The sequence below is a fragment of the Podarcis vaucheri genome, assembly GCF_965113315.1.
Source record: "Podarcis vaucheri genome assembly, chromosome: 17".
Taxonomy (NCBI): Eukaryota; Metazoa; Chordata; class Lepidosauria; order Squamata; family Lacertidae; genus Podarcis; species Podarcis vaucheri.
The window spans coordinates 24854194-24998372 of NC_138755.1; the positions used below are offsets into that span (position 1 = coordinate 24854194).

General features: G+C 43.3%; 1 protein-coding gene across 2 annotated transcripts; it reads right to left on the minus strand.

Moving 5' to 3' along the window:
• Window positions 1–5426: 5426 nt before the first annotated feature.
• FREM1 (FRAS1 related extracellular matrix 1) lies at window positions 5427–83898 on the minus strand. Of its 2 annotated transcripts, XM_082204466.1 has the most exons (36): window positions 83465–83898; window positions 76959–77053; window positions 74519–74823; window positions 73287–73483; window positions 71503–71826; window positions 68591–68699; window positions 67379–67510; window positions 65370–65714; window positions 63975–64117; window positions 62800–62996; window positions 60327–60417; window positions 58683–58850; window positions 57544–57752; window positions 54556–54649; window positions 52328–52580; window positions 50318–50512; window positions 48755–48940; window positions 46808–47004; window positions 45242–45467; window positions 42774–42918; window positions 41717–41858; window positions 40077–40272; window positions 38940–39204; window positions 33328–33742; window positions 31274–31475; window positions 27536–27680; window positions 24133–24262; window positions 22262–22334; window positions 19911–20060; window positions 16805–17034; window positions 15067–15114; window positions 13607–13762; window positions 12831–12959; window positions 11279–11394; window positions 10047–10132; window positions 5427–8486 (listed from the first exon to the last, which is right to left on the minus strand). In XM_082204466.1, exons 1-36 carry the CDS (start codon window positions 83693–83695, stop codon window positions 8287–8289), a joined length of 6525 nt encoding a protein of 2174 aa, XP_082060592.1. In that variant the 5' UTR covers window positions 83696–83898; the 3' UTR covers window positions 5427–8286. The 2 variants fall into 2 exon arrangements, with proteins under 2 accessions (XP_082060592.1, XP_082060593.1); XM_082204467.1 differs by lacking the exon at window positions 58683–58850.
• Between the last annotated feature and the right edge of the window lie 60281 nt (window positions 83899–144179).

The following is a 144179-nucleotide window of genomic DNA, read 5'->3' on the forward strand; positions in this document are numbered from 1 at the left end:
AAAATAAAAATAAAAACTGAATGTGTTGTGCCAATCAGCAAAAAAAATCACCATGGGCTAAGTTCCAACTAAGTTCTGTTCAGAATAGACCCGCTGAAATTAATGGACCTCAATTAGTCATGTCCCTTAATTTCAACAGATCTCGTCCAACTATTCACAGATTCATAGAATCTTAGAGTTAGAAGGGAACTTGAGGGTCATCTAGCCCAAACCAACATGCAGCTGTCATCCATATGAGGATCAAATATGCGTCATGCCATAAGCAACTGATATCAGGCAATAACTTGTACCTCCTATCTTTTTTTATTTAGAATGGCAATCCCCAGGAGTTTAGGTCTTGATACCTTCCCATATTAATGCAATACATATCATGGGTGTAGACAGGATTTCTTTCGGAGGGCGGGGGGCTTTGTGGGCGATCACCCAAAAAGTTGTTGAGCTTTTTTGTGAGATCACCATTATATATCCCCCCCAAAAGAGGACATTATGAGGGGCAGATTTTTGTTGGGGAGGGCAGTCTTCTGCTGGGCAGAACCTCAGTTAATTGAGTATTTTTAATGCTTTTCAATATTTTTTGAGGATGGGGGGGGGGCAGGTGCCCTTCTGTTCCGCCTTGGCTACGCCCATGACACTTATTTAACTCCATATATTTTCAGCTTGATTTACAATGCCATTGGGAGTTGCACTGGGCAAGAACCTCCCGGCTGCTATACACGTAAGACCTTGGATCATAACTGAAATCTTTATAAATATATACACTACTGCAGGGGCCAGATGGCAGAGTGAGCTACTCTTTTGCTTCCTGACTTCGGAAGCTGAGACAACAAAAATGCAAAGAGCAATTAAAGTAACTGATTCTGACATAGTTATTCCCTATCGTTCTGACGGAAACAACAGAGTCCTGTGTCACCATTTTATTATTTAAGTTTTTATTGACTAAAACTCACTTTGACAGATAACTGTAGTGGTGTTGTTCTTGTTAACATTTATATCTCGACTTTTCCAACACTTTGAGGAGCTCAAAGTGTGCAGTGGTACCTCAGGTTAAGTACTTAATTCGTTTTGGAGGTCCGTTCTTAACCTGAAACTGTTCTTAATCTGAAGCGCCACTTTAGCTAATGGGGTTCCTGCTGCTGCCGCACCGCCGGAGCACGATTTCTGTTCTCATCCTGAAGCAGAGTTCTTCACCTAAAGCACTATTTCAGGGTTAGCGGAGTCTGTAACCTGAAGCGTATGCAACCTGAAGCTTATGTAACCCGAGGTACCACTGTATCCTGCTTTACAGACAGACATGTGGCTGGCACACATTCTCTCTCTCTCTCTCTCTCTCTCTCTCTCTCTCTCTCTCTCTCTCTCTCTTTCTCTCTCTCTCTCTGCCTGGCACAGAGAGAAAAAGTTCGTGATGGTTTGCAGAGTTTCTCCCAGCCGCCCCTGACAGACTGTAGCCTGGTTTCCATATCCTGCCTTATTTTGGGTTTGCTTGACTGTCTGAAAGCATTCTCTCCGTAGAATCGGATTGTGGATTGGCAAGAGTGAGCAGGATTGTGGATCGCCTTAGCAGGAAAGCAAAATGAAAGCAAGCCGGGTGCTTCGGAAAAGCAAATGGCATCAGGAATACACAGACAGCTGTTTACACAGGGATTACAACTTCAGCGACTGGAAGGAAATGAGTTCGGAGGGTGAATGGGGGGGAAATCAGCTGGATTCAAAAGCATGCTTAGTGTTTGGTTTGGTTTGGTTTGCAGTGTTATGAGTAAGGATAATACATTTTAGTTTGGATTTAAAGTATATTTTAGCCTAGCAGAGTGGCTTGAACTTTCCTTCCATTTTCTTAAAAATGTAAAGGAAATGAACAACTATCTCACTTTTAGAAGACATCTGAAGGTAGCCCTGTTTTTAATGTTTGATGTATTAATATGTTTTATATGTACTGTTGGCCACCCAGAGTCGCTAGGGAAATCCAGCCAGATGGGCAGGGAATAATAATAATAATAATAATAATAATAATAATAATAATAATAAGTGCACTCTTTTAAGTTTATATAAAAACTGTTGCCCATAGGCAGCTTCATATATGTAACATAAAGGGGGGGATGTGACTATAGCTTGTATTTTCAAGAAAGACACCAGTTATCAATCTTAAACACATCTAATGTTTGTGTAAGCAGAAGGCAGCTTGTGGAACCAGAGGTGGCAAGTGATCATCTGAAAAAAGGAGAATGTGTGCTCTACATCCGAGCTTTTTGGGTGGTCTGGAGATACCTTAACCATTTGAGGGCACACCTTACACTCTCATTTTGAAGAACTTACAAATGTCTCTCTCTGACTCTTTTGAACAGTAGTGCATGTTGGGACTGTCTGCATGTGTGCTCCAAATCTCAATCCTCAAGGAGCATTGGAAAACCCTGACTTGGGGTAACCGTTTGAGTCCTCCAATCTGAAGGGAAAATAAAAGTCTCTCCTTTTCAGATTCTTCTCTTTCTTAACGGACATCATTTGGGTTACGAGAGCACCAGATTACAAGGTTCTGGCTGCTTTAGAAGCAGTGTCTCTCATCTATAGAAGTGCATGTGTATCATTTTAGGTGCAATCCTGTGTACTTCTCGGAGCCTCACTACACTCAAAAGGAGGTACTTCATAAACTGTGAAATTTGCTCTCACAAGTGGTATTGATGCCCACCCACTGAAGAGCAGGTTTAGAAGGATAAAGATAACAATAGCTACTAGCTACAATGGTTATGTTCAACCTCCCCTGTCAGAGGCACTATCCCTTCAAATACCAGTTGCTGGGGAATCACAGGTGGGCAGCTGTCTACCAGCTCCATCTGGTACGCAGGCTGAGACCCTACCTGCCCGTGGACTGTCTCACCAGAGTGGTGCATGCTCTGGTTAGGTCCCACTTGGACTACTGCAGTGTGCTGTATGTGGGGCTACCTTTGAAGGTGACCTGGAAACTACAACTAATCCAGAAAGTGGCAGCTAGACTGGTGACTAGGAGCAGCCGCCAAGACCACATAAGACTGGTCCTGAAAGACCTACATTGGCTCCCAGTACGTTTCCGAGCACAATTCAAAGTGTTGGTGTGGACCTTTAAAGCCCCAAACAGCCTCGGCCCAGTATACCTGAAGGAGCATCTCCACCCCCATTGTTCAGCCCAGACACTGAGGTCCAGTTCTGAGGGCCTTCTGGCAGTTCCCTCACTGCAAGAAGTGAGGTTACAGGGAACCAGACAGAGGGCCTTCTCGGTATTGGCACCTGCCCTGTGGATGCCCTCCCATCTGATGTCAAGGACTTTTAGAAGACATCTGAAGGCAGTGTTTAGGAAAGTTTTTAATGTTTGATGTTTTATTGCTTTATTATTATTAATATTCTGTTGGGAGCCACCCAGAGTGGCTGGGGAAACCCAGCCAGATGGGCAGGGTAATAATAATAATAGTAATAATAATAATAATAGGGTGAGTGCTGGTGTGCTCAGGTTTTGCATGTGAGCTTACCATTAAGGCATCTACTTGGCCACTGTTAAGAACAGAAGGCTGGACTAGATGGGCCTTTGGCTTCATCCATGCAGAACTCCAGTGGCGTAGCGTGGGTTGTCAGCACCCGGGGCAAGGCAAGTAATTTGCACCCCCTAACCCGTGGATTTTAGCACCCGAGTGCGAGCGCGCGCCCCCCCATGTTGCACCCGGTGCGGCCGGCACCCTTGGCACCCCCCACGCTACGCCACTGTTCCAACGTTCAGCTTCACTGGATGCCCACGAGTTATATTGTACAGAGAGAGGGATAAAAACTTTCCTCTCTGTCCACTCTCTCCTTGCCATGCCTTAGTTTTGCAGGCTTCTCTCCTGTCGCCTCTTGCTTGCCTTTTCTCTAAACTAAAAACAAACCCAATGCTGCCGTCTTTCCTCAGGGCACCAGCTCCATCCCCTTGCTTAGATTCCCTCTACCAAAGCGGAAAGCAGCCTGAAGTTCCTCCTGATCGTGAATGGGAAACAGCTGGCGAAGCCGGCGGCCTGCCAGGGAAGGGATCTCTTCCTAACCTGCTCCACGGAGCCCGTTCCTTGCAAGCGCTCCCTGTCCCTCGGATGGCGAGCGCCTTTGGAAACGCGGAGCAGGCGCTTGCCGGCGAGCAGCCCCCCCGCCCCTTCCCAAGCTAATCCTTTTAAAACCAAAAGCCCCTTAACCCGCTGGCGAGAGGCTTAGCCGGGCCTCGCCCGCCCACCGGGTTCCTCTCGGAGGTTTTTGGGGCGCGGCGAGGCCCGGCGGCACGTCGGGGTGCGGAGGCTGCCCGTGCCGGCCAGGCGTCGGTGGCGGCGTCGGCGCTGCTGCAGCGGCTGCTCCTCCTGTGAGCAGTGAGTGGAGCGCAGCCGCAGCGGCGGCGGGGCGCGCGCGCGCGCTAGGGCGCAAGGCTGGCGGTGGCTGCGGGGAGCCCGGCGGAGGAAGGAACTTGTCCCTTCCCTCTGGACTCGCGCCCCCCCTGATGTTGCGCCCGGTGCAGCCGGCACCCTTGGCACCCCCCACGCTACGCCACTGCAGAACTCTGCCTATGTTCTTCACACAGTGGGAGTCATTTCTGAATAAACCCACAGAGGATTGCATTGTTAAGGGTTGTAGTCCAAAACTTGTATTCCTGCATTCCGGGGGTTGGACTGGATGACCCTTGTGGTCCCTTCCAACTCTAGAATTCTACAATTCTATGAATATGAGAACATGCTCTGGAGAGGAGTAGGAAACAGAGGGCTGAGAACACACCACTTGCTTCTTCTACACTGCAATGTAGCAGGGGCTTTGCGATGGAAAAGAGGGTGTTAAGGTTCTTCGCATTTGAATTATGGTGCTGGAGGAGACTCTTGAGAGTCCAATGGACTGCAAGAAGATCAAACCTATCCATTCTTAAGGAAATCAGCCCTGAGTGCTCACTGGAAGGACAGATCCTGAAGCTGAGACTCCACCTCATGAGAAGAGAAGAATCCCTTGAAAAGACCCTGATGTTGGGAAAGATGGAGGGCACAAAGAGAAGGGGACAACAGAGGACGAGATGGTTGGACAGTGTTCTCGAAGCTACCAGCATGAGTTTGACCAAACTGTGGGAGGCAGTGGAAGACAGGAGTGCCTGGCATGCTCTGGTCCCTGGGATCGTGAAGAGTCTGTCACGACTAAACAACAACAAGGTTCTTAGCACTTTTTCTGCCCTCCTTTTCCCCCTACAACCTCCCCCCCCACTTCCATGCAGCAGCTTTGTCCATTTGACAAGGTGATAATGCATCTGGAAAATCCAGCTGGGGGGTTATGACTGGTAGAGGAAGGATTAAGCACCTTCCCCCACTGCAAATTGTCCACCCCTCTCTCCAGCAGCACATTTGCCAGTGATTGTGTCACCACATAGGTTTAGTGGACTCTGTATCAAAACCGTATTTATAGTACTCTGGAATGTTGAAAGATTATAACTCTATAGCCGACATCCATTTATAAGAGCATTTTTTTATTAACACTCTAAGTATTACAGTAAATTATGGTACATATTGCATGCTGTGTGTAGGGGTATAAAAGTTGATTAGCACCTTTTATTAAATAAAACCAAACCACAATGTTGATAAACAACATTTTCTTGAGCATTCAGGAAAGAATGTGCACATCTAATAATAACAATTTTTCTTTTCAATGGTCTTAAGAGGAGAAACAATTGTGCACAGAATTTATGATTACATGTAATTTTATGACTCTTATTACATGTTTATTTATGTCAAAATTTAACATGGCATTTTTCGCTTCCGTCTGGGAAATTATTCTTTTTTGAGATGTTGTATATTAAAGGCTTGCTTGTATGTTGATGAACTGTGGGTTTGTAACTTAAAAAAGGAGCCCTGCCCTTCTCTTTTCCCCTGTTCCAGTTCATCAGGCCATTTCTGCATTGCCAGGGTTCCAAAATGGTTCTCTAACACATCACCATTTTATTTCACATCATACAACACATGGTCGGCTGATGCGTGGTACTAAACAGGATGATTACTACTAAACAGGATGATGTCATCTTTAGAGGTTCGACACATGTCATACCTCTCTTGGGGAGGTGGTGTTTTCTCTGGTTTTGTCCTCCAAATTCAATTAGTGATTCCCTTCTCTGCTGCAGTCCACATTACTAACATGGCTCAGAGAGAGGAAAAATAAAGCGTTCGAAGAAACGGGTTTCCCTGGCCCACACTTGAAAACTAAGACTACAGTGGTACCTTGGTTCTTGAACTTAATCCATTCCAGGAGTCTGTTCGGCTCCCCAAACCGAAAACCAAGGCGTGGCTTCTGGTTGGCTGCAGGAGCTTCCTGCATCAGACATTTGGCTTCTGAAAAACGTCGGCAAAGCAGAACACTTACTTCCAGGTTTGCACCGTTTGGGAGCTGATTTGCTCATCAACAAAGCAGTTCAAGAACCAAGGTACCATTGTATGTCCATGCTGGGGCCAGGCAGAGGCAAGAAGAGAAACCACAAGTGAAGGACAGAAAGCAAACGAAGCTTTGGGTTTGCCATTTCACCCAATGCACAGTGAAACTGTGGAAGTTACTCAAGGGAGAGGTAGTGATGATGGTCAGGAACTTGGGATAGCTTTAAAAGAGGATTATGCAGATTTATGGAGGGTAAAGCTATTGATGGCTGCCTTTACTACCACAGAGGAAGGGAGAGCACTTTTGGGAATTACAGATGGGGAGAATGCTGTGCTAACAGGATGTTGGACTAGGTGAGCTATCGCCCTGATCTACCACAGCTTTTTTATGTTCTTACTTAGGGCAGCATATCACTGATTATTTTTTAAAAAATACAATTCCTCTAGGAATTCTTTAATGCAATCATCTTGGCTGACAGGTCACACTTATAATGATAGGTAAAAAAGGTAAAAGGTAAAGGACCCCTGGATGGTTAAGTCCAGTCAAAGGCAACTATGGGGTTGGAGCCAGCGTTTGTCCACAGACAGCTTTCCGGGTCATGTGGCCAGCAAAACTAAACCACTTCTGGCACAACAGAACACTGTGATGGAAACGAGAGAGCATGGAAACACCATTTACCTTCCTGCCACAGCAGTACAGTGGTACTTCAGGTTAAGTACTTAATTCATTCCGGAGGTCCATACTTAACCTGAAACTGTTCTTAACCTGAAGCACCACTTTAGCTAATGGGGCCTCCTGCTGTTGCTGCACTGCCGGAGCACGATTTCTGTTCTCATCCTGAAGCAAAGTTCTTCACCTGAAGCACTATTTCTGGGTTAGCGGAGTCTGTAACCTGAAGCGTATGTAACCTGAAGCGTATGTAACCCGAGGTGCCACTGTACCTATTTATCTACTTGCACTGGTGTGCTTTTGAACTGCTAGGTTGGGCAGGAGCTGGGACAGAGCAACAGGAGCTCACCCCATTGTGGGGATTCAAACTGCTGACCTTCTGACTGGCAAGCCCAAGAGGCTCAGTGGTTTAGACCACAGCACCACATGCGTCCCTACTTATAATGATATTGCTGGCTTACCACTGGAGTTCTCTCCATGTGCCACTTTAGTTTCGGTTACTATCATAATGTAAACTTTTAAAATCTCACAGAAGTATTACAGCTTTGGGCGTATTACCATAACATAGCAACACGAAACCGTCATTCGAAAGAGTTCACCATGTTCCCACTTCCATATTCCCTCTCTGTGTGTGAAGGGGAAGGGAAGTAATTTTGATTTCTTTTTTCCCCCTTAAAGCTCCAAAATTTCTGCAGCCATTATCATGCATCTTTTGTAAACTTTGACCAACAGAATGCTGGCTGTTTCCATGGGTGTAGCCAAGCGCGCGCGCGGGGGGGGGGGGGAATCAATCAAAATCAATACTAATCTGAGGTCCTGTCTCCCTCCCCAAAATCCTGGCTACGCCCATGGCTGTTTCCCTTTCAAACAATTGCAGTGTTGTAAGGAGTAGAGTACCCAGTTCAGGAAAGACAAGGCAAGTAACATATGGCTTAATATAAAAAACCTCAACCTCCACCAACTTCTCTAGCTGTTTCATATTTTATATGTCTTGGAAGAGACTTGGTAGAAAATAACTCTGGGGCAAACAAGGCTTGTTCTTCACTCATACTCGATATACCACAAACCCTGGAAAGAGATCAGTCACAGTGTAACATTTCCCCCTATCAATTTTTAAACCCTTCGTATAAAAACCTATTACAAATAGGTCACCTGACTCCCTACCTTCATGCCCTTTCAGCACCCCTGGCTATAAATAAATATATCTATTTTTATTCATGATGAGGTTTGCATCAGCTGTCTTTACAGTTTCCTAGAGCATATATAATTGTGTCCTTTGCCCTTCTTGCAGTTCTTTCTTTGCCATTTCCCCCGCTGCTGTACTAAAACACAGTTCTTTCCTTTCTTTGAAAGATGTGAGGGCTCTTTCCCCCAGTTTGTGAAAGCAACACGGTCTCCATTATTCCATCTGAATTGGCCTGGATTTCTTCTGTCGTTGAAGCCTGTAACAAATTCAGATGTGCAAGTTGACCATCATATAATTCACAAAGTGTTCAGAACAACTTGACCGGTCTCTCACAAATATTCTTAGGCCGCATACATACCCAGACCCTCCAAGTATCCCTGTTTTCCAGGGACAGTTCCAGATTTACAAAAACTGTCCTCGTTTCTGAATTGAACCTGGAATGTCTTGCTTTTCCTTAGGTAAAGGTAAAGGGACCCCTGACCATTAGGTCCAGTCGTGACCAACTCTGGGGTTGCTGCGCTCATCTCGCTTTCTTGGCCGAGGGAGCCGGCGTACAGCTTCCGGGTCATGTGACCAGCATGACTAAGCCACTTCTGGCGAACCAGAGCAGCGCACGGAAACGCCATTTACCTTCCCGCCGGAGCGGTACCTATTTATCTACTTGCACTTTGATGTGCTTTCGAACTGCTAGGTTGGCAGGAGCAGGGACCGAGCAACGGGAGCTCACCCCGTCACAGGGATTCGAACCGCCGACCTTCCGATCGGCAAGTCCTAGGCTCTGTGGTTTAACCCACAGCGCCACGCGCTTTTCCTTAGGATGCTGCTATTTTCATTGGAGAAATGTTGGAGGGTAGGCAGTTCTGAGACCTCCCCAAGCTAAGCAGATAAGGACCTATACAACCTTTAGAAGACATCTGAAGGTAGCCCTTTATAAAAACAAGTAAAAAAATAATATTTAACACTTTATTATGGTTTATATATGTTGGAAGTCACCCAGAGTAGCTGGGACAACCCAGCAGATGGGTGGGGTATTATTATTATTATTATTATTATTATTATTATTATTATTATTATTAATAAATAGGATGTCCCTATTTTCATCAGAGAAATGTAGAATGGTATGCATACCATACATTTAAAGCACATTCACAGAATCCTGGGAACGGACATTTGTTAAAGGTGATGGGAATTGTAGCTTTGTGGGGGGGATAAATGACAGTTCCCAGGATTCTTGGTGGATGGGTAATCTGAATGTGTTTCAAACGTATGGTGTGCTTGCAAATCCAAAGAATGGGTTATACATTGGGGAAGCTCTAATTTAAAACATAAAACTAGCAGGGGAAATAGGATAGGAAAAGTTGCTTTAAGTGTCGATTTAGTACCTGTAATAGGGAACTACAACAACTGGCTCCAGCTACTGACCCTTGGCCAGGGCTGTGAAGCCATCTGGTTAAGGCCTGCTCCCCGTTAGATCCTGAGCCATATGAAGCTGAGCCATGAGCTCTTAGGGCAGGAGGGAAAAGCTCCAGAAGAATGAAGCTGGCTGGGAGAAAGGCCAAACCATTGAAGAGCTCCAAGGATGGAGCGAGCGAGCTTGGAAGTTCAATGCCAGAAACCTGGAAGGCCAGAAATTCACCTTCTACAGAACAGCAGCAAAGATAATTTAAGCAGGGAAATGTTTTGAAAGAATGGTATTTGGAAATTACCATCCTAAAGACCAGGAGAGGGGAAAAATGTCAACTTTGTTGCTATATATTTTGAGGGAAATATGGGCCAGAGGCTCAAGTGTAGACAGTCTGTTGTACTGTATACCTACCTATCCAGAAGGGTCTTCTTCCACTGAAGTCCCACAGCCACTGCATGTGTGTTTTAGAAGCCACACTTACTAAACTGCCATGGTACCTAAGCTCAGCAAAGGAGAGAGGGATTTTTAGACTCAGAATCATAGACTTGTAGAGTCGGAAGGGACCCTAAGGATCATCTAATCCAGTCCCCTGCAATGCAGGAATATTCAGCTGCGCCATATGGGGATCGAACCTGCAACCCTGGCATTATCAGCACCTCGCTACAACCAACTGAGCTATCCAGAAGAAACATCCGTTCTGCCGATAAAGGGGCGATGTACGGTTACTATATCTCAATGAGCATATGGATAATGAACGTCAAAACTGAGAGTCACTAAAACCCCTTTTTTGGGGGGGGGGAAATATTGGGAAAGCATGCTGAGAAAAGATACATAAAGTGGTACCTCGGTTTTCAGACATCTCAGAAGTCGAACGTTTTGGCTTTCAAATGCCGAAAACCCGGAAGTAACTGCTTCAGTTTTCGAATGCTTTTCAGAAGCCGAATGTGCCATGCGGCTTCCGTGCTGAGTTTTCTGGATGTAAATGCTTCCGGAAATGCCTACTTTGGTTTTCGAACGTTTTGGAAGTCGAACGGTCTTCCGGAATGGATTAGGTTTGAAAACCAAGCTTCCACTGTATTGTGAGACAAGCTGTGATGTACACGTTACAGTGGTACCTTGGGTCAAGAACTTAATTCGTTCTGGAGGTCCATTCTTAACCTGAAACTGTTCTTAACCTGAGGTACCACTTTAGCTAATGGGGCCTCCTGCTGCCACCGCACAATTTCTGTTCTCATCCTGAAGCAAAGTTCTTAACCTGAGGTACTATTTCTGGGTTAGCGGAGTCTATAACCTGAAGCGTCTGTAACCTGAAGCGTCTGTAACCTGAGGTACTACTGTATAAGGTTCTATTTACAATCCAGAGGTACCGTTATCTACATTTTGTTAAACAAAGGGTGTGTGTGTGTGTGTGTGAAACTATGCTTAAGCTGTAATGGCTTTGATCAAACAAACTGCAAAGAGAACTTTGGAATAGGGGTTTAACCACCTACCCTCTACACTGAAATCCCTCGCATCCTCCCTAAAGCTTTGGAAAAACAGATCTAACTTTGGTATTAACTTTTACTGGCAAGAGTATCATTTCTACAGTAACACACTGGATGGGACATTAAACAGCAGGGAACACATATATAAGAGCTCCTTACTGTTCCCTGCAATCCCGGGCAGCTACGGTCCACGTGACTTTTGAATCGGTGATCAGGATGTAGCAGCTTCCATCATGATGGGTCCAATCGGGAGGGCAGGTAATCACATTAACAACCTAGAATTAGATGGTCTCATTTCAGTATTATTTCCTTCCGTGTTCCCACCTTTTGAAAGAAGTGTCCTTTGGAAGCTCAGCTAGCTCAGAGAATTCAGAAAATCTGGGCCCTGGCTGCTCCCTCAATGGCATTTGGATATCAGCTGGAGGGTTCAACCTCCTCCAGCTTTTGCCATGACCCCTTCTGTCCTGCACCACTGCTTGCTTTCCCAAGTAACAACAACAGAATCATAGAGTTGAAAGGGACACCAAGGGTCATCTAGTCCAACCCTCTGAAATATATTCTTGAATGCTGCAGCAGTGACCCTAGAGATTATTATTATTATTATTATTAATAATAATAATAATAATAATAACAATAATAATAATAATAATTTATTTTATTTATATCCTGCCCTCCCCAGCCGAAGCTGGGCTCAGAATGGCTAACAACAATAAAAGTAACACAGCATTCTAAAATCAACTCATTCTAAAATCAATTCAAAATCAAATTAATGTCAACCATTGGGCTTGAGTTCTGTGAGGATTACCAAAGGAGGGGGTCAGACTGTGCCTTGGCCAAAGGCCTGGTGGAACATCTCTGTCTTGCAGGCCCTGCGGAAAGATGTCAAGTCCCACAGGGCCCTAGTCTCTTGTGACAGAGCATTCCACCAGATTGGGGCCACAGCCGAAAAAGCCCTGGCTCTGGTTGAGGCCAGCCTAACCTCCCTGTGGCCCGGAACCTCCAATATGTTTTTGTTTGAGGACCGTAAGGTCCTCCGTGGGACATACCAGGAGAGGTGGTCCCATAGGTACGAGGGTCCTAGGCCGTATAGGGCTTTAAAGGTTAAAACCAGCACCTTAAACTTGATCCTGTCCAGCTGGTATATCACCAGGTGAATGTGATCCCATGGCGAGGACCTCGTAAGGAGTCTCGCCGCAGCATTCTGCACCAGCTGGAGTTTCTGGGTCAGTCTCAAGGGCAGCCACACGTAGAGTGAGTTACAATAATTAAGTCTGGAGGTGACCGTTGCATGGGGTAGAGCCATGAAGTTGCCCTCCTTACACTGCTGTCAGGATGGGACTTGGGTGAGGTAGGTGACAGCAAGACTGAGGCTGGGCAAGCATTTATTCACCCAAAGAATCTTGGGAACTGTAGTTTACCCACCACAGAGCTACAATTCCCAGGACCATCAACAAACTACAGTTGTCAGGGGTCTTTATGTGGGGTTTGTGTGCTTTAAATGTATGGCGCACATGCAGCCCTAGTACAACAGAGGGACAAGGGAATCATGACCAAACAGATCCATTAAATCAGTTTATATATATCTGTCTGCTTCTACAATCCTGCTTTGATTTACTGAAAACTGGCTACTTTGAGACAAATTTAAAGTTTGTGTTTTATTTATTTTATTTTCCTTTTTTTGAAAATAAACATTCATCTAGGAGATTTCTACCTGGTCTGCATTACTCCACAGAGTCCAGGAATGACCATCACACTGAAACATCTTCTGAGTGATTCCTTCAAAATGCAAGAGACCCTTCAAATCTGGCGTGCATCTGTTTGGAAAGGAAAGGCTCTGGACCTGAAAAAGAAATGGATTTTTGGCAAAAAAAAGGACAAAACAATCAATTTTTATTTTTATTTTAGTCTCCGTCTCCAGCACTGCAAGGCAGTCTCTTGCATTTCTAATGCTAATGTTCTGCATAGCTTTTTAAAAACATTGTGCTGGACAGATTTTTGCTAACAGATGTTTGTACAATCTCAAATATGATATCCCTGAATAAATCAATGGAGATTTGTGATTCAGGTCTTTCAGGAATGTCCTTGGAATATTCTCCACAACTTCACTGCATTTACTGTTTTCTTAAGCTGAACAATTTGTTTTCAGAAGATATATACACCCCCACCCCCACCCACCCATATACACACACCATATATATATATATATATATATATATATATATGCTTTCGTAGATTTTCACGGGTACAGGAATGCAGGTTTTGGTGTCTTCGGGTGTCTTCCCCCCGACTCTTACACGGGAAGACACCCGAAGACACCAAAACCTGCATATATATATATATATATATATATATATATATATATATATGTGTGTGTGTGTGTGTGTGTGTGTGTGTGTGTGTGTGTTTAATGTCATTTTAAATATTCATCTTTTGGGTTTTTAACTTTTTCAGAATACAGTGCATAAACGAACAGGTAATAGAAGATACCGGAATGCTAGAGTCTGCTTGCGGAACTTCCATTTTCTCGAGGGGAGCCATATTTTTCCTCGGCTCTCTTTGGTTAATTACTGACTTGGCTGCCATCTTGTTTTTGTTAGGCAATGGGTTGTCATCCTCCACTCTGAGCACTGCCATTCCATGGTACTTGAGAAAGAATGACCAAACAAACAAACAAACAAACAAACAAACAAACAACAAAAGCAGATGGAGAGAAAGGATAATTCCTCACTAGTCAGCTCCAAAGTTGTATTGGTCACAGAACTGAAAAGACAGTTTTTAAATACAAGCTGTCTTTAAGGCTCAAATTACACATGACAACAGTTCAATCACATCTTTAAACTGGGTTTGCCCCAAATCATGTATAAAATGGAGTGAGGGCCCAATTTTAAGAAGAGCATGCAAATGGAGTTGCTAAACTCCTCACCCTGGTGGTCTACCATGACGTCATTTTCCTGTCAACTATATTCACTTCTCACTGGAAGAAAAATCATCTGAAGGAAGAGTTGTTTGGGTATAGGAGCTGGGGAGGGAGAACATACCTGCCCTTCTAATATACAGTGGCACCTCGGGTTACATAGGCTTCAGGTTGCATACGCTTCAGGTTACAGACTCCGCTAACCCAGAAATATTACCTCGGGTAAAGAACTTTGCTTCAGGATGACAACAGAAATCGGGCTCCGGCGGCGCGGCGGCAGCAGGAGGCCCCATTAGCTAAAGTGGTGCTTCAGGTTAAGAACAGTTTCAGGTTAAGAACGGACCTCTGGAACGAATTAAGTACTTAACCCGAGGTATCACTGTACCATATCTGGGACGCGGGTGGCGCTGTGGGTAAAACCTCAGCGCCTAGGACTTGCCGATCGCATGGTCGGTGGTTCGAATCCCCGTGGCGGGGTGCGCTCCCGTTGCTCGGTCCCAGCGCCTGCCAACCTAGCAGTTCGAAAGCACCCCCGGGTGCAAGTAGATAAATAGGGACCGCTTACTAGCGGGAAGGTAAACGGCGTTTCCGTGTGCGGCTCTGGCTTGCCAGAGTAGCTTCGTCACGCTGGCCACGTGACCCGGAAGTGTCTGCGGACAGCACTGGCTCCCGGCCTATAGAGTGAGATGAGCGCACAACCCTAGAGTCTGTCAAGACTGGCCCGTACGGGCAGGGGTACCTTTACCTTTACCTTTTATCACTGTACCATGTTTGCTCTTAAAAGAGCTAAAACTGGGCCTGCGCTTCTCACCTCCATCTTGTCTCAGACATGATTAGTGGCAGAGCCTCTTTAAAAACACTACCATCATGTGCAATTTTAGTTCAGAAGGAAAAAGGGTAAAATGGAATACGACTTTAAAATGGAATATAACTTTAAAAACTCAGTCACTATTGCTAATCAGGTTGCATATACAGGTAAGATATAAAAAAAGAAGGATTAAAGGCGTATGTTGCTGCAAAATCATGTTCTTACTTTAAAAAAGACGCCAGTGCCATTTCTAAAAGTGAAAGAAGGACGAACCTGAAAGAAAAGAAGATCGAATTTTCACAGCATTTCTTAGTAACAAAAGCAAAATACGATTTTTGTACTTTAGTGAAATGGCGGGAGTGGAGGTGACAACCGGAGTGTCATACACACACACACACACACACACACGGGGCTGACTAATAATTCATCTACCAGGTTTAGAACGGCGCACGGGAGCCGATTGAGCAGGCGGTGGGGGTCCATGGGCCGGTTAAACAACCTCCATGGGCCACTTGTGGCCCACGGGCCTTAGGTTGCCAACCTAAACTTTTTTTCAAAGAGGACCAGTTTTTATGAAGTGAACGTGCATGAGGGCCGAACAAAGTTGTTGACCTTTTTTTTTAGGATTGGAGTTGTTGAGTTGTTGAGATAAACTGACGTGCCAGAGTAGCCCCTGGGCCAGACTTTGGACATGCCTGCTCTAGAGAAATACCTATAGAACAAACGCATCCAGGTTAAGTAAGACATTTGGGTATTAACCAATCTGACCTAGGGAACATTCTAAACTCCAAAAGCAGGGATGGTGATGATGGTGATTCTTACAATTCCATAACACTTAAACATCTTGTCTCTAATTTGGTTAGTTTTATCTTCTGTTATCACTTGGAGCAATTTCTAATTGCAAAGGCAGGCTTTTAATAATCCCCAAATCTACTATATACTGTAGTTTGGAAAGTGGTTTGTCTGTCTGTCTGGCCCCCATAGGTTTGGATGCCCCTCAATATATAGTTGCCAAACTCAACTTGAGGTTGCCACTTTGAATTAAGGTGACAGACTGAACCTTTCAAAATTCTGCACTGATTTTCACCTCTGATTTCAAAATTTCTTAGAATTCCCATGCAATGCCAGGCAGCTAGTTAGAAGAAGAAGAAGAAGAAGAAGAAGAAGAAGAAGAAGAAGAGGAGGAGTTTGGATTTGATATCCCGCCTTTCACTCCCCTTCAGGAGTCTCAAAGCGGCTAACATTCTCCTTTCCCTTCCTCCCCCACAACAAACACTCTGTGAGGTGAGTGGGGCTGAGAGACTTCAGAGAAGTGTGACTGGCCCAAGGTCACCCAGCAGCTGCATGTGGAGGAGCGGAGACACGAACCCGGTTTCCCAGATTACGTGACTACCGCTCTTAACCACTACACCACACTGGCTCTCCAATATTAAATATGGCAGGGGGGAAATGTTAAATATGGCAGGGGGGAAATGTGGACCCCAGGTGGCCATTATGTAGATCCCCAAACCCCAGGAAACATCTGCATAGAAAATTTGAAGAGAGCCTTATCTAGAATGGATTTTACTCACAAGACTTAAAATTTCCTAAAGACATGAAGGTGACATGGCAGGAGCATCATGTCATATGATGTGCATGTCAATTGCACTGACATCTTCGGTTTTTCAGACTTTGCCATTCTTTTTTTAAAAAAACCCTACTTCAGCAACATCTGTTTGACCCATAGCAAGACAAAATAAATGGGTACACCAAGGCCAAGAATGTCCCAGTCACAAAATCTTTACTGCTCTTGACTTTCATCTCTGACTGTTGCCAACCTAATCAGTGCTCAGTTAAAAACGAATCATTAAATCACGTCAGATTTTCATGCAGAAGTACACACACACACACACACACACACACACACACACACACCAACTTTGGAATAATTGTATCCTCCCACTGTTTGAGAAGCAATCCTTACTATTTTGCCGTTTCCAAGGGCTCTTAGCCGGCTCCTTGCAAGATTCACCGAGTTGAATTCTGGTAATTTGTCCCTTCTCTGCACTACCATCTCTTTGGAAGCGGGCAATGGGATCCCTTCCAAATGAACAGTGCCATGCCTGGAAGATGAAGAGGGGCCTGGAAGCAATGTTCCTTTCATCCATAAGTTGTGAATGTTTTGGCTTGAGGAGTGGAATGAACTGCACTGACCTGAAAGCAAACAAGATGGCAGATGGTCAGTTCTTTTTATATAAAACAGATAGCTGGTCACATTGATGTGGGCGATGAAACAGCTTGTCATTAGGAGTAAGATGATTTTTCATCTGATGTTGATTTGTTGTTTTTCTTTTCTTAACTAGTCCTTGTTTCTGAACTTTATCTGCCAACTTAAAAGGAATTTTAGAAGTTCTAAGGAAGTTATTTTTAAGCAACAACAACAACAACATCCTTTGTTTCTTAAATTGCATACGCACATAGACCAGAATCAGGTTTCCATGGTGGAGCAAAGGCCACTTATTCTTCTCCCTCTGTGTGTACTTGACGTTGTTGGAGCCAGGCATCTGCAAGGCCACTGTGCACATCAATTGCTCAGGAGTTGCCCTCCCCATTTTATACTTATAAAATCCTATGAGGTAAGTCAGGCTCAGAGTGTCTGACGTATCCAAGGTCATCCAGTGAGCTCCATGGCCTCAGCAGGAAGTTGAACCAAGTACACTGGCTCCCAGTATGTTTTTGAGCACAATTCAATGTCTTGGTGCTGACCTTTAAAGCCCTTTGAAACGGACTTGGCCCTGTATACCTGAAGGAGCGTCTCCACCCCCATTGTTCAGCCCAGACACTGAGGTCCAGCTCTGAGGGCCTTCTGGCGGATCCCTCATTGTGAGGAAGTGAGGCTACAGGAAACCAGGCAGAGGGCCTTCTCAGGAGTGGCACCTACTCTATGGAACGCCCTCCCACCAGATGTCAAAGAGATCAATAATTATATGACATTCCATAGAAATCTGAAAGCAGCCCTGTAGAGGGAAGTTTTTAATGTTTGATGTTTTATTATGCTTTTATATTTGTTAGAAGCCACCCAGAGTGGCTAAGGCAACCCAGTCAGATGGGTGGGGTACAAATAGTAAACAACAACAACAACTTCTTCTTCTTCTTCTTCTTCTTCTTCTTCTTCTTATTATTATTATTATTATTATTATTATTATTATTATTATTATTATCTGCCTTGTCCTGGTGATTTTGGCTCACGGACCAGATGTTCCCCAGCCCTTTCTTAGTCAAAGTACCTTTAACCATGACACCACACTCTCTCTTCAGACTGAACCTGCAATACCTGGGTTTACATATAGCCAAGGCTGCTTTTTAGGGCATAGCATTCACAAGGTGGTATACACAACAAGATAAAAATGCATTAAGACATATTTAAAATAGCTTATCAATAAAGGTATCCACAGAAACTGTTCAGGGTCTCAAAGCTAGCTTTACTGTTAGGAAAGGTGACCTGGAATAACTAGGTTTCCGTGCCTCTCTGTCTGGAGCTTGGCACTTCTTCCCGGCCATAGCCCCTCTCCAGCCCTGCCCCATGGTTTTGTCTAGCTGGAATGTGACCTTGAATTCCAACAATGCCTCCTCCTTGTCAGGGAAGCAGTAGTGTGTGTGTGTGTGTTGGGGAGGGGGGAACTAGCCTGCTGTACAAAGTTAAAATTTACATTTGTTGTTTCAACTATTTTTGCCCCAACCCTGCTCACCATTGGCATGTGACTCTCAAAATGTTGCTCCAAAGGCAATGTGAAAAGGTTCCTCACCCCTAGCCTACATTCCAGGTGCCATTCACAAATATAGTGGTACCTCGGGTTACAGACGCTTCAGGTTACAGACACTTCAGGTTACAGACTCCGCTAACCCAGAAATAATACCTTGAGTTAAGAACTTTGCTTCAGGATAAGAACAGAAATCGTGGCACGGCGGTAGTGGGAGGCCCCATTAGCTAAAGTGGTGCTTCAGGTTAAGAACAGTTTCAGGTTAAGAACGTACATCCAGAACGAATAAAGTTCTTAACCCAAGGTACCACAGTAGTTTGGAAGGGGTTTCTACATCTCAGGGAAGAGTATGGCAGATTCCCTCTGCTGTAGACAAATGGTCTTCAGTCAGGCGAGGAGATGGAATGGGCCCGTTATATAGTCTTGTGCACAAAACAATGCCCATGCTTCAGAGTTGTTGAGCTTCAACTAATGTGCCCCTAATCCTGCTAGAGTTGTGGGTACATAACTACAGGTCTGAGTCAGTGGATAGGAATTTGCATTCCCACCCCGCTTAAAATACAGATGGCACAACACAACCCTGTCCCCACTCTGAAGTGCAAATGGGAACCACAGTGCACATCTTGCATTCAAATGCTTCACATGATGTAGATGCACAATTAGATGCAATATGAGATCACGATTACCAGCCACGCAAAAGAAACTGTTTACAGACACTTGTTTCTGCACATTGGATCTCCCTTGCTCAACTGGAGTGCAAATATTTAAGAATCTTTTTTAAAAAACAACAACACCATGATGAGTCCCAGCAATTCTTCTTTTAAAAATCAGCCAGTACATTAAGCAAATGTGTTTTTTTATATTAACAATATGGCCTTTTAGAAAGATATGATAGTAATTAGGGACTTCCCCTGAGTACACTGCCTGTCCAAGAAGTGGAAAAGTTCTATAGTTAATAGAAAAGTGTGTGTGTTTGGAGGGGAAGCTTCACTAGTTCCTCAAGAGGGGCTTCTCATGAAAGCAATGCTGCAAGCCAAAAATCAAACTCATCCATTAGGAAAAGCACTTTTTGAGGGGAGAGGGGGAGTGCTGTTTTCCCCTCTTGCTCTCGTTGATTCCTTCAAGCTGTGCTTCCTAAGCAGAAGAAGAATAGACATTGCCAAAGGAGGAAAGGTTTGAAACTGTCAAGGCTATTTTCTTTTTTAAATAAAAACACGAAGCATTTTGATCTGAAGGTAAGTGTTAGCAACAACATTTATGTGTTGAAAAATAAGTCGCTTATCAGCCAAGATTGGTCCAGATTTTATTAAGAAGATCAAAAGAGAATACCTCCTTTTGAGTCCAAAATTTTCACTGCAGCTTTTGTCCTACTGCCAAGAACAGCATTCACAGGAGAGATGAGAACCACTTCAAAGACCTCATCGTCTTCCTCTAATCCGTCATAGGTAATTGCTATATTCCACATCTTGGTTGACATCCCTACCAGAAGTAAACATTTTAATTACACTTTAATTGCTTTTTCAATCAACCTAGGTGTCGAAGAAATATATTAATTAACATGTCTACAGCTACAACAGACTAGCTTGTATGTACCATTGTGCTCCTGCCCACTGATTGGACTCCTGTGGTTTTTCCAAATAACACTAACTAGAGACCAAATTTGTTCCTGAGCAATGATGATTCCATTCACACAGTAACAAAGATCTGTTTTCTATAGAGTGGGAAATAATAGCAGGCAGTTCAGGGGGAAGGGCTGGATCGTCATGTAAATTTCAAAAAGAAATAAAAAGTGCTCCTCATCTTGAAATCTTAATTGCAGAGAATCCACTATTGTTTTGAAATATTGTCATTATCAATCATCCATGACTAGTTCTGTTTTCAGTGTCAAGAACTTTGTTGCAAAGCTGGAGTCTTCATTGCAAATACCACATAATTTGTTGGCATCGCACTGTCTATGAACTATGGTAACTAGTGTGGCATATAGCCACATCTGAAAATCACACAGGAGGAAGATTGAGATGGGAATCGGAGTTGCCACTAATACTGAGGCAAAACTGGAGGTTTCTGTTAGGTAAAAGGTCCAAGGAGTTTTGATGGAAGCAAACATCTGTCGGAGGGTATAGCACCATGATCGCCACTGAATTTCGCATTGTGCAAAATTGCAAAGCCAATTCTGAGGTTCTCGTCTGGGCAAAAGATCAGAGGAATTTCAAAGGAAGCAAAAAAAAAGGGGGGGGAGGGGAAGAGCCTTGGCGAGAGCGGCAAAACTTCTCACACAACCTTGAAGGAGAAGCTGGCAGACTACAGCTCTGGAAGTTAAAAGCAAAGGACAATGCTTACCACCCTCCTAGACCATCAAACCCTGACTGGGCTCTGCAAAGGTGCCATAGTTTATTGTGAGTGTCTCAGAGCATGGACTGACCACAGGGAAAGACCAAATTCCAGTGCCCATGCTCCAGAAAGGTGCTAAGCTGGCACAGATGTTCTATGTCATGGAGCAGGTTCGTGTGGAGTATCACTTATATGTGTTACATCAGCCGTTCAGACAGCAATCTTCCCACAAGACTGTTGGCTACCTTTGTGTGCAGTCACAGAAATGAAAGAAACATACAGGGATCCTTTCTCCTTAAGACAATTTGTACATGCAATGATTTCAGCCTGTGTATAGGGCTGCATCCACACCATGTATTTAAAAGGACATTACTTCCCCCAAAAAATCCTGGGAACTGTAGTTTAAATGTGTGGGTGTGCACAGCCTTTGATGGAACACTTTATATATAAGCTAAGCTGTAATTTTAATTATATTGCCTGCTATCCAACTCTGAATGCTTCCCAGAGTGGCAAGTGGTTAAAAGCAGTCCATTAAAACAACCAGTTACCAACGGTAAAACATTAAAATGGCAGAACTCTTAACAAGAGGTACATGTTAAAACCACATAAAATCAGCCAGTAAAGAACACACAGACACATATCAATAATGATTTAAACATCTGGACAAATGAGAAGATATTGAAAAGTTAAGAAACTCAATGGCAAGAAACATTTTCTTTTTTTGTAAGCAATTTCTATTGAAAAATGTCAACATAGGTAAAGGTAAAGGGACCCCTGACCATTAGGTCCAGTTGTGGATGACTCTGCGGTTGCGGCTCATCTTGCTTTATTGGCCAAGGGAGTCAGTGTACAGCTTCCGGGTCATGTGGCCAGCATGACTAAGCCACTTCTGGCGAACCAGAGCAGCGCACCGAAACACCGTTTACCTTCCCGCTGGAGCGGTACCTATTTATCTACTTGCACTTTGATGTGCTTTTGAACAGCTAGGCTGGCAGGAGCAGGGACGAAGCAACAGGAGCTCACCCTGTCACGGGGATTCGAACCGACAACCTTCTGATTGGAACACCCTAGACTCTGTGGTTTAACCCACAGCGCCCCCTGTGTTCATTTTTTATTGAAAAATGTCAACATAAAACACAATAAAAAGCCAGGAGACTGGCTCTAATGGCTTGAGGACCCACTTCTTAAGGGGCATTGCATCCTCATTAAGACAGGGTGAAACCCACCTCTCACCACAGTACCTCTGATTTGTCTGCACTGAACGTCAGTTTATATCATACTACCTGTTCACCACCACTTTTAATAAATAAATTAATTTTCAAGTTACTGCCCTCTGAGGCAGAGCTTACCTGGATCAAACTGAATAAGTTTAGAAGGAGCCACAGTAAAATCATTTCCTGATAAAGCAGTTACTTCATTGATCTAAGGTAGAAAATGGACAGAAAATGCACAGTATGAGTGGCTGAAACAAAGTCTTGGCTGGATCCCTAGAACCAAAGCACACACCTAAACGCACTCTCTGGCCAGAGAGAGCCCCTGGCAGAGTTAAAAAAAAGTCACAAAAACAAGCAGCAGTGTAGTGTGGGGATTTAGGCTCTTACACTTTTAATGTCCCATTTAATTTGCTACTGGAGCTTCCCTGTTTCTACCCTTGAACAGACTACACACCTTAGTAAGTTTAAAAATGCTTTACTTACACAGTTCCAAAATTCAAGTTCATGCATTTATTCATGCAGCAGCAAGTAAACACAGGCAGAAATCTTGGGCTACAAGATGAAATAGCTCTAAGCATGCGGTTGGAGATTGTAGCAAGCAACCTCAGGCATGTCCGATCTCAGTGAGTTCCTTCCAGGTGAGGGGTGTGACCTAGCTGAGTCTAGCAATACAGATCTATGGTATTAATTCCTTCATGCATTGACTAGCATTACACATGCTATCGTTACAGTATATGAGGCTGCAATATCCCAAAGATTTGTCCAGTTTCTAACTAAGACCAGACCTTATCTCAGAAAGGGGAAACACTTTTCCTAGGAAGGTAAGTATGCCATTATGCTTAATGCCATGGTCTAGCAGAGAAGTCTTTATCAACAAAGCCTCCAGACAAATTCTTAAGTCAATGCAATTTGTCTACAGTGTTTCATTACTGCAAGTTAAAGGACAGTTCAAACCCACAAAAAAATCCTCCCTCTATGCACCTGAAGAGTTTAGAGATTCTAAAAGAGGTTTCAAAACCGTGGGCATTTTTCCATTGAGTCATCAAGATGCAAGAAGTGACACATAAAATGCCACATGGAATGGAGAATGGGGCAGGGGCTAGAAGTGGTAAGCAGTTAACACGAGTTGAAATTTCCCCCCTCGTTTTTCATGCATGTTTGTATGTACATTTAATATGCTGCCAGATGAAGCAATCCAAAATGTTGTGACATCCTCTTGCATACAGTAGTATTCAATCAATGTCTGTTGTGGGCAATGTATCTTGTCTGTGATACCAATGTGTCAGACCCTCCAAGTGTCCCTATTTTCCAGGGACGTCCCTGATTTAGAAAAGCTATCCCAGTTTCTAATTTGATCCCACTTTTCCTTAGGATGTCCCTATTTTCATTGGAGGGGATGGAGTTATCCAACCCTCGTGTGTTTGCAGGCAATCCTGTATAGGGAAGGTTTTTTTAAAAAATGTTTAATATTTTGCTATGTTTTTATATATGTTGGAAACTGCCCAGAGTGGCTAGAGCAACCAAATGAAATGTGTGGGGTTTAAATAGTAAAATTATCATTATGGAATGGGACGTGCCTATTTTCATCATAGAAATGTTGGAGGGTATGGAGGTGTGTGTGTGTGTGTGTGTGTGTGTGTTTGCACGTGCATTACTATTCCCTTAAAACCAGTGGTGTAACTCTCCCATGCTACACAAAAGGTGATTTTTCTTGTGTGTATTTATAAATGCTACCAAGCTTTTGAGAGGAGCATACTAATTCATTTTGCTTTAATGGCAGGGACCAACATTAAAGTAGGTAGCAGCCAAAAAAACAACCCACCATTAGGCTTAGTGGATAAAACTGCACCCCCAAAGCCTGAGCAGGGTAGTTCTTTCGACACAAGTCTGTTGGACTTATTCTGAGAAGACTTGTGTAGGACTGCACTTTGCAAACTAGCACTTTGCAAATCCTTCAACATCCTTAAACTATGCTCTATTTTCAGTTCCTTTTATGACGACGTTACCTTCACTGCAACAAAGGCAGAATCTGTGATGTACCCTGATCGGGTGATCCTCAAAGGCAGCACCTCCACATTTTCGCAAACTTCATAAACATCCTGTTCCATTTCAATTTTTGACCATTTCAGTTCCAGTCTATTGGGGGGAAGGGAGAGAAAAAGAAAACACTGTATGCAGGAGAGGGGGAATTTGCAGAGAAAATCCAAAAGAAGTCCCTGCTGGTTCAGGATCCAAGACAGCTGACATTTCTTTCTTGCTGTCTCTGCAAACACACTTTTCCTACCAATGTATCACTGTGTTCAGGAGGAAACTGGTCCTAAGAGAGAAGCAAACAGGACTTAATTTGATAAAAGGCTTACCGGAGCTAAACCTTGGTTGTGCTTTCATGTTAAGGCTCCGTCTTCAAATTGCAATGTGTATTCATGGGAACAGAAATGCCTCCGAGCATGCACAGAACACGCATTCCCCTCACCATGGAGTAGTGACAGCTGGTTCCCATGTTTTTAGAAGGCATTTAGGGCAAACACACAAACTCACTGAGCTCTTTGGGCTGCCTGGATAATAATTTGGCTGAGGAATAAACCCTCCCCCCAATGTTCAGGGGGCAGAGGAGGCTGAGTGTGGAGCCACAGCTTCCATGGCTGGCTTCTCCTCCTATTGCTGGAGAAAGAGGCCTTTGTGCCTCCTGACTTTTAGAAGACATCTAAAAGCAGCCCTGTTTAGGGAAGTTTTTAATGTTTGGTGTTCTATTGTGCTTTTAATATTCTGTTGGGAAACCCAGCCAGATGGACGAGGTATAACAACAACAACAACAACAACAACAACAACAACAACAACAACAACAACAACCTCCACTCTGCTGAGACAGGCAAGAGAGCAGCATTGTAAAAGTAGGCAGCAATGTGCCATAGTGAGACTCAAAGGCCTTCCTACTCTCATATGAGAGTGCCACATGCTACCTTTATCTGAAATCCTGAAGGGATACTGCCATCCAGTGTAGACAATACTGACAATACTGACGGACGAGTGGTCTGAATCCAATTTCCAATCTTTCTACTCCCTGTGCACCAGTAGGCTGCTCAGAATCTATGTCTTCCCATTGATTAAAACGCTTCTGGGCAGGAACTTCTGTTGCATGAAACCTGAGGCATAAATATAACCTGCACCCCACATATGGAACTGCCTGTAAGATCTCAACAGTTTGGAGCAAAGTCACTATTCCTTGTTTATAGGTTAGCAATACTTTTTTAAAGACTGAATGCAGAGTCATCTAGTGGCCAATTATGGAACGGAAGCGAATTCTTTACACAACACCATTTCCATGTGCCCCCAAAACAAATGCTTGAGTGCTGTTTTTCTAGGAAAAAAGTTGCTGGAACTCACCGTGAACACGCCCTGCCTTGTTTTCTTAAAATGGCAATGGTACCCACCTGAGAGGTGCTGGAACTGAGTTCCGGCTGGGAAAAATGCCCTGGTTATATCCACCAAGGTTTCTCCTCCAGAAAGCTTGGTTCAGTTACACTAAATTTAGTATCTAAAAGATCTGATCTGATTTAAAACCCTTCCAAGTAAAAGAAAAAGAAAAAAGGAAAAAAAAAACAGGAAAAAAAGAAAAATAGTTGTGCACACAAAACAGAACTGATTGTCCAATTTTTGTTTGCTTTGAGTGGAAGTATATCAGATTTTAAAAATAGGAAGAAAGAGGCTCCCCACCATCTGAGTCTAATACTTACCATAGTATCGGTGCAGCGTAAACCAATGAGAGTAAACGGTATTTATAGAAATGCACCCAAGCAGCCCAAGAGGTTGTAAAGTTGTCTCTACTTAAAATAAAGCACAAGACCAAACAGATGTGCAGCATGCTTAACTCTGAGCCAGTATGGATGTTGCATTGATCTTCTTGGAAGAATGAAAATTGGGGACATTTAAACAAGCAAGCGTCCCCCAGATGTGGCGCTAATGCAACTCAAAATGTCCTAGGACCCGCAGGATTCTTTCTTAGATTCATGCTGTCTTACACACCCACTCAAATTACTTGTGCTGCAATTGGATTTGTACAGCTACCTTCTATATTTGCCACCACTGTCATAAACAGAGCATTTGCAGGCAGCTGTTAGTTAAACATTATTAAAGGGAAGAAAGAATTTGGAGGGATATTTCTACCCTTTTGTTATGTGAAGTTTTTAAAAAACTCACTGAAAATTATTCCATATATTTGGGACATGTTACCAACCCAGATCTAGAGTGACCTCTAGCTGCAGAATGTTGCATCTAGATGCAATTTTCGCATGTACAACTTAGCAACGGAATGTGCTTAATTTGCAATCAAACTTCCCATCTTACAAGCACATATATAACTAATAATTGCCATCATTAGTATTATTTCTGTCATATTTCACAGCAGGCAAATAGCTTGCCAGCCTTTCTCTGCTACCGTGAGGACTGTGTCTTGTCAACAAGTACTGCCATAGTAAGAAAAGAGGATAAACCTTCCTAAATCTGAATGCTTGCATATACACTGTGAAAATGAGAAAAAAAGAAAGAAAACATGATGGATTGGTGTTATGCCACAATCCATTGCATATTTGTGCAAACTGAAAATATCACTGTATACTTAAGTACAGGTTCTTTTCACAAATGTGAAATGTTAAGGCTAAAGACTGCTTTCCAGAAGTGAAATTGTCTGATTCTGAAATCATTCTCTTTAATCTCAGAAGTTTGGATGATTCAGGAAAGATGGTTTGCGACTGGCCAATGATATTCTTCTCATCATCCCTTCAAAGTTTCAGGATCAAACTCCAGTAATGAAAACAGATTCCAAGATTGAAGGTGTAAGGCCATGTTAGATAATGCCAAATACTTTTCTAATTTTGAGAAAAACTAAATACATAAAGCTGACAGATTTTCTTGAACAAGTATGTAAACTCTGATAACAAGAGTTCTGTGTATTTCAAAAGTCTTCATCCTACTTCAACAGTAAAATGTCACATTTACCTATTTTCTGCCATTTATAGTCGCATAAATGTTTTCTCTGACAACTTTTACCGCAACACGCCAACTACTCCTAGCCTGGCATCCTCACAGAGTTGTTTGTAAGGATAACAGGTTAATGTATGTGGAATACTTTGAATGTCGTAAAAGTCCTAAGTATAATGTACATAATCACTAAGAGCCAACATAGCACCAACTCCACAGACAATTCTCTTTCTCAATTTTTTTAAAGGCCTACAATTATTTTTTCTAACTCCTTCCTTCTAGCTCCTGTAAATAATCCTGCTGCTCAAACCTGTGACCCAGTAAAAGGTTTCTGCTTCAAAACCTTCAGCAAGTGACCTGACCTAAGGGAGGAAACAAACAACAAATGCTATGAGCAATGCAAGTGTTCGGAGAATGAAAGCTCTAACTTACATCTGAGGCATTGCAGAGTTTCCTTCAGGATCGGTAACTTGAATCTCCAGGTCTTCTGAATTCCCCTCCCAGTAACGGTCAATGACATAAAGTATGGTTTTGCTCTTTAAATCCTTCTGACTGAATTCATGCTGAATAAATCCACCTGAGAAAATGAATGAAGAAATGTGACGTCAATCCACTATACCCAACAAACCTGTAATAGGTATGAGTTACTCGTGCGTAAACTGGTGCCTTTCTCGGTTAATTTGCCTTGTTAAACCTTTCTGACTGCACAGCCCCTTCTCATTGTGGCTGCCTCAGTCACTGGCAGAATCCGTCAGTAGGCGTTTCTTGAACCTCTTCCAACGTAGAAGTTGTTTGACACCCAGTCTCCTCCTCCTCTCACTGCGCGGAAGTCTTCTGCGCAGCGAAGGCGTGGGTAGCGGAGGACCTGGGCTCTCCTCACTGATGTCCAGTGAACAGTCCTGGAGCCCTCTCTCCAATTCCCCCGTCTGCCCCCCTTTATCCCTGGTGTTGCACTGACTGGCTTCCCCCTCTACTGAGCTGTTTCTCCCCCTGCTGCTGGGTCCTTCGCCAGCATCATCTGGGAGCCTCCCCTTTGCCTCTCGCTCCGATGTCAGTTCCCTGACACCTACCGCCCCCCCAGGACCCCTTCCACCCCTGGACCGACCTGTGGAATCAACTCCGTCTTCTTCGTTGGCCGACGAGGCGGGGAACCCCCGGAAGGAACTGTCCCCATCTTCTGTGGATTTGAAACCCGCTTCCCACCCGCTCTTATACCTGCCAACTGGGTAGTCCTCCCCGTCTGATTCTTCTTCCTCGGAAAAAAACCTCTCCTCCCTCCTCATCAGAGTCAGAAAATCCCTCAAACCCCTCTTCATCGTCTGTGGGTCCAAATTGCTCCTCCCAGAACCTCTCTAGGGGTTTGGGTTTGTCCGGAAACCGGTGGTGGAATACCTCTACCAGATAGCTGTCATTGAAGGCTTCCATGGGAACCCACGTGTTTTCAGACCCGGGTTCTCCCTCCCAAGCTACCAAATACTCCACCTGGCACCCTCACCACCTTGAGTCCAGTATTTCCGTGGCCCTGTGATGGTGTTTCTTCTACCTGCGGGTGTGTGGTGACTTCTCCCTCTTGCCCCTGGAATCCCCGCCCCTCCCTATGCGGTGAGAGCAGGGACCTGTGGAAAACCGGGTGTATTTTCATGCTATCAGGCAACCTGAGCTTAAATGCCACGGGATTGACTTGCTGTGTTACTTCAAAAGGTCCCAGCCATCTGGGTTGCAACTTCTTGCACCCCCCTTTGAAAGGTAGCCCTTGGGTGGACAACCACACCCGGTTCCCCACCTGTATGGTCTCCCTTCCCGGCGGTGCTTGTCTGCCTGCCTCTTGTAAGTTTCCTTGGCCCGCTCCAATACAGTGGTACCTCGGGTTACGTACGCTTCAGGTTACATACGCTTCAGGTTACAGACTCCGCTAACCCAGAAATATTACCTTGGGTTAAGAACTTTGCTTCAGGATGAGAACAGAAATTGTGCTCCGGCAGCACGGCGGCAGCAGGAGGCCCCATTAGCTAAAGTGGTGCTTCAGGTTAAGAACAGTTTCAGGTTAAGAATGGACCTCTGGAATGAATTAAGTACAGTGGTGCCTCGCAAGACGAAATTAATTCGTTCCGCAAGTTTTGTCGTCTAGCGAATTTTTCGTCTTGCGATGCACGGTTTCCCATAGGAAACAAAGTCGCGAAAAGTTTTCGTCTTGCGAAGCAAGCCCATAGGGAAATTCGTCTTGCGAGGCAAATCGAAAACGGAAAAACCTTTCGTCTAGCGAGTTTTTTGTCTTGCGAGGCATTCGTCTTGCGAGGTACCACTGTACTTAACCCAACTTGCCATATTAAGGGGCCCTGAGGAACTGGAGGTGACTCTCACTGTATCAAGCACTGAGGCATATCTTCAGGTAACCTTCAGTTGAGCTGGGTCTGGGTGCTTTACTATTATTCCCTTTGCCCAAGGATGGCCCCAGCCATCTTGGTGCCTGAGATACCCTGAGCAAACAGTGCTCCTGCCACTCCCAAGTCAAGGGGCATGGTACTTAAAGACGTTCAAATTATTTTGGCTGTTGTAATATGAGTGCTCAGCAGCTGCGAACTAGCAGCTCATTGTTTACATCATGTGATTCTTGTGATGTGACTGAGCATGAGACAGGATGTTCTTCGTTCTTCTCAAGGTTGTGTTCTCAGTGTAACTTGAGACCTTCCTGTTGTTGTTGCAAAGGGGGAGTCAGTGAGATGCTCAGAGGTTTCTGAGAGAGCAGACATGCTTTGTGCAAGCTTGTGCACAGTGTACAGTCCAGGAATAAAAGTAGAATGATTTAGACTACTTTCAGACTGTTTTACTTTCTTCTGCTGACATGCAAGGGGAAAGGGAGTGTGCATCTCTCAAGAGTGAGGTGTCGCTTGTCGCTTAACTCAGATCTCCCTGGTCTGACCGAAGACCAGCCAGGGGCAGATCACCGGCAACAGGCCCCAGTGCCTGGGAAGAGGAGTCTGCCTTTCCCGAGGGGGCCGGTTTCCAACTTTGGCACCTGAGGCAGAACCACGCCATCTGCTCCCTGGCAACAACCCCGCTACAACAACAATAAATTTAATAATTGACCATTTCCTGCTCCTTCATTATATCCCAGTCTTGGGCAAACACCTCACTCTGTCTAATGGTAGGGCTGGCCCTGTCACAGCACCTAAAGTCTTCAGATGCATCTAACACATACAATTCCATAAGCCTTCACAGCATTTTCCCCCTAACACTTGTACCTTATGGTCATTGGGGGAGGGGCGAGGGCCCCTCAAAATTTTCAAGAAGGGGTTTAGGCCCTTCAATATTCTGCGGTGATGTGCACACACTGGGCATGCATGCTGTGTGATGTGCTGACGTCACTTGTGCATGCTGCATGGCATGCTCACATCACACGTGCAAGCCATGTGGCTTGCAAGCAACACGGCACCATGTTGCATGGCAAGCCAGTGCTCTTCAGGTGTTATGAAAATTGGTGAGTTACCACATGATGTATGTGTGTGTGTGTGTGTGAATGTGCTAGCTCTGCTCCTGTTTTTGTCGCCTTCCATGAGTTGGAAGACAACCGTCTTGCCACAGAAAGCGTCAGGGCTCCATGGGCAATTGAGAGCCCTGATTTTTACAGGGTCCCACAACATGCAGGGAGCCTCCACAAATACAAGAGGCTCCTTGCTGCTGGTAGTTGCACTACAACTTGCGAAAGGCAACAAAAATGGCGAGAGGCTGTGTGTGAAGCTAACACACTTGCCACGGCTGCCTTTTCGTCATGTAGTAACTTTTTTGTAACATCTAAAGAGGTATTTTGGGTTTTTTTAAAGTTCCACACTACTTTGATTAAAAAGCCAACATACACTGCAAGTGTGGTTTCTGCTTTTAGGAAGGAATCGTATGAATTTCTGAGTCCCGCTCTGAGTTCATAGAATGCAACTGGGTTATACAGCAAAATGAAATAACTAGGTTATGAAAAGAATCAATGACTCCCACAAACTTGGGTCTTACATACTTTTCTGCAGCGGTCTATTTCAGTCTGCTTTTCTGACACTTTCTCCTGAAACAAAGTTTCCAGGAAAATTCTTCTGTAACAAGTCTACTTAGAAGGATCAATTGCAGTACTACCCAACACAATGTATCTTGTGAACTACACGGGAAGGGGAAGTGACACTATACCTGTTGTTACATTTTGCAAGTAGCCGTACCGAGGTCCTCGCAAAATCTTGAAAATTATTTGTTCATCATCTCCATCACAATCTGATGCCTTCAGGGCCCGGGAAGTAATGTAAATACCAAAGTTGCCATTTTTCAGAAGTTCAACATCTGAAGCAGCACGAAGGTGGACAATTTCTGGTGCTGCCTTGGCTGGGCTGTCCACCTAAAACAATAAATTAATGCTCACTATTACTGATTGGGACACGGGTGGCGCTGTGGGTTAAACCACAGAGCCTAGGACTTGCCAATCAGAAGGTCGGCGGTTCGAATCCCCGCAACGGGGTGAGCTCCCATTGTTCGGTCCCTGCTCCTGCCAACCTAGCAGTTCGAAAGCATGTCAAAGTGCAAGTAGATAAATAGGTACCGCTCCGGCGGGAAGATAAACACCATTTCCGTGTGCTGCTCCGGTTCGCCAGAAGCGTCTTAGTCATGCTGGCCACATGACCCGGAAGCTGCCTGTGGACAAACGCCAGCTCCCTCGGCCTATAGAGCGAGATGAGTGCCACAACCCCAGAGTCGGTCACGACTAGATCCAATGGTCAGGAGTCCCTTTACCTTTACCTTATTACTGATCAAACGTTAGATATTGATGGATGGAAGGAAGGAAGGAAGGAAGGAAGGAAGGAAGGAAGGAAGGAAGGAAGGAGCAACACACTCCCTTACCCTTGCCCTTTTATAGCCAAGGCTCTACTTTTTGACGCCATACATGTCATCAAAACAGGGGTCTTAAACCCAAATCAGTTTGATGAATTAGCTTATATAAGTCCTAGAACACTGAAACTTGAGATATATGCAGTCTAAGGCATGCAGATTACTACAACTTTGTGTATGTATGTTTATGATGAAAAGCCCCCTTCATGCAAGAATCATGTGAAGGGGCATAGAAAGAGCCTATGTCTCTAGCCCCATGCCCCAATTCATGTGGCTTCTCAGTTCCTCCCCCAACATCCATATGTTACCATGGGGAAAAGGGGATGTGCCATTTCTTCACACATTCTCGAAGCCTGTATGACTGTGAGCTTGGATGCCTCAAGTTCACACACACAGGCTTTTCATGTTAAACATCTATGCCTAATGTGTGGGCATTGGGAAATGAGCAGAGACAGAAGCACAGTCCCTTAACCACCATCTACAGTTGATGCCCTTTTATGCAATTCACACATGAAGGGGGCTAAAGAAGACAGGAAAAATCAAGGCAACATAAAACATTTCATTTGGCATACAAGCAGTTCAAGACATCCTCATTGATAGAGAAGTAGGAATGTTCCCAATACAAAATAGTAAAAATACAAAGGGAAAACAAGAGAAACAGAAATGGAGAGAAAGAGAACATACAGGACAAAGTTAAAAGGATAAAAGAAGGAAGAAAAACAAAGAAGGGAAAAACAGAGATGTACTTGCACATCTCTATCTGCCAATTGTATGTACTTGGGTGGGGGAAAGAAGTCATTTGCCTTAGACTGAGGACACAAACAGGAAGGGGACAGTTGGAGGAGGGGAGTCCCTACATGAAAGGCAGGGTAGAAAGGGTCTCCCAGGGTGAGAGACTGGGAGATGATGTAGGCTCCCAGGTGGGAGATGGGAGAATCTACCTCTTTGTATGTGGATAAATGACAGGATATATATGATGTAATATGGTAAAGGGCCTTACAGGTATTTTCTTCCCTCTTCCTCTTTCTTTCTTTCTTTCTTGCTCTCTTTTTAAAAAAATATTCTCGTTCTGTAGACTAGTTTGATTCTTATTGTATTTTATCTCAAAAATTGTCAATACCAATATTTTAACAAATTAATAAAGAAGTATGGAAATGGAATAGCTAACAGTCAAAACTTGGGACATTAAGCTTACTTCTTTATTCTACAGAACGTATCTATCACCATTCCATAGTGCTTCTGGGGTGTGTGTTTTTTTAAAAAAATAACAGAATAAAATACAGCACGATAGAATCCTAAAACCTGCATCAAAATGAAGCTAAAGACAATAGTGTGTGTGTGTGTGTGTGTGTGCAGGAACTTGCCTGGATGCTGAACGCCAAGGGCTCTAGTTGCACCTTGTTATTTACTATGAAGCCTTCATTCACTCCATCTGTTGCCACAAATGTAAATCTGTCAATCCGAGAATCCCCTCCTCCATGTCTATAAGCAATGTTCAGATTGTCCACATCTTGTTGGCTGAAGCTTTGCTGCCATAGGCCAGACATTCTGTTGAAGAGCTGGCCGTACTGTGGGAGCTGTGCTAGGAGAAAGGAGAGGTTTTGCGGATCTGTGTCTGGGTCCGAGAGCTGAAGAATGTCTGGAGTAAGGAACGCAATGCCACCTTCGAGTAAGGTCAAGCCTTTGTTCTTGGCCACTGTGGGTAAGGCTTGGTCCACTGTCTCCAGGATGATCTCAAACTCTCCGTGTTTTGTCCTTAGTCCATTGCTGACGATGAATCTGGCAAAAAGAGGCAAGTGTTCCTGTTTCACCATCTACTGAAATGAAATATAACAGACACCTTTACTAAAGGGTTTGCCTCTCGGTTACTCTGAGAACATATCAAGACCCCCAGTCTCTGAAAGAATGACACTGATGAGTGGCAGACGCAAAGTCCGTGAACTTAAGAGACAGCATTCAAATGATTTATGATCAAACCAACTGCATAAATGGACTGTAAGTTGTGGGAATGGTTATGAGGATGCAGATACGTCATTGCACCCATGTTTTAGTATTCTGTTATGTTTCTTTTCAGTGACCCCAAATTGCCGTGGAAGTGTTTGTTTACTTTAAGGATCGGCATGCCACTTTTATGGTGTTCAACTCTTGTTTCAAAATGTTAAAGCATTACTGATAAACGAACACAGCTATGAGCTGCCCAAGGGAGGAGGCCAGCAGCAATGGCCATGGAAAGAATATGGAGAGGCAGCCGCTGCTGCCACCGCTGCCAACCGGGAAAAGCGGCGGCTCATCCTCCACCCCAAGCTCAGCAGAGATGGCACTGGAGGGGGAAATAGGGACATTCCGGGATCAAATCGGAAGCCAGTATGGCTTTTGTAATTCTGGGACTGTCCCTGGAAAATGGAGACACTTGGAGGGTATGCAATTGCACATGATCTACTAGAAATATAATTCAGGTAGGTAGCCATGTTGGTCTGATGCAGTCGAGATACACACACACACACACACACACACACACACACACACACACACTAGCACCTTGCAGACCAACAAAGTTTGTTCTTGGTATAAGCTTTTGTGTGCATGCACACTTCTTGGTGTATCTGAAGAAGGGTGCATTCACACAAAAGCTTATACCAGGGGTCAGCAAACTTTTTCAGCAGGGGGCCGGTCCACTGTCCCTCAGACCTTGTGGTGGGCTGGACTATATTTTGAGAAAAATATTGAACAAATTCCTATGCCCCACAAATAACCCAGAGATGCATTTTAAATAAAAGAACACATTCAACTCATGTAAAAACATGCTGATTCCTGGACCGTCTGTGAGCCAGATTTAGAAGGCAATTGGGCCAGATCCGGCCCCTGGGCCTTAGTTTGCCTACCCATGGCTTATACTAAGAACAAACTTAGTTGGTTTCTAAGGTGCTACTGGACAATTTTTTTATATATTTAGAAATAGAATGTTGATTTAAAGTCTGCTACCGTTGTCAGCCAAGTTTCCTCTCTCCAATGAACTATTATTTTGTATAAAAATAAAAGCTGCCTGGCAGCAGGCCTTCAAGGTCACAGCAGGCAGGGGTCTTCCTCAGCTCTTCTATGTGAGTGCCTTTGAGACAGGAACAACTCTTAATTGGGGTGTGCATTGAGCCACGGGCATTTTGTTCATATATACAAACCAATGAATATTTGAAACACTTATTTCACCTTAGCCCTAGGTCAAAGGTCAGAGCTAGAACTCTTGAGGTCAGAAAAGCCTTGATACCATTGGGGTCGTGTGCCTGATTCTTGATGTAGAGTTTGTGACCTCTTGGCCCGAGAAACTGCTGATATTCAAGTTACTACCCTGAAAACTTCCACTGATGATTCAGAGGTGACCAATGTGTGCAGGCATTATGCCATCAAACGGATGGGGAAAAGAGCAGGCAGGCTCGATGCTTTAAAAGAGTAAGAAATATATTTACTGAAGGTAAATATGTTCCCACCTGAGAAAAACTGCAGCAGCTGTCTGAACTGACCTAATGTTTGTTCCAGCAGTAAAACGGATGTCCTGTCATCAGTTTAGTTATATCACAGCTTCAGCTGGAATGAAAGCAATGATGTGGATGTAGTCATACCTTGGTTCGCGAATGGCTTAGTTGTTGAACAAATCGGCTCCCGAATGCCAAAAATCCAGAAGTAAGTGTTCCGGCTTTCGAACGTTTTTCAGAAGCCAAACATCCGACTCAGCTTCCACTTGCGTGCAGGAAGTTCCTGCAGCCAACTGGAAGCCACACCTTGGTTTTTGAATGCTTTGGGAGTCGAACGAATTTAGTTCGAGAACCAATGTACCACTCTATAAGGGCATTTTGTGAATTCTGAGGGTGAAGAGGGAAGATGATACTCAAGCAGTGGACCAAATTGTTAAGCAACTTTCCTACCATCAACAAAAATTACTTCCACCCACTGTTCTTGTAAGCAGAGGGATGAACCGTGCTTTCTCCTGAAAGGTTTTCCTGACTGAAGATGCACTTTCCTATTCTCTACAAACAAATGGAAGTTTGTCCACTCAGTTGAATGGAATGAATAAAAAAGGAGCTGACACCAGGATAAAATACTTCAGAACATGTTGCCCTAAAGGACTGCGGTGGCAATTTGCCACAGAATACACCCCTAAGCAGTCTGGAGACGTTGGAGTTCTGCTGCCCCAAAGAATTGCCATATGGCCTATATAGTGCTAGTGCATGATGCAAAAATATTAATACTAAAGATTTATTAGGTTCTTGCTTTAGAAAGGCCCACAGATCTAGTAATCCCAAACCTGAGTAACTAAAGGACTTAGCAAGCAGTTCAGCACATGAGGATAGATTATCTGTGGTCCAACTTTCAAAGGCAGGCTAGTAATTGCCATGCAAATGGCGTGCATTGCTAGGTCCCCCCAGACAATGAGGTTGTTTGTTTCAAGGAAACACCATGCCCCTTTCTTCCAGCGTGTTGTTTATTCCATGTTTAGTTCTGTTCCATGTTCCCCTCAGGAATGGGAAGCAGCCAACATTCTCATCACTCTGATGAAAATTTTTTTGGGGGGGATAACTCTCGAGCTTAGTTAGGAGGCTGAGTCACGTGACTTGATTTCACCATTACCAAGGTTTTCAGGCTTTCTCTAGTTCATGGCAATAGAGCTGGCTGCAGGACTTACCATCTGTCATGGCATTTAAAATATAAAAATGGAATCAGGAGATAGTGCCAGCTTATTACAAAACTGATCCACCGTGTCAAAATGGAGGACATTAGCATGTTCTTTTAGCATCCTGCTGCCAGCGTCTGATGTCAGATTGCTAATCACTTGAAGTCATCTGTCCAAAACAAGCACTGCCAAATCCTTCTTCCAGGCCAGCAGCATCAAACAATGCTGTGAGGTTTACGATGAAATAAAGTGCCTTAACGGACGGTAAAAATCTGATCATTTAAACCCTCATTTAATTAAATGTCACCAGCCCTTGGTGTTTTATTTTTTAATAATCTGCCACAGTATTTATATCTCAATATATAACCAACTGCTTGGCCAAATTCGAACAGCCAGGAACATCATTTTACAGTGATTGAAACAGACACGTATATCTTCATTTCATTAAAATACCTCGTCAAAGTGTGTCTGGTCTGGGCATAATACTCTGGGCATGTCTAGAAGCAATGTCACACAAATTTCACTATAGGTATGTATGATCACACACACATAGTTAGAATGGTAGCTACATTTATGCATCTATGCATATGAACATGAATATGTACCATCTTAGTTAAACTGGAACAAAAACAATGGTGTGAATCCAGAATCTGGCTTTTCCCCAGTTTACTAATTAATTAAAAAAAGCAAAATCCCAGATGAGGACAGCAAATCGACACAGAACTGCTGATAGATACAAATTTGTTTCATTAATCAATGTCTCTGCTTTTTAACAGCCTAATCAATGAGTTTAAGTAAAGAATTTCAAATTGTTAAAATACCTCATTGCACTATAATAAATTAAAATATCTCTCCAAACCACAAAAAATAATCTTAAATGTGCTGCCTGAATCAAGATACGGGAATAAGTAGTTTGCAAGGCAGTGGGTGACATTCAACTAAGTTTTACTCGGAGCAGATACATAAAAACAAATGGGTCTAACTTACTCATGTCTTTAATTTAATGGGTCTACTATCAGTAAAACTTAGTTGAATACCACCCAGAATGTTGCCCTGAGCATGCACACTAACTTTATTTGCAAAGTCTTGATGTTCAAGGAGATCCAGCATTATGTTACATTCTGAATTTTTCTTTCTTTCTTTTTAAAAATAATTTTTATTAAATTTTCCATTTTAACAATCCAATCAAATCACATTAAATATTCCAAATTATACAAATACATATCATATAGTCTGAATTTTCTGCCAAATTATAATTTTTTATTGGGACTTCCCATGCTTCAAGTTCAGGGGGGGGGGCTCTGATCATCTTATATCTCTACTGCCTACATTCTGAATTTTTCTTCCAGCGTTAAAACTGAGTGCAGAAACTGAGTGGTGCATCTAGGTAAAACTTCATTTACTTACAGGCAATAATGCTGATGCCCTAGAAAGCGTTCATGGGAGACCTATGAGAATAATAAACAACCTAGAAAGCAGGTTCCAAATGAGCTCGGTTATACCATATTTTTAATGTGTGCTTTTAGGAGACAATTAAAATGTTAACACACAATCCGTTTATGTATATACCACGTTCCCATTAGGGACAACTCCTTAGACCACAAAGACATTGGTAGCTATTTCCCATGCGGTGCAGGGAACTGTTCAAGTGCTATTCTTATTTTACATGAGGAGTGGGAAACTGGTGGCCCTTCAGACTACAGCTCCCCTCATCCCAGATCCCTGGCCACATTGGTTGAGGCTGATGGGAATTGGTGTCAAAAAACATATTGTCAGAGTCATGGCCAGCAGAGAGGAATTTGCAGAGGGGGAGGAAGAGGCAGAGGAAAACAGGAACTTGATTCTTTCACACAACGAAAGTGAGATAAGCCCCACTCCAGAGGAGGAGGAATTGGCTGACCTGAATCTCCAAGAAGTAGGAGGCGGAGCAAGTGATTAGAACAAAGGAAGACCAGCAGGAAGCGGGGTGGGCCTGGCATATATCTGGCCTTGGGAAGGGCTGGAAGCCAGTCGAGTCAACTGATGCCGACAGTGAGCAATGAGTTGTGGGAAGCTTGGATTGCTGTAAGCCTGTTATTGCTATTAAACCTCAACTTGTAAAACTGCCAGCGTTTCGCGTCTTGTGTGAGAGAAGTGCTAACATGGCACATATGGAAGGCCAGAAGTTCTTCAACCCAACATGGATCTCTTTGCATGAAGATGTCATGCCCAAAAGGAGAATGCTGTACCAGCTCCTGCCATGCATTGACTGTTCCTACTTCCAATCCTGATGCTACTTTTATTAAGAAAAGCAATAGATTTTTCACTGCTTACCTGAACGTATCCCTTGGAGAAGCTGCCTTGCTATGGTGGACATAGCAGACAGCCTGGCCTGCCACATCCATTTGGCTGAAACTTGTAATGCCAACTCCAGGATAGGTGACATACTCAAGTTGTCCATACTGAGGTGGGGAGGTTATCACATAGAGGATCTCCTCCGGCTTCTCAGTGCCATCGACTGCAAGGAGGACGTCAGTCATCAAGTAGCCTCTGTCACCCTTCATCACAGTGAGGGGCTTTGTGAAAACTGCAATGTTTCCTATAGGACACATGGAACATAAATATTAACAATATTTATTTGGTTTGGATTCTTACTAGGCTTCTGCTGGTGGGAGTGCTCCTTGAATGAACTTCCATTCACAAGATGTTCCCATGAGCAGAAAAGGAAGAATGTGACTTATATTGATTAATCCTCCCTGTTGAAATGTATTCTGAAGGGTTGGCCCCCCCCCTAGAATTCCGATGGAAATAGAAACAGGAGCATAAATTGCGGGTGTTCATTTATTTGCCCCATGACCAGAATGGAAATCAATCCACTGAATATGAAAGTTATTTGCTGATATCAAAATATAATTGATAACTCCTCACCCCAAAATGCAGTGTGTTTCCTGTGCATTGAAATGAATGGTGTAAACTAATAATTAATTACAGTATGTAAAATTCTGCTACCGTAGACAATGAGATGAATAATGTAGTTTTTGTTAGAAGCTGAACTGCAGCAGAACAGAAACAGTACTGTTCATGAAGAACACGGGTTGGAAGGGAAATTGATTTCTTCTTACAACCTTGTTTGTAATAAGTGTGAAGTTTGTACAAACTCCTTGTGATGAGCTCTACAGGATTAGATCACTGTGAATGTGTGAAGCTACCAAGGACCTGCTTGGAGCTAAATTCATACATACCCAGTGCCATTTTTCTGGAAAAAGAGGTGCTGGAATTCAGCGTGAACACCACTCTTTGTTCTCTTATAATAGCAATGGCACTTATCTGAGATCTGCCGGAATTGAGTTATGGCTGAAAAAAAGCCCTGCACATACCCACATAGAAGATCAAGTATGAGCTGCTCCTTAGGAAAAAAAAAAATACTAGGAGGGATCTTGCCTTACATGTGAAGATTAGATATAGATTTACCTTTTTCCAAGTCCTTGATGGTAATAGGGAAAAACACCTCTGGTGATCTATTGTCTCCATCCCACAGATGAAACACAAAACTGTCCTGCTCCTTTGAGCCAATTGTTCCAGTGTGTATGTATCTCACAGAGTTCATGTCTATGTCATTCTGGGTGCACTTCATCCCATTTTGGAGTGTCTCCCAGTCATGGCCTACCTAAACAAAACAAAACAAAAAACCCTATCACTAAACAAAAGAAATACCATTTTAGTGATCAATGCTAGTGACGAGAGCATATAAGCCGGGGTCAGGGACCAACAACACCTTGGCCTAATTTCATGCAAATGACAAGGAAGAAAAACAAAGGCGAAGGGGTGGGTGTCCTGTCCACATTTGACTGTGGCCCTGCTCACTTTTGGCTCTAACCCTGCCTAGCATTAATTCCAGCCCCACCCAGTGCCACATTGCCCTTGAGAGGAAGCAGGATAAAAGACTTTCTGCCCCAGTTTATAAAGCATAGCTCAGGAATAGCCAACTTGATTGGCTAGACTACAATTCCCATCAGCCAGCAGGGCCAGTGTTCAAGGATGATGGAAGTTGTAGTCCACAATATCTGGAATGCCCCTTACTGGCTATCCCTACTGTAGAAAGGTAAAAAAAGGTAAATGACCCCTGGACAGTTAAGTCCAGTCAAAGGCAACTATGGGGTTGCGGCGCTCATCTTGCTTTCAGGCCAAGGGAGCCAGCGTTTGTCCACAGACAGCTTTTCAGTCATGTGGCCAGCATGACTAAACTGCTTCTGTTGCAGCGGGACACTGTGGCAGAAACCAGAGCACACGGAAACGCCGTTTACCTTCCCGCCACAGCGGTACCTATTTATCTACTTGCACTGGCGTGCTTTCGAACTGCTAGGTAGGCAGGAGCTGGGACAGAGCAAAGGGAGCTCACCCCATTGCAGGGATTTGAAATGCCAACCTTCTGATCAGCAAGCCCAAGAGGTTCAGTAGTTTAGACCATACCGCCACCCACCACATAGCCACTGTAGCCTATGGCAATTATATAGTTCAAAAAGCAGGGGTACATATTTGGCTCCTGCCAACCTAGCAGTTCAAAAGCACATCAAAGTGCAAGTAGATAAATAGGTACCACTCCGGAGGGAAGGTAAACAGCATTTCCGTGCACTGCTCTGGTTTGCCAGAAATAGCTTAGTCATGCTGGCCACATGACCCGGAAGCTGTCTGCGGACAAATGCTGGCTCCCTCAGCCTGTAAAGGGAGATGAGCACCACAACCCCAGAGTCGTCCACAACTGGACTTAACGGTCAGGGGTCCCTTTACCTTTACATATTTGGCACATACAGAATTAAAAAGAACAAGAGCCCCGGTGCACGTTCTTCACACTTCCTATGATCAACATCCTTTGAAACAACTCTGCTGGCAGAAGTTCCACTGATGTGAACAGAACATCCACTACTGGATTGTTCCAAGGATCAGAGTGGAAATTATCTTAGGCACTGCAATGTGTTTCAAGCCATGAGAGACTATTAAGAAACAGGAGGATTATACTGATTCCTATTCTAACCCAATAAGTCTGGGTTCTTCCTTTCCCCTCTCCCCCAAGCAATACTTTGTTTGGTTTTTGTAGAAATACAAAAACTGACCTTGAGCTGAAGATGTCCATTTTCTGGGACACTCTCAAATAAATAATAAATTTCTTCCCTTGGGGTGTCTTTATCTTCAGCTGACAGAACAGCACTAGAAATAATTTGGGCTTCACCCATAGTCACCTCTATCTTACCCTTCCTGCAACAAACAAACAAAGGATCCATCATGTTATTTGTTGAAAAGGCGGATAATTACAGAAATAATGAGAGGAAGAATCACTCAGAGAACACACACACCCCACACAGATTTCAAGCAAGCAAGGCATCCTTCTGTTAATACAGATGAAGAATGAGGTCTTCAAATACAGTACTGAGATCCTAAATTATGGCTCAGTTCATACAATGGCATGAGGAGTTACGGATAGAGGAGAAATCCAATTGCATTTGAAGGTGAACCTACATAATTTGCCCTTGACAGAGCAATACACAAACTGAAACACAGTCACCTTTCTAAATTTACACTTCCCTGGCCACGTGATGTGTAAAAATAATAATGCATACACAGTGGCAAAGTATGCTTGAAATGCATATATTGAGGTTGCTTTGCAAAAAGTTATATATTAGGCAAAAATGCCTATATTGGGAGATGTTTGCACTAAAATGGAAAATACACAAATTTGCCTGGAAATGTGGAGAACTCAATTTTAAACGAGAAACTGATTTAAACTGAAATGGTCAGAGTAACCCAGATAGAAAACTACAGCGGAGAAAAGGTCTGAGCCAAAGTTTGGAATGACCACCAGAGGGTGCAAAGATTGTAAACTCGTTGCCTTTGATTTGTATACAAAATATCTATATGTGTGCGTTATTTTCTGCATACAAGCTGTGTATCTCTGTTTGTAGGTACCTCGGATTCAGATTTGGCTACATTGCTCTCTCTGATCATAACCGAATGTCCTTCACCAAGGATTGTTTTTGTGGAGCGCTGTTGGCATTAGTCTGTGGTTATTTACAAGAGATGAGCTCTATTAATCACTAATTTGCTGTTGTGATCACTGCTGAATCACTTTGTCAGAACACATGCACCAAATTGGAACATGAACATGTGGCTTACTTGCTCAGCACTGGTTTCTCATCATTAACTGGAATGACCTCTACCGAAATGGTTTTTGACACTTTATGTTTCCCATCTGATAGCTGGATTGAAAAGCCATCCGCTAGGCTGTCGGAGTCATCATGCATATACATCAGCCTCATTCCTGGAAGGTGGGATGAAGGGAACAGTAACAAGAGAGAGGGAGAGGGGAGAAGGAGAGGGGGGAGGAAAATTAATCGGTTTCCCTCAAAATCTCTTTCACATCATTTCCCACTGTTTCCATCCTGCTCCCCGCCCCCCACAAGTCTGCTGGTCACAGCCAGCTTGCTTCAACTAGCATGGGACAAGCCTTGAATACAGCAGCTGTTCATTAATCCATCAGCACACCATTGACTCAAAAACACATATCATGGCCTGCTTGACTAATAATGCTCCTTTGAAAACAATCTGCTTTTTTTTTTAGAGAGAGAGAGAGAGAGAGAGAGAGAAGAATGTGTCTGTTTTGTCATTCATCCATCCCTGTGAAATTTAAAAAAGGTTCACCTTCCCTTTTGAGCACAATTAGAAACCATATTTCAACTACTCTAGTGTTGATAAAAATGTTGGGAGGTGCCCCACTGTGGCTCTTCCCAGTTAGCCAATGCAGTATGGGAAGAAACCAAAGGGGTTCCCACACACCAAAAGGACTGTGGTGTAAACCACTGAGCCTTTTGGGCTTCCCAATCCAAAGTTTGGTGGTTCAAATCTGCATAACAGGGTGAGCTCCCATTGCTCTGTCCCAGCTCCTGCCAACCTAGCAGTTCGACAGCACACCAGTGCAAGTAGATAAACAGGTATTGCTGTGGCAGGAAGGTAAATGGCGTTTCCATGCGCTCCGGCTTCTGTCACAGTGTCCCATTGCTCCAGAAGCGGTTTAGTCATGCTGGCCACATGACCCAGAAAAGCTGTCTGTGGACAAACGCCAGCTCCCTTGGCCTGAAAGCGAGATGAGCGCTACAACCCCATAGTTGCCTTTGACTGGAATTTACCATCCAGGGGCCCTTTACCTTTTTTTCCCTTTTACCTTAATTTGGAGGAAGCTTCATTGAACTCAGTGGACCTGACTTTAGAACACAAGTTGTGAAGCTCTGGCACACAAACCTTTCTGAAGATGCAATGACTTGGGTTGGAGATTGGGGAGGGGGGCTGACATTGTGCGTGATGCATGGACGACAGATGTGATGCCATCGTGTGACAGCTTGGCCTCCGTGGCTGGTGGCTCGTCTGCCTTCTGCTCCTCCTGCCACCATCATGGGCTGGGGGCTGCTTCCCCTCTGTGTTAAAAGGAGGAGGAAGAGGATCCATCGTGTCCCTGGCATCACACACAACGGTGTTGCATCTGGGCATCACGTCCGACTTCGTGATGTCACATCCAACGCCCAGATGAACATTGCGACGGCTCAGCTAACAAATGTTGGGGGGATCAAAGGGGTCCAGCTTCTAGAAGTCAGTGCCCTGCCTCCCTTTCTGGCTCTTGTGACTCCCCAGCATAGTCTCTGCCCGCTTTCGCCATGCCAAGCATTGTTTTATAAATCAGGCTCTGCTTTATAAAGAAATGTTGAAGCTTTGTTGATTGATGGTTTCGTTGAGCAGTCTTGGTCTTTTGACAACTCCTCTTCTCACAACCAAAAGCAGAGGGCCTTCCTCTGCACAGCCAACTCAGGCTGCATCTAGCAATTCTTTCATATTATTACAATGCCTTCAGCCACCTATTTTCCAAACTAACTCCCAGTATCTGTAGCCTTGCAAGAAAAGTCCTCCAGCTCCCTTGATGCGTTTGGTCGCAGAAAGACCTGAACGCCATTCACAGTGTAGTTTTATGCATGTCTTCTGAAATGTGAGACTCACTGAGTTTGAGGGCCATATTCCCACCGAATTTACTGTATTTTACTCTGAGTAAACATACGATTGAATTGTTTACATGTCTTAAACAGATTTGTAGCCTGATCCTATCAAGCATCCTTTATTCAGTCAAAGAAAAGAAAAAACCCTAGCAAATTATGGTTAGGGGTCCCTTTACCTTTATTCCCATGCAAATATGCATAGTACTGTAGTTTAAATATGTTTTTCTCAGAGAGTGTACACATCGCCAACTTAAAATACAGCTTTTCCTCAATCCGGTTCAAAGCTGGTTTGGAGACAAATGTATCAAAACACAGCATTTCAAAAAATAAAATATTTTTTAAAAAAACCAAAAACCACAACATTTCATATGAAATGACAGTATAAATAGGAAATGTATTAACTATATGTACAGGAAAAGTACAGGGCTAACATGTGTACATCACTTCCCAAACAGTGGGAGTACACTGGGTGCAGGGTAGATGTGTACACAACCATAGATATATAAAAGACAACCTTTGAATCAGGTGCAGAAATAAAACATGAATATTTCTTATTATCCCACCATCTGGCTGTAAGGACAAACAGGCTGGGAGAGCATTTACCATTTTTCAAAAGCTCCATGGAAAACCCATGCACAGGAAGTTCGTGGTGCTGGTGACCGTCGGTCACATGTTTATAGCGGATGATGTCATTGCCATGATTCCCATTAACAAGGAGGCCATGCTGGGGTTGGCGGAGGACAGTAAAGATCAGGGGATCTTGAGGTATGTCCAGATCAACAGCACTGATTACAGATGGATCCAGTTCCTTCATCTGGCCCTCCTGCACCTGAATGGTCAAAGGAAGGCAAGTCAGAAATCTTTTGCAGAATGAGGGAATAATAAGACACGGAATTTGTAAGCCTGCTGATGCTCATCTAGTCTGTTCCAATAAGCCATCATTAAATTTTGCTGGTCCACTTGATCTTAGGTTAAGGTGTATCTCAAAGCATGCATCTCAAAGGTCCCAGGCTCAATCCCTATCTTCTCCATGTAAGGCTGGGAGAGACCTCTGTCTGAAACCATGGAGAGTGGCTACCATTCATTGCAGACAATTATTGGATGAATTGTTGGAGGAAATGTGGAGTGATGGGAACGTACAGTCATATGTGGTGGGATTGTCCGTTCGTTAATGAATTCTGGAAACAGACTGGTATAGAAATATCAGGAATTGTGGGTAGGAAGGTGGAAATATCTAAATTAATGGTTCTTATTAGCCTGAGTAGCACAGAGTTAGAAACAAAAGAGGAATGTAAATGGGTAAAATTGATGGTAATTGCAGCCAGACAGGTTATAGCGAGTAATTGGAAAAACGCAGAAGACCTAGAAGTCCAAGAGATTCATTGAAGACTTGTTTTTATTATTTATGTTTGTTATATTTCTCTAAAATTGTAAGTTGAAAAACCAAATAAATAAATTTATTTTTTAAAAAACAAATGCAAATAAAAAACATGTGAGCCAAGGGATAGGAGATTGGGCAGCAAAAGAAAATGGGGCAAAGAGGTAGAAAGAGCATCCAGGTGATGTTTAGGGACCAGGACAGGTAGCAAGGAGCAGAAGAGCTAAGTGATGGATAGTGAGTATGAAGAATAGGGAAGCTGAGTCTTGAACCAGAATAAATGCAGAGCAAGCTTGGAGAAAACTGTGACCCTCCAGGTGTTGTTGGGCTACAACTTCCATTAGCGATGCTATCTGGGGCTGAGGGAAGTTGGAGGCTTCCCATGCCTGGCGTAGAGGATAGAGAGGCAGATGTGGGTTGATGAGGGCTGCAAGGAAACCAGAAACTCAAAGTGAAACATCTTGAATCATGCATAGTGCGCTGGTTTACTTGGGGTTGACTGGATACCCAGGCATAAAAGATGGTGTTCCCAGAGGATGGTCTGAAGGCACATGAGGCCACCACCTTGCCAAAGCTAAGCAGCTCTTGATCTGATCAGTGCCCAAAACAGCTGATCTCCTGGGAATCACATGATAGGCTTCATGATGGAAAAAAGCAGGATATAAATGCAAGGAAATAAATAAATGGAATATGCTGAAAGAGTTGTGAGGGGAGGAAGCGAAAGTAAAGACCAGCTATGTTCTCTTTGAGAAAGGAACAACCAGAGGAACACACTATATTTCAATCCTTACTGTAATATTCCTTGCTTCAAATTCTGGCACTTCATCATTCATTGGGTTGATCAATACATAAAATGGTGTCTCCATTGAACGATGCTTCCCGTCAGTGACATAAACCATAAACTGGTCTGCGGTTGGTTCTATTCTCCTGTGCCTGCTCTGGACATAGTTTATGTGCAGACCCTTTATGTTTTTCAGCTGAAATGAGGCTAGATGAAAGAAATGCAAGTTAATACTGGCTATGCACCTTCTCCTGTCCTCTTTGAAATAACCTTGCCATTCCCTAACATGTACACTTGTTCGGGCTACAGGTGTTTGTAGAAAAGAGGAGATATATGCTCTAAAATGCTTCTGTGGATGATATTTACACAAAATGTGTTCCGAGACCTAAGGTGGAGCAAACCCCTCAAAACTTTGGGACAGTTTTAACATCCAGTGGCTGTGGGAAACCAACTAGAAGGGGCTCTCAATTCAGAGGTCCCCAGATTTTGTTTTTGTTTTACCCCACTATTCAGCAGTAGTCCCAAACTCGCCAACAAAGCCTCACAAAGCAGTTTACATGAAAACAACAACCATAAATTAAAACTGCATAATAGGAAAGCAAAGGCAACTTATAATGAAAAAAAGCATTTGAAAAGGCAAGTTGAAACTTGCTTCAACATTGAGGATGGGGTGGAATCCAGCAACATACTTTAAGGCAGCGGATGGATTAAGAGGCCCAGGAGATGCTGTGTGGGCCAGAGAGAAATGTTGGTGGCTGCCTCACTGAGACTCATTCAAATTCAAAAACTCCCCAGCAAGAGTTTTTTTCACTATTCCAGGCAAGGTTGGTTCCAAGTTTAATAGCCGATGGTCAATATAAAGCCTTCTGATGCTCCCCCATCGCACCATGCAGGGCCGGATTTAGGTTTGATGAGGCCCTCAGCTACTGAAGGTAATGGGGCCCTTTATATGTCCAGCTGTCCTTTGACAACAATAAATTGTCCCTGATTTTTGTGTTGAATATATGCTATATGGCAATTTATGGACCTAATAGGTATCTAAAGCCATTTGTGCGTGTTGCCATTCAACCAGTCCATGCAGAAGGTAGGCACCCAATATATAGAAATGAGCAAACCAGTGATATTTTAGGGAACAGGCTAGCAGGCGGGGCCCATGACTTACATCATAGGAGTCTACACAACACAAAACACTGTTGCTGTATGTAGGTTTTATTTTATTTGCTTTTTATCTTATATTTTGGAAATGTACATCCAGGTTTTTTTCCCCTTTGTTTTTTTGCCCCCCCCCCCCCGAGAGTGGGGCCCTAAGCTGTAGCTTGTTTAGCTTATACCTAAATCCGGCACTGGCACCATATATTTCTGGCAAGTACAGAAATGAGGGACAGACGTACCGATGAAGGCAGACAATGGCAAAGGAAGGTTAACTTGTAATACTCTGTAATTACCCACATTGTCCTGAAGAGACTTAGCATCACTCTCTTCATCACAATGGCATCCACCTGGCATTCATTGGAAAACCAGAAGAGGTGGGGGCTTAAGGCAGCAGCATTGCAGTGGTGGAGTGGCTCAGCTGGTAGAGCATAAGACCCGTAATCTTAGAGCTGTGGGTTCGAGCCCCACTTTGGGCAAAAGATTCCTGCGTTGCAGGGGTGTTGACTAGATCAGTGTTCCCCAAACTTGAGTCTGTTTTTTGGGACTACAATTCCCATCATCCCTACGTAGCAGGGCCAGTGAGCAGGAATGATGGAAACTGTAGTCCAAAAAAAGCTGGAGACCCAAGATTGGGAAACACTGGACTAGATTATCCTAGTGGTCCCTTCCAACTCTACAATTCTTTTGATTCTTCACTGGTAATGGCCCCTGCATACACTTGACCACAGGAAGGCAAAATGGACTGAAGGTGTTGGCAATGTGCCTAGATTTAAATACAAGTTGCCTTTCCCTGTAGCACACATACCTATGCTTATTCCCACATTGCTTTTCTCAAAGCCAGGGGAAGGCAATATATTCTCTATGTACCCAAATTGGGGAGGAGAAGCTAAAACAAGCTGCAAGTCATCTGCTTTCGTGTCAGGATCAGCGGCAGACAAGTGGTTAATTGTAATGGCGGCCGAGGTGCCCTCGTCCACAACAAACATGGCACCTGCAAACAAATGATACAGTGGTAAGTACTAATCACAGGTAGGTAGCTGTGTAGGTCTGCTGTAGCTGAAACAAAATAAATAAATTCCTTCCAGTAGCACCTTTGAGACCAACTAAGTTTGTTATTGGTATGAGCTTTCGTGTGCATGCACACTTCTTCAGTGATAAGCACGTTGTGACTTAAGTAGCCGGAATTGCAAAGCTAAAGAAATGTCTCAGATAACTGGTGGTGAAAGCCATCGTTCATCTGCTTGATAGCAATGTTTTCCAGTTGTGCCGTACCAATGACTCTTCATCCTCACCAATTGAATGAGGAGGGAGAAAGGGGGGGGGAACCACACTTGCAAAACAATTCTGCTGATAAGCTATTCAGTATGGTTTATGCAGTGCTCAAGATCGGTTGTTACCTCTGTTTGTCACAGCATTAATTGCCTGAGAGCTGTTATGAATTGCTCATAGTGAACCATTTTTCATGCATCAGTGCTTAATTTCCCTGCTGGGACAATCCTTCATTTCCAGAACATTGCTTAGGTGATAGACTGCAAATCACAAAGTTACTCATACATACCTCATTGAAAAGTAGTGGACATGCGCACATTACTGTCAAAAGAGCTGCATTTCGTGTAACGCCACTCAGTTATTAAAAAATAAACAACTATTGAAATTGTCACAGAGAACTGATGCAGTGTCTGGTCTAGGCATGTAGGACTTATTTAGGTTATGTGATTCCCCCCCCCCCCATGGAAATCCCTTACTTCAACATTTTTAAGCTAAGCATGCACGGAACAACTGTCTCAAACCGTCTTAAAAGAAAGAAAGAGATGGAAAGACGATTCTGTACCAACCAAGGAGGAGTGGCAGATTAAATTAATGGACTATGCTGAAATGGTAAAACTTACTGGAGCAATAAGAAACCAAGAAGAAGAAAAACTTTATTAAAGAATGGGGGAAATTTGTGGAATATTTGAAAAGTAATTGTATACATTTAAGTTCATTGGGAGGATTAATTTAAAACCAAGCAGTTAAAATTAATGTTAAAGGAAAAGAAGGGAATAATTAATAATTGGAATAATGAGGAAAATGCATTGTGAAGAGTTAAAAAATATAAGAAATCACAAAGTGGTGGGGTAAATATACATATGTCTATTGGGAAAATATTGGATTTGTATGTTTGTAAAAAAGTTTTAAAAACTGAAAAACAATTTTTTTATATAAAAAAATCTTTGTACAGTGGCTTGAAAACCTTAAGTGCTTTGTAAATAAATTAGCATAGACTGTTCAGCATTGTTCTAACATGTCCTGAATTATAATCTTAAATTCTCAACAAGCCAGCTGGGCATACAAAAAATAAAATAAAATAAATGTAAAGATGTTTTACCAGTAACAATGGATGGTGGTTGGTTGTCTATAGGAAATATTGTGATGTTAATATCATATACTGGAAAAGATTTATGAAGCGGAACAGGAGGAAAAGGAGATTCATCATAACAACACTCATTTGTTGGTCCAATTTCATCATCCGAGACAACAAAGGTAAGGACATCTAATAAAGGGGTCAAGCCAATCTCTCCACCTGGGGAAAAGAAAGAAAGAAACAACAAGAGATAAAACAGGATATTTTTGCAATGCAAGAAACATTTGTTTAAAATGCCGAGGTGCAAAATATTTTCAGCAATAGTCATGAAGAAGAAACGAGAAGAATGGGAGGCATTTCTAAAATTACTCAATTATGGTAATTTATTCCTTCCAACGATGATGGCTAAACTGTAGTGCTCCAGATTTTGTTGGACTCCATCTACCATCCACCATGATCAACACAGCCAACGGTCAGGAAGATGGAAGTTGTAGACCAGAAAGCCACTTCCGAGCTGGAGAGGAGGTGGGGTTGCGGGCCCCACGCCCTCCCCATGTGCGCGGGGGCTGACTCACAGCCCCCGCGAGACTGGGGGAATCCTCAGATGCATCATCTCCCTGGCCAGCCAATCGGCTGGCTAGGGAGGTGTGGCCCGGGCTATTTAGGGCCAGCGCAGCCGAGGATTTCCCTCTCTTCTTCGCTCCAGCTGCTCGCATTGGTAAGGGTATTGTTATGCAGATGAGAAGGGGGGAAGGAAGCGCCATCACCTTCCCCCAAATCGTAGGGTAGTCCGGTAAAGGATTCCGGGGGGCGTTGCCCTGTCCGAAGCCTATGGAGGTGTGGGCCTAAGGCACGCCCCCGAGCAGTGACCCCGGGGAGCTCCTAGTTGATGTACATCAGCAGGACTCCCCATACTGGCGGTTAACCCTGATTCAAGCAATCAGGCTGAAGCTGGTTAGTCGATAGGACCAATGCCTAAGCCAATACCACTCAATTCCTGCAATCAATAAAGTTGTGGCCTTTTTTCACCCATTAACCTTAAACACTGTGTCTTGTGTCTCATTTTCCAAGGGGGGAGGCGGGTACTCGCCACACAAACAACTGGAAAGCCACAGGTTCCCCATCCTTGTCTTGTAAGGAACAACAACAAAGACATCCACATGGTTGTATAGACATCTTTTCTGTATCATACAAGTAAGATTAAAAGACTACCCCCAGGAAAAAATGGTAATCTAATGATCTAGAAATCAATACATATGTCTATCACTTAAGAGATAAGCTATATATAGGAATTATTAATGTTAAAGCAATTCTATGTTCATGTTTCTGTATTTCCCCCAATAACCATTTGGGAAACAATTGGCAAGGATTATGAAGTCCCATTGCTTAAAATTGGTATGTTCCAATCTCTTTTACAGAAATAAATGAAACTGGTAAGCGCTTCCAGTTGGCTTGGCTATGGCCAGTATGTTTTTATTTCCAAGATATGAACCAAAAGATATTAATTTCCAAGGAACATCCATTATTATTCAATAAGGGTTGGATCCAGAGATCAACATGAAGAAGTGGGCAGGTGGAAGCTGATTTCTCTCTCTCCCTGCAAACTGCCCCCAGTAGCTCCCTGAAAAGTCTCTGCAAAATTACATACCATAATAACAAACAAAATCAATACCCCCACACACAATGGAGCCCCCTTCATCTCCAAGATAGGGTTGCAACCACTTATAATGGAATTTCATGTAACAGGAATAAAGACTTGGCCTGGATAAAGGTTGCGATACATCCAGAATTTTCCAGATAGAGCCGGTATTCGGCCTTCGTAAACAGCGTATGGGTGGAAATTGGTAAAAAATGTCTGGGAAAATCTGGACGTTTGTGCAGCCCATGTCGGAAGTATAGATTTTGGTGAATTTCATTTAAAAATAGCTCAAAAACTTTTTTTGAGATTTTGCAAAGAAAGCTCAACTACGTTGGCCAAACTTTTTGAAATATGGCAACCCTATGATATATGATCAGAGCATTGCTCACACTTACTTGTATGTTCGTATTCCACTGCTCCAGAAACAACATCTACTTGTGGAAAGCGATCCACCACAACCCCATCTTTCTTCACAACCCCGTATTTAGGATTTCGAGCGAGCATGAACATCAGCTGCATGTCTCCACTGTCTTCATCAGTAGCATAAAGGTTCTCCGAGGTGATGGCCACTGCCTGACCCTCTGGGCATTCGATGGAGGGAATGAGGTCAGCATTCATGACAGGAGGTTCATCATTTACTGGATTCACCTGGAAAAAATATGCTTGAGAGCAAAACTGTGCTGGTCATTCATTTCTGTGTGTAAGCATGGTTGTGCCTACAAATTGTGGAAACCCATGTATTCGCTTACAGATAGGCTATCCTAAGGCAGATCTTTGCATTTCATGGTAGGAAATTTGTCAATGTTTCTAAATATAGGTGTCACATCTCCACATGTGCAAACATGAAAGGGAGCACTGACAAAATATATTAAGAAAAGAAAAGCAGCTTTGGAATGACAGATATTGAACAGTGGGGGAAGGAGATGTTTAACCTTTTCCCAGCCCATATATTAACTCAAAATCCCACCTCCTAACCAAAGGGTTATGGGGGGAGGGGAGAGAGAGAGAGAATTCTGGAAAGTACAATTTTGAGCAAGGAAATGGTGGGCCAGGAAAGGGTTAAGCACCCCTCCTTCTACTACTTGTCTTGAAAATGAATCACTTCCCAAGCTTATTTTTATGGCATCCATATTCCATCACATGCATTTGGATAAAGGTAAAGGGACCCCTGACCATTAGGTCCAGTCGTGACCTACTCTGGGGTTGCAGCGCTCCTCTCGCTTTATTGGCCGAGGGAGCTGGCGTACAGCTTCCGGGTCATGTGGCCAGCATGACTAAGCTGCTTCTGGCGAACCAGAGCAGTGCACAGAAACGCCATTTACCTTTCCGCCAGAGCAGTACCTACTTATCTACTTGCACTTTTGACGTGCTTTTTAACTGCTAGGTTGGCAGGAGCAGGGACCGAGCAACGGGAGTTCACCCCGTCATGGTGATTCGACCTGCCGACCTTCTGGTCGGCAAGTCCTAGGCTATGTGGTTTAACCCACAGCACCACCTGTGTCCCATGCATTTGGATATAACTCCATAAACGTACACTTAATATATATATATAAATTTTGATGCAGCTAAAAATGCAGGTTATTGTGTGTGTGTTTTTGCTGTCTAATGCAGAGATGAACATATCTTTCAGAATATCTGAATTTCTTGCTAAGGCTCTACAAATCCATGCTACATTTTAAAGGAGGTATGGGAAATGATGTATCCTTTAATGGTTAAGGACTATAAATGCAGATCACTACTATTATTATAGTATTATTATTTATTATGTGTATATTGGCTGTTTGCTAAAACACAATAAACTGGTTGACTGACTTGATGCAGCACCTATTTGTCTCACTGAGGGTCCAGAACTGTAGAAATATAACCCTCTGCGAACACCCCTAGTGTACTGATATCTTCCTAATTTTTAAAATAATGGGCTTTATACAACTCCACGTAAACCTACTGAAATGGATGGACCCAGTGCTTTTTTTCTAGAAAAATAGGTGCCAGTATTCACCATGAAGTTGTTACAGTAAGTGTCACATTTTAAAAAATAAATAAATAAAAGAAGTGCCGGTACTACGTACCCTTCAGTTACCCCCCAAACAACAACAACAACAACAACAACAACAACAACAACAACACAACAACAACCGCACTGAATGGACCTAAGTTAATCACACCCATTAATCTCCATGTGGCTACTCAGAGTATGAGCAACATTGACTAAAACATTCCAATATATCCAACCTGATTGTTGACTTTTAATAAACTAGGGAGTTTTAGCAAACAATGGTAGGGCCAAATTTATACAAAACACAGCACAGTGTTTATTTGCAAGTGGTTTCAAGTCCTTTAAGGATGAAACATGCATACGTAAAAATAAAGCATCTCTCTTTTGCTGATGCATTGTATTTTTCAGCATTTAATTCTGAGTGGATTCATCCCTGACAGTACAGGAAAAACTGAAAGGTGCAGGTATCTCTTACAATAGTACCCATCAAACACATATAACATAATCCTCAAAAGTGCAGAAGAATCCTTATCTCGTCCAAGACCTCCCAGTTTCTAAAACAACCACAAAGCCCCTGAAAATTGTCATCTTCTAGAGAACTAATATTCTGATGAATCTCACACTAACCTGAACTTGCAGATTGAACTCGAAGGAATTGATACCATCTGTAGCTGCAAGCAGGATACGGTCCAGCAGAACCTCAGAACCGTCGTGAAGATACCTGCAGGGATAAAAATCTGAACTCATTTCAAATGTTTGCATTGTTACCACTGCTGCCATCAGCACCACACACCTATTACAATGTGCAATATATAGGAATTCACAGTCCTTGCCCAGAGATCTAACGAATCTACGTTAGTAGTTAAAGATAGAGGTGAAAGGCAAAGAAAGGAGATGGGGCATCAAAACTTAGGAAGGAACATAGGAAAATGCCTTATACTGAGACAGAACATTGGTTCACCTAATTCAGCACTGTTTACATTGAGCGGCAGCAGTTCTTCAGGGTTTCGGACATCCCTAGTCCCAACTGGAGAAGCCAAAGATGGAACCTGAGACCTTCTGCATGCAAACCACTGAACTATGGCCTCATGGTGCATGCTCTAGTTATTTCCCGCTTGGACTACTGCAATGCGCTCTACGTAGGGCTACCTTTGAAGGTGACCCGGAAACTACAACTAATTCAGAATGCGGCAGCTAGACTGGTGACTGGGGGCGGTTGCCGAGACCACATAATACCAGTCTTGAAAGACCTACATTGGCTCCCAGTACGTTTCTGAGCACAATTCAAAGTGTTGGTGCTGACCTTTAAAGCCCTAAACGGCCTTGGCCCAGTATACCTGAAGGAGCGTCTCCACCCCCAACATCCAACAGGGACACTGAGGTCCAGCGCCGACGGCCTTCTGACAGTTCCCTCATTGTGAGAAACAAAGCTACAGGGAACCAGGCAGAGGGCTTTCTCGTTAGTGGCGCCCGCCCTGTGGAACACGCTCCCATCAGATGTCAAAACGATAAACAACTACCTTACATTCAGAAGACATCTTAAGGCAACCCTGTTCAGGGAAGTTTTTAATGTGTGACATTTTAGTGTATTTTTGGTCTCTGTGGAAGCCGCCCAGAGTGGCTGGGGAAACCCAGCCAGATGGGTGAGGTACAAATAAATTATTATTATTATTATTATTATTATTATTATTATTATTATTATTATTATTATCTCTCGAGTACAGGTGGACTTCCGAGCGCCTGAAGCCACTGCCTGTAGGAGAAGCTGGGATACCAAGCAGTTGTTTTGTCTGCTAACCCTTGCCAGGCCAGAAACAGAGGCAAGCTTGCCTTTTGCCCAGTTGCTGAAAAACATTGCTACGCATTTCGGCAAGGAGTCTTTTGATTCGCAATAAAACCTAGTGCCTGGAATAGATGGGATTGGCATTTGTATGCTTGAGAATCCAATTTCTTACTATTTTTATCGTTCTGCAAAATAAATTTGGGTATTTATTTATTAATTTCAATTTCTATACCGCTTTATATTTTTAATAAAAATCTCAAAGCGGTGTACAGCATATTAAATCAATTTATGAAGAAAACAATAGCCGGGTGATGTTCCTCCGGCCTCATGAGGAGCCTCTTCAGTAGGGCTGGTGAGTCTGGCCAGGTGGAAAGGGCCTTGTGGGGAGCAGCCTTCACACTCACAGCCGGGCGATGTATTTATTTGTATATTTATAACCTGCCCTTTCATTTAAAAATAAAAATAAAATAAAAATCAAGGCAATATATAACGTATAAAAATAAAATCAGTAAAAAGCGTCCACAAAACCATAAATAACATTATTTCCAGTACTCTCTTCAGGGTATCAGACAGGGCCCTTTCCCTGTCATACCTGAAGAAGCCAGAGGTTGAAGTTATGGTCCTCCTTTTTCTTCCTCCTTCATTGGAGTAGTTAGTAGTAGTACTGATACCACCACAGGGATTAATTTAACACTACACTGGGCATGCTTCACTTACTTACTTACAAGGCTTACTTACTGCCCGTTGTGTAACAACAGCAGCAACTATAAAGCTTCCCTCCCTCATTAAATTAGGTGGCTGAAAAAAGAATCCAGGAATGGGTATGAAATAATCTTTGAGTTTGGTTTTGGTACTGCTGACAGATTTAACAGCTGAGCGTTCTCAGAGAATGTCACCCCACTAGGCCAGTATTTTTTGCGAGTGGTGGCAGACCTTAGGTTTGTAATAATGAAGTACAGTGGTACCTCGGGTTACAGACGCTTCAGGTTACAGGCACTTCAGGTTACAGACTCTGCTAACCCAAAAATAGTACCTCGGGTTACGAACTTTGCTTCAGGATGAGAACAGAAATCGTGCTTCGGCGGTGCGGTGGCAGCGGGAGGCCCCATTAGCTAAAGTGGTACCTCAGGTTAAGAACAGTTTGAGGTTAAGAACGGACCTCCAGAACGAATTAAGTTCTTAACCAGCGGTACCACTGTACTTCTTCATGTAGCACATAGCTAAACTCACTCTTATTGGAGGCAGTGATGCCCACCAACTTGGATCGCATTGAAAAAAGGATTAGACCTATTCATGAAGGAAGAGGCTACTGGCCACAAGGTCCGAGTTCCACTTGCATTGTCAGAAGCAGCATGCTTCTGAACATCAGTTGCTGGGAATAAGTTGTTGGGCAAGATTTTTTTATGTAAAAAAAACAAAACAAAATAGGTCCCACAAGCCTGAAGTCTGTCCTCTCCTGCTTTTCAGTGGAGCGGAAAAGGCCCTGTCTCAAAAAACAAACACAACCAACCAACCAAAACAAGCATATCAGAGACGATGTTCTGTACCAGCCTTCACTGGCATTCTAGCTTTGTAGCTGCAGGGGTGTGTGTGTGTGTGTGTGTGTGTGTGTGTGTGAGAGAGAGAGAGAGAGAGAGAGAGAGAGAGAGAGAGAGAGAGAGAGAGAGATTCCAACCTTTGATCCTCAATCTACAGGTCAATTGCTGGAGTTCATCAAAACATACATTACAGTCATTTGTTTCGGCTCTCAGTACTGTTTTGATTCATGGGCTGAATTAGCAGAATCTACATCAAGAACAGAGCAGGCATATATATATTCAGCGCCTTCTAACCTGACTTTGGACAGGTGCAGGTCTTCACAGGTGAGCCAGTCCCCCTGATTCATAGGAATCCCAGCCAGCTCAACAGCTCCGTGAAGAGGTGGCCTTAGCAGATGGATGCGGATGTTCTCCTGTTTGGTGTCCACATCTGAAATCAAAATGTGGCCCTCTGTAATGGTACATGACCCCCCCTCTTCTACTTTCAAGTTGTTTGTGAACACCTGAACAGAAGGAAAGAGAGAAAAGTTCCAGTCTTCCTCTCAGAAGATGCTTTTGTTGATCCTTTTACCTTGAGGTAATCTTTTTTTACCACATTATTTTGCACAGCTGAAAAAGGGGAGATGATCTACCTACAGTATTTGCAGGACGGCCCCAGTGCAAGCTTTATACAATTGTAATTAAGCCAGGAATACGATTTTAGAAAAAGAAAGAAACTAGGGTACCCAACGACACACACAAACACACATATATTGGTTGCGTTTTGTGAAATTTGCTCCTGTTTGGCTACATTTAGAGTTAGTGAGATCCCATAAATTTAAAGAAATATTATACAGTAGTATGATGAACTTGTGAGCAGAATTTGAGCTATGGGCAATAGAAGTAATTCGAGTATATTATTGTGGTTATGATTTGATAGATAGAAGATCAGGTGTGGCAGAAGGAGAGAAACAACAACTCCATGGAAAAAGAGGTGGGAAGTTGGAAAAATAAAGAGAAAAGACAAAACTGTGTTTTGACTGCATATGTTAAAAATGTTGAAACAATAAAATATATTTTTTTTATAAAGGAGGGAGTAAGCACTCCCATTACAGCCCACCAGTATTTCCATGCAAATGATACAATCTGCCCTGTATTCACATTAATGAAAAGCCACAAGCTTGGGAAACACATGTTTGTCCAAATAATGTGTGGTTTCTGTTCTGAGACAGCAGGATGGAAAGCAAAACTTATCCTTCTTAAATGTGTTTAGGGAAGACATGATCTAATGCTAAAAATATTATACTTTGATTTCATCATTCAAGAGCTGAAACAACAAAAAGGAAAAAAATTCACAAGCCCAAACAACAGCTTCTTCTTTTTTAGCTAGGTTCAACCCTGAACAATGTCGAATATCTAATTTTCTCTTGTTCCTGTTAGCATTACAGTCATACCTCTGGAGCTTGATTGTCTACTGGGACAATGGTAATGTTAAAACAGATCCCCTGCAAAGTGTTGCCATGTCGATTGCTGACTGAAAATGTGAAATGGATATACTGAGGCTCAGGGCCGATATCTTGCAATGGCGGCATGTAAGCAACTTTCATGTGGTTTATGGCATGCTAGGAGCAAAAAAACAAACAAAATGTAAGGGATATATACACCCCCCAATTCCCAAATCTAAACTTGCATTACTATCCACGGCATAGTATACCTTGCATTCAATACAGTAGGGTTGGAGAACCTACAACTTCCATCAGCCCCAGCCACTTGGCCAAAGGATGATGGGAACTGTAGTTTAACAACATCTACAGGGCCACAGTGTGCTACTCCTGGTAAACATAAAGGGTATAGTAATAAACTCCACTGGTTTTCTAATCATCATATACCTGCAGGTACCGTATTTTTCGCTCTATAGGACGCACGTTTTCCCCTTCAAAAATGAAGGGGAAATGTGTGTGCGTCCTATGGAGCGAAGACGCCATAGCCCTGCGACCCTCTCCTAAAGCGCCCCCCGCGACCCTCTCCCGGCTGGAGAGGTGACGCGTGGCTATTGAGGCTCCTGCCATAGCCGCGTGTCACCTCTCCAGCCTGGAGAGCGCGCGCGGGGCTAAAGCAGCCCCCCGCGACCCTCTCCTGGCTGGAGAGGTGACGCGCGGCTATGGCAGGAGCCTCTCCACTGCGCCTTTCCGCTGCTTCCTGACCTGCTCTTTGGGGCTGGTGGTGGGCTTCCTCCCCGCCAGCCCCAAAGAGCAGGTCGAAAGGAACCTGATGCCTGGAGAGCGAGAGGGGTCAGTGCACACTGACCCCTCTCGCTCTCCAGGCTTCCAAGGTAGCCGCCTGAATGGCACCTTGTTTTAGAGCGGGAAAACAAGAGGGGGAAAGTTCTCCCCCTCTCTGTGCAGCGCCTCCTGCCGCTTCACTGAAGGGGCGCTGGGCAGAGAGGGGGAGAATTTTTTTCCCTTGTTCTCCCCCCTCTAAAACAAGTGCGTCCTATTGTCCGGTGCGTTCTATGGTGCGAAAAACACGGTATATGGCGGTACAGTGGTACCTCGGGTTACATACCCTTCAGGTTACATACGCTTCAGGTTCCAGACCCCGCTAACCCAGAAATAATGCTTCAGGTTAAGAACTTTGCTTCAGGATGAGAACAGAAATTGTGCTCCGGTGGCGCAGTGGCAGCAGGAGGCCCCATTAGCTAAAGTGGTGCTTCAGGTTAAGCACAGTTTCAGGTTAAGTACGGACCTCCAGAATGAATTAAGTACTTAACCTGAGGTATCACTGTATACAAACTTAATAAATAATAATAATAATAATTACAGTAAGATCCCATATACAGTCGTACCTTGGAAGTCAAACGGAATCCAAAACATCAGAAAACCAAACTGTAGCTTCTGATTGGCTATAGGAAGCTCCTGCAGCCAATCAGAAGCTGCAGATGTTCGGGTTCCAAAAGAAGGTTCATAAACTGGAACAATTACTTCTGGTTTTGTGGCGTTTGGAAGCCAAAACGTCCAAGTTCCAGGGGTTTCGACAACCAAGGTACAACTGTATGAAGTGAGGCTACTGGGTGACAGGTTTTAACCTTGATAACTAACCTGTGTGAATGATATCAGTGACGGAGTAGCAGGATCCTTAATCAGTTTAGGAATGCTGTCAACCATAAACAGTTTCCCAGCATCCATGTGGCTGCACAGAAAGGTATTGTCATAATAGAGAACACATATGCAGAATCATATAACTTTTTAAATAGCAAAAGAAGATACAAATGTACATCCCAAAACTAATTTCCCTCACCAGAAATAGTCACCATCTCCCCATTAGGATTATATATTTTTACTCCGACCCACCCCACCCCCCCACAATTATTTCCTGTATCATAAAGGGATGGACTTTTGCTTAGAAACACTGAAAAGGGGACTAATTCTTCTCAGTTGTGAAAAGGTCACCCCAGCGGCGTAGCGTGGGTTAACAGCACCCGGGGCAAGGCAAGTAATTTGCGCCCCCTAACCCGGGGCAAGGCAATTAATTTGCGCCCCCTAACCCGGGGCAAGGCAAGTACAGTAATTTACCCTCCCAAGCAGCAGCAGCGAGGCTTCTCTTTCCCCCGCACTCTCCTGGAGCTGCCTCTTTTCATTCCTTACCGCAGCGTTTCCTGGCTGCTCCCCCCCACTTCCCCTCTCTCTCCTCCTCGCTCTGCTTGCCTTGCCCTGCCTGAGGGCGCCCTGAGGAGACTCCGCTCTCCTTTTTGACCAGGCGAGGTGGAAAAGTCTCTTCCCGCCCCCTCGCCAGACTCCCTGCTCGGCTCGGCTCACTACCCAGGCGGCCAGTGGAGAGAGAGCCGCAATTACCATAAAGCTCCTCTCCCTCCGCTCGCCAAGATGTCAAAGCCCCGGCAGCAGCAGCAAAGGCAGCAGCAGGCGCAGCCAGACCCCCGCCAGCCAGCCAGCCAGCCCGCCCGCCCGGCTTCCTCTCCTTTTTTTGCCCGCAGCAGAAGGCTTCGCTCTCCCCCTTCCGCGACCTCCTCGCCAAGCCGTGGATTTTAGTAGGGGCAGAGAGCTGCTAGTGCGAGCGCGCCCCCTGCCCATGTTGCGCCCGGTGTGGCTGGCACCCCTGGCACCCCCCACGCTACGCCACTGGGTCACCCTGAAATGCAAAGTTGGAATCACTGTATTACTACTCATAAATATTAGCACTTAAAAACACACACAAAAAACTTTATGGAACTCTTTTGAACTTTTACAGCTGTCTGGAGCTTCCTAAAACTGTTTTGAACTTTCTAAAAGAAGAATCCAAATATTGGTCTATATGGAAAGCTTTGTGGGCAAACAACTAAACTTAACTTTTAATATTTGTTTCAGTGGCAATATACAATGTCACACAAGAACCTCTGTTTATTCTAAGCAATAAGAAGTTATGCACAGTGTTTGAAATATTGTACAAGCATTAGAAAATTTGCAAGCTCTAATTTTCCTGTATTATAATACATGCTATGCATGTTATATAATACATTATAGCGTTGCATATACAAAAATCTATTTATTGATTTCAGGGTGACCTTTTTTCAAAGATTTGGAAATGACAATTCATTCCTTTTTTTAAGGCAAAAAATCATCTAACTAAGCTACAGGAACATGAAAGAAGTTATAACCCTACTCCCCATCTCTACTGTTTCAGATAATTTTACAATGGATTGGGAAATCAAAGCAAGCAAAATATGAAATGCAATTAGGATGTGTATGCATGTAGCTTATTGCCTTTTAACCTTAATTTCCTGTGATTTCATCCATCTATCAGTGCTATGTGAAGCCACACGGTCAAAACCTTGAATGGTGAACTGACTGTAGGGTTCATGCTTTGCGGTCTATATCCAGTTGTTTGGACTGTGCTTGCTGCTTCAAAAAAGATCTGAGCAGTTGAATAGGAGACATCAATTCTCAGAACCTAGGGCTGCCATACGTTTGGGATTTCCCTGATTTCAGAAATAGCATCTGAAAATCGGTACAAATGTCCAGGAAAACCCAGGCTTATGCAAATCCATGTCAGAAGGCGTAAAAAATATTGGGGGGGGGGTGTGTGTGTGCAGAAAAAGCTCAACAACTTTAGCCCAAAAAACAACTCAACAACTTTTGTGTCCAAATTTTCATATTTTTTTTTTAAAAAATGGCAACCCTACAGAACTGCACTTTCACATCTTCTCTCAAAGCAGATTTGAAATTTGGGGGGCAGTGTTTTGCTTTCTGCTGGCTCATTATCTTCTGACCGCTGCTGTGCTTCACCATATAAGTTTGCGTGCATTAACCGTTTTACATCTGTTCATAAATTAAGGATGGAAAATGACAGTGGTAGCTAGCAAGGCCGAGACTGGCACCATGTGGGCAATGAAGAAGAAGGGGAAATAGGCTTTGGTCAGACTCCTTTGAAAACATTCTTAACTCCCCTGTCTGAGGAACACAAATACAAATGCTAATTACTAATCAGAATTTTGCTAGGTCATCACCAGCTCTGCCATGCAACATTTTGAAAATGCACCCTTTTCTTATGAGAAGTAACCATTCACACAAGCCTTACTGATGTACAGAAGAGAAGAATGGGGGAGAAGTTATAGTATAGATGATCTCCCTTTCCTGCGCTTCTCTGTCGATATAACTGAGATGTTTCTTTGTTAGATGGGCGATCTCAGTTTCCTTGACAGTTAGATGGCGGCTCGTCCCTGAAATTTCTTTGGGAAGTTGATCATCTGAAGGAATTATGTGCACTCTGACTTCCTAGTGTAAGGATTTAGAAAACCATTATATAGTGGTGGTGGTCAGGACACCCAGGTCATTGGAAATATTGCAGCAAAAAGGCCATGGTGTTTAGATAGCGTTAGACAATAAGCATTTAGCATCTACTGGAAGAACTGACAAGACAGGAAAAGATGCTAAAATATTCTTCAAGTGTCCTGTGATTCAATAGATTTCTGTTAAAGTCACTATTTGAAAACTTTACAATGTATTTTTTCATGAGATCTTAAACTTGGGTTCTTGAACTGCCCATGACTGTTGTTTTTAAAGATGTGTACATACAAGTTCAATTTGTTGAAACCCAGACAGACAGAACAGACAGAAAGACAGATATTACAAATAAATCCCAGCATTTTCTGTTATCCAGATTGTGTCTAATTATTCAACATATTAAGGAAATTTCAGGTTTTCTGTTTGCCTGCTATGCAATCCCTTCCCTGAACATTGATACAAAGCCTTGAAATTTGTGAAGCACTTTAGTAATATAATGGGCTGAATCCTTCTGGTTTAAGGAAAAGTAGACTATCACATTTTACAGTATACTCCTATGTATGTTTAAAAGATAAAGGGACCCCTGACCATTAGGTCCAGTCGTGGACGACTCTGGGGTTGCGGCGCTCATCTCGTTTTATTGGCCAAGGGAGCTGGCGTACAGCTTCCGGGTCATGTGGCGAACCAGAGCAGCGCACGGAAACGCCATTTACCTTCTCGCCGGAGCGGTAATTATTAATCTACTTGCACTTTGGCGTGCTTTCAAACTGCTAGGTGGGCAGGACCTATGTATGTTTACTTCGGAGTAAATCCCACAGTGAGCATGTTTAGCAGTAGAGTCCACAAAAAAACTATGCCGCCAACATTAAGTGAAAAGCATAAAAAGTCAACAATAAAATGACATTCATAAAACACAGGTGTCATTGTGTTCTCCCTCGTGGCCTTGCAATATATCCCCCAATGACATACCTGAGTTTCTGAAAGATTGGGAGGATCATTACAGTCACACAGAACAAATTCAATGGAATCTTCAAATATTTCTCCTCCTAAGTGATGGTAGTAAATGATCCCATTGAATAGATCTTTCTGAAGAAATTTAGTGACAGGATAACCTGGTGAATCACAGAAGAAAATACATTTTAGACCTATAAGAATTAGGGCCTTGTATTTAACGCCATAATGGTGCTCCTGTGAAGGCTTTGTGGTTTTTCTAAAATAAAAAACCCAAGTATTTTACTGATACCTCCACTATGGAGGAGAATATGACCCTTTATAATAAAAAAAATAATGGTGAAACTCTCTGCCACAGGCCTCAGTTATCTTCCATTTAGCATGTCTGACATTATCTTCTCCCTTAAAGCTGCCAGGGATCTTTGGACCATGAAAATATCCTTGGCTGCCCAAGTCCTTTTTAATGAAAAGCAAATAAAGAAATTTCTCCTGAGAAATAAACATTTATGAGGAAATGTTTTACCAACCAAACTCAAAGCAACCCATTAGCAGTCTATCAACTTTCTTGGGCATGACCGAGGTGTACACATTGGTTTTCTTCATTGGCTAGGGATTATTAGACAAAGGACTATAGCGTCTAGCTTGCCTAAATGCAAAATAGAGGGGAATTGTGAGAAACTAGCCTGTTGTAAAAAGGTAACAGTTACATTTGCTGCACTGCCTCCCACTGGCATGAATGCTGCCCGGAATGGAATGAGTTTCTTAAGCCTGAAAAGGCTCTCAACCCCTGGACTCACGGCTGTCTTTAGCATATGCGCCGTCGGAGCGCAAAGATCTGCCCAGCGCCCCCAAATTAACTTTTACTGACCTTTTATGGGGAGGAGGGAAGCCCAAAGTTGAGTTGTTGACCGTTTTTAGGGGGGGCAACTCAAAGTTGTTGAGCTTTTTTTGGGGGGGAAACAGACTGATGGAGGAGGGGGCTAGGGACTTTTGTTTTTCACTGCCACCAATCGAGAGGGACTGGTTGGCACCCCCCAGAATTTGGTGCCCACGTGCCCCACGCCCCTGGCACCCCTGGGTAAAGACGATCCTACCTGGACTAGAGTCTCATCTTAAACAAATTCATTATGCTGGGTGCCCCCAAATTTATGGGCATTGCCATTAAATGGTGTGTGCGCACCACATCTTGTGATTGATTATGCAGGGTGGGGCTTGCCTTGCATAATCAAACCAAAGCCGAAACTCACAGCCTGTTTACTAAGGCCTGGAAAACAGTTGAAATCTCAAGTGTTAAAGAGGGATATGGGAATATATCTGAAAGCAAGACATAGACATGGACATAACACACACACACAGACACAAATAAGCAGAAAGAAAGATGTTCTCCCCCCTTCAGCTTGTCTAACATTTTACCAATTAGGTCTGGTCCAGGTTTCTTCATGATTTCTCCTGCCTGTGATGCTTTGGTTATATTGAAGAGTATGTAGTCATCGCTAGAGTCCATGTCGGAGGCTTGAAGCATTGAGCCTTGAATCAGAATTGTTTGTCCTTCATGCACTTCTATTTCAACATTACTGATGAGAAATGGAGGGCTGTCATCTTTAGGCAGAATGTTGATTGGAAATTTGTGGCGACTGCTGTGTCGGTTATCAAAGATCCTGAAGACAATATAGTCCTTTGTGGAATCACTGTCATCGTGATGGTAACGGACAAGACCATCCTTAAGGTCTGAGACTGTGAACATGAATCCCTTTCCTCCTGTCAGACAACAGCAGGAACATGATTCATAATGGGTGTATGCTTTTAAAAAAGGTAATACTACTTTAGAAGGTGTGAAGCTTATGAACAGAAATGATTAAGTTTATAAGAGGTAGAAATTGGAGGGCCAAGACCAGGAAATCATAAAAGATTTCAGCCCTGTACAAATTCACTCACTGGGTCACCATTGGTGATCATCTCTCCTCATGAATTGCAGAAAACAATCTTGTTACATAGAAGAGATGCTTCCAGACTAGCCAGGCCAAAGAACAACCACCATTAAATGAATACAATTCCTTCACTACAAGCATCAGAACTGGCTTACTGGATCAATGCTGGTTCACTGAGTGACAGACACAACATCGTTTTTCTCTGGGATGTTAGTGAAGCAAACAAGAACATATTGCAACAGAATCCAAACTCCCTATGAATGCAACAACATATAGGCTTCCATGTCGCAAGAGCACATTATTTGGAAGACTTAATGAGTTACCCACAGTTAAAATTGCAGAATAATAATTTTGCAACATGTGGCAATTAAAATGCATCAAGCAATTTTCCACAGTTTTTTATACAAATAACATGGGATGCAATTTGACATTCTATCCATTTTTGGTGGGCTTTTTTAAAAAAGTACATGAAAAATGTGCATTTAAATTAGATATCTGTTCCCTAAAATACATGGTGTTTTTTTTTGTTTTTTTACACTTTTCAATGCATTCCTCCCCTGAAATACATAGTTTTTTAGTTTTAGTTTTGTTTTATGTTGTTTTTTTTAAAAAACTGTATTGGAAAATTCATAAACACACATAATCAGAATGACAATCTGTATATAAATTTGGGACCTGCAAATTAGGTTTCTTTGCTTTGAAATGCAGACCAAACACATTTCTCCTCTATTCTTAGAATCAAGCAGAGGGTTGTGTCCAATGTTAGTCATACTCAGAAATAATAATAATAATGATGATGATTATGTTTATTTATACCCCGCCCTCCCCAGCCAAGGCTGGGCTCAGAGTGGAACCATTGAACTTGATGTGCATAATTAACTTAGGACCGTTAATTTCAATGGGTCTATTCTGAGTAGTACTTAGTTGGACACAACTCAGAGTCTTCCCCATCACTGACTAGCTAATTCTTTAAAACTGAGATAACAGGGACTGCGCTTGGAACCTTCTGCATGCAAAAATATGTCCTCTACCACCAAGCTATAGTTCTCTCCCTAACCTTTAGGGTCCAAAGGTTTAAGAAATACACGGATGTGTCTTTAGTAAGTTCATGTGGGGCCAGTACTAGACTTACAGCTGTGCAGAAGTCATACAAAGGCATTTGTCAGAAACCATGCCTCACCGTATGTTCTCACAAATGCTGTCTTGTCTAGGGTTGCGATACACCTGGAATTTCCTGGACATATCCAGAACAGTGCAGTCGGCAGAAATTGGTGTCTGGACAGAAATCGGTCAAATGTCCAGAAGAAGCTCAACAACTTTTCTGTCTGAATTTTCACTGTTTGAAAAATATGGCAACCCTAGTCTTGTCATGAGCCCACTAGTGGCTTCCTCCTCAAGTCCTCATTGTCATGGCAGCTGAAAAGGTGAATTGTTGCATGAACTGCACTGACCAATAGTAACATCTGTATACAGACATCAGGGAGGACACAATACCTCTTAGAGTGAGCTGTCCATGCTGTAGACCATCAACAGTGACTATGCGAACACCATTGATGTCATCATTGTCTACAATCTGAAACTGCTCCCAAGTTATAGGGCGAGACTGTCCTTCCAGGAGATCAAGACCTAGAACAGAAACCCTGAAGCTGTAATTTATTCAGAACAGTAAAATAAGTGCAACCTAGCACTAATGGTGAATTCCTTTCTATAACAGATGCCAACCAATTGCATGGGGCCTTTGAGTAAACCATATTCAAACAACCATATGGTTTACTCAAAAATCCCATGCAAGTAGTTGGCATCTGTTATAAAAAGGAATTAATTTCATCCGTATAGAGCTCTGGAGGTAACTCTTTGAAGCCTCATTTAGCACTGATCCCTTCAAGAAACTTCACTGGGGACAATGGCAGACCCTCCAAGTGTCCCTATTTTCCAGGGAAAGTCCCAGATTTACAGAAGCCATCCTGGTTTCTGATTTGATCCTGAAATGTCCCACTTTTCCACAGGACGTACCTATTCTCACCAGAGAAATGTTGGAAGGTTTGGAGTTATCTGAACCCCGAGCCATCTGAAGGCAGCCCTGTATAGGGAAGCTTTTTAATGTTTAATGTTTTATTGTGTTTTTATGTATGTTGGAAGCTGCCTAGAGTGGCTGGAGCAACCCAGTTAGATGGATGAGATAATAATAATAATAATAATATAGGACATCCCTATTTTCATCAGAGAAATGTCAGAGGGTGTGCAATGGCTTTCAGATCACATGCTCATTTTGATTCAACAAGGGACACATGATGCAGATATGAGTTGACATCATGAACCTCCCCTAGGTCTTCCTAGGAGGCAGCACAAAACTAGTGTCACACTGAGCCTGGTTAGCTCAGTTGATTAGAGTGTGGTGCTAATAACCCCAAGATTGCAGGTTTGATCCCTGTAGCTGCATGTTCCTGCATTGCAGGGGTTTGGACTAGATTATCCTCAGGGTCCCTTCCAACTCTACAATTCTACAAGTCAACGAGTCTATGACATAAACAAACTCAGGGACAGTTTCTGCAGCTACCTTTCCCCACAAAATAGCATATTCCTATGCGGCTTCTCATTTAAGAAGGCTAAAGAACCTACGGAAAGAATATTGGTTTGTTGCATTTGACCTCTGCAGCCACATCTTGTCTTTTAAAGAAAACTATCAAGCATAATATGAATTCTCACCAGTATTCCATGAGACCCGAGGAGCATTTGTGTGTGCCGTTCTAACAGAGATATGGATAGTAATTGGTGAACTTCTTTCAAAGTACAAATCATGAACTTCAAACTCCACCTGTTACACAAAAATGGAAACAGCATTTTCTAAAGATTACCTGGGAAGATGAAACAGCAGCTGACAGGTAAGAGACTATTGCAGAGTAGAGAATCTGTGGCCCTACAAATGTTTCTGGGCTGTTGCTACTGCCATCCCGGACCATTGGAGATGCTATCTGGGGTTAATGGGATTTGGGGTCTAACAACATCTGGAGGGCCAATTGTTTACAACCTCTGAACTAGAGAAATCTTGAAAGATCTTGAGCTCAAAATAACATAGGAAAACAACCACAGAGAGGTTTAGAGTGCTAAATGGAACCAGAATGTTTAAAAGACCATATGTTTCCCTCCATAATCTCCCATATCCCCCCTTTTTTAAAAAATGCTGTTCCCTGTAGTCAGTTTGTACAATTTAATTCTTAAAAAAATGTTTCATACGTGAGACATTCATTTTAACTTCCACAAGAGGGAGCACTAATTATACTTCCATGGTATTTTTGCAACTGAAAATGAAAAGGCATTCTTTAAAAGAATAGAAATCACCCCCCTTTTAACCATTTTTTGAAAGAAAAAAAACCAAACCAGAAATAATTAAGGTAATAGATAAAAATAGGCTAAATAGCAGCTTATGGAACACATTTTCACTAAGGAAAGGGCACTGATGTCTCTGTTCCAACCATACTCACTGCCATTGCTATTTGCTAAAATTTAAAGAAATGAGAAGATCCAGTCATAGGTGACATTTATCTTTTCTGTTTAAGCTCTCATAAGCATTTATGTATCTCAAATACTTGTAATTCTTTTCTAATGTTATTAAAATGTATAAGTTCTCCCATCTTATCGCCTCTCAGCATCAACCATTCCTCACACAGCATGCACAACAGAACATGGCAGATTCCCTGAAAGGATTAAAGGATGGCATTGGATGAAAAACATCGGTAATAATAATCATAATGAACATAAAGCAACTATATAACTTTCAAATGCTCTGATCCACATTTTTAGTAACTTGGGAATTTATAAGGAAAGAGGGTTTCATGTTTATTAAGGGGCAAATAGCCCTCATGATTCTGACAAATTAACCGAGGCAGTTGAACAAACTTTAGTGACACACTGAGATGTCATGTTGGTTCACATGCGCATGCAGCTCTCCCGATTCCTCATTATTTTATAACTTAACATTTGATGACCTGTAATACAATATGTGAAATCACTCTTTTGAAAAGTGCTGTGATGTAACCAGAGAATTGGTCAAAAGTCCAAAGTCCCACTGAACAGGAGCCCCCTGTTCTGAAATGAAGTAACACAAACTGCAGTCTATAGAGAGGGAGTCTAACAAGGCTATTAATTCCAGAGTCCAAAATTACCTAACTGCCACCACCATGACTGGAAGTCACTGATCTGTTTCTGGGCAATGATACTCAGCATGGTACTCCTCCTGCTGCAAGGTAGGTTAGGCTAAGACAGCCTTTCTCAGCCTTGGATCCCTAGATGATGTTGGACTACAACTCCCATGATTCCTAGCCAGCATATAACGAATGATCAGGGATGATGGGAGTTGTAGTTCAAGAACATCTGGGAAATCCTGGGTTGAGAAAGGCTGGGCTAAGAGATGGCAACTGGCCGAAGGTCACCCAGTGACCCACGCAGCTGAGAGGGGATTCGAACCCCATTCTCCCAAGTCATAGTCCAACACTCCAGTCATTGTGACACATGAGAGGGGGGGGGAGCTCCCGTTGCTCTGTCCCAGCTCCTGCCAACCTAGCAGTCCGAAAGCACGCCAGTGCAAGTAGATAAATAGGTACCACTGTGGCAGGAAGGTAAACTGTGTTTCTGTGCACTCTGGTTTCTGCCACAGTGTCCCATTGCACCAGATGCGGTTTAATTATGCTGGCCATATGACCTGGAAAGCTGTCTGTGGACAAACGCCAGCTCCCTTGGCCTGAAAGCGAGATGAGTGCTGCAACCCCATAGTCACCTTTGACTGGACTTAAGTGTCCAGGGGTCCTTTACTTTTATCTTTACCTACACAGCAATGAAATTCCCAAGTACCCTATTCGACAACAGAAGTGGAAAGAGAAAGGATTGCCAACGAAGGAGGAACGGCTTGTGAAAATGATGGAACGTAATGGCATAAAGAGGACATGATGACAAAGTTTTTAAGGAGTAATGGAGACCACTGATAATCACCAATATATGAAGTTGCAGGCAGGATTTGATATACAGTCAAACCTTGGTTGTCAAACACATCTGTTCCAGAAGCCCTTTCAGCTTCCAAAAAGTTTGACAACCAAAGCACAGCTTCCGATTGGCTGCAAGAGCTTCCTGCACTTAAGCGGAAGCCGCGTCAGATGTTTGCCTTCTGAAAACATTAAAAAACTAGAGCATTTACTTTCAGGTTTTCGGCATTCGGGAGCCGAAACATTCCAAAGCAGAGGTGTTTGGAAACTGAGGTTTGACTGTTTAAGCCAGGCATAGGTGAACTCAGCCCTCCAGATGTTTTGGGACTACAACTCCCATCATTCCTAGCTAACAAAACCAGTGGTCCAGGATGATGGGAATTGTAGTCTCAAAACATCTGGAGGGCCAAGTTTGCCTATGCCTGGTATAAGCAATGGATTACTGAAATATTTGATGGTAGCGGGATTTAGCTAATAAAAGTATGTGTATTATAAAACAGCTAATAAAAAGGAATAAACAAACAAACATCAGGACAGTAGGAGTGGAAAGCCATCAAGAAACCGTATATTTTTTTTAAAAAGTCTTTCTTGATAAATGCTTTGAAATCTTGTGAGAGACTTCATTAAAATCGCTTTGGTTACCTCATAATTTCTCCTCTCTGTGTGGCTGCTGTTTGGTGGCTGATAAGCAATAAGCATATCATTGAGGCTGTTCCACGTGAAGGATGAGATGGGCCTCGTGTGGTCTTGCAGATGAGTGATGTAGCCTTCCCGGGGTGGTTTGGTGATGTTGAAGATGAGCAGGGATTTGGCTGTTTCACTGTCTTCAGCATCCAGTATGGTCGTTGACAGCAGGCTCAGAATGAACTGGTCTGCTTCTAGGATTTGCATAGCCATGAAGGCAGCTTGGGGCGGCTGGTTAGGAAACGCACCTCCAATGTGAACGGGAAGCCAAGCATGCTCAGACTGCGGAAGAAGAAGCAGCAGGTGACAAAGTAAGCATCTAATTATGGCCGAATGTTCTTCTGGCAGCCTAACCCAGTGGTGCCATCCAGATGTTTTGGACTACAATTCCCATAAGTCCCAGCCTGCATGTCTGAGGTTGATGGGACTTGTAGTCCAAAACATCTGAAAGGCATTAGGTTGGCAAAGGCTGGCTTCACCTAAGCCTGCATCTGTCTATGCCAAAGTTCCTTCCTATAAGGCCAGGGGTCAGCAACCTTTTTCAGCCATGGGCCGGTCCACCGTCCCTCAGACCATGTGGTGGGCCGGACTATATTTTGAAATATAGTGTGAAGTTTATGGCATGTAATGCCTTGAAAGAAAATATTATGAAAATGATATACAGGTGGTACATGACCCCAGTCAAGCTTGCAAAAATATACCATTTGCATGATAATAAATGTTGGAAATGTAAGGAGACTGAAGGGACATTCTTTCACCTCTGGTGGACTTGTCCAAAAGTGAAGGCCTTCTGGGAAATGATTTATAATGAGTTAAAAAAGGTATTTAAGTATACCTTTCCCAAGAAACCAGAAGCCTTCCTCTTGGGTATTGTCGGCCAGAAAGTGTTAAAGAAGGATAGAACTTTTTTTATGTATGCAACAACAGCAGCAAGAATACTTATCGCAAAGCATTGGAAGGCACAAGATTTGCCCACACTGGAAGAGTGGCAGACGCAATTGATGGACTACATGGAACTGGCTGAAATGACTGGCAGAATCCGAGACTTGGGAGAAGAGACAATGGAAGAGGACTGGAAAAAATTTAAGGACTATTTACAAAAACAGCACAAACTGTATGAATGTTAAGAAACTGCACGACTGAAAAGAGCATGGTACCAGCAACTTAGCTAAGATATATGAGACTAAGTGAAGTTTAAGAAAAAGATGAAATCTGAAGTAATATTATGTTTGAATTAAGCTGATAAGTATTGGACAAAAATTATTTGAAGTTTGAGACATAATATTTGAGAAGTATAAACTAAGAATTGAAAACAAGGTAATAAATTGCTGTTTAAAACTTTATTATTGAGAATGCAGGGAAGGGAGATGTGAGGAAGTCCAGTTAGGTATGAAAAAATGTGTTATGATGTTTTTTATCTTAGATTTATGTTTTTGTTTATGTATATTTTTCTTTGTTTGTTATTTCTTGGTGAAGGGATTGTATATGTTTGATGATTTTCTTTGTTTGAAATTTGCAATAAAAATATTTATAAAATAAAAAATATATATTTTGAAAAAAATATATGAAGAAATTCCTATGCCCCAGAAATAACCCAGAGATGCATTTTAAATAAAAGGACACATTTTACTCATATAAAAACATGCTGATTCCCGGACCAGCTGTGGGCCGCATTGAGAAGGCGATTGGGCCACATCTGGCCCCTCGCCCTTAGGTTGCCTACCCCTGTATAAGGCCTTTACCTTGTAGATGGTCTTGCTTCTGCTGTCTGTGAGATCCAGCCTGATGGGAACGTAATCAATGTTGGGCGAAGGAGGGTCCAAATGCTGGTACCTTAGGCCCATCAGGAGAAAATCTTCACAGCTCACTTTAATGTTCTGTATGGTCTTCAGGCCCGAAACACAGCTCCCAGATGGACACTTTTCACCTCTCCTATGTCCTAATGGCCCAAAGGAAATCACAGTGGGTTTTTTCTCTCTCAACAGAAACATGGACAGAAGATGCAAATCAGACACCAGAAGCTAGGAACAGTTCACCACTGAAATACCTATGGGAAGGAATGAGGGGGCTATGAAATGTTCTGTGAATAATTTTAATAGCCAGCTCCAGTTCTATGTTCTCTGTGAATCAGGTGGAGCATCTCTCTGTTCATAGAATGCACTCCCAGAGAAGCCCACCAAGGACACTTGCCTGACGTCCACTCTTATTATTTTTTAGGCACCATGTTAAGGCACATCATTTTATTGGCCATGATACAACAATAAGTAACCAAACAAACCCGTGTGTTGCAAAGAAAACATCAGTAATGTCTACGCAACACGATGACCATGTACATATGCAATAGACAATCTTTTAGAGAATTCCTTCAAACCATAACAAGTCCAAAATGAAATCTTTAGTCTCAAAGTCCCTGAAAATCTTTAAATGAAGCGAGGTACCAGACTTTGTACGATAGAAGACAAGCTGTGAAGCTTTGTGTATTCAGCAAATATGATGTCCAACACTGAACAGTGATTCCGGATATTGACTACTGTTTCGTAGAATTCTTCGTCAGTGTGGTGGGATGATATAGAATTGTTTCATAAACCCATCTTATTTCGAATGAATGTATGTAAATGAAAATATAAAATGCTGTGGAGCTGTGCTCATGTAACAATGTACATGGTCATCATGTTGCATAGACATTGCTGACATCATTTATTGGGCAGAGGCAGCAGCTTACAAGGGCCATTGGGGGAACTAATGTTGTATGCATGACGTCAGGACGTTGGTTGGAAGGAGCTGGGGCAGAGCCAAACACAGTGGCCATTCAGCTTTAATGGCTGGTGGCTCCTCCTCCCATGATGTTCCATGATGTGTCACGTCATGCCCCTCCCCATAATGTGGAGGCAAGTTGGCGCCCCTGTACAACCTCATCACTGAATGAAGATATTTGTGGTGACATAACAGGTGCAGAGAAACAAAGTGTACATACCGGTTGTGGGAGGGAAACGATGAGGCTGATCTCCACGAGGTGGTTCTTCTTCTTCTTCTGATCCTCTGACAAGTTGCCCATGGGCTGGCAGGAAAGTTTCTACAGAAATCAGGCTTATGGTACAATCCAAGTTTATTTTCCTGTTGTAGTCTAAAGTAATTACGTTCTTGTTAATTACATTGGACAGGCCATGAAATCCAGCGACCTGTAGGGCACTTGAGCTCATCTTGATAATATTACAATCTGGTTCAAGTAACTTTACAAGGAAAGGAACCATTTCGGTAAATGTCTCAGTTTCTGTAAATCTGCAAAGGGCAGCAAAAAGACAATCAAATTTTAGCAAGCAAAAGAGTTGGGCACATTTTGGAATCTACAACATTTGGTATATTTTAATTGGAACCTGTTTGTGGGTTTCCCAAAGGCTTGTCTACTGTGATAATACAATGCTGGGCTATATGGGCCTTTGGCCTGATCCAGCAGGTTCCTCTCATGTTCTTACAAAATTCAGAAAACCTATTTATGCATTGAGGGGGCTGAACTCTCATGAAGCTCTGTCTCAAACTTCAAGATTCATCCCTATAGTTATGCCAACTTATTAATTCATCAGGTAAAAAGGTAAAGGTAAAGGACCCCTGTATGGCTAAGCCCAGTCAAAGGCGACTATGAGGTTGCAGCCCTCATCTCGCTTTCAGGCCGAGGGAGCCAGCGTTTGCCCACAGACAGCTTTCCGGGTCATGTGGCCAGCAGGACTAAACCGCTTCTGGCGCAACGGAACACCGTGACGGAAACCAGAGAGCATGGAAACGCCGTTTACCTTCCCGCTGCAGCGGTACCTATTTATCTACTTGCACTGGTATGCTTTTGAATTGCTAGGTTGGCAGGAGCTGGGACAGAGCAACGGGAGCTCACCCCGTTGTGGGGATTCGAACTGCCGACCTTCTGATCAGGAAGCCCAAGAGGTTCAGTGGTTTAGACTACAGTGCCACCTGCGTCCCTAAGTGCATGGTCCCAATTATATGGTTAGGCAAACCTATTATTTCATTTAATCAACAACATCCTACAACAGAAATGCAACCTTGAAAGCTGGAAAGTATAAGCAATACCATATGAGCCAGTTAGCTCTTCTTCTTCTTCTTCTTCTTCTTCAGTGAGCCAGTACTTTTCTCCTCACTGGCTTAATCATTTATTTAGATATTTATATGCCACAGAATCGTGGCAACAAAATGGCACTCACAGAGGTGGACAAACACCACAATGGCCAGCCCTTCTGCTGTTGGAGAGGTTTTAAAGAAAGGCTCTTTTTGTTTTTGAGTAGGAAGGCCTTCAACAACCCTCAAAGCCTGATTTAGCTCTGTTTGTGTTGTGAATCTAACCCTCTGGGGTGGGTTTATGACCTACTATCTTGAGATATCCGATTACTGGAGCCATAATTCTTCCCTGCTGACAGTAGCAACAGGCACAATCAGTGTTATTATCCATAATTTTATTTATGGGCCAAGGAATAGGATGAACGTACATAATTTGTTTAATGCATTTGGTTTTGCAACCAATGGGCACCTTGGATTTTTTATTTTCTTCTTTTTTGCACTTAAATTATTTATTATTAATGTTGCAATACATATATGAAATCTTTACATATTTATACATATACATTATATTCATAAATTCACATTTTCACATTTCATTATGTACCAACATTTATCCATTTCTTATTTCTTGCCCTGTGTCTTCCCTCCACCCATGCGTGACTTCCTTGTTATTATTATGTAACTTTATTATTGAGATTGTAATTTTGTATCTTAATAATTAAACATTCAATCTTCTATATCAGCTTAGCTTAGCTTAGCTTAATTTAACTAACTGTGAAATCAGTCTATACATATCAATAAATTCCTGTTGGAGCATCTTTTGGTTATGTATTCTTCTACACATTTCCATTCCTGTTTGAGATTTTGATTAGATTGCATTCTAATTGTTGCCGTCATTGTTGGTAATTCAATCATTTCAAAAAAATTATTTTGCCAATCTTTCAATGTTGGTACTTCTTCTGATTTCCATTTTTTCCCCCAATCAATAACCTTGCGGCAGCTGTTGCATATAAAAAGATTTTTTTCATGTCTTTTGGGATGTCATTTGTTATAATTCCTAAAAGGAATGTTTCCGGTTTCTTACTAATTGTTGTTTCAAACATTTTTTTTCAGTTCCTCATGTATATTTCCCCAAAATTTCTTAATTTTATCACATCCCCACCATACATGATATAAGGTATCAGAGGGATCCTTATATCATGGATTTTTTATTTTCTTTGTGACGCAATATAAAAGAAAACTCAGATGAGATAATTCACTTAGCATTACCTTTAAATATTAGGTGAATGGTAGAAACATGCTTGTTCTTTCCTAAGAAACACCCCCTGAGACATCACCCCAGTGCTGCTTACCTGTATAACCTCAGCATGACTAAGTCTTCATTGAGAATTGGGCATCCGTTGTGAGTGTACTTGACTTCATTGGGAAGAAAATGGCAATCGAACACCTGTTGAAAAATGGGCTTTGTTTAAAGAGGAGGCAGCATATTTCAGACGTTTTCCCTTTGGCTCATTTTGGTTTGTCTCGAAAAAATGTTTTGCAATGCAGAAGGTAATACATAATTACCCTGTGGTATATATATATATATATATATATATATATATATATATATATATATATATAATGGGTAGATAGCTTAACAATGTTTCTGGGACTGTTATAAGCCGCTACAATCTTTGAGCAATCAGAGACTTCTGGGGTTCCAAGAGCTTTACCCAGGGCTCAGTTTCCTTGGAATGAAGGACAATAGAGACTGTGTTGTCTTTAGCATATCTGGTTTTATTTACACATACATACAACCACTTGAGAATTTGGTATAGTGGTTAAAGAGTCAGACTAGGACCTGGGAGACCAGGGTTCAAATCCCTACTTGCTTACTGAGTAAACTGGGGCTGGTCACTGACTCTCAGCCTAACTTAAGTCACAGGATTGTTGTGAGAATTAAATGAGGAGGGGCAGAACCAAGCATACCACCTTGTGCTCCTGGGAGAAAAAGGTGGGATATAAATGCAGCAATCAAACAAACATATCTTCAGAAGATATGCTTGTCTCCCTTATATTTTATGTAAAGTGGCCCTCAGTGCTTTGTGATCATATCATGATCCTGTATACTGCAGCATTCTTAAGATAGACTTCCGAGTCTTCCTAATACACAGACGTATAATACGTATAAACAGAGTATAATAAGGAAGGACAGATGCTGAAGCTGAGGCTCCAGTACTCCAATACATGAGAAGAGAAGACTCCCTAGAAAAGACCCTGATGTTGGGAAAGATTGAGGGCACAAGGAGAAGAGGACAACAGAGGACGAGGTGGTTGGATAGTGTTCTTGAAGCTCCTAACATTAGTTTGACCAAACTGCAGGAGGCAGTGGAAGACAGGAGTGCCTGGCATGCTCTGGTCCATGGGGTCATGAAGTGTCGGACACGACTAAACGACTAAACAACAATAACATCATCATCATAATAAACAGTGACACAGATCCAGTTATTTGCATTTAGTTCCCATTTAACTCAATGGGATTTAAGTTGAAGTTGGCAAGAACTAAAATTCAACCAACTTAGTCTGGAGGATCAAGCCAACTGGGACTATGGAGCCGCAAATTGTATATCGGATATCCAACCACACATTGCTGCTGCTGTCTGACTCTCAGAGCATTTTCATACAAGTTCCCACTCACTGCAAATGATTTGGACTACAGTCAGACTCTACTTTTTAAGATGCTGTCAAGGTTTGTCATTGCTTTTCTCCCAAGAAGCAGGCGTCTTTTAATTTCGTGGCTGCTGTCACCATCTGCAGTGATCATGGAGCCCAAGAAAGTAAAATCTCTTGGTGCCTCCATTTCTTCACCTTGACAGCATCTTAAAAAGTAAAGACATCACCTTGCCAACAAAGGTCCGTATAGTAAAAGCTATGGTTTTCCCAGTAGTGATGTATGGAAGTGAAAGCTGGACCATAAAGAAGGCTGATCGCTAAAGAATTGATGCTTTTGAATTATGGTGCTGGAGGAGACTCTTGAGAGTCCCATGGACTGTAAGAAGATCAAACCTATCCATTCTTAAGGAATTCAGCCCTGAGTGCTCACTGGAAGGACAGATAGTGAAGCTGAGGCTCCAATACTTTGGCCACCTCATGAGAAGAGAAGACTCCCTGGAAAAGCCAGTGTGGTGTAGTGGTTAAGAGCGGTAGTCACGTAATCTGGGTAACCGGGTTCGCTTCCCCGCTCCTCCACATGCAGCTGCTGGGTGACCTTGGGCCAGTCACACTTCTTTGAAGTCTCTCAGCCCCACTCACCCCACAGAGTGTTTGTTGTGGGGGAGGAAGGGAAAGGAGATTGTTAGCCGCTTTGAGACTCCTTAAAGGGAGTGAAAGGCGGGATATCAAATCCAAACTCTTCTTCTTCTTCTTCCTGATGTTGGGAAAGATAGAGGGCACAAGGAGAAGGGGACGACAGAGGACGAGATGGTTGGATAGTGTTCTCAAAGCTACCAGCATGAATTTGACCAAAGTGCGGGAGGCAGTGGAAGATAAAAGTGCCTGGCGTGCTCTGGTCCATGGGGTCACGAAGAGTTGGACACGACTAAACAACTAAACAACAACACAGACAGACTGCTTTGGCCAGAATGCTCATTCACATTACGCTTGCCTTGCTTTCACTATATTTCCCCCTGTATCCAAAAATGGTCCAACACATTTTTTGTAACTGAGTTAAATAATAATAATAACCCGCCACACATACACACAGGGTGGCAAAGACATAATAAGCTAAACAATTTGTCACCATTAAATTATTTCCCCATATCTGTCACCTGGCAGGGCCAGCATCACCTAGCCTAATGGTAAAGGCAGCCTCGCCTGCATTGACATTGGGCAGTACATTCCCACCGACCCCACACATCTGAGCCCCTCTCACCAATTTCGTCTCACAAATGCAGCCAACCCAGGAGAGAAACCAGATGCACCTCTTAGTCAATGCAGGTTTACATTTCTTCGAAGAGTTGATTTAAAACAAAGCCAATTTAAGCCCCGCATGTGGAAATGACATCAGGTGCTCACTGAAAGAGCGCTAGGAAGTCAGAGAAGCAAATTAAGGCTCACGTCTCCAAATGCTCTTAGCCCTGAGAATTCAGCTTCCTTCTAATGGAAGACGAGAGCTGCAACATGGTACAGGCAGTGCTATCCATCAGAGAACTATGGCCATAATAGTCATAAATTGTGTTTTTCCAGAAGACATCATTAGTTCCTCCACTTAATTGATAACAAGGGAGATAAATAATGAAAGCTTTTTTCCTCAACATGACTCTTGCCGTAGACAGACAATGATTATAAAATAGACACAATCTGCTTTGTTAAAAGGAAACAGCTGTTTTATGCTTCCTAATATGTTTTTCTTTCATATGAACAGGCAGCCATAATTGTCTATAAATTTAACAAGTAAAACAAAGGAGAGCTAAATCTTTTCCTAATTACTGTCTGGCTTTGCTTTTATTTCCACTTCAACTACTTTTCAATTACAATTTGTAATTAAATTGTCACACATTCCTAGCACATTACTCACTTTAACGACAGCAAAGGAAATAATACGACAGGTTCTTGCATAATGCAGTGTTTGCTGGTTAAAAGCACAATCTCTTTAGCAAAACAAGGGCAAGTTCTGCCATGGGGGGAGGGGGGGCTGGCAGTTAAGAGTTGCCAACTGACCAGAGCATGTTCTGCTTCTATGCTATTAGCATCAGCTCAAAATGAACCGAAGGCATGGCGATCAGCATTATTACCTGATGATAACTGCATACTGCTATTAGGCATAGGTAAAGGTAAAAGGACCCCTGACCGTTAAGTCCAGCCATGGACGACTCTGGGGTTGTGGCACTCATCTCACTTTACTGGCCAAGGAAGCCAGCGTTTGTCCGCAGACAGCTTCCTGGTCATGTGGCCAGCTTGACTAAGCTGCTTCTGGCGAACCAGAGCAGTGCACGGAAAGACTGTTCACCTTCCAGCCAGAGTGGTACCTAATTATCTACTTGTACTTTGACATGCTTTCGAACTGCTAGGTTGGCAGGAGAAGGGACCAAGCAACGGGAGCTCACCCCGTTGTGGGGATTTGAACTGCTGACCTTCTGATCGGCAAGCCCAAGAGGCTCTGTGGTTTAGACCACAGCGCCACCCATGCCCCTCTATTAGTCATAGGGATATGCAAAAAACAAACAAACAAACAAACCTCACAACCCTATGTCTAGAAGGATAGCAGAGGTTACAGATATACTGTGTGTCATTGTTCCAAAATCCCTTGCTAATTTCCAGTGTCATATTTGTTTCTTCATCATGGCAGCTTTATTCACAGTAAAGCATCTCCACACAATGCTTCATCTTAACAAATGAAGAATACAGAGATTATGCCACTGTGCATTGGGTGAGGTAGAATCCACAGAGCACATTTTATTGAGCTGTCCCTTCTACAACGATTTAAGACAGTATCTTATAACTCCATACTTACCCCAGCTCAGTTCCCGACAAAGAGGAAAGCAGGCAGCATATCTGCTAAATAAGTCTTCTGGGAAAACAACCTTGTCAGTGGCTAAATTTCTTTTCCTGGCACTCAAGTGTCGGAAACGTATAACTGAATGCTTTGATGTGGGTTATCTGTGAGAGGTCTAGTTCTGTGGCCCTACCTTACTTATGTATCTCCTATGATGTTATAGTTTATAATTATTGTGTAATGTTTTAATTCTGACTATCGGTCGAATAAAGAAATTGATTGATTGATTGATTGATACAAGTCCTACTGGAGCAAAAAAGAAATAAGACGTCTACTTAGACCAGCTTCCTCTTCTCCACAATGGGACAAACAAAGTTTCCACCTAGTTTGCTGTTTGGTTGCAAACTTCTTAGGGTTAGTTTGCAGAAATTAATTTCTTTTAAATGTACAGTGGTGCCTCGCAAGACGAAATTAATTCGTTCAGCAAGTTTTTTCTTCTTGCGGGTTTTTCGTCTTGTGAAGCACGGTTTCCCATAGGAATGCATTGAAAATCAATCAATGCGTTCCTATGGAGACCGTCCGGGGACAGAGGGGAAGCGCCTTGTTTAAAGCAAGGGGCGGCGGGGAGAAGATTGCTTCTCCCCGTTGCCTGCCCCGCAATCTCTGGGGACAGAGGGGAAGGCGCGCGGCGCTTCCCCTCTGTCCCTGGACCTGTTTTAAAGCAAGGGAAGGGGCAGCGGGGAGAATCGCTTCTCCCCACCGCCCCTTGCTTCAAAACAGGTCCGGGGACAGCGGGGAAGACGCGCTGCGCTTCCCCGCTATCCCCGGAGCTTGCGGGGCAAGCTTCGTTTTGCGAAGCAAGCCCATAGGGAAATGCGGCTTGCGAAGCGGCTAAGAAAATGAAAAACTCCTTTGTCTAGTGAGTTTTTCGTCTTCCGAGGCATTCGTCTTGTGGGGTACCACTGTATGTGGGTAGCCATGCCCACTTTGGGCCACACCCACCACTGGCATACACTCCTAGGCTTGCCATACATCTGGAAAATTCTGGACATGTACTGAAATTGGATAAAAAAGTGTGCAACTGGTTGGTGCACGAGCAGTATTCATTGAAGCAAAGTGACCAGAACAATGTTGATTGATAATTGGTCACATTTTTATGGGCTGCTTACTACATAAGAGTGAAACTTCATAATGCTATAGCCAAAATAATATAAAAAGAGCCCAGAGGAGTCAGAACAAAGGTCCATCTAGCTCTGGATCAGGTTCCCACAGTAGCCCCCAGGAAGCTCATGAGCAAGGCATTCAGGCAGCAGACTGCCCCTAGCCACTGATATTCCAAAACCAAACTAGGCATATGGGATTTGCATGACTGCATAGGTTGCATACACACCATATGTTTAAACTACATGCCTTTCCCCAAAGAATCTTGGGATCTGTAGTTTGTTGAAGGTGCTGAACCTCGGGCTCTCTTTGTGTGTGAACTACAGTTCTTAGGATTCTTGTGGGGGGGGGCCTGTTTACTTTAACTGTTTGGTGTTCACATAGTCCTCAAATCAAACATTTCCTCACCCAGCAGCAGGAGGAGCCGAGTATAATATTGTGCACCTGACACGTTTTTGTTTCCAATACCAGGGTGGCGGAAGAAAACACACATGATCACTGCTCTCAGGGCCAGCCACACTGCTCTCAAAGCATCACATTCTATTTTGTATTAGTAACCAGATCGAGAAAACGTTGCTTTCTCCACACAGGTTCCCATAAGTAAACCCAGATGTGACAAAAGTAGAAGAAAGGTGATATGGGAAATATGTCTGATGTGGAAAGAAGGCATAAAAAACCCCTTTGTATGTTTACCATCTGTTGATGGTAATTCTTGGGAACTGAGCAAGTCCCATGGTATGCTGTGCATTCACGTTTTAGTCACGCCATTACTACATGGGGAGCAATTAAAAGGAACCCTTGCTTGTGGTTAAGAGCTGTACAGCGCTGGGCTTTGCCCTAGGGGTCTTATCTAAAATGTACATGAACAGCTGACTTACCTCCTGGTGGCTTTTAATAATAGTTTTTAAAAAACCAAAGCGAGCACAAATTAGAAGCGTTTGAGGGCAAAGTGCTGTTTCATTCAGCAGCAGTGGAGAAAAATTAGAGATAAGTCTGCTTTGCCCATCGATATATAGGTGGGGTTGTATGCAGTTGCTTCAGTTTGGGAAAAGATGTCTCAAAAGCTTTTAACTAACAAACAAGCTTCACTCACAAGGGAAGCCAATGCTATGTATGAGAATGGCCATTCCGCCGTTCCAAAGTCCAGTTACTTCCAATAAGTCGTCCCTTTTCCTCCTCTTCCCAGCTCCCCAAATTGCCATGCCATGATATTTCACATACCTGTGGGGTTAGTTTCCCAACCCTCTGCGTCATCGGCTCGTTCATCACAACTTCCACTTTGCAAGCGTCCTTCTCTCGGGGAATGGAAAACTGCAGATCCTCTTGCAACAGGAAGATGGACTGGCCCTTCATCACTTTTGCCCCACGGTTGACGTTGACAAAGGAGGAGTGGATGCTTCTCAGATTAAGTGCAAAGACCAAAAGGAGCCAGCTGTTCCCCAAAGCCTTCATAGTGTGGTTAGCAAAGGAGAAAACTCTTTAGGGAAAGGGGGTTGTTTTCTTAGTCCTTCCTGGGAAGCTTCACCAGCTGATCATGGGCATCAGGCTACAGTGTCCTCCATGTGCTTTATCAAGAATATTTCCTGCATAATGGAATCTGGACACGGAACCCTTTCAAAGAATCCTCAGGTAAATAAATTCATGGATCAATCCCAACATTTCCCCCCAAAATCTAGGGGATAGGGGGAAAAGAGAGAGAGAGACAGACAGACAGAGAATGACAGTAATGAAAAGGAAGGTGCTATGCATTGCATCTGTTGCTACAAGTGAACATCATCCCTTGACATCCCACATAATCATATTTCATTTCACAATGAGCAAATGAGCTATGTTGATGGGAGACAGGCAGCTGAAGAGCTTTATCCAGGCTGCTACAACTCCCCATCTACACCCCCATGCTCAGACCAAGGTTACCAGGCTGCAGCAATTCAGGTATCTTGTGTAAAGGGGGGGGGGAAAGGTGCCGTACTCACCATGAAGTTGTTACACACTTTTAACATTTGAAAAAAGGTGCTGGTACTTTAGTACCCCCAGAAAAAAAGCATTGGTCTTGTGCATGTTACACAAAGCTGGGAAGGCCTGAGATATTTTGGGCAATTTTCAACCAAAATGTCCCCAAAGTACAATGATTGCTGCTTGCAGTTTGGGACTTGAACCCTCTCCTGCCACCAAATCTGCTCCAGAGGGTTGGGGGAAACCCAAGAACAGATTGAGGGGATGGCTTTTTTGTGGTGGTGGTAATGTTCTATTGCACTGATGTTGGTGCCTGAGGTAGAAAAATCCAAATCACAGGGTATAATATAATTAACAAACAAAACCAAACAAAACCAAAAAACCAGGCATTTGGGTGCCATTTAATGTTACCCTGATATTTTCTGCTTGAGGCAGAAAGAATGCCTATGAATAGAGCCAGACCTGATTATGGACCGGAGATCAATAGTCATAATCATAATCAACATCTCAGACTTCCTCATTATACAGTTCTTTCACCAGCTTCCACTGGGAGATATGGAAGCTTTTTCCAAATCTGGATCTCATGCATTTATCAGATAGTCCTGGGGAAAGCTTTCCCACCCATATCAGTGTTCACCCATGAAGTTCTACAGACCCTCCAAGTGTCCCTATTTTCCAGGGACAGCCCCTGATTCACAGAAGCCATCCCACTATCTGATTGGATCGTAGAATGTCCTGCTTTTGCTTAGGACGTCCCTATTTTCATCAGAGAAATGTTGGAGGGTAGGCAGTTAAGCAACCCACTAACCAAGGAGATGAGTAACTATACAACCTTTAGAAGACATCTGATGGCAGTCTTGAATAGGGCAGTTTTTTTATATTTCATGTTTTATTAGGTTTTTATATATGTTGGGAGCTACCCAGAGTGGCTGGGGCAGCCCAGTCAGATGGGTGGGATGTAAACAATAATGTTGTTGATGTTGATGTTGTTGTTGTTGTTGTTGTTGTTGTTGTTGTTGTTGTTGTTGTTGTTATATAGGACATCCTTATTTTCATTGGAGAAGTGCTGGAGGGTATGAGCACATAGGGAAATTCACAATGGTACACAGCATAAATTAAGTTGTACGTTGGGTTGCCATATGTCCTCTTTTTCCAGGACACACCCTCTTTTCAATGGGTAGAGTTCTCATAGCAATCAAAAGCAGCAGTCAGCAAATGTGTCCCTTTTTTTGCTCTTCAAATTATGGCAATCCTAAGAGGAGAATGAGGAATTCAACAGGAGACTGTCGCTTAACGGTTGACCCATGCTCCTCTTTATAACACACAGTTCTGTGCAGATCAGCAGAGAACCTAAAAATAGCTCTACTGAAGCTGATGGGAGCTGTAGCCCCAAACAGCTAAAGGACACCAGATTGGTGAAGTCTGGTTTAGTCTATGGCAGTGCCCTGCAGACACTTTCCCATGAATTCCATCATACCACCCACTCAGCAGACAGATGAAGCAGATCCTTTTTGAAAGGCATGGAGTGTCTTTAATTATACAATAATAGTAATCAAGCAAATGTGCTTTGATCCCACACTCTTAAGTTTTATATGCAGTTAAAACAAATACCCCCCCCATCAAGACTATAGTCCGCAGAGCATCTTATTTAATCATAGGCTGGCATCTAAGCCCTGCATAAGTTTTCTTTCATTTCTTAAGTGAGGTAAAGGTAAAGGATCCCTGAACGGTTAAGTCCAGTCAAAGGCGACTATGGGGTTGCAGTGCTCATCTTGCTTTCAGGGCGAGGGAGTCAGCGTTTGTCCACAAACAGCCTTCTGGGTCATGTGGCCAGCAGGACTAAACTGCTTTTGGTGCAACAGGACACTATGACGGAAGCCAGAGCGCGCAGAAATGCCGTTTACCTTTCTGCCACAGTGGTACCTATTTATCTACTTGCACTGGTGTGCTTTCAAACTGCTAGGTAGGCAGGAGCTGGGACAGAGCAACAGGAGCTCATCTTGTTGTGTGGATTCGAACCACCAATCTTCTGATCGGCCAGCCTAAGAGGCTCAGTGGTTTCGACCGCAGCGCTACCTGCATCCCTTTCTTAAGTTGTCATATACAAATCCTGCCTGTAGTAATTAAAAGTGAGCAGTTTTACTTATTAATTAAGGGGGAGATTGTGTTTTCTTATTCCCCCAATAAAAAGAAACCAAGAACCTGCATGCTCTGCTTGTTTCAATAAGTTCACAGTCGGGTTGCGTGGCTTAGAGGAAATGCATGCTGTGCCCATAACTGGTCTTCAAAATTCTGGAGGACTGTGAGCAAGGCAGAAGGCTGCACCCAAAGCCACGCCACAGGTATTCCACTCATGCAATTGATTTCCCCCTCCTCTCCTCTCACCGTGCCCTCTCCAAATCTGCTCCAGAATGTCCCTCAACCCTTTAGGGCAGGTTTTGCAGATAGGGGGCTGCAGGGGAGAGGAGTTGAGCAGGGAAGTTGTGCACACACAAGTGGGACATTTGATACAATCAAGAGTTTCAGTATTCTGGCCAGAGCCATCCTAAACTGGCGAGGAATGGCGCTTCCCATCCCCAGTTCAATCTTTAAGAAAAAACCCTTCCATTTCCCCTTCTGTTGACACCAACGTGACCTACATACTTTTTCACTGTTTGAGGCTGTGTTTGTGTGTGTGCCAGGGAAATAAAGGAGATCCAAGACTTCCCCCATCACCCCCTGAGACACACATACCTGACCCACCCTGTTTCTGGGTCCACAACCCTTAGAGCATAACCATTCATAAAGCAGTAGAATTTTCCACAGCCATAGCCTCTGCCTATGGCTCTCCGTCTCTGCCAACATAGAAAGTGATCTATCATATCCTCTATGCCCTCAGCCACAGTCCCAGGAAGTCTCTTTACTTTATTGTCTTCCCTGTGTCTCACTGTATATTGCAATATCCGTGGGGCAGGAACCTGACCCCTTTCCTCTGTAAAAGACCATGTGCATTGATGGCGCTGTATAAAATACCAGTACTGGTAGTATAATGAAATGGGAGATTAGATTGTATGTGAATGATGCTGACCTGCTGCTAAAAAACTTTCCTCTATTTATTTATTTTTTACCATCTCCCTAACTATAGGACTCTCTTTCTCTCTGAAGATGATTCGTAAACTCTTTAGCAGGCCATGTTGTGCCTGCTTTCTATACACTCAACTATTCTGAAAGAGCACTGATAGCCTTAACTTGCCTGCGGTGACTTCATGTACTCAGGCAGTTAAAGTTTATCTGAAAATCAAAGGAAACAAAGCATCCGTTTACCTTCACAGCCAGCTTTTATGGAACACTTTGAAAGGCGGCCACAGGCATTACAACAAGAGCAGGCTAACTAAGATTCTTTGTTAGGAAGTGTTTTTTTAAATCCTCTTAAATGTTGCCTATTCAGGATTTTTACTTAGCTGAACAATGGGCTGCTAGATCCTTAGCGGAAGGCTTATGTTGCCATTTGTGAACAAGGTACTGTACTTCTACCATCAGATTGGGCTTAGAAGAGTTAACTGCAGTAAGCACTAGAGACAGTGGCATAGCATGGTTTGCTGGCACCGGGGAGGCCGGGCACGGAGGGTGAACAGAGCCCGCACTGCCAGCTGATGCTGTTGGAGCGACCCCAGCCCCAAGTCACTTTGAGATGCCAGCGTCACAAAGTGACTCAGGTCTGGCAAGGGGGCATGAGAAGGACACAACAGCCATGCACCCTTCAGAGGGCAAGCCTGGGATTGAAGAGCACATGGCTGTTGCATCGTTCTCATGCTGCCAGGCGATCATTCAGAGCAGTTCCCAGACTTGCAAAGTGGTGTGGGGCTGGCAGGGTGACATGAGCAGCCCCCCCCAAAAAATGTGCCCAGGACCATTGCCCCAACAGCACCCCCCCCACACACACTATGCCCCTGACTGGCAGCAGGCAGCTAGATGGGGAGGGGAGGAGGACACAGAATTGTCATTATGAAGGTTGCACTAAAAATCAAGGAAGGTAGTGGTAAAGAATGCCCAAGAATGGTTTGTTCATTTATTCATTCATGCAGGGCATTCATAATTTCCGCCCCTGCCTCCCATCTAAAATAAAGGCACATGATGAGCACATTTTGCTGAAGCTAAGCAGATCAACAGTGCCTGGATGGATCACTATACAGAGCTACCTTCAGATGTCTTCTAAAGGTTGTATAGTTACTTATCTCCTTTGCTCAGGGGTCAGATAACTCCATACCCTCCAACATTTCTCTGATGAAAACAGGGGTGTCCTAAGGAAAAGTGGGACATTCCAAGATCAAATCAGAAACCGGGATGGCTTTTGTAAATCTGGAATGGTCCCTGGAAAATAGAGACAATTGGAGGGTCTGCTGTCCTAAGTGGGTTTACTCAACAGTTAATCAACAGAGCTTCCTCCTTAATTATTGAGTTTAGGATTGTAGTCTAAATCCTGTTTAAAACTCTATGAGACATTAAGCAGCCTGTTATGCTGGACTGTAGCTCATACTTTGCTTTAATAATGAAGGGCAAGCTCCTTCATTATATCATAGAATTATAGATCTGCAGAGTTGGAAGGGACCCCATGGGTCATCTAGCTCAGCCCCTGAAATGCTAAGGCAATTGCCAGCTTAGAATACATTTCATGTCATCTTATGTAAATTTAACACAGCCCCTTTGAAAAGTCCTTTTGCAACGCAAAAATCTTCTGACGCTGAGGAGGGAGGAAAGGGAGTGTTTTTCACTAGGTTTTATCATTAGGTACACATAACCCCGTCCCCTTGGGGCATGCTAAACTGTTCAGGAAGTTAAACTGTTGCCAGTAAATATGTTGTGGTACCCATATATATATATATTTGAAATTCTGCTAAAGGGAAACACAGTGCTGTCTGATAACAGTGCTGCTTGAGAGGATTGGATATGGGTTCCACTGCATTTCTCAGTCTCACCCACCCGTTTATGGAATGCCTGGGAGAAAGAAGCAAGAGTATTTCTTCTTCCAGGTTTCTGGGGATTCTATATAGAAACCATTTGGAACGTAGGCAGCAGAAGATCTGACTACGTGCCTCGTTGTGAAGAGAGAGTGGGTGCAAGTCATGAATTTGATTTCTCGGTGATCTTGTTAGAACTTAAAATGCTCACCCATGAGAATGGTACCTCATCCTAAACAAGTATTATATTCTTCAACTATTTCACTTAGGAAAGCCTCTTTGGCAAACACAGCACTGCGAGCCTCGCAATATTCACAAGCACACACCATGCATTATCTTGCAAACATGAAATCCGTACCGATTCATTTATATGTGCAGCTATCAGATAGGAAAGAGGGAGGAAGAGGGAAGAGTACTTACAGGTAGCAGTAGTCCTTGAAGAACTCCAGCTCAAGAAGACAGCACAGCCTGGGAAGGATAAGGAGTCACTGACCCAATAATCTCTGGTTTAAAGGACTTGCAGAATGAGAGAGAGGGAAAGGAAGAGGGAGAGGGAGAAATCCAAGGAGGTGGGGTGGAGGAGCTGAAATTCCAGTCTTTCTGGTCAGCTTGCTTGTATCCTCCTCCCCCCCCCCCGCCCTGTACTAAACATCCACATTAAAAAGGACTTTCAGCGATAGCTGGCTGCAAGACAGCTGCTGGCTTGAAACCTTCCAGAATACAAAAGGTCCAGTGCTCTCTACGATAAGGACATTCTAAAGATGCCTTCAAGTGTTTACACTGAGCTATTATTTTTTTGGCAGAGAGCCCTAGAACTTCCCATTTTCTTCCTTGCTAGTTGACTGCACTGAAGCTGCCTCTCTCCACACAAACACACGCCAAAGACACACACACACACACACACACAGCCAAAGAGGCTATGCTGTTCACTCGCAACCACCACCTCCCTGCTACTTTTGTACCCCTTGCACCAGTCTGTCACCCATCTTACTGAGGCCATCGTGAGATTCGCCAGCAAATTTCAAAGTACTGAGGAGAATGTCCTGGTTGCCACTTGGCAACTCAGCCATGCTGAGGGATCCCTAAAAGGCTGGCCGCAAAGTACCCACAACGTTTCTTATCAAAACCTTGTGATTAATATCATGGTTGCAGATGGCTTGAACTTTCAGATGTGAATCCGAAAGGACATCAGGCCAAGATACTTTTTTTTACAGGAAAGGCCTCAGAATCAAACTCTAAATGGAATAGCAGCGTGAAAAAGTTGAGAGGACAGTCTCTTATAATCCCACTGCAAGTGTAAACAGAGAATATATCTCATTCTGAAGACAGACATCTTACCTCTGGGCTTTGTTAAGGAGGCACTGACTGGACTTGAGATGCCTGGCTTTCCATATTGCCTCACACACAAAACCAAAAGGAAACTCTTTAAAGAAAACGGCTCATTAGAGCAAAGCAGATGTTCTTATTTTTCATTAGGAAAGGTATAGGAATACAGGAGGTTGCCTTATATGGAGGTCAGTCCATTGGTTCATTTAGCTCAGTATTGCACATGGGCAGCAAGGATTCAGCTACAGTCATACCTCGGGTTACAGACGCTTCAGGTTGTGAGCTTTCGGGTTGCGCACCGCACTGAACCCAGAAGTACTGGAACGGGTTACTTCCAGGTTTCGGTGTTCACGCATGTGCAGAAGTGCTAAATCACGCTTTGCACATGCTCAGAAGTGCCGAATTGCAACCCACACGTGCGCAGACACAGCACTGCGGGTTGCGAATACTGCGGGTTGCGAACGTGCCTCCCGCATGGATCACGTTCGCAACCCAGGCATCCACCGTACAGCTGCAAATATAACGTTTTAATCGCATTATACAAATGTGACACTAGATGGTAATGGTGAGCTAATGGCAAATTCAATGTTATTTTTTAAACTTTTTTTAAAGTGTTTTCACAGTGTTTTTAAAAATATTTGTAGATACATGCCTTCCTCATAACTATGTAATGCACGCCCTGCAGCATTCCTCATAGGGACATTTCTCACACCCTAAAACTGGCCCTTCTTGACCCATCATTTTTTGTCCCCCACCCTCTATCACCCTGAGAAAACTCCTTAATCCCTATTGTACAGTGGAAAAACGGATGTCAGACACCTCTGCTGTCGTATGTTTTGGTTCCTGGATGCCGAAAACCCGGAAGTAACTGCTTCGGTTTTCGAACGATTTTTGGAAGCCGAACGTGCTACGTTGCTTCATTTTGAGTTTCCCCGTTGCATTGAGGCTTCCACTTTCAGTTTTCAGTTTTCGAACATTTTGGAAGTCGAACGGTCTTGCAGAACAGATTACGTTCGGAAACCAAGGTTCCGCTGTATCTTATTTGTTTTCTTTAGCAGATTTACAAAAGGAAAAACACACACCAACAAATAAATTTTAGAGAGGGGCAAGATTAGACGCATACGCACGAAACATTTAATTCCTTAAAAGCACCAAGACTCATTGAGCTCCATTGAGCTCCCCTTTCTTCATGCCCAGGGAGGTCCTGCCCTCTGCCAGCCCCTCACAGCTGGCACATCACACTGGGCTTGGCCCTCGGGCTGCAGCCTCTCTTCCTCCTGGCCTGCTCTCCAGCAGCTGCTACAAGCTGCCCAAGGCAGGAGGCTGGCAGCAACAGCCATGGAGAGGCAACGGGATGCTCCCTCAGTCCTGCAGCTACCACCATTGCTTGGGACAAGTCTGGCTCCTCCTCCTTGCCGATTTCAGTGGTGGTAAACTGGCAGGGAAACTTGGGACATTCTGGATCAAATCAGAAGCCAGGACAGCATTTGTAGTTCTGAGACTGTCCCTGGAAAATTGGGGTGCTCGGAAGGCTTGTGTATACAACCTGAAGCTTGCCCCCACAACCAAATATCATTCATGTGAGAGGTATGGAAGCTGATACCAAATGGACTGTAAAAGTGGCAGAACTGGAAACAAAAGGGGACCTCTGGTGGAAATATTGTACTAAAATTCATTTGTAGATGCAATGCACTTGGTCCCTGAGTTGCTTTTATCGACACTGGCGGTTGTTAGAGCAGTGTTCTGAGTGCAGGCATATAACTTATCCTAAGCAAGCTGAAAGAAAAGAAGCAACTGACAGCACAATCCTACCTGCGTTTACTCAGAGGTAAGTCCCTCTGTATACAAGACCTACTCCCTAGTAAACATGTTTAGACGGTATCCCGAAGAAGGGACCATGTAAATGAGACTTTCAGCAAATGTACAAGTTCAGCCAAATCACATGGCAGAATTCTTCTTGGATCATATACCACTTCAGATTGCATATTTTGAATGCTCCTACATGGGGGAGGGAAACCTTACATGTAGAAAAAAAGCTCTTTAAATGTACCAGAGTACTGCTAGTAAATCTCCAAAGTTTAAGTCTGTGTTAATGTGTACATACCTGCTTGTCAAGGCAGGGATAACATCTCAGATTTTAGAAATAGACCTGATATTTATGAAAATCAATACATTATTTCTGCATGCTAGATGCTCTCTTCCTGTTTTACTGCTGCATTTTGTGGACTAGCTTTCTCATCAGAGCTGCAAAAACGTTTTAACGTGTTAAATCTGCCGGACATAATCAACATTCACATATATCCAGTAACTAAATCCTTTTGATGGGTGGTCTCCCTCTCTATTATTCATCCCCATGCTTGGGATCTGGGTTATGTCTGTTTAACAATAAGCATGTGTGCTGTCAAAAAGCCCCACGTATTGTATTTTCTAGTTAGAAGATCACTTTAAGGCAGTAGCAACAGTGACACATCTTGCCAGGTTCAATATTCATAAGTGCAGGAAGTTTACTTATTGCTCCCAGTCGTACTGAAGTTAGTTGTGATCATGTCCCACTGCAAGCTCCGAACTTGAAGTTGCAATTAACTAATGGCTTAAATGGAACTTAAATATACTGTATACATACATATATGCAGTCTTGAAAATTGCTATTCAGAATAACTGACATCAAGAGTTCAAGAGTTCAACTATGGAGTAAATCTTGTAGATAAGACTGTGTACACAAAGGACTCAGGTCGATGAGACACCCCGGTATGGTCCTAATACTAATTGCATTGGGACATTCAGTGCATATTATAGTTCCTTTGTATATGGAGTTCTGTTTGTTTTGATTAGATTTTATTCTCTATATTCCTTCATTGTTGGATACTTAAATGGAACTTAGACATGGGTGTTCATGTCCTCAATATCCCACAAATCATATGCCAACTTATTAATTCATCAGGTAAAAAGGTAAAGGTAAAGGACCCCTGTATGGCTAAGCCCAGTCAAAGGTGACTTATGGGGTTGCAGCCCTCATCTCGTTTTCAGGCCAAGGAGCCAACATTTGTCCACAGACAGTTGTCCGGGTCATGTGGCCAGCAAGACTAAAGCACTTCTGGAGCAACGGGACACCATGACGGAAACCAGAGCGCACAGAAATGCCGTTTACCTTCCTGCCACAGTGGTACCTATTTATCTACTTGCACTGGTGTGCTTTCGAACTGCTAGGTTGGCAGGAGCTGGGACAGAGCAAGGGGAGCTCACCCCATCACAGAGATTCCAACTGCCGACCTTCCGATCAACAAGCCCAAGAGGCTACAACTCCCATCATCCCTAGCTAGCAGGAGCAGCAGTCAGAGATTATGGAGACTGTAGTCCAAAAACAGCTGGAGAACCAAGTTTGGGAAATATTGAGTTGGAGTGATTTATATTGAGAGTCCATAGAATGCATAAGAAGCACCCCTACTGTTGTTCTAGGAGTCAAAAAGAAGTAACCCCGCTTCTGTTTAATGAAGACCCCCTAGAAGGGGAAACACATCCTCTCTTTTTGCTTTTGAATGAATGAAATCTTTATTTGCATCAGCCACCAGCCATATCAATAAAACAAGCAAAATGCAGTATACAGAGGATAAAGGTAAAAAGCCAATTATGTAAAATACATTTTGGGGGTTTGGCTCCTCAATAGTCAAATAATGGATCTTATTCTAATTGCCCTGGCTAAAAACCTTGGACCTTTACTGTCACCTGCTCATCTTGATCTGCCCAGAGAAAGGCCAGTGTAACAGTGGCTGGGCGACCCGGAATGGACAATGATAGAGGGGTGATAACCTCATTCCTCAAATCTTTATATAGAGTGCAAGCCAGGAGGACATGAGCGACCAATTCTCTTTTTGCTGTTTGGTTGCAAACACCTGTGAAACTTCCGTTTGGGTATGATTTCAATCCTAATTTTAAATTTCTGTGTGGAAAAAAAAAAGAGTTTAGTGTTTTAAATAATTTTAATTTTGCATCTATTTCAGATCATAGTCAAGTAAATCTGAATCTCTGCAGCTGGTGGTGGGACTGGGGGAGGGCGCTAAAGGATTCCTGGAAACTTTTATCTTAATGTGGCCTGGTTGAAAGGTTTTCATCTTTCTTTGGTTAGCAGATAAGGATCCTGGGAAGACCTATTCTTGCTACTCACAAATAACAGTGAAGCTTTGGTAAGAAGGAACACCAAATGATAGCAGTACGTCAACGCACCACTGATGATTCTTCCTCGATAAGAATCGAAAACATTCCTTTCAGAGGCTTAATGTTACGGAGACCCAAAAACATTTTAAAGGCTCTGTTTCAAATACCTAGCCTTGGGGGAGTTATTTTCAGCTTCAGTGACAAAACAATTGACCTCTTAATTCATGGTCCGTGACTGCCCTGTTTTCTGAGAAAAGAAAAAGCATGTAGCTGTGACCTAAAGTGAAGTTTTAACAAGCGTGTACTTCCATTAGGAAGACAGAAAGGCATGCTTTTCTTCTCTGGGGAAGAAAGGAAGGAGGTTTTTGCTAGGAAAGGCTGCTAATAGCTTATTATCTGATGCCAGCCAACTCCCAAGCACAAAATTCAAAGTAGCTTCATTTTAGAACAATAGATTTCAAGATTCAGTATATCCGTTCATGTGTCCCCCACCCCTATGCCATTGCTGTTAAATAACAGTACGTTTTTCCTGCTTAATTTTGGTAATTTTCCATATATGCTATTTGTTTTTTCTTGCGTTTCATGTATTTGTGATTTACTGTTATTTTATGTGATGCTGCGTGTTAGTGATTTTTGTGATTTTTGAAATTCAAAATAGGCAAAAAGCAAAATGGAGTAAAAGAGAAAGAAAGAGATCACCTTGAATGTAGCCAAACCTGTTGATCACTGGTACCTAGAAAAGACCCTAACTCTTGTGACAGTTTCAACAATTTATGCATCAGGGCAGGGTTTTTTTTCAGCCTCAAAAAATATTAATGCCATTTTCAAACCAAAATGTACTTTTGCATACTCTTCAACATTTCCCCAATGAAAATAGGGATGTCGCATTCCATAATGATAATTTTTCTATTTATACCCCACACAACTTATTAGTTTGCCCCAACCACTCTGGGCAATGTCCAGTATATATAAAAACATAATAAAGCATTAAACAACATTTCTCCAATGAAAACAAGGGCATCCTAAGGAAAAGTGGGACATTCCAGGATCAAATCAGAAACTGGGCCAGCTTCTCTAAATCAGGGACGTCCCTGGAAAATAGGGACATTTGGAGGGTCTGCTTTTGGGAAAAATGGAGAGTTCCATATTTTGAGTTGATCAGCCTAGCTTGCAAAATATAGTACCACATGATTTCCTTGTTAAAGGAATCTCCTTTTGGTCTCTCAGTGAGTGGGGAGCTAGGACAAAAGGCAAACATGGGCAAAGCATGCATACTCCATTTTTCTCTCTGTCACCCCTCATTGGCGCCCCCTGTCTTAAAAGGAAGCCCACCAGTGAACAGGAAGAAGCTAGTACAGTGGTGCCCCGCAAGACAAATGCCTCGCAAGACAAAAAACTCGCTAGACGAAAGGGTTTTTCGGTTTTGCGTTGCTTCGCTAGACGAATTTCCCTATGGGCTTGCTTCGCAAGACGAAAACATCTTGCGCTTTTTTTTTTAAAGCTGCTTGAAGAGGCGCAGTTGCGACGGACCGTGCTTCGCAAGACGAAAAACATCGCAAGACGAAAAGACTCGCGGAACGAATTCTTTTCGTCTTGCGAGGCACCACTGTAACAGGGGAAGAAACTGTTTTAGAGGAAAGGAGCAAGGAGAAAATTACTAACTAAAAGGCCAGTGGCACAGAGAATTTGAACCTTTTTCATAATAGAACTTACTTCTGATTTTTAGTAAATAGGTAGTAGTAAATATGGCGAATGACATTGTTGGATTTTTAAAGAGGAAATACAGTACTCCATTAGCTGTGTGACCCGATGCATGGCTACTTAGAGGTAAACTGAACTGAGTTTAATGAGACCTTCTCCTGAATAAGGTTATATAGGATTCCAATCCAAGTGCCAAATGGAGCCACCATTTTAATTCTGCTTGCAGCTGATCGAGGAAAAGCAATGGCCCAGCAATGTTAAAGAAGCACATTGTCAAAGCAACGAAAAACTCACCACACTATAAGCAGGAGCCTTTATATTTCAGTTCCTCTGCCTGCCCTTTTGGCATATACATGTGATAATATTTATTACGTGACAAATACAGAGAACGATCCTCACATCCGAAGTGTGTGCAGAAAACACAGTTTCATTTAATTCAAGTCAGGGAGGTTAAGCCACATGGCAAAGCAGCGTAAAGGCATTTCGTATATATATTTTGTTAAATAAATTTAATAAAATGCACAGTGAACAGGCATAATTTTCCAAGAGAATCCAGGGAATAGGTAATGAAAATGTTTCTGGGCACTTTTTCAGCCATTAAGGAAATAGCATCACGGCCCTAAAGGAATCACACAACTATTTGAATGATTTGCAAGCAATGAGATTTTGCTGATTAATTGCTCCTGATTTTATTCCTGCTGTATTTTATATAGGGAGAGTGGGAGAGTGGCCAAAACAAGCACACAAACCAAATGAAAGGAAGATTGATGAGAAATAGTGAAGCTGATTATTAAAATATTTACAACTTGGCTGAAGTCAGCTGTTCTCTTATGGTTGATTCTTCAGCAAAGACCAGCTGAGTAAAATATTGTGTGTCTTTGAGTGTGTGTGTGTGAGAGAGAGAGTGAGTGAGTGAGTGAGTGTGTGTACTATCAGCCTGCAGAATCTACTTCTACACACTGAAACTGCCACATTTCTTTTGCTGAACAGCTAATCACAATGGGCAACACCCAGTGATGTTCTCTCACTTGCACAACAACCCACTTGCACAGCAAGACTTCTGATTTTATTTCTTCCTCCCTCCAGCACCCCCATCAAAAATCGGAAGTTGGTCCCAGCAGACACCTGCTCATGCTGTGTTGGATCTCAACCAATGTACCTGGATGACATATTCTCCAACATTTCTCTGATGAAAATAGGGTCGTCCTGTTCCATAATAATTCCATTCTGCGTGGCTTCCAACATATATAAAACATAATAAAACATTAAGCATTTAAAAGCTTCCCCATACAGGACTGTCTTCAGATGTCTTCTAAAGGTTGTATAGTTACTTATCTCCTTCGCTCAGGGGTCAGATAACTCCATACCCTCCAACATTTCTCTGATGAAAACAGGGATGTCCTAAGGAAAAGCGGGACATTCTGGGATCAAATCAGAAACTGGGACGGCTTCTGTAAATCTGGGACTGTTCCTGAAAAATAGGGGGGACACTTGGAGGGTCTGGGATGACATGTTTTAAAAAGATGGCGGTTATGAATGCACCACTAATAATTGAATGGCTGATCATATTTGTGTGATTAAAAAACAAAAAAGCAATGCATTTACTACTTTACTATGGCCCATGATAAACTTGGATGGGACCGTTTAAATATACACATTTAAGCTCTAAATCCCTCACTGCTCATGTTATTTATTTATGTATGTATTTATTTTCCTATTTGCATCCTAGAAGGCCCTGAAGGTAGTTGGTAAGTTGCAACAATAATACGGTAACTAAAACCAAATATTAACCATTTGTTAAAAACAAAACAAACAATCTAATGCAATTCACGTTGACAGAGGCCATGCCAGAGACCAGTGAAGTTTTCAACACTGAAACACACTGCCAGGATATGTATGTGATTCCTCCCCCCCCCCCCGCCCCTGTTGGTTTTCAAGGAAAGAGGGAAGAAGAAACAGACATTAGGTTTAATATATCCATCTTTTAAAAATTACTTTGAGCCTGATTCAGCCATAATTAAGCAGATTGACCTTGCAATTCTAGGCACATTACTCAAAAGTAATCCCTACTATTTCCAGTGGGCTTGTTTTCAGGCTGTGTATGTTATTGACTTAAAACGCAACTAGGTGGTTCTTTTGTCTCAGTTCAGGCGCAACCTGGGACCTGTGCAAACCCCTATCGTTCACTGCCTTGATGCAGCCCTACATGATGTGAGATATAGGGTTGTACGCAGGCTTCAAACAGTGCCCAAACCAAATCAAGCTAATTTGGGGGATGGATTGAGGCAGCCCTGGATCACTGTGAGTCAGGCATCCCAGGGCTGTCAGGGTATGTCATCAGGGAGGAAAAAGGAGAAACTGTGAGAATTATAGAGTTGGACGGGGCCATGAGAGTCATCTAGTCCAACCCCTTGAAATGCTGGAATCTTTCACCCAATGTGAGGTTCAAACCTGTAGCTTGGCACTATAGCTTGGCATTATTTGACACAGAACATAAAAGTCATTGTGAAAGTGGCACTGGATTGTGTAAGTCTGTAGTGTTGTATGTATAGACTGTCTTGCTTGGAACACTATAGAACATACATGACCGTAGGTGGCATTCATCTGCTACGTAATTGTTTTCCCATATGTGCTCTTCCTGACCATTTTGTGCCTGGATGATATGTATTGTGTTCCCTTTTTGTAAAATTCAAAACATGCAAACACTTACCAGTGGAAGCCACTGCCCAGTCTGTGCTGACCCCAGTCAAAGAGATGATGGACAATACATTGACACTCAGCATAGGCAAACCCCTATAGCCCCCCCCCTTCCCTAAATCCCATGGAAGATGTGAGGAGAGCAAAAAGCTGCAAAAAGCCCCTACCAGCCTTTTGTTTTGAAGAGTTGCAAAAACAGAAATGTAGTTTGCTTAGAAGTTCCTTTTGGGGATGGAAGGAGATTCCCCAGGCAATTGGCTGCCAGCTTTGTGTTCTAAAGGGCTGAGCCTTTTAACAGCTCGTGGATAATTAACAGGACTTCTTAACAACATATATTTAACAAAAACAATGTGGCTATAAAGTTCCATTGCCCGAAGGCCTTGCCAACTGGGAGAGAACTAGTGTTATTGCTTTATAGGACTAAAAGAAAAAAAAAATGTAATAGCAGGCCTGTTTCGGGGAACAAGGAAATTGTATTCTCCAGCACAGAAGAAAGACTAAGGATCTATATAATATTGTAGAATCTAGTGCCAATGTTAAATGTTCAATTTTAACACCTTGGTCCAACATGAGGATGCTGAGCGTGTATTTCTTTGAGCTGAACAGTCAGGGAGATTCAGAGTTTTTGCAATAACGCAAGGCCAACTAAAAGGGTAACAAAGAGGGGGAGATTGGGTAGCCGAATCGAGACCTCCTCCCCTGCCCCCCCTCCAGCATTCAATAGATGTTAGGCAGCTTTGTAGAGCGACAGTAACTGAAACTTATTCTTGAATCAAGGCACTTGTTCTGGAGAGATGTACACAGAAAACATCTTCAGATATGTGGCTGTGTACATACCATACTTTTAAAGCACACACCCCATCCCAAGAATCCTGGGAGCTGTAATTTGTGAAGGGTGCTGGGATATGTAGCTCTGTGAGGGGTAAACTACAGCTCCCAGAATTCTTTTGGGTCATGTGCTTTAGATGGTGTGTCTACAGCCTAAGTTTCCTCCCATTGAATCAAGGCTTTATTGTGTTCTTCCGTGCACATTGGAGGTGTCTCTGTGTGTGATGTTTGTGTATGTTATATGCAGGAGTGTTGCAAAGTCACGCCCAATCTTTGGCCACATTGGCACGCAGGGTTGGACAATGCTTGCGTGACCAGGCGGCGACAGCCCCAGCCCCCAGACATCACAAGAAAGGAATAAAGACTCTGACAACATGTTATGGAATTAAAATTAGGCCACAACTTTATTAACTTCCAAATGTAGGAAGACCTTGGCTTAGGCCTTGGGCATGTATCCCTCCCAGTCCCCCAGCCAGGGGAACTGGGGCGCATCAGGGTAAATGGGATATGGGGGTGCTCTGCGAGACGTAAGTGTAGCAGGCAGCCAAGCCCATATCCACACACACAGGGTAGTTCACGAACAACCTTTCAGTGTATGGCCAGTGACACCCATATATTTAACCCCTTTAAGAGAGGGACCCTGGAATCACCGCCGCAGGGGGGGGGGTGAATCACTCCTATATAGGGAAGAAAAGACTAAAGGATTCCACCCAAGGCCATAAACAGTCAAAGTTGTGATGAATTGCTACGGAGAAGACAAAACCTGCCAATGCAGGAAAATTTCTTCCTGTTCCTTCAACAGCAACCAGTCAAAGACTGTAGTAGCGCCCGCTAAACAGGAAGAAAAAGTTAACCTGCAAACAAGAAACATTAAACAAAGGGAGGGTAGGGATGGTGAATCTCCAGAGCCAACTGCCTGACTGTTGTCAGCTCCACCCCCTATTTATAAATGGGGCTGGCCCCACCTCCCAGCAAGAAACTTGATCACTGAGGCTGGGTGTGAGTCTCCAAAATTAACACTGAGAGGCAAGTCAGCCCGTTTGCCAGTAAGCTTTCTGGGAACCGTAGCACCACGCGCGATCCCACAAAAGGCACCCAAAATGTAAAATGTGAGCACTCATTTCCAGGGACAGTCCCAGATTCACAGAAGCCGTCCCAGTTTCTGATTTGATCCTGGAATGTCTTGCTGTTTCTTAGGATGTTCCTATTTTCTTCGGAGAAATGTTGGAGGATATGGAGTTATCCACCCCCTGAGTCTTCTGAAGGCAACCCTGTATAAGGAAGGGTTTTTTTTTAATGTTTACTGTTTTATTATGTTTTTATATATGTTGGGAGCCTTCCAGAATGGCTGGGGCAACCTGGTCAGATGGGCAGAGTATAAATAATACAATTATTATTATGGAATAGGACATGCATATTTTCATCGGGGAAATGCTGGAGAGTATGGTCCTTAGGGGAAACCAACAAGAACCCTACACACACTTTAACTGCTTATTTATGGGCAGAAATTCAACAGGAGCAGCTTTCCCTTGCAGGCATATGTAAAGCTGCACCTGTCCAAATTTTTATCCACAAGGCTTTTAAAAGACACAGAATCTCTGCCAGGAAAGAAGGTGGCACCACTATTCCTATGAGATTTATGCTATATTTGATTATCGCAGTTAAACAGGCCAAAAGAGTGATGTGGTTCAGTTAAAGAAAAAAATAAACTACAGTAGAATCTCGGGTTCCAGCGGGGATCCATTCTGGAGACCCTGTTGCAACCTGAAAATGACGCACATTGAAGTGCCACATCTGTGCGTGCATGAAGCGCGATTTAGCACTTCTGCGCATGTGCGAGCGGCGAAACCGGACGTAACCCGTTCCAGTACTTCCGGGTTTGCCACAGACGTTCGCCGAAGCAGACGCCAGCGGGGGCGGACGCAGAACGAGGTTTGACTGTTCCTTTATGTATTTACAAAGGACTCCAAAACGTTAGGAAAGACCTTTCATTTCTTTACGACTTTTCAGGACAATCCTGAAATTGTAAAGTGTCTCTGCAACTTTATAACGCTCTCCCAAAGCCAGAGTGGCTCCATGGTGCTTGGGAGGTATTCTGAAGTTTCCAGTCTAACAAAGCAGCTTAAATCGACCATAAGCCTCTAAAAAGATTAATTTCCAGGGATTCTCATACCCTGGTGCCTCGCCAAGAGTTTATTAAGACGACAATTTAATTAGAGAAGATTGAAGGACTCTCCTGAGATTTAAAGTCAGAAAAGCCTACCTCCAGACAACCAGGAAGCACTTTCAGAACTCCCCAAGTCCTACTTGTTCATTTGCACAAAAGTGAACCAATCCAGATCACATCAATGTAGTTTTTACAAGTTTAGATCACCTTCATTGCCTCACACCAGGGATCCCTTCCCCAGACTCAAAAGGGAGTGATTATTTTTGCCCACAACCTAATGTTATTAACACAGTTAGCGCAATCCTACCTTTAGGTTTAAAAGATGCAGCGGACTGTATCTGTTAAAGGCAGCAGAGGGGACCCACTTCAATAGGAAGTTCTTCTCTCTTATAGAGAGAGAGTGAGTTTTTATTTGGTTTTACATATTTGTTCACAGAAATAGTATTCTTGCAAATATTAATTTTTTTCCACAAGATTCTTTTGAATCCTAGTACTCCCCTCCTCCCCTCTGTGGGTTCTTTAAGTAACTTTTTCAACTGCATATTGTAAGTCCATCTAGTTTACAATCCTCCATTATATCCAAAGTCTATGCATCATTGCAAGAGTTATTTAAGGCTTGCCAAAGAGTTCAAGTGTTTCCAGTGGTCTTTTAAATACAGTCTATATTTGTCCCATTCTCTGTTGAAGTTTTTATCCTGCTGGTTTCTGATTTTCCCGGTTAATCTTGCCATCTCTGCATAATCCAATAATTTCATCTCCCGGTCTGCCCTTGTAGGTACCTTATCATCTTTCCAGCTCTCGGCAAGCAGTATCCTTGCAACAGTAGGAAGTTCTTCTGTGCAGTCCTCACTGAAAGAGCACAACCAGTTTGCTTTTTTGCATCAGGAATCAAAATCTCTTTAGTTTTTTATTTATTTCCCTTTTCTCTCCCATCTCTTCCCACTCTCTCTCTTGTCTTTTCTTCTTCTTTCTGACTTTGTTCTTCTTTAGACTAAGTAGCTGCTTTGTCTTAGTATATCACAAAAATGATACTTTTTGTATAGTTACTAATAAGTAGCAATAAATAAATAAGTAAATAAAAAAAGGAATCAACATCTCTTGGGCTTGTAATTAGTCATTCTGTAAGTTCAATGAGCTAGTGCTCTTCAGATGAAGAGTGGTAGGTAAATTTAATCAATATTGACAACAACAACAACAACAACAACGTCTAACTTTGGGCACAGAATCAGAAAGGGAACTAACAGCCGACCCACGCTGACATAAGCTCATCAAGTCCTTTCCAACTCTACATTTCTATGAAATTAAGTGGCTGGTCAGTGGATCATTCCTGAAATAAGAGATCAGACTAAATGTATCTTCGTTCTTTTCATCTCTTCCATTTATACCCCAGTATTCATACCCCAGGGAACCTATAGTGAAGTATGTGGTGCCCATCTAGGCACTTACCAAACTTAGGCGTACTTCACTTCAGCAAGGTGATGGTTTCAAGTGCTGTTTGGGACTGGACAGAGGAGGAGTGGTGGTGGAGACAGTAGAGTATTGGCACACAGCAAGTGGAGGTGCTTTATAACAAGAAGAAGAAGAAGAAGAAGAAGAAGAAGAAGAAGAAGAAGAAGAAGTAGTAGTAGTAGTAGTTTATTGGGTAATCTGGGCAGCTTACAACTCTGGTGCCTGTTCATACAATTTTGTGGACCTCCATTATACATTGAAATGAAAGTTAACTATAAAGAAGTTACGTACAGTTTCATGGCTAGAAATGTGTCTGTTCACATACATATTATGTGTACCTCCAAATTGGAGATTCTGTTTACTAGGGAGGGAGTCCCACTGAAATATGCATTATTTACTTTTGAGCAAACATACTTTAAACTGCGGGTGAGGGGTTATTTATTTGGGTTTATGCATTTTTGGGTTTTTATAATGTAAACAGCTCTGTGATCTTTGGGTGAAGGCAGTATAGAATTATTATTATTATTATTAGCTTATATACTGCTTTCTTTTGAGGTAAAAATGGTGCTGGTACTCACCATGAAGTCGTTACAGTAAGCGACACACTTTTAACATGGGGGGAGGTGCCAGTATTGCATACCCCTGAGTATTCCCACAAAAACCCTGATAATAATAACACATAGGATCACACTGTTTGTGTTCAAAGCTTGTGCCAATATAAGTTAACCCTTCCCCCCTCCCCCGACTTGGCAAACCCACCCATGGAATTCACTGAAGTATTCATTGTTCAAGCCAGTAACTTTATTAATTCTGCCTGATCTAGACAACAACAAAACCCCTATTAAGAGTCTAGCCAAAGACTGTAGTTTGATCCTTTTAAGTCATGGACTCAAGTCAGGTATGTAATTACATGGAAGAGAATTACACAGACGGTATCAAAGACTCCTTACGTGTGGCTATGGATATGATCTTGGCTCACAACCTCTTTTAGAGCATACTGGGTTTCACTGCTTCTAGGTCCTTGTTATTCCACTAATTACTTTTTGAGCCTGTGAGAAGGAGGGAGGAAACGCTTTTAATACAGTGACAGTAAACAAGATTGAAAAGCCTGATCAAATGTTGACTGTGTGGTGCAGCCATTGCTTGCACCATGGAAACTGGGAAATTAATGGGTGATAAGTCCACTAACAGGGGGCGCGGGTGGCGCTGTGGTCTAAACCACTGAGTTTAGGTCAGCGGTTTGAATCCCCGTGATGGGGTGAGCTCCTGTTGCTCGGTCCCAGCTCCTGCCAATCTAGCAGTTTGAAAGCACGTCAAAGTGCAAGTAGATAAATAGGTACCGCTCTGGCGGGAAGGTAAATGGTGTTTCCGTGTGCTGCTCTGGTTCACCAGAAGTGGCTTAGTCATGCTGGCCACATGACCCGGAAGCTGTACCTTGGCTCCCTTGGCCAGTAAAGTGAGATGAGCTCCACAACCCCAGAGTCAACTTTACCTTTACCTTTACTTTACCTTTACCTTTACTTTACCTTTACCTTTACTTTAACTCCACTAACAATTTCGAGCCACAGTAGGGAATGGCTCAGATGAGCAGGGCTGGCCCAATACATTTTGCCGCTTGAAGCAAATGACAAGATGGTTTCCTCATTCCACTCAACATAGTCTTTATATACAGTACTGGTATGATTTGCTATGGCTGGGTGCTAAGCTGTAGCATATCTAGGGCTCTGTCATAATAATGTGGACAGAGCAGTCATTAATGTGAGTGGGTGGAAGGGATGAGTTGCTGCTGTGTCTTTTTTATTTTTAAAAAAACTTCCATTGAAGCCAATGGAAAAGAAATTTTCCATTGTAAAAAAAAGGTAAAGGTAAAGGACACCTGGGCAGTTAATTCCAGTCAAAGGTGACTATGAGGTTGCGGCACTCATCTCACTTTTCAGACTGAGGGAGCCAGCGTTTGCCCACAGACAGCTCTCCACGTCATGTGGCCAGCATGACTAAACCGCTTCTGGCCCAACGGGACACCATGACGGAAACCAGAGCGCACGGAAATGGTGTTTACTTTCCTGCCACAGTGATACCTATTTATCTACTTGCACTGGTGTGCTTTCGAACTGCTACATTGGCAGGAGGTGGGACAGAGCAACGGGAGTTCACCCCATTGCAGGGATTCGAACTGCCAACCTTCCGATCGGCAAGTCCAAGAGGCTCAGTGGTTTAGACCATGGCACCATTCCTCTCATTCTGTACATGGCTTATCATTATTATTATTTAGTAAATCACCTGAAGACCACAGGGTAGTTCAAAACATGACTCAGCATGACTCAACCCTATTTTGGTTGTTCCACTGTTATGTGCGAACATGCACATGTCATTCAGAAATGGTACTCCTGGTTGCAATCAAGTAGTCCAGTAAAGGTTTTAAATGTTTATTTGAGCTCTAATTTTCTTCATAGGTCTCACTTCACTACTTCAAAAATATCTAGAAAGTATCTGAAAAGAAATAATAGTGTTTCTAAGACTGGAAATATGGAGGTGGTCGGGGACGTTGTAGGAGTCAGCTGGTTTTCTAATCCCATTTTGTGACAGATGGTTACAATCAGCCTCACCCTGATAAGCACAAACAGAAACGCAAGTTTACATTCTTAGCATCCTCTGGATAATATCGCACCGAACCATTAGTAAATTGCATCTACAAAACAGTGCATTTGAGATGTTTTCAAAGGGATTCTTGATTCGTTCAGTTCCTTCTGTTAAGATATGGGTGCAACTGACCACAGTTAAATGGTAGACACATCACTTAATCATGGAATCATAGAATTGTAGCATAGCTGTCAACTTTTCCCTTTTCTTGCGAGGAATCTAATTCAGAATAAGGGAATTTCCCTTAAAAAAAGGGAAACGTTGACAGCTGTGATTGTAAAGTTGGAAGGGACCCCAAGGGACATCTAGTCCAACTCTCTTGTAATGCAGGAATCCCATTTGCTTCCACACACATTTGATAATGTTTCAAAATTTTATGGCTAGATTTTCAAATTGATCTTTAAACATTTTTCTAGACCTCATTATCTGTAAACTGTTTTCACTGGTGTGGTTGTCACATTAATGCCAATATATAATGTGGTGTTAATCGTATTTTTTCTGTCTTGCTTTTCATTTTGCTTGTTTTTGTTTGGTAGGGCCAAACATAGCTGGCAAGGACCCTGGAGAGATCTCAGTCACAAAGAGTTGTTGCCTCAGCTACATGCTAAGGCCACCTGAAGGTTGACTAACTAGACACCTCCTTTTAGCCTCATCCCCACTTTAGGAGCCATCTGTTCATTAAATGGGCGATTGGCGTATGCTATTATGGCTGGCTTCTGGGGCATGGATGGCATTGGAGAGATGTCATCTACGCTAGAGGATTTGGGCTAGACCACATCCTCTGGATGGCTCCACTGTGTGTGTGCCTGACAAAGAGAGAGAGAGATGCCTCATCTCTTTCCAAGTCTTTCTCTGAGTCTAATTGAGGATCACTGCCAGATAATGTGCCAAATTCTGATCCTTTCACTGAGCTTCCCTCATCTCCCAACACATCCATTTTCGAAAGGTGATTCTCTGCTGAGAGTCACTTGTGTGCTGTGATATTTGCTTTCACAAACACTCCTTTTCTTTAAAAAGAATCCTTTATTTGTAGTCAAAAAGCCTTGTTGTTGTTTAGTCGTTTAGTCATGTCCGACTCTTCGTGACCCCATGGACCAGAGCACGCCAGGTCTTCCTCTGTCTTCCACTGATTCCCGCAGTTTGGTCAAACTCATGTTCGTAGCTTTGAGAACACTGTCCAACCATCTCGTCCTCTGCCGTCCCCTTCTCCTTGTGCCCTCAATCTTTCCCAACATCAGGGTCTTTTCCAGGGAGTCTTCTATCCTCATGAGGTGGCCAAAGTATTGGAGCCTCAGCTTCAGGATCCGTCCTTCCAGTGAGCACTCAGAGCTGATTTTGTTAAGAATGGATAGGTCTGATCTTCTTGCAGTCCATGGGACTCTCAAGAGTCTCCTCCAGCACCATAATTTAAACGCATCAATTCTTCGGCAATCAGCCTTCTTTATGGTCCAACTCTCACTTCCATACATCACTACTGGGAAAACAACACCAATTCCATTACAACACAGCCCATCAGTTTCATAATACGAAGGTGGGTGGAGAACAATGATTTCTTGAGTAGGAAGGCAGTGTCTGCTTATCGTCGCAGGAGTTCAGTCCATAGAGTGTGGATGGTGACATCCTCCAAGCATCTCATCTATTATTTCACTGAATAAAAGCATATCATTGAGCGGCAAAATAGTCATCTCCATATTCCCCCCCCACACCCATGTTCAGGGGTCGGATAACTCCATACCCTCCAACATTTCTCCGATGAAAATAGGGACTTCCCAAGGAAAAGCGGGACATTCTGGGATCAAAGCAGTAAGTGGGACGGCTTCTGTAAATCCAGGGCTGCCCCTGGAAAACAGGGACACTTGGAGGATTTGTATTCCGTATAAATTCCATATTTTTAGGTGTAAAAGAGGATGTGTTTTGCTTTAATTTTTTAGTCAAATATTGGGTTTTGTCTTATACATGGGTGGTGGGTTTCAGGTTCGGCTTGGGCTCTGGTCCTATTTCTTAATTTTGGATTAAAAAAAAAATAGGGGTACATCGGTTTAAGAATAGCCCTGTTTACAAACTGTTTGGTATACGAGTTCTGCAAAACCAGAAGTAGTGTCCCAGTTTGCAAACTTTACCTCAGTCTATGAATGGAATCCAAACGGTGGAAGGGCACCAGTGGTTGGAGGCCTCATTAGGGAAAGAGTGCCTCAGTTTAGGAACAACTTTGGTTTAAGAATGGACTTCTAGAACGGATTACTGTAAGTTTGTAGACCAAGGTACCATTGTACACGGAAAAATACGGTACTTACCAAAATGATATTGTAATTATACATTATATTTTGTCCCCAGAAGCAGGCACAGACCACATACACAAATTCATGCATCAGCATTTTGAAGGATTTCACCCTCCTTAATAACTTATCTACAAGTTCTGTTCTATACAAGGAGTCCCAAGAGAGCCAAAACATGAACTATAGGAGGCGTATCAGGTTTATATCACTTCCCACAGTTTATCTTACCAAGCAGGAAGGCAATTTGTCCTGTGTCACTAAGCACATTCATAACATCATACTGATAAGGTAGTCTTGGGGGCCTTGATTTATCCCCTGAGAAGCGAAACAAGAATTGCCAGCTTGACTGTGTCCCTTCCATAGAGCCATCTGTAACTGATAAAGCCAGCTCCCCAAAGGAGTTTCAGAAAGGAGGTGGGCAGAAGATGAAAGCCAAAGCAGATTTACATGCAGCAGCCAAGCACAGTTAACCCACAAAGCTCTCCCCCAGGCCTTCTGGCAATTGTTTTTGATTTGGTAATCTGTCTTAAAGACCAGAGGAAAAACATGTAACTCTAGTTGCATAAATAACTCTGAGGGTGTGCAGCAGGAAGGAGAAAAAGCAAGCCTCGGGCATGTTCTGTATGGCAAAAAAAGTTTAAAAGGGGGGAATGTGTCCTATGAAGCAACTCAAAACAACACAGATAAAATGCTCAGAGCAAATGCAATAGGTTTAGATGCTGAATCTGTATCCCACGCTTACAGTAATTTCCCCCCTGTGGTGTTCATAGGGTAAACTTGCTATTTTGTGAAAACAACTCCATGAAGCTACTTTCTGAATCTCTCTCAGGAAGTGAAAACAGCAAAGAACTTGTGGACGTTAAAGACATTTACGATGGCATAAGCATGGGACAGCCAACATGGTGTGTTCCGAATATTGCGGACTACAACTCCCATCAGCCTCAGCCAGCATAACATATAGTCAGAGACGATGGGAGTTGTAATCCGAAGTTTTCATGGACTAATTTAACTAGAGTGCACTTTAGCAGATGCATGAAATAGTAGCCTGGTTGGCAGGCAGATATTTCTGTCACAGTCTGATAATCGTGTTGCAGTCTATAATTCTTGTGTTTCATTTCTTCTCCGATCTCTGGGTCACAGCAGTGGATAGAGTGTTGGACTGGGACCTGGGAGATCAGGGTTTGAATCCTCACTTGGTCAGTGGATGACCTTGGGTCCGTCATTCATTCTCAGGATCTGTCACAGGGTTGTTGTGAGGATAAAATGGGGAGGAGGAGAACCATGTGTGTTACCTTGCTCATAAGTAACCCAACTTCCACCTCTCTGTGTGTGTGCGCGCACACACATGCATGTACCTCTGAGAGTCTCTGCTTCCTTTGGACAATTTCTAAGGGGAAGGACAGGGAAAACAATAAATACTGACTTCGCTATTTTCACTCTCTTAGCTCCAATCTAATAAGGTGACGGTAAATGTGTGTGGATGTCTATCCTGTGGACATGTGAAAACAAGTAAAAGTATCCAGTGTATTAAACTGGCTAGCTTTACTAACTTTTTTAAGTGTAGTGCCAAAATGTAATCTCAAACTATGAGTAATGGGGCTGCTCCTGAAGAACATTTTGAAGAGAGCCCCCCACCCCACCCTGGCCCAAAAAACATTGATTTTCAGTTGGTAGAATTGTGCTGTAGGCTTCACAGCTGCAGCTGTACTGTAAACCTAGAACTGAAATTTAAATTTCATGCAGAATCCAACATTTGAGGCTTCCATGCCACTAATTTATTGACTGAAGTCAAAGGGACCCAGAGTCTCTTTAGTATGCCTAGTGACCCTCCTTACTATGCAAATGTCCAAATAAGAGTAACTCTGAAGAATAAATTAAGATATAGCCCCAGCTAGCACGGCAAGAGATTATAGGAGTTGTGCTCCAACCACATCGGGAGGGCTGCAGGTTCCTTGTCTCTAATTTAGCCAAATATAAACTCTTAAGTTCCAACCATACTGTATATTTAAATGGGAAATGTTTCTGGATTTGTTTAATTCTCCCACTGGAATAAATAGGACTAAGGCTGCAAAAATGCCTCTGTGGGAGCAAATCTCACTGCATTCAGTGGAATTTAGGTGAGTAGACATGCTTAGGGTTACATGTTAAATACCTAACTTTGGGCTGGATTGTGGTTGTGCATTTTCAGATACATAATGGCGATTGTCACCATTGATCTATTATCAAGACAACCACATTGTGCATAGATCTCAGCTGTACTGAAGGCCTCTCACCTGAAACACTACTGAAATAAGATCAGGCTATAATAGAGCATTTGTTGGAAAAATAGCCTGGATGTTACAATTTAATATATCGGGGGTTGGGGAGAGAGAGAGAATATTCCCGCAGCATACATGTCACACAACATTAGGCAAAATTGTTAAGCACTGTATCAACACACTCTTTAATGAAAGGAAAACATTCTTGTGAATTTTTCAACATTGTGGGAGAAAGGAGTAGAAAGTTATCTTCAAGATGGGATGCCAATGTGACAGTCATGGATGGAAGACAAATCAGAAGGCAGCTGCAGCCCTGGGCTCAACTCCCCAAGGGGCTTCCAGTTGTTCAAAGACGCACCATATGCAAGGCTCTGTAAGTTCCATAACTTGAGTGCCATGCAACATTCAATAAATTACGCACAGACACACAAACTATCCTTGGAATAAGACTATTCTTTGTCAGTTAGCAGTAGTGTAAATCTAGACTGAAGCCGACTGAGGCTAAGTAAGAGGATCTGACCCAGAAGGGACTTTAATGTTTTCATCTGCCAAGATTAAATCATGCAAGGAGCACTTAAATTTCAGTTTCCTGGGTTTGACAGCGCAGAAAAACTGTGATTGAACAAACCAGGCAGGAATGCTACATCTGACTCAGGCTACTATCTCCCTTGAACACTGAGATTTTGAGATGAAATTGAATGCCCAAAACACGTAGTAGGGTTGGGCGATATCTAGTTTTCAACATCTTGAGATATCACCAGCTAAACATCACAATATACTGATATATCACAATGTCTGAAATCAGGATGGAGGCATTAGCTGGCTTCATGTTTCCCCCCATATTTTAATTTTTGCATAGCACACACATGAATATATTGAATTCGCAATATATTGCCAGGTCAAAAATAAGGATAAGGACTTGAAACTGGTTTTGGATGATATATTGCCTAGCCCTAACACACTTCATGATTTGTGACATATTGCCAGGTCAAAAATTAGGAAACCATTAGCACAAGATGGACTTCAAACCGGTTTTGGATTATATATTGATGTATCGCCCAGTCCTAGTACACAGGACCCAAAGCCCCTTCATTTCTCTGCCATGCCCCCGATACAGTAAGAAAACTGCACCAGCCCTGGAGTTCAGAACCAATGGGAGGAAAACAGGGAGTGGGAGAGAGGGAAGACAAACATGAGCACACTGGAATAATCCGAATAAAACCTGTCCCTTCCCCACAACTTCCCCCCTGGCTGGGGCAAGCCTTAAATCCAGTCCACTAAACTGTGGCTCCTACACAGATTCAGTGATGGTATAGGCTTGTTCACACATACACAGGTAAAAGCTGTCTTGCGTTTATGTGAAAGTGGTTGATTTGTACAACTCAGCTACTGTGTACATAGGCGCACAGGCCATACGCCTGCTAATGTTATATGGAAAAAACTGCAGGAGTGAGTATACAGAATAGGGTTGCCATGAGTCCTCTTTTTCCCGGACACGTCCTCTTTTTTAGGGGTAGAATTCGGGACAAATTGCATTTATTTGCTTTGAATGGCACATGGATTGAAAACTGCTTTTGAAAATTCTGACTATACTTTCTGGTATGAGACATAGACATAACTGGTGGCTGAAGACTTGCTTTCCCCTTCTCTTTTCCCACCTCCCTCAGCAATATATCACAACTTCTATAGCCTACATATAGCAGGGGTATTTAAAATGAGAGTCGTCATAGCGCCTTCTTTTTTGCTCTTCAAAATACAGGATAGTACATGCTGCTGGGAGGTGGCAAGAGGATATGACTGTTACTTTCCTGTTGTGTTGAGGCAACCGGTTGGCAGTGGCAGGCAATTGTGATAAACAAGATGGTGGACCAGGCAGTCTGAACATACAGGATACTTCTTGTGTTCTTGTGGGAGAATGCTATCCTATGCATCATTTTACATTATCCTTAAACACATTTGAATACATCAGTTGGCTCTGAAAGACCAGATTTTTCCGGCTGGTGTGCACATTCTATGTGCCATATGGAAGAATTAATAAGCTAAAACATCACAAGAAATTACCAACATTTTGACTGGCCTTAGGGGGCTTTTTACTGGCAATAAAACTGGTTTGGTCCCAATGGAATTTCAAAGTGTTTCAGACCAGAGCATTAAGAGATCTTGATTGCAGCCTTGTCAAAACCACTGGAGACAGAAAGAAGCCTGCTTGGTGGTCTATATTACAAGCTCGTTTCCAGATGCATCAAAAACTTGCTGCGCTGGCTTTCTGGGAGAGGGCAATGAAGTCAGATCTACTGAATCCTAAACTCATAAAGGCAGCTCAAGCTCTCTTAACCAATCCCCAAACCTATTGCTCATCCTGTCTCGGCACTCCCTGATTCCTCCTATGCTGAGGCACCAACAGACATGTTTAGAAGCTGTATGAGTACAAGACTGTAGACCAGGACTTAAACAGGGTAGTTCCCAGGTTGGATCCTTTCACTCTAAACAAGTTTCTGAATGCTTTTGGCTTTCTCCACTGAGTGATGCTACCAGCAAGGGCCTGGGCCTAGAGATAAGCACTCAGTTGTGTGCTGTAATCATCAGGGCCAAATGTCTACTATCCCTTGGAGCAGTTCTGAGTCAGATAGTGCTCGGATCGTCATACAGCTCACACAGAAACTCACTACTTGCTCACACTACTCATCTGCCTACCTGCCTAGAAATTAACTACAGTGGTACCTTGGTACCCAAATGGCTTGGCTCCTGAACAAATTGGCCCCTGAAAGCCACTGTAGGAATAACGAGGACAACAGGAGGTTGGATGCAAGTGAGCTGTGTGTGAGCAAGCTGAAGAGCAAGCTTTGCAGAGCCTCTTTTTATTAGCAAAAGTCAACAAATGGAAACAGTAGTGAAACCACTCTGAACATGACATATTTCCATCTAAGCACATTTCCAGCATTATCAAAGACACGTGTCAGCAGGCGTTTCCCTAAAACGTTTTCCCCGATACTTGATTGCATCTGTGTCCACAGTCATGGTCCAGCCAAGCGTTATTTCGAGCAGCCAAATCTGTGAGAGGAGAAACGGTCAGGGGAAAAACCCTGTTTGCCAGCCAAGAGGCACAAGTTCAGGGAGCATGGGCGCAAGGCTCCTGGGCACACTGTTGCATGCCGGGTGCGAGGTGTGCCTCAGCACAAGTGGCGCATCACCTCCACAGCCACAAACCTGGAAGTGAGTATTCTGGTTTGCAAACGTTTTCTTGGAAGCCAAACATCCGACGCGGTTTCTACTTGAGTGCAGGAAGCTCCTGCAGCCAATTGGAAGCCGCACCTTGGTTCTCAAACAGTTTTCAGGAATTGAATGGACTCATGGAACAGATTAAGTTCGAGAAGAAGAATAAGAAGGAGAAGGAGAAGGAGAAGAAGAAGAGGAGTTTGGATTTGATATCCTGCTTTATCACTACCCGAAGGAGTCTCAAAGCAGCTAACATTCTCCTTTCCCTTCCTCCCCCACAACAAACACTCTGTGAGGTGAGTGGGGCTGAGAGACTTCAGAGAAGTGTGACTGGCCCAAGGTCACCCAGCAGCTGCATGTGGAGGAGCGGAGACATGAACCCGGTTCCCCAGATTACAAGTCTACCGCTCTTAACCACTACACCACACTGGCTCTCATGGTTCCATGGTTCCACTGTGCTGCCTTTGGAAAACAGTGTAAGAGATCAGACTTACTACTGCTTCCCATTCCCTAGATCCACTGATGCCTACTGTTGCCCAGAGCAAAATGCATGGACATTTGAAGTATCAGCCGTCCTCTTCAGCAGTTTTGTTTTTTTTCATACACACAAAACAAAGTTGTAATGTCATCAGTAATAATACAGAAAATACCATCCAGACCTTTGTTAAAAATGAAGAAAACGGGGGTAGGGGTGGAATTGGAACGCAATTTTCAAATTCCATTAAATTTCAAATACCCTCCCTCAACCAGCTGGTAGGTAGGAGGACAAAAGCAAGAGGGTGGATCTACACACGGGGGGGGGGGGAATACGTTATAGATAAGTCATAAATCAAATCACTATACAGTCAAACCTTGGTCGTTGACGTAATCTATTCTGGAAGACCTTTCGACTTCCGAAACATTCAGCAGCTGAAAACTGAAAGCGGAAGCCTCAATACAATAGGGAAACTCAAAACGGAAGATGCGTAGCACATTTGGTTTCCAAAAATTGTTCAAAAACCGGAGCAGTGAGTGCTGGGTTTTTGGTGCTCAGGAGCCGAAACGTTCCAGAACTGAGGCATTCGGGAACTGTGGTTTGACTGTAACAAAAGAAAGAAAGAAAACCTCTATGTAAAACCACATAGAAAAGGTTTGTTCTCTACAGCGCCATCTGGTGTTGCATGTTTATAACACATTTAAAACGCTGTTTTTTGACTAATGTAGCTGAGACGAGAGTTGAAGTGTATGTGAGCTAGACTAGAAGCAGGTAAAAAATGGAGGTGTAGAGTGATGCTTGATTTCTGTTTGGATCCAAGGCTTTGGCTATGGGAGAAGCATGACCTTATTGGGTTGTTAATGTTGTGAACTCCTCCATCAGGCTGTATATAGGTATAAATAAATCATATATCCTAAAGTCTCTGCTGTGCCTCATTCTGAGGAAACGGAACCCTGAGTGAGTGTCAGGAACCCCTGAAATCTCACACTGTTTGGAGACTGGGGTGGCGTGCAACAATATGTACCTCAGGTACCAAAGGTGTGTCTTCAGCATGTGATCAGCCATGTCTGGTAGTGGTGGTGAATGGCTTAGGGGCTGTGGATAATAAAAATAACATGTGGTGAGAAACCTGTTTAGTGTTTCTAACCAGAGAACACATAATCAAAAATGGAAACAGACACCCTTCACCCAAGATATTGAGGATTATTTCTCATAGTGCCTGGGAAGAACTGCAGCCATACAAAAAATGGGACAAAGATCCAGTTGCCAATCAATAAATGAGAAACAGGGACAGAGGCTGCCTATACGACTTAGTAATCAAGTTGTCATTGTTCATTTCTGCACATTTGAGTTTTTCTTGCTTGGGTGCCAAACCAAAGCACACTGAAGGAAACAGCTCAGAGTTTGCAGGACCTGTTTGTTATTTTTCCCATTGAGGTTTTGAGCTGTGAAACAAACAAAAGAAAAGAAAAAGAAGATGCCTTTAAATATTGGACACTTGGCAAGAAAACCTCCTGGTTTACAGAAAGTAAGATTCATCTCTCTCTTTCTCACAGAACTAGAATTCCACCCCCACCAAAGAATGTGCTCAAAGCTGTGAATAAGATCTGCCAGAGGGGCCTTTTGTCTTAAGTGAAATAAATTTAAAATTAGGCCCAGCAGCTGCAACAGCTGTTTCAGCAGCCTGGCTTCCTCATGCTCAGCACTCACCATTCTTTTTCTGTTTTCACAGAATCATAAAGCAGGAGGGAATCAAAACAGAGAATCTAGTCCAATTCCTAGCTTAAATAGATTTCCTAAACCTTGTGAGGCAAATTAGGGAGTGCACAATTTGTTTCTCATGCATTGGTCACTGGCACTCCAGTCTACTTGCTTCCCTGATAGCACTTTGGAAGATGATGATGAACTCGCATTGTAAAACTCTCTGGCCTTTTAGAGGTATTACTATTTGCACATTACTGGAGGTGAATCAGGGGCGCCGTGCAAACTCTTACTGGTCCTTGAGTAATTCCGGCAAAGCAAACCAAAGAGTCCAAAGAACACTACAGCTATAGGCCTGTGCAATAAGCTTCATTTGGTATGCAAACATGGGAGACTGCGATTGAAAAGGAACTTCTGAATGTTGTCTTACAAAGGCTAAAATGTGTTTGGGCCATGGAAAACGAGCGAAGTCCCAACTAAAGAAGATTGGCAACTTAAATTGATGGAATATGCATAGCTTGCGGACCTAGCATATATAGTATAAGATAAGAGAACAAGAAGAACATATGCTTAAAGAAGATTGTTCATTCAATATATGGAGGAAATTGTGTTTACAGTCATACCTCAGGTTACAGACGCTTCAGGTTGCGTTTTTTTGGGTTACGGACCCGCTGAAACCCGGAAGTACAGGAACGGGTTACTTTCGGGTTTCAGGGGTCACACATGCGCAGAAGCACCAAATTGCAATCCGCGCATGTGCAGACGTGCCGCGGCGGGTTGCAAACACTGTGGGTTGCCAACGTGCATCTTGCACAGATCATGTTGGCAACCCGAGCATCCACTGTATTTGAAAACATCAGCAGCATTAAGATAAATTCAGCAGTGTAAATAAGTTTTGATGGCTGTAATAATGGAATACTGAATGGTTTAGTTTATAGAAAATATGCTGTGCAAAATGAACTATGTAAGGAGAGGAAGAGAAGTCATTGATATTTCAAGGTTGTTTAAGTGAATATTCTGAAATATAAAACAGAAATTTGATTTAAAAAAACCCTCAAATGTGTTTGGGCTATGTGTTTTGAGACAGGTCACCCCATACTTAAAATAGAGAATGCTTACCTCTTGACGATGGAGCTTTCAGCTGTCAGGCTAGCATCGTTGATAGCTTCATTCTCTATATCACAGATGGGGAACCTGTACCCCACCAGAGGTTGCTGTGCTCCCATTCCCCTCATTCCTTACCAATGGCTATACTGGTTGGGGCTGATGGCAGTATGATCTATTCTCCTGCATCCTCCAAGCTAATCACAGCCATTATTTCTTTGTGCGATTAGACTTCTCTATTCCCTTCGTTGTTACAGCTTTCATGGGAATTCTTCCCATTTTGTCAGTACCATTTTTGAGCTGTGTCTCAAATTAAGCACTGTTCTCCAAACACCCAGCCATTGGCTGTGGCAGCTTGAAGAATATACTATTCCTTCTCAAACCTGGGCAGTGTACATACAGTAAGGAACATTGGCACTCAATATTTTCATGCCACAACCTAAATGTCACTTAATTTGTATGGTCATCCAAGTATTGCCTCTATGTAGATTCAAACACATGTGCCAATTGACATTGGGATCCTATGGATTGGGTTTTTTTAAAAAAAGTGGCTAGTGCAGGCATAGGCAAACTCGGCCCTCCAGATGTTTTGAGACTACAAATCCTATCATCCCTGACCACTAGTCCTGTTAGCTAGGGATGATGGGAGTTGTAGCCCCAAAGCATCCGGAGGGCTGAGTTTGCCTATGCTTAAAGGTAAAGGGACCCCTGACCATTAGCTCCAGTCGTGGCCAACTCTGGGGTTGCGGCACTCATCTCGCTTTATTGGCCGAGGGAGCCAGCATACAGCTTCTGGGTCATGTGGCCAGCAGGACTAAGCCGCTTCTGGCAAACCAGAGCAGTGCACAGAAACGCCGTTTACCTTCCTGCCGGAGCGGTACCTATTTATCTACTTGCACTTTGACGTGCTTTCGAACTGCAAGTTTGGCAGCAGCAGGGACCAAGCAATGGGAGCTCACCCCGTCGCAGGGATTCGAACCGCCGACCTTCTGATTGGCAAGTCCTAGGCTCTGTGGTTTAACGCTTGGACTAGTGTAAATATGCTGCTTAAAGAAAAAGAAAAGGTAGAAGGGTTCCCTTTTCCTTCCACTTCCCAATAGAAAACTCTTCATCCTGAGCAAAGGGGAAGGGGTCAGAGAGATCAACACATTCTTCCATAGGTGAAATGGTAACTGATACCCTTGCGGAATAGCACTTAATGTGCAAGCACCGGGAATTTATGAAGGTTTAGGTTGGAGAAAGCACACAAGAGCAGTTCGACTTTGAGAAGGTTGCCACCTGCTGTGGAAATTAAAGCACAGCACTGAGCTCGTGATCAAGAAGTAAAACACAAGCAGGAAAGACCTGAATCTAGGGCTCTTTTGAACGTCCCTTGAGGACACACTGTTTCCCTACATCTATGTCATTGCAATATGCACATTTTGTAGACTATCTAAAGAACTATTATAATTGCATGAAAACGCAAGCAGGATTTGAAATATGAGCAACAGTCGAAAGACATTATGGCTAATTATAGACGGTTAAAAGTTAAAATATGCAGTATTAAAGGATAAACATGGGGGGATGGGAAGTCAATGGATTAATCTGTTGACAGTAAAGTATGTAAACTTTTGAGAACTAAATAAACAAAATAGTTTTTTAAAAAGAAAACCTAAAAGGTGATAAGTAACTGATATCTTCCAACACAATTTGTTGTCTTCTGTTATTTATGATGAATGTTTATGTACAAAAATGCACATATATATGTTTTCCTTTGTTTTCGTTTTTTAAACATTTTAGCCAGTTGCCCCTCCCAAGAGTTGTTCCAGCAATGTCCCTCTGGCCACCCAAGAGCCTCTTTTAGCTGCTGAGAGTGAGTCTCCCCCCCCCCCACAGCCAGGTGGAAATAAGCCTTGCAGCAGGGAGCAAGTATTCCTTCCAGCACTCATGGCAGCAGCAGTTTCAGTGAAAATTTTCAACTTTCTAATTCCCAAAATGAGGGTTACTAAAAAGTTGTAACATGATCAGGGAATTCAAAAGATATTTTAGTTAAATTAATATAATTTAGTTTCACCTGGTAAGTAAAATGTGTGTAAATTGCACGGAAATCATTAAAAATGATGGTCAAGTACTTGCAGCTATTATATTATTATTATATTATATTATATTATATTATATTATATTATATTATATTAATTATTTTTATTATATTATAATTTAGTATTGCCTGACATTTTCAGAAGGTAAAATTAAAGAATGTAAAGTCAGACATAAAGTCAGACTATGGGCACAGCCATTTTTTAGAGGTTTGGCAAAACTTTTTGCAAAAAACCACAAATTTGAGACCAGGCATAATGGCGTTTTATTCCTGTAAGTTTATTATAACACTTGTAAGGTATCTTTTCCATCTTTTTCTCATGCTGGGACACTGTATGAAATGTTTTAAAAAGAAAAGCAGAAAAGGAATGCAATCACTTTGTCAATAGCAAGTTTCTGCTGCCCTCTATAGAGCAGTCTTAGAAGTGGAGACACTCAAAAATGGTCATCAAGAGCTGTGTTGCTGATCTATGGAGGGGAGTAGAGATACCATAATTTTTCATGTATAAGACTATGTCTATTTCTTTTAAAATCATGCTAAAAAGTGGGGGTCGTCTTATACATGGGTAGTGCATAGGGTGGATGTTTGATTGATTGTTGCCGAGGCTGTCAGCGGCTATTGTGCGTGTTATTGGTTGCACTTCGAGACCCCCAGCCACCACCCAAAAAACGAAGAGACAGTGAAACAGGATTCTAGTATAAGTTAGTGGGCAAAATTTGGGCCACAGCTTTATTGAATACAGAATGTGAGTGGTATTGGCTTAGGCACTGGAATCATCCAAGCTAGATCAGACTCCTACTCGCTTCGCGAGGAATACGATAAAAGGGTGAAACACCGCCAGAGGGAGCCCCGCTGATGCAAACCGACTCAAGCTCATGCCCGGTGCCCCAGTGGGGTCCTAGTATGGCCCTAGCCCAGGAGTAGGCAACCTAAGGCCCTGGGGCTAGATACGACCCAATCGCCTTCTCAATCCGGCCCGCTGATGGTCCAGGAATCAGCGTGTTTTTACATGAGTAGAATGTGTCCTTTCATTTAAAATGCACCTCTGGGTTATTTGTGGGGCCTGCCTGGTGTTTTTACATGAGTAGAATGTGTGCTTTTATTTAAAATGCATCTCTGGGTTATTTGTGGGGCATAGGAATTTGTTCATTTTTCCCCTTCAAAATATAGTCCGGCCCACCACATGGTATGAGGGACGGTGGACCGATGACTTCCGGTCGGCGCCAGCGATTAATGGCGGATTTCCCTCCGAGCTCCGGAGGGAGTCTGCTCCGCGAGTTCGGGTCTGACCGCTACGGCGAAGCGGGGACCCTTAAAAATCACAGGCGCAGAAGCCTGTGAGCAGGAAGACTCGGTGGGCACCTTTGCGCCCCCTGATTCCTTTATTGGAATACCCTTGAGCTTGGAGGGGCAGGTGATGGCCGCACCTCCCCTCCCCACACACTGCTGAACCAATGCCTGACCGCCAAACCTTACAAAGTTGTGACGATTGCTACACGGTAGGCGAAAACCAAATGGCTCTGCCAATCTTCCGCATAGAAAAATTCATACCAGGCCCCCATTGCAAAACAGGCGACCAACAACGTCCATAGCAAGGCCAACGCACCAGATAAAGGGGGGGGGGATAAATGGGTGGGTGGGTGATCCGCTGCATGAAGGCAAAGATATCCAGCAAATATCGTGCAGGGTTTAAATACCCACAGTTTGTTTCTCACTCTTCCCCTTGCCAATAATCTACAGACCAGGCTTTCATCCAGAATAAGCAATCTTTCCCCTACCAGGAGAGCTAAAAAGTAAAATAAAAATAGAGTTTGTGAGCAGGCACTGAAAACAGCATGATGAAGGCACTTCCTCTGTGCCAATAAGCATTGAGTTCCAAAGATCGACTGCGGCCACACTGAACTATCGATCCCTTGCCAAGTGCAGAAGTGGGGTGCTTATACACAAGTCAGGTGCTTCTACTATTTTGGGTTCGGATGGGGGAGAAGGAGGGACAGGGAACAAAGAACAGAACAGCGTTGGTTTCAAGAGGACTTTCTAGCAGCCCCACATTTTTCTTTATTGCTTTTTATCTCTGATCTCTGATCTCATCTCTGATCTCATACCTTACCTATTATCTCTCTTCTTATCTTCTTATCACCTCATTTTTATCCCCTCTGCCGTAGAATGGAGAAATTTCTAGGGCTATTGAGCTAAAGAAGGATGCATCAGCCACACTGTATGGCAAGTTCAACATCTTTAGAAATTTAATAAATTAAAATAATAATAATAATAATAATAATAATAATAATAATAATAATAATAATAATAATAACAACAACAACATTCTGGGCAGCTTACAGCACATAAAAAATTGTAAAACATTAGACATTAAAATTTTCCCGGTACAGGGTTGCCTTCAGATGTCTTCTAAAACTCAGATAGTTGTTTATTTCCTTGTTTGTTTATTTACAGAATTTCTAGAAATTTAATAAAGATATAAATAACAAAACCATCTTGTAATGACCAACTCCCCCCACCCCCTTTATAAAGCACAGAGTGAAGAGGAAGAAACTGGCCATTGTGATTACAAAGTTATTTTAACATCTACTTACAATTCACAGTTTAGCATCTCTTTGCCTGTTGTCTGATTTCAATATCTGGCCCTTTTTTCTTTTTGCTTGTTGATTGAATGTAAGGGCAGGAAACATGCTGTGCCATTAGCAGAATTTTAGAACAAGTGTGTCTCCTGATTTGTCGATGGGAAGATTATTCTTTCCACCTACCCTCACATACATTCACAACCTTGAAGCACACCAGGCTCCTTGTGTTTACTGAGACACGGCAGAGAATATCATAGCTTTAAGAAATATGTTTTATTCAACTATTTACACCTTCAGACTGCATAGAGGGAGTCCAGATCTTACAACATGGGTAGGCAAACTAAGGCCCGGGGGCCAGATCCGGCCCAATCGTCTTCTAAATCTGGCCTGCGGATGGTCCGGGAATCAGCATGTTTTTACATGAGTAGAATGTGTCCTTTTATTTAAAATGCATCTCTGGGTTATTTGTGGGGCATAGGAAGTCATTCTTTTTTTCTTCTTCTCCTCCAAAATATAGTCCATCCCCACAAGGTCTGAGGGACAGTGGAGTGGCCCCTTGCGGAAAAAGTTTGCTGACCACTGTCTTACAGCACGGTCATTTGAAGAGGGGCTTGTGGCCAGAGTAGTGCAGCCATGAAGTCTCTCCCTTGACTCCCTTTAGCCAGCCTGGTCCATACTAGACAATCCATTCAAACTGAAATGTGGATGAGCATGCCAATTTCAGTTTCACTCAGTTTCTCATTTTTGCAGTCTTCAGTTCAGTTCATCCCATTTCTGTGTCTTTTCCCCCCAGGCTGTGAGTCCTGGAAGACCTGTTTCTTGACTTGCTGGTCTTTCCCCACCTTGCCTGGGAGGAGCTTGGACTGACTCCAGCTACAATCTGCACACAGCTTACAGCTGGGCGGCTACATTGCAAAATCCAAAGACTTGCATATTTTGATGCATAGCTGTGCTTTGATTCATTGTGTCTCCAGGGTTTCGACCCTGGGAACCTTCCAGCCCTACCTGGCTGGCAATGCTAGTGACTCTTGCAGGCTGAGGTGATGCTCCACCTGTGAGCAATGACCCTCCCTCAGGGTCTCCTTCAAATCTATTTGTAGAGTCAGTAGCAGAGCTGTAGCTAGGTGATTTTGTGCTCCTGGCAGAACCATCCAGATTGTGCCCCCTAGCCATGGACAAATTAGCTCTTCTTTCTGCTTCTCCTCCACCCATTTGGTCCACTGTCTATGTGGTCTAAACCACTGAACCTCTTGGGCTTGCCGATCAGAAGGTTGGCGGTTCAAATCCCCATGACAGAATGAGCTCCCATTGCTCTGTCCCAGCTCCTGCCAACCTAGCAGTTCGAAAGCACACCAGTGCAAGTAGATAAATAGGTACCGCTGTGACAGGAAGGTAAACAGTGTTTCTGTGCAGCAGGGAAGCAGGGAAGCAATTGAATAAGGAGCAAAAAGGATTTTCTCTTGTGTGTTTGTGTTTCTTTGTGGCTGATTAGCTGTTCTCCCTGTGCAAAGGTCAGAGGGGGCAGGGTTTCTGTTGAGGAAGGTGATTAGCTGTGGGAGGAGCTTATCAGAGCCAGCAGGGAAGCAGTTGAAGAAGGAGCAAAAAGGGTTTTCTCTTGTGTGTTTGTATTTCTTTGTGGCTGATTAGCTGTTCTCCCTGTGCAAAGGTCAGAGGGGGCAGGGTTTCTGTTGAGGAAGGTGATTAGCTGTGGGAGGAGCTTATCAGAGCCAGCAGGGCAGCGGCGCGCGCCTAGCGGCGCGCGCAGTTTGATCCATCTTTTAGATTTAGGAGAGCTAGTCTCAAACCTTTGTTGGGGGACACCTAGGGTTTTTTTGTGGGGGGAGTTATTTGTCCTGTCTTCACGCTTTTTATGATGGAGGACCGCTGTAGCCACCCCCAACGACACATTCTCAAGATGGAGGGGGAGGGAACAGCTGCTGTCGCCTGCGGTTCCTGCGCAATGTTTGCCATCTTGCCAAAGGTTGCAGGCAGCTTTACCTGCAGCAATTGCATGTTGATTGCACTCTTAAAAGACAAAGTCCAGCAACTGGAGGAACGTGTAGCTACGCTTCAAAGAATTAGAGAGCTGGAGCTCTTCTTGGAAGCAACAGACCACACCGTCTCCATCAAAGAGGAGACAGGGGACTCCCCTGAGAAGGAGGCTAGTTCACCAACACAGGAGCCAGATATATGGAGAAACGTGACTCAAAGAAGTAGGAGGCCCAGGGTTCGTTCTGATTGCTTAGAAATACACAATCGCTTTGAGGTCCTCTCCCCTAGCATGGAAGACGAAGAGCAGACTCCATTTGAGGATCTCTCCCTCATTTCAGTCGATCAGGTAAATGAAGACGAGCAGCAAAGTCAGTCCTCAGGGAATGTGCAGGCGACCTTGGAACGGACAGCTCATGGAAGAACCCCGACCAAACCTAAGAGGAGGCGTGTAGTGGTGATAGGGGATTCCCTACTGAGGGGAACAGAAGCAGTGATTTGTGGGCCTGACAAGATGTCTCGGGAAGTGTGCTGTCTCCCCGGGGCTAAGATCCAAGATGTAACTGAACGACTGCAAGGAATCATAAAACCCACTGACAAATACCCCTTCCTCTTGGTTCATGTGGGAACCAATGACACTGCAAGCAATAGCCTCCAGAAGATCAAAAGAGACTACGAGGCTCTCGGCAGGAAATTGAAGCAACTAAATGCACAAATTGTCATCTCATCTCTCCTCCCAGTTGAACGACGTGGCCCAGGGAGAGAGGGAAAAATAGTGGAAGTGAACAGCTGGCTTCGCAGATGGTGTAAACAGGAACTGTTTGGATTCTTAGATCACGGACTGCAGTTTCTTGAAGATGGACTTCTGGCAAGCGATGGGCTGCACCTCACAACGGTTGGGAGGAATGTTTTTGCCAAAAATCTCAGAAACCTCATCAGGAGGGCTTTAAACTGACTAATGTGGGGGAGGGAGACAGTGCTCCTGAAGGTAGGAGTCTATCAATTGATGAAGATGATCATCCAAATGTCATAGACCAAATGGATCAAACAGCATGCGGACCTAGTGGTGGGAGGAAAAAATCCTTAAATAAGAGACACGGGGGAATGATTAATGGACTTCAATGTCTGTACACTAATGCGCAAAGCATGGGAAATAAACAAGATGAGCTTGAGCTCTTGGTACAGCAAACTAAATATGACATAATAGGCATCACTGAAACCTGGTGGGATAAGTCCCATGATTGGAATGTAATAATGGGGGGATACAATCTATTTCAGAGAAACAGACCAGACAAGAAAGGAGGAGGAGTGGCGTTATATGTCAGGGATGTGTATACCTGTGAAGAGATCCAAGATTCAGAACCTCAAAGCCAAAGTGAGAGCATTTGGGTCAAAATTAAGGGAGAGAAGAATAACAGGGACCTCATTGTGGGAGTTTACTATAGATCCCCAAACCAAACGGAGGACATAGATGATGCCTTCCTGGAACAGATGGCCAAGCATGCAAAAGGAAGGGAGATAGTAGTAATGGGGGACTTCAATTACCCGGATATTTGTTGGATGTCAAACTCAGCCAAGAGCATAAGGTCAAACAGATTCCTCACTGGCCTTGCAGACAACTTCATTGTCCAGAAAGTGGGAGAAGTAACAAGAGGAACAGCCATTTTAGATCTGGTCCTAACCAATGTTGATGATCTGGTTAGTGGGGTAGAAGTGGAAGGATCATTAGGCGCGAGTGATCATGCTCTTCTGAAGTTTACTATACAGCGGAAAGGAGCAGCCAAGCATACTAGGACTCAATTTCTTGACTTTAAGAAAGCTGACTTCATAAAACTTAGGGAAGTGCTGGGTGGGATCCCATGGACAGTAATACTAAAAGGAAAGGGAGTTCATGATGGCTGGGAGTTTGTTAAGAGGGAGATACTAAAAGCACAACATCAGGCAATACCAATGAGACGGAAACATGGAAGGTGCCTAAAGAAGCCAGGGTGGCTATCTAAAGAACTTTTAACTGAGTTAAGATTAAAAAAGGATGTGTACAAAAAATGGAAAAGGGGGGAAACCACCAAAGAGGAATTCAAACAAATAGCCAGCACGTGTAGACACAAAGTCAGAAAAGCTAAAGCACAGAATGAACTCAGGCTTGCTAGAGAGGTTAAAAGCAACAAAAAAGGCTTCTATGGGTATGTCCATAGCAAAAGGAAGAACAAAGAAACAGTGGGGTCACTCAGAGGAGAAGATGGTGAAATGCAAACAGGGGACACAGAAAGGGCTGAACTTCTCAATGCCTTCTTTGCCTCAGTCTTCTCCGATAAGGAAAACAATGCCCGACCTGAAGAATTTGGAGCAAATGATTCAGCAAAGGAAACACAGCCCAGAATAACTAAGGAGATAGTACAAGAATACTTGGCCAGTTTAGATGTATTCAAGTCTCCAGGGCCAGATGAACTGCATCCAAGAGTATTAAAAGAACTGGCAGATGTGATCTCAGAACCACTGGCAGTCATCTTTGAGAATTCCTGGAGAACAGGCGAAGTCCCGGCAGACTGGAGGAGGGCAAATGTTGTCCCTATTTTCAAAAAGGGGAAAAGAGAGGACCCAAATAATTACCGCCCAGTCAGTCTGACATCAATACCAGGGAAGATTCTGGAGCAGATCATTAAGCAAACAGTCTGTGCGCACCTAGAAAGGAATGCTGTGATCACCAATAGTCAGCATGGATTTCTGAAAAATAAGTCATGTCAGACTAACCTGATCTCGTTTTTTGACAGAATTACAAGCCTGGTAGATGAAGGGAATGCAGTGGATGTAGCCTACCTTGATTTCAGCAAGGCATTTGACAAGGTGCCCCATGATATTCTTGTAAAGAAACTGGTAAAATGCGGTCTTGACTATGCTACCACTCAGTGGATTTGTAACTGGCTGACTGACCGATCCCAAAGAGTGCTCATAAATGGTTCCTCTTCATCCTGGAGAAGAGTGACTAGTGGGGTGCCACAGGGTTCTGTCTTGGGCCCGGTCTTATTCAACATCTTTATCAACGACTTGGATGATGGACTCAAGGGCATCCTGATCAAATTTGCAGATGACACCAAACTGGGAGGGGTGGCTAACACCCCAGAGGACAGGATCACACTTCAAAACGACCTTGACAGATTAGAGAACTGGGCCAAAACAAACAAGATGAATTTTAACAGGGAGAAATGTAAAGTATTGCACTTGGGCAAAAAAAATGAGAGGCACAAATACAAAATCGGGGACACCTAGCTTGAAAGCAGTACATGTGAAAAGGATCTAGGAGTCTTGGTTGACCACAAACTTGACATGAGCCAACAGTGTGACGCGGCAGCTAAAAAAGCCAATGCAATTCTGGGCTGCATCAATAGGAGTATAGCATCTAGATCAAGGGAAGTAATAGTGCCACTGTATTCTGCTCTGGTCAGACCTCACCTGGAGTACTGTGTCCAGTTCTGGGCACCACAGTTCAAGAAGGACACTGACAAACTGGAACGTGTCCAGAGGAGGGCAACCAAAATGGTCAAAGGCCTGGAAACGATGCCTTATGAGGAACGGCTAAGGGAGCTGGGCATGTTTAGCCTGGAGAAGAGGAGGTTAAGGGGTGATATGATAGCCATGTTCAAATATATAAAAGGATGTCACATGGAGGAGGGAGAAAGGTTGTTTTCTGCTGCTCAAGAGAAGCAGACACGGAGCAATGGATTCAAACCACAAGAAAGAAGATTCCACCTAAACATTAGGAAGAACTTCCTGACAGTAAGAGCTGTTCGACAGTGGAATTTGCTGCCAAGGAGTGTGGTGGAGTCTCCTACTTTGGAGGTCTTTAAGCAGAGGCTTGACAACCATATGTCAGGAGTGCTCTGATGGTGTTTCCTGCTTGGCAGGGGGTTGGACTCGATGGCCCTTGTGGTCTCTTCCAACTCTATGATTCTATGATTCTATGTGCACTTTGGTTTCTGTCATGGTGTTCTGTTGTGCCAGAAGTGGTTTAGTCCTGTGGCCACATGACCCAGAAAGCTGTCTGTGGACAAATGCTGGCTCCCTCGGCCTCAAAGTGAGATGAGTGCCTCACCCCATAGTCTCCTTTGACTGGACCTAACCACCCAGAGGTCCTTTACCTTTACCTTTACCTATTTAAAACCATTTCCTATGAGGCAATAATCAATATTTATATTTATGGACTTTTTAAAGCCAATTTTGTGCCTCCCCCATCGCCTGCGCCCCGGCAGGGGCCCACATTACCACCCCCAAGCTATGGCCCTGGTCAGTAGACCTAAGTAACACCATCAAAATAGCATTTCTTGCTTTTTCAACTAAGCAGCATATAAAGCTGCAAAGTTTCTTCTTCCCCAATTGGTGCAGTGCAGGGTGGGGGGAGTATATTTTTGAAGAGCATTTGCCTGAGAAATACAATACAGTGGTACCTCAGGTTGCATACGTTTCAGGTTACAGATTCCGCTAACCCAGAAATAGTGCTTCAGGTTCAGGATGAGAACAGAAATCGTGCTCCAGCGGCACGGCAGCAGCAGGAGGCTCCATTAGCTAAAGTGGTGCTTCAGGTTAAGAACAGTTTCAGGTTAAGTATGGACCTCCGGAATGAATTAAGTACTTAACCCGATGTACCACTGCACTTTGAAAAGCTTTGATTTTTTCCAAAACGGAAGACCCAACTGTCGTTCTTCACCATACATAAGCCTGATGAAAACCACTTCTCTGGCAAATGCTTGTTATATTCCAGATTCACCTACACAGCATTTCTCTGCTCATCAGGCTTTGTTTCTTCTGCTTTTACCATTGTTCGCAATAATCTGGTTTTCAGGGTTAGTGCGTAAGACTAGGTAAACAAGGTCCAGTTGTGGTCTACCTCACAGGGTTGTTGTGAGCATAAAAAGAGAGGGAGGAGGACTACATATGCCACATTGAGCTATATGGAAGAAAGGTGGGATATCAATTTCAAAGTACCGTAATTATTTTGAAAATGGCTGGAAAGCACTGTAGTATGTATGGGTTGTTGTTGTGTTTTTTTAAAAAAATCCATTACAGCAGTTTGATTTCCATTTTAGTGCACACGTCTGTGCTTATTTTTAGGTAAAGGTAAAGGGACCCCTGACCATTAGGTCCAGTTGTGACCGACTCTGGGGTTGCGGCGCTCATCTCGTTTTACTGGCCGAAGGAGCAGGCATACAGCTTCCGAGTCATGTGACCAGCATGACTAAGCCGCTTCTGGTGAACCAGAGCAGCGCACGGAAACGCCGTTTACCTTCCTGCCAGAACGGTACCTATTTATCTACTTGCACTTTGTGCTTTCGAACTGCTAGGTTGGCAGGAGCAGGGACCGAGCAACGGGAGCTCACCCCGTCACGGGGATTTGAACCGCCGACCTTCTGATCGGCAAGTCCTAGGCTCTGTGGGTTAACCCACAACGCCACCCACATCCCTGAAGTGCTTATTTTTAGGGCTGTGTTAAAGTCACAACATTAAATATACATACAATTTCACAAAATGAAAATATGTAGACCAGCAGGAGGATAACTTCCCATGCAAAGGATGGCAGCTCTCTGCATCTGCTGCTTGGTCCCGCAGGCATTTGGCAAAACACCTTTGTGGTGCAGTTGGCTTGTTTAATTGTGCAAAACAAAATCTTTCTGTTCACAACAGTCAGTGAAAACTGCAGAGCGCTTCAGTCACTTTGCTGCCGCAGAGCAGCCAGGGCACAACTCTGCTTTGATCAATAGGTGGGGCTATTGTTGCATTACTTGCGATCAAGACTGTCAGCATAAAACAGAAAATGCAAGTTTGCAGAAAGGCTGAAAACAATTTTACCTAATTGTGTGTGTGTGTGTGTGTGTGTGTGTGTGTGTGTGTTGCAGGAAAGGAAACCAAGGTAGTTAAAGGATTTCAACAGCAAAATTTATAAAAGGAGGGTTAAAGCATAGGCAGCCCCATCGTTGTCCTCGACCTGTGTATGTCTTCTAAAAGTCAGATAGCTGTTTTTTTTCCTTGTTTGTTTATTTACAGAATTTATGGAAATTTGGGAAATAAATAAATAACAAAACCATCTTGTAATGACCAACTCCCCCCACCCATTTTTTAAAGCACAGAGTGAAGAGGAAGGAATTGGGCATTGTGATCACAAAGTTATTTTAACATTACTTCCAATTCACATTTTAGTATCTCTTTGCTTGCTGTCTGATTTCAATATCTGGCCTTTTTTGTGCTTGTTGATTGAATGTATAGGCAGGAAACATGCTGTGCCATTAGCAGAATTTTAGAACAAGTGTGTCGCCTGATTTGTCGGTGGGACGATTATTCTTCCCACCTACTCTCACACACCAGGCTCCTTGTGTTTACTGCACATTATCATATGAAGCTGCCAAATGCTGAATCAGACCACTGTGCAATTTGCCTAATATTCTCAACTCCAGCCTGCCCCAATATCAGACATGGCAGCTATTGAACATTACATAACTGTATGTGTGCTTAGTTCGACACAGAGTGCACACTCAAATGTAGCATGTGAACACTCATCAAGTTGGATACTAGCCAGTATTTTCATTACAACATTTAGCTTTGTGTTTCCAATGAAATGGCTGGCTCCTGAAGCATTTCAAGAAAAGAATTTAAAGTGGATTGATTCCATTTCCCTTCAAAATTATAGGAAGGGCTTTGAATGCCAGCATCACCATTTCCTTCATTTGGTTCAGGAATTTTATTTTCAGTATCAACAGGACTCCATTTTTGCACCACACACAGACACTTTTAATTGTTATCCAAGGTGGGGGAAGGGACAACGCGGGATCAAATCAGAAACTGGAATGGCTTCCGTAATACTTGGACTGTCCCTGGAAAATCGGGACATTAGAGGGTATGCTAACCGTGTGCTTGAACTCAAGCTGAATTACATCTTTCCCAAAGCCATTCCCCTTGCTTATTTTATCCCTTCGGTTTCAGTGACAAACACCTCAGCCTTATGCAGGAATTCGCCCCGCACCCCAAATCAAGTATCTTCGTCTGCTCATGCAAATTGTCTCCACACAGTAAGGGAAAGACTGGCGTGAAGCAGTCATGCATCTATCATTTACTCTGAAGCTGGAGTCGGGTGCTGAGAACAGGCATCAAAGCTCTTTTAAGTCACTTCGTTCAAATGTTATCCTCTCTGTGATGTCCGTAACACCAGCATGCCCATACAAAGAAGCCACCCTCCTGCACTGTCAGAAGATGAGCCAGTATCTAAGGTTACGGTTGAAAGGAAAACTCAGAGCTTGGAGCAAGTGGCTCAGCCTTGCCTCACCTGTCAACCCTCCTGGTGCTGCCTGAGTACAAATCAAACAAGAGGGCCATTAGAGATATTGGTAAGGATGGGGACAAGAACTTCACTGAAGTTAAAAGGCTGGCGCTCGGTTCAAGAGTAAATTGCAAAAGAGCAGGCAATGTCAAGAGCTTGCTTTATACCTCTCTTTGGCTTCAGCTGGAGTCTGCTCTGGATTGCTGAGTGTTTGGGCAAGACGTTCTCAAACAGGCAAGGCAAGGCATACACCATTTGTTGCTCCTTGTAATGGTGAGTTGCTCAGACTGACAGGCCAGGGCTTTATTGTGGCAGACACTAATAGTGTGCAGTTTGAAGTGACTGGATGCATAATAACTGACCAGGCCCATAAAGATAGTATTCAAATTTACCAGCAGAATCATAGAATCATAGAGTTGGAAGAGACCTCAAGAGTCATCTAGTCCAACCCCCTGCAATGCAGGAATCTCAGCTAAAGCATCCATGCCAGATGACCACCCAACCTCTGCTTCAAAACTTCCAAGGAAGGAGAGTCCACAACTTCCAGAGAGAGAGACTGTTCCACTGCTGAACAGCTCTTACCGTCAGAAAGTTTTCTCTGAAGTTTAGTCTGAATCTCCTTTCTTGTAACTTGAAGCCATTGGTTGGAGTCTCCCCCCCCCTCCCCAGAGCAGGAGAAAACAAGCTTGCTCCATCTTCCATTTGATAGCTATTGAGATATTTGAAGATGACTGTCATATCTCTCCTCAGACTCCTCTTTTCCAGCCTCAACATATCCAGCTCCCTCAAATGATCCTCATAAGGTTTGATTTCCAGACCCTTGATCACCTTGCTTGCCCTCCTCTGTACACATTGCAGCTCGTCAACATCCTTCTTAAATTGTGGTGCCCAGAATTGGATACAATATTCTAGGTGTGGTCTGACCAAGGCAGAATAGAGTGGTACTATTACTTCCGTTGACCTGGACACTATACTTCTATTGATGCAGCCTAGAGTAGCATTAGGGATGCGGGTGGTGCTATGGGTTAAACCACAGAGCCTAGGGCTTGCCGATCAAAAGGTCGGCGGTTCGAATCCCAGTGACGGGGAGAGCTCCCGTTGCTCGGTCCCTGCTCCTGCCCACCTAGCAGTTCGAAAGCACGTCAAAGTACAAGTGGATAAATAGGTACTGCTCCGGTGGGAAGGTAAACGGTGTTTCCGTGCACTGCTCTGGTTCGCCAGAAGCGGCTTAGTCATGCTGGCCACATGACCTGGAATCTGTACGCCAGCTCCCTCGGCCAGTAAAGTGAGATGAGCAGCACAACCCCAGAGTCGTCCGCGACTGGACCTATGGGTCAGGGGTCCCTTTACCTTTACCTAGAGTAGCATTAGATTTTTTGCTACTGCATCACACTGTTGACTCATGTTAAGCTTGTGGTCCACCAAGACCCCTAGATCCTTTTCACACGCCAGATGTCTCCTATTTCACATTTGTGCATCTGGCAGGGCTGGCCAGAGCAAGAACTCCTCCCAATACAATACACAGGCATTCTAGCTCAGTGCAAAGGGGTTATAGATTGTGGCCTCACCATACAGGGAGTCAAGCAACAACCAAATATCTACACCCTCTATAACTTGTAGAACTGTAAAACAAATAGAGTGGTGGAGCTATTCTGCACACTGGGCCATCAATAAACTTCTTTAAGCTCTGATTTCAGGCTCATTACTATTCACAATGATTTTCAAAGCAGTTTAATTTTTCAGACCAAAGGTGGGGATGCATCAGTAGAAGCGAGAAATATCTCATCCACTGTCAGTGATCTAAGCAGATATGACTCCCAATGATACCTTAAGGATATAGATATAGTGTTATCTTTCCCCGCACATTACTCCCGTTTGCATTTACAAACAGTAATTTGCAATGATGTGTGATGCTTGGTGAGATGTCAGCATGAAAGATTTTGCAAAACAAGCAGGCAGCCCTAGTGATGCATTACAAAAGCAAAAATGTATCAGCTCCCTCGCTTCCTGTTCTCCCTCGCCTCCCAAAATGACCCCTCTGGGCTTCTTTATGGCTTCAACATGTGTCTGGAGTTGCAGTTTTGCAGCACAATCCAGTGTCTCTTTACTAGGGCTGTTCACAGTCTACTCTGATTCACCCTTTTGGTTCTGGCTATGACTCCTGGATCAGCCCTATTTGCCTTGTACAAGCCAGGGGACCACCTATCCCGCCCTGGATTTATGTCTGATGGTATTTTTTTTAATCCTATTTTAAAATAGTGTTACAAAAGTTGGGTGGTACCCCCATTCTCTGCTGAGCAATAGCAAGATCCTAGGGGGTTCCAGGCACTCACCCAGGATTCTCCATTATGGAGAACTGAGACTTGGCAGAGAATGTCAGAGCTTTAAGAAATATTATTTATTCACCTATTTACACCTTCAGACTGCATAGGGAATCCAGATATTATAGCATGGTCATTTCAAGAGGGGCTTGTCACCAGAGTAGTGCAGCCATGGACTCCAAGTCATCTCTCCCAGCCTCCCTTCAGCCAGCCTGGTCCATACTAGACAATCTATCCAGACTGAAATACAGATGAGCATGCCAATTTCAGTTTCTCTCATTTTTGCAGTCTTAAATTCAGTTCATTCCATTTCTGCGTCTTTTTTTTTTTTTTTAAAGCCAGCACAGAAATTCATCTGAATTTTTTCATCTTGGCCATGAGTCCTGGAAGACCTGCTCCTTGTCTTTCTTTTTCTTTTTAACCGATTAATCATTAACATTTATTGAAGAAGTTTTCCCGGGATAATAAATTTGGGAAGTAGTTAATACCATTTGCTTATTTTACATTCCAAAATATTCATTTAGACAACCTTAAATCAATGACTTCCCTTCTTCTCTTTTCGTGGTTCGTTTTGCATACCATACATCCCTGCATATTTTACATGCACTAAACCGTTCAGTAATCCATTGCTACACCATCAAAACTTATTTACACTGTTGAATTTATCTTAATGCTACCAGCGTTTTTAAATGATACACAGTTTTCACCCATATATTCAGTAAACATTTCCTAGTCTTCTTTAAACATATGTTCTTCTTATTCTCTTATTCTATATGTTAAATCTGCAAGCTGCACGTATTCCACCAGTTGAAGTTGCTGTTCATCTTTGGTTGGGACCTTGCTTGTTTTCCATTATACCTGCTCCTTGTCTTGCTGGTCTTTTCCCACCTGGCCTGGGAGGAGCTTGGACTGACTCCAGCTACAATCTACACACAGCTTACAGCTGGGTGGCTACATTTCTGTGTCTTCTTTTTCTAGGCTGTGAGTCCTGGAAGACCTGTTCCTTGTCTTGCTGGTCTTTTCCCACCTGGCCTGGGAGGAGCTTGGACTGACTCCAGCTACAATCTACACACAGCTTACAGCTGGGTGGCTACATTGCAAAACCCAAAGATGTGCATACTGTATTTTGACGCATAGCTGTGCTTTGATTCAGTCTATCTCCAGGGGTTTGAACTGGGGAAACTTCCATCCCTACCTGGCTGGCAATGCTGGTGACTCTTGCAGGCTGAGGTGATGCTCCACCCCTGAGCAATGACCCTTCCCCAGGGTCTCCTTCAGTGTAAAATAGTGTTGCATGTGAGGGACTAGGGACTGAGGCAGAAAGCCTTTGCTGCACCAATAGGGTTTATAAAGCTCAATATTCACCTATGGAATGGCAGAGGGCATGGCACAAAAGAGATGAAAAGGGTGCTGGGGGAAAATAAGAAGTTCCTTGTTTCTCACCAGCTTCCCGGCAGTTATTAATTTGTATGGCTCTGCTGAGTCTAGCAGAGTTCGGCCTGTCTATATTAGCTGGGGACTGGACTGCCTATCTTTTCTACCAGTTACTGAGGGAGGTGTAGGAATTAATGAACTAATTCATCTATGTCTCAGCAACTATCAGCACTGGTGTCAGCTTTAACAAGGACAGTGGTGGAATGGCCAGGGCTGTTTTTAACCTTTCACATCCTCCCAGGCTTCAGTGCAAAGGATGCATTTATTCTGTGTCTCAGGATACCAAACATTTTCCTCGAGGGCTAGTTTGGATGCTTCGGATGTCAGAATCGATGGCCTTTTCTCTAAATACCTTGTTAAAAAAAGAAGCTAGATCTGGTAAACTTTAAAATCTCTTTTTTATTTTTATGAAATTTGTTTTTTCAAATTAAAATTTTACAGAGGTATTTCAAACATAAATCATAAAGACAAGATTCCAAGGAATCTCCTGGGCTTCCATCCTCCTATTATTATTCCTTTCCTCTCGCATCTTTTATGGTAATCCAAAACATTAACTTATTCCATTATGTTCAGAATTCAACCTTAAACTACAAGTGATGTTCCAATCCTACTAACGATTTTAACTCTTTACAATGGTGTTTAAGGCAAATTATAAATTTCCCCCTCCCTTGTTAAAATTTTGGTCTTCCTGATTTCTGACTCTTCTGGTCATTTTAGCCATTTTAGCCATTTCAGCATAGTCCATTAACATCATCTGCTATTCTTCTCTGGTAGGAACTTTATCTTATTTCCATCTCTGGGCCAGTAACATTTTATGTATGCCACCACAGCTGCACAGGTGTTACTGGTAGACTTTAAAACAGGCATAGGCAAACTACGGGCCTCCAGATGTTTGGGACTACAATTCCCATAATCCCTGACCACTGGTCCTGTTAGCTAGGGATGATGGGAATTGTAGTCCGAAGCCTCTGGAGGGCTGGAGTTTGCCTATGTGTGCTTTAAAATCTCACCCACCATGCTATCTGCAAAATCTATAGGGATTTTGTATGAGGAGGCTTGCGTGTTCAAGAACTCCCAACGAAACTTTCCAATCTACCTTCCTTGTGAATATTCAGAGTTAGCATTTATGTTGCGCTTGGGTGTTTTCCAAGCAGTTCTGCAAAACCTTATAAAAATCCTGCAAGATGCCTCCTCACAGTCAGGTAGATGATGTCGATAGCAAATAGGGGTTTGTGGATGGTCACTTGCATAAGGCCTTCCTTGAGCTCATTACAGAGGGGATTCAAGATTTGGATGATAACCTCCCTGGTTCTACAGCTCAGTTTCCTTACCACTACACTATACAGTGGTACCTCGGGTTACAGATGCTTCAGGTTACAGACTCCACTAACCCAGAAATAGTACCTTGGGTTAAGAACTTTGTTTCAGGATGAGAACAGAAATTGTGTGGCGGTAGTGGGAGGCCCCATTAGCTAAAGTGGTACTTCAAGTTAAGTTAAGTTTCAGGTTAAGAACGGACCTCCGGAACGAATTAAGTTCTTAACCTGAGGTACCACTGTAGTTGCTCTTAGTGTGGCTTGCTATATTTTATGTGTGAAAGGGAAAATGAGCAAGTGTGTGAGTGGCAGAGGTGAGACAAGGGTGATGTCAGGCAGGGGCGGAGCAAGGGTTGTAGTGGATGTGGTCTGCCCCAGTTGTCACCACTGGGGGGTGTGACAAAATGCCAGGCGGCACTCACCGCGGGGCATGCAGTGCGCCAAAGCCACATGTCTCTCCTGGGAGAGACCGCGGTGGCTTGGGTGTGCGCAGGCTTCACGCTGCCCAGACGGGCTGCCTGCTGTTAGTGAAGGTAAGTGAAGACAATATGAAGAACAAGTAACTTCCCCCTTCAAAAGACCTGCTTTAAAAAATGATGCTTTTTTGACATTGTTGAAACTTGAGTTTTATCTCAGTCCTAGTAGTTTATTCCAAGAGGTCATGAATCCTCTCCCCCCCCCAAAAGGGGGCCACTTAATTTTACTTTTTATTCTTTCAGTGCAACTTTAGAGCTGTTAGACACGTGCCAATTTCCTATCGATTTTAGCCTCCCCAGATGAGCTTCTGCATGTCTCAAGAGTGATTTGATATAAAGTTGACATACATCTGGCTGATCTAAAGAGACTTTATCAAGGATTCTGTGAGAAGTGCCTTAAGTTATGTGCTGATATGCATGGATGAAAAGTGACATCAGAGGCACACGAGGAGAAAATGGAAACGCATTTTTCAAGTTCAGGCCGAGGTGGAACTCAGTGTGGCTTCAGAGTGGTTCACACATTTTTTGCCATTTGATGGGCATTTCATTCACACGCCCCACTGAAACCGCGCTGTGCCTTTGAGGTGATACAAAAAGCTCTCTCTGTGATGACTTACTCACACATGCAAGGCATTACTCAGTGCTGCAGTCATCAAGTGCAAAGGAGGCACGGGTGAACCACGCCTTAAAATACAGGTGATAAGAAGAAAGCTGAAGTAAAGTACTGCATACATTTAAAAGTAAAGATGTCTTCTTAAATGCACGCACAAACTTTTCAGAGGGGTGCAGCAAACATGCAAATACCATTAGCTGTGCCATTGGGGGAATGAACTCTGATCTGAATCATAGCTGTCAACTTACAGATTTGAAAATAAGGGACCAGCAGCCTCAAAAATAAGGGATCATCAGCCAAAATAAGGGATTTTCCCAGCACAGGTATGTTCAACTTCTGAGCGCCTCCAAGCCAAAGGCAGAAAGCCCAGCCAGCAGCCAAACGAAGCCTCAAGCGGTGGTTCCCACAGCGCAGCAACCTGGCAAAGGGGATGCAGCAAGGAAAACCATATCACCTCCCCACTGGGAAGCGCTGAGCAAAGGCGAGTCCCCAGGCAACGCAGCCAATTTGATCGGTACAAGGCATGTCAGCTCCATCCCCCAGTCATTCTTAGACTCCTTATTGGGTGAGCAATGCAGCCAAGCAACACAGTTGGAGCCTCCCTCCTCCCTGGCCGGCAGGGAGGGAGGGAGAGGAGCTGCTTCCTTTGAAACCTGGGAAATTTAAGGGACATGATCAATAAGGGACAGCAGTGGGATACAGCACTGGGATAAGGGACTTTCCCGCCAAATAAGGGACGGTTGACAGCTATGGTTCAAAATTCCCTGCTTATGGAATGTGAGCTGAGAGAGAGGAGTTTTGGCCTAGCTTTACCCTGACATGCTAGCTTTCTACATCCAGGTGGCTTTTAATATGAGACATTCAAATATATTATCTCCTCCCAACGTCGACATAGGGGCGGAGGGGGCTTCAGCTCCCCCAATAGTTTTGGGCAGGGGGCAGCACCTCCCAAAATTGAGGGGGCTGCCATCCCCCGCCACTGCTGGGTACCTTCCATGTGCCCCAGCCTCTGCCCAACAGCCAAGTAGCCAGGCGGCAGCTGGGACAGGCGCAGGAGATCTTTGCTTCAGTCATCTCAGCCTCTGCCCAGCAGCCCAGGAGCCGGGCAGGGACTGGGACAAGCAAGCACAGAGATTACCCTCCATGTGTCCTCCCCAGCACATGCCAGGTGGTGTCACGTGATGTGTCATGTGACATGTCATGTGACCACACCCCCTCAATGTGTGTGTGGGGGGGCAAGTCGGCACCCCTGTCTCCTCCACTCTGATTCTTGGAGGTTTATCTTCCCTCAGTCTTCCCTCAGCTCCTCTCCCTGATTTTTCAACTCATGTTATTCTCTGCATACTGTAAAATTGTATATATCCTTTTATTATCTGTCTACTATATTAACCCTCAATAAATTTGTGTATGTTTATTCAAAACCTGCCAAGGACTCTAATTCATTTCTCTTCTTCCTTCAAGTTTTTAACTAATAACTTAGATTTATTTCTGTTTAATTTAAATCCTGCCACTTCCCCAAATTTTTGAATCTTTTCTATAACTCTAGGGAGAGATATCTTTTTATTTTTTTATTTATTTGCTCTATTGATTTCAAAAAGAAAACAAACCGTCAACCAAAACACTTTAACACATTACAAAAAAGATATAATAGTTTCATAACATGGATCTTCTGTGGCAACTTCCCATCACCCCGTCATCGTTCCTGTTTCCTTAGCACTTTTTGGTTTATCACACGTATCTGATTCCTGGAGGTTTCAAAGCTCTTACTTCCAACCTTATAATTCTATGATTCTAAGATAGTACAATCACTTGAGGACAGTACCATTTATCTCCCACTTTTTGGAACATTTAGGGTAGCTGTTAAATATGCCGCTGAAAATTAGGAGACAAACCTGACATTGTTACTTAGCGTAGGAGGGACACACACACACAGAGAGAGAAATTCCCAGTGAGTGAGAGTAAAGAGGCTGTTGCTGAGCCGGAGGAAAGCCTGGGGAGAGTTGCGCTACACGCTTCAACGCAAGATGAGCTGAATACATTGCTTGAGAACGTTGTAGCTAGTGGCCTCATTTATCATACTGACAAGGATACTGACAGCTATCTGCAGTAATTCATCAGAGCAATGGTTGACTAGCAATGAGGGCTAGCTAGCCGGGAGCTGATGTGGGCTGCCTCTCTCTCTCTCTCTCTCTCTATGTGTGTGTGTGTGTGTGTGTGTGTGAGAGAGAGAGAGAGAGAGAGAGAGAGAGAGAGAGAGAGAGAGAGATGGAGCTGTTTGAAACAAAAATCCCGGGGTTTTCAACGTTTGCATTGCTTCTGTCATGTTTTATTCATTGTGCTTAATGGAAAGCAAACAGGGTCCCACATTTAATGCAGATTATTCCACTGAACTGTCTTGATTTGCACAACCCTGCAGGGAGGTATTCCTGTTCTTCCTTTCAACTGTGTGCATTTGAGTTGCTGCTTCCAGCTGTTGATCACCTTTGCTCTCATGGTCGACATAAGAAAAGAGAGTTGTTGCATTTTAAAACAAGTTCAGACTGCAGAGACGTGGACAGAGAAGGAGTAGCTAAAAATGGAAGCTGGCTTTTTGCACAGCCTGCCTTGGGAATTCAATTGCTCTGACTCATTAAATAGCATGGAATTATCATCATCATCATCATTATTAATATTATTATTATTATTAATTAAATCTGCTGCTTATGAAGAGGCAAATGAATGGAGCTGTCTGTCTAGTGACTGATGCATTTCTAAGAGCAGGCTAAGTTAGAAATCCATGGCATCAACAAATGTGTAAAGATGCAATAGGAAATATAACTTTAAATCTGGCAAAGATATGTTGGAAAAGTAATGGGTGCAAAAAAGGCATGAGTCAAATGCATGCTGACAACACAATGGCTTTCTGCTTTCTGCTCTTTATTGTGTTCTTTAGCTGGGGATACTGTTAGGCTGCAATGATTCTAGGTCCCTCTGCAGTTAAGTCCCTGTTGCTTCCTTTTAAGAAAGCTTCGTGCTTTTGAGCTTTTTTTGCAGAAGTGTAGTTCAGAAAAACCACTCCAGCCAAGAAGGTTGCTGTGCATAGGAATTCACTGAGGGGTGGCAGCGAGCGAGCGAGAGAATATTGAGGTGAATAACTGAAGAGGTGTGATTGCTCACTTCTCTGAGTGATGAGAAGTTCTAGGAGTGAGGCGTTTGGCTTCCTTTGGTAGGAGACCACAGAAAGTTTATTGGCATTTGAAAATACATGAGTTTAATTACAAGTATCCAGGTTGAGCGTAGGCACATCTGAAACATTCCAACAGCCAAATCATCAAATCTGTACAAAGCGACATCAAAATGCTACTAGCATATAGAACCCACACACAGTTCTCTGTTTCTTTGTCTCTCTTCATTTCTCTTGGTCTGACTTGAAAACTGGACATTGTTTTCTTGGGGCAGATCGACACTCATAGTTTTTAACATTTAGGAATGGTTTTCATGAAGTAGAGGGACACATGGCATTGTACTTTTAACATTCATGATGCATTATTAAAATGTGACACCAGAGGGCATTGCAGAACAACCAGCGACCAGCAGTAAGGAGATAGACATTTTGATGAAAAAGAACAGAGGTAAGAAACATTTTATTTTACAGGTATGCCCTGTGACGTTTTAGAACAATATATCCTATACCGTTCTGATAACATTAAACAGATCAGTGTAGATCCAGCCTTGGTTTCCTTTACAGTCACTTAGACTAGGGGTAGGGAACTTCCACCCTGCAGGACAAATCTGACCCACAAATTTGGTCCATGAGGCTGTTTTCAGCCAAGTACGACACCTAACCTGGCTCAACTGAAATGGGGTTTGCAGGTGCCTGCAAAGCTGCTTGCAAAGCACTCCACATGATTTAATTGTCAGTTGATTGTTGGGTCTTGGCAAAGCCCTATGCAGCTTGCTCCAAAGGATAGTGCTTTGCAAAGGACTTGGCAAGACGTGACAATCAGCTGGTTGTCAGGTCCCTTTCAAAGCATTATCATGGGGTTTGCATGGGTTTGTTGTTGTTGTTTAGTCATTTAGTCGTGTCTGACTCTTCGTGACCCCATGGACCAGAGCACGCCAGGCACTCCTGTCTTCCACTGCTTCCCGCAGTTTGGTCAAACTCATGCTGGTAGCTTCGAGAACACTATCCAACCATCTCGTCCTCTGTCGTCCCCTTCTCCTTGTGCCCTCCATCTTTCCCAACATCAGGGTCTTTTCCAGGGAGTCTTCTCTTCTCATGAGGTGGCCAAAGTATTGGAGCCTCAGCTTCACGATCTGTCCTTCCAGTGAGCACTCAGGGCTGATTTCCTTAAGAATAGATAGGTTTGATCTTCTTGCAGTCCATGGGACTCTCAAAAGTCTCCTCCAGCACCATAATTCAGAAGCATCAAGTCTTCGGTGATCAGCCTTCTTTATGGTCCAGCTCTCACTTCCATACATCACTATTGGGAAAACCATAGCTTTGACTGTACAGACCTTTGTCAGCAAGGTGATGTCTCTGCTTTTAAAATGCTGTCTAGGTTTGTCATTGCTTTTCTCCTAACAAGCAGGCGTCTTTTAATTTCATGGCTGCTGTCACCATCTTCAGTGATCATGGAGCCCAAGAAAGTAAAATCTCTCACTGCCTCCATTTCTTCCCATTCTATGGTTTGCATGGGTACCATGTGATAATCAGCTGGTTGTTGGGTCTCTTTTGTAACTCTCTTTGCACTTGTGCAGTAAGAATGCAGAGTTTATGAGCAACAAAAAATACTCTTTTCTCTGCCTTGAGCATGCATTTGTTCAATGGAATCATCGCTTTCAAAGGTTCCATAAGCAACATGTTGAACAACACGGGAGCCGACATTTTGTTGTATTTGCAGTGAAAGGTGTCATTTTGAGGGGTAGGAAACAATCCCCTGGGGTGTTGGGGATTCAGATTTTATTGCAAAACTGCAGCCCATCTCCTCCTTTCTGTAAAACACACATGACCAGAATGGGTAGATCACACTTTGGACCCACTCCCTTTGAGTGACCGTTGGCAGTTAAAAGGAAGCCACGCTTTCTGTCCCTGTTTGCCTACCTCTGGAAAGATTGCTACAATGGGCCCTCCTCTCTACAGAGAGCAAAACACTCCATAAAAAAAAACAACCCAAAAACCATGAGGGCTATTCAACCCTTCATGTTGCTTTTGTGCTTCGTAATAATACCAGTTGCTTATGTTTCAGCACCAAAATAGCTTCACACTGTCTATTTGAAATGAGGAATTGTGCAGCAGGAGACAAGCACACTGTTTGCAAGGCAATTATGCAGGCATTATAATTTCCAACCTGATTGCAAACTCGTTTTGAATAGCTGTATTGGAGGGCAGCATAATCTAACTCTCTCATTTCTTTAGCTCCTGGTCCCACAGAAAAAAAACTCCCTTTGTGTGAAACAATGCAGTGCTCTCCATTGATTACTCCAACTGATAACTCCGGGAAGTATAAAACACACACACACAGAGATAAAGAGACACCTCTAATTTAGATGAGAGTAAAAGGCTCATGGCAGGTATGGTACTTAGTCACTAGAATAAAGCCATCAACTTGGATTTAAAGAGACATAGAGATTAAGCGATTTCACTTAATGTCAATATGAGTTGGTAATGTGGGGAGCCTCTCTGCACTGACGCTAGGTTTAGGAGGGCTCACAAGAACTCTCTTGTGGGTTACATCCACACCTTTAAAGCACTCTTATTCTGCTTGAAGAGTCATCGCAATAATAACAACAATAATAAAACTTCTTCTTCTTCTTCTTCTTCTTCTTCTTCTTCTTCTTCTTCTTCTTCTTCTTCTTCTTATTTATATGCTGCCTATCTGACTGGGTTTCCCCAGCCCCTCTGGGCTGTCATAGCTTCCTCCAGAGAATTCTAGAAACTGACTTTTGTTCAGGGCCTCCTGACAGCTCTCAGCACCCTTTAGGACCTACACTTCCCAAGAGTTTTGGGTGGGAAGACCAATAATAAGAGGTGGGAGTAGACCTATGATGTAAAAGTGTACAGAGGTTGGATGCAGCTGGGAAAATAACCCATAAGGTAATGTAGCTGAAAGGAAAGCGGGGGGAGGAAGGCTGCTTTTAACATAATCCATTCCGGAAGACCGTTCAACTTCTGAAACGTTCGACAATCGAAAACTGAAAGAGGAAGCCTCAGTACAACAGAGAAACTCAAAATGGAAGCCGTGTGGTACGTTCGGCTTCCAAAAATCGTTTGAAAACTAAAGCAGTTCTTTCCAGGTTTTCGGCGTTCAGGTTCCGAAACGTCCGTCAATGGAGATGTTCGAGAACCGACATTCCACTGTACTAGTGAAAAGGGTCTACAAAATATGTTCTCAGCTGCATTGCTACAGACCTGGATGTCATGACCAAGGCTGGATCTACAGTTACCTGTTTAACATTATTAGAATATTAGATATATCGTTCAAAAAGTCACAGGGCATACTTGTATAATGAAGTGTTTTTACCTGTTTCCCTACTGCTGGTTGCTCTGCAGCGCCCTCTGGTGTCACATTTTAATAACACATTATGAATGTTAAAAGTTGGATGTCATGTGTCCACACGGTTATCAAAACCCTTCCTTAACCCTCCCTTAATGTTAAGAACCATGATGTAGATCTGCCCCAAGTAGACCTCTTGATACTTTTGTTGGAGATGACCTTGTTGCGGATGCACACTTCCAAACAAACCTGCTGGAATAACATAGGGGTGGGGAGATAATTGAAAAGGCCTTCTCTTTTGTAGTCACCTCCATATTTCAGACTCTTGTGGCACTTGGGAAGGGATCAGTTTATGATCTCAGGACCTGGATAAAGAGATGCAATATCCACCAGATGCTAAACTCACAAGCCATGAGGGATTTATTAAGGAACGTCTCAAGACTGGGATGTCTTTTTTGAAAGGGGAAAT

Excerpts from the sequence above, each read along its gene's own strand:
- FREM1 (XM_082204466.1), bottom strand. The coding sequence starts at position 83,695 with ATGAAGGCTTTGGGGAACAGCTGGCTCCTTTTGGTCTTTGCACTTAAT. Across the intron at positions 77,054-83,464 it reads TTGGGAAACTAACCCCACAG|GTGTTCGATTGCCATTTTCT; the intron begins GTATGTGAAATA and ends ATTTTTCAACAG. Across the intron at positions 13,763-15,066 it reads GCACTGGCGTCTTTTTTAAA|TACCATGGAATGGCAGTGCT; the intron begins GTAAGAACATGA and ends TTCTTTCTCAAG.